At 36.5% G+C, this 144179-nt stretch overlaps 1 protein-coding gene and 1 pseudogene across 3 annotated transcripts; one reads left to right on the forward strand and one right to left on the reverse strand.

The window, feature by feature from the left end:
- Positions 1-14036: 14036 nt before the first annotated feature.
- Positions 14037-95273, reverse strand: LNPK (lunapark, ER junction formation factor). 3 transcript variants are annotated; one of them, XM_045806151.2, is made up of 14 exons: positions 95127-95273; positions 88674-88762; positions 87056-87097; positions 85848-86035; positions 67008-67066; positions 58920-58960; positions 52264-52347; positions 52130-52181; positions 36058-36270; positions 25193-25298; positions 23746-23816; positions 22794-22964; positions 21181-21263; positions 14901-15043 (listed from the first exon to the last, which is right to left on the reverse strand). In XM_045806151.2, the coding sequence occupies exons 2-14, from the start codon at positions 88698-88700 to the stop codon at positions 15035-15037; spliced, it is 1146 nt and encodes a 381-aa protein (XP_045662107.1). In that variant the 5' UTR covers positions 88701-88762; positions 95127-95273; the 3' UTR covers positions 14901-15034. The 3 variants fall into 3 exon arrangements, with proteins under 3 accessions (XP_045662105.1, XP_045662107.1, XP_045662106.1); XM_045806149.2 differs by lacking the exon at positions 21181-21263 and having other exon boundaries at positions 14037-15043; XM_045806150.2 differs by lacking the exons at positions 14901-15043; positions 21181-21263 and adding an exon at positions 21382-21695.
- A 42349-nt stretch (positions 95274-137622) lies between these two features.
- LOC123798298 (small ribosomal subunit protein eS4-like) overlaps positions 137623-144179 on the forward strand; it is a 9094-nt pseudogene continuing 2537 nt past the window's right edge.

Here is a 144179-nt window from a genome sequence, read left to right on the forward strand (position 1 = left end):
AAAGATGCCGTGCCCTGGGAAGACCCATGAAGCTGGCCCCAGGCCGCTCTCGGGAGGCGTCAGGAGAGGTGGAGGCTGTTGAAGTGCTTGGAAGCAATAAGACAGCCCACGTCCCCTCCCTGTCCTTGGAGGGCCTGAGGCTCATGGCCCTGAATGATTCCCATACCAGCCTTACCAAACAACCAGCAATAATGTTTGACGGCAAAATGTGTTAGCAGAAGTATGTAGAAAGCATGCTCTTTGTGAATATCCCCAGCACAACACATGAGTTACATATAATAAACAGGACTCATGGAAACTACATGGAAAAGCCATCAAGGACTAGGGTAAAGGTTGTACCCACTCCAAATTCAATAGCAGGGCATTGGAAGTATGGTGGTGCTGGTGGTGGGTGAGCACAGGGTGACTACAGAGAAAGGATGTGAGAGGAAGGGGAGAGGGCCAGACAAGGCAGCTGACTAGTGTGGGGTCCTTTGTAGGGCAGCACCTCTAGTCAAAGTTTAGGTGGAAAAAGGCAGCCAGTCATCAATGTCTGAACGTCCAGGTAAAACCAAGGGGATGGAAGCTGTGGACAGCAGGAGTCCACACCCTTCCCTCCCTGGCTTCAGTAGAAGACATGGAAGTATAAGGAAATCCAAAATTAAGGTTTCTTCAGTCCAGTCAAGAGTCCCAAATTTCAGGGATAATCATCTGTATCAGGGCAGAGTGTCCTGCTAAGAAACTATTTAACACACATGCATGGAGAACATACTGTTTGCCGAGCACCATTCTATGCGGAGAGTTGAAGTTACCTATGAGAAAAATTAATCTGTCAGTGACTGTGAAGTCCAGGAAGAAGTCTGCATCCTTCGTATAAACCAAACCAGCATTTCACATGTGTTCAGAAAAACCTTTTGATAGACAAAAAATATTAGAGGGCTTTCAGTAAAAAAATCTCAGTGGAAAGACAATTTTTAAGTGACACAGACTCAAAGAATTTAGATGTTGGTTTTAGAAGTTCACTTAGTACCAAGAATAGAAATGTAATTTATGTACAGAGCAACTTATGATCATCTTTTCTGTTGTCACAAATCAACTCTACGTGACCTCACAGAAGAGACATAGCCAATGATAAAAGCAGAAAGAGTGTTACACTGCTTCCTATAAAAGGGGAGGAGAAGCCAGCAAGCATTATAATATTCTCTTCTGGCTTCTAAAATAATAGTAACATCTCCAATAGTGTTTTGCAAAATCAGGGCAACTTAAGGAGTGCTCATCTTACTCAAAGGGATTCTTGAAGATCTTCAGAATAGTAAACAAAACTATGGAAAATTTTTACAGGATATTTTAATCACTTTAAAGTATATAGGGTAAAGAAATTATGGGGCGCCTGGGTAGCGCAGTCGTTAAAGCGTCTGCCTTCGGCTCAGGGCGTGATCCCGGCGTGCCGGGATCGAGTCCCACATCGGGCTCCTCTGCTGTGGGCCTGCTTCTTCCTCTCCCACTCCCCCTGCTGTGTTCCCTTTCTCGCTGGCTGTCTCTCTGTCACATAAATAAATAAAATCTTTAAAAAAAAAAAAAAAAAGAAAAGAAATTATGGCTGGTAAAAAGCTGACTTTAACAATGGATAAGATGGGAGGGCGTGTGATACAGTGAAACATGTATGGATAAAGCCAGCGTCAAACCCTGCCCTTGCCACTTGCTAACTGTGTGACCTTAGGTGAATTACTCAATTGCTTTGCATTTCAGTTTGCTTATCTGTAGGATGGAGATGAAAATTATCTATTTCAAAGAATCCTTCTAAGGATCAAATGACACTGTGTATATAAGCTATCTCATAGCAGCTTGGGTATATATTAAGCATTCAGTCAATTATGATTTCCCAGGTAGGAAACCAGCACATCAGAGTGTCCTCCAGGTTCACTGCTATACATAATTAGACACTTAAAATACAAAATCTTACATATAGTATAATTCACCTATTTAATCTTCTAAATCATGAAATTCATTCTTATCCCTATCACAAATTATCACAAATTCTCAATTTGGGGTCCTATAATCAGATTTGGCTGTAATTGCTATCACAAGGCAATTGGAGACCAAACTGTACTAGGATGCATTACCCTACACTGCACTGTGATCCTTTCTAAATGCTTATCAGAACCCAGATTTAGGAAACTATTTGACTATCCATAAAGCAGTCTTGGTAGTTGTAAAATTTCCAAAGAAATATTTTAAGGGAAGATCAAAGATTACAGTGTCATGTTGCACATAACAAAGCAACTACTTATTAGAAGACAAAACCTTTGATTCATTCCTCTTAATTAAAGGAATTAACGAGCTGTGTATGTCTATATGTGTGCTCATAAAGGTAGGTGGAGGAAATATGTAAATGTGAGGGGGGGCTTTCATACCACTCTACAAACTGAGCGTGTTTTATTTAAGCTGCTAGAAGAAAAAGAAAATTATTAGAGCTTTTCAGATTCTTTCCACATTTATAAGTCTGTATCATTCATAAAGCATTCATTTCTCTCCTTTATTCCAAGGTAACCAAGGTCTCTATATTTTTACTGCTCAAAAAACTCATTTTTTTCTCTTCCTTTTGAAGTTAAACTAAAATTTGGGAATGACTGAATTATCAACTTAAATTTAAACATCTTTGTGTAACAGTGCTTTCTTGTAGATCATTATTCTCGATTTTTTAGAATTTTTTACTTGGAAAACTAGAAATGCTGAAAGTAATACACATTCTTTATATTCAATTTGGCGAATACAGGAAAAGAAGGTGAAGAAAAAAAATGTAAGCCAGATGCTATAACCCAAACATAATTAAAATTTGTTTTCTTTCCAGTCTCTTTACATTTATATATCCCTGTATACAGTATCAGACTACAATATGTGCAAACTTATATCCACTTTTCTCTCAAATCATGAACATTTTCTCACATTATTAAAAATATTTCAAAAATATTTAAGTGCATTAAACACTCCCCCACCCTGAACATTTTGATCACCTATTTTTTTCACTACCAAAAATAATTCTGTGATGAACCTCATTTTATAATGCATTATGTTTAGACCTACAAAGCAAATGCACAAACTCGAACTCTATTCTGAAGGAGAAATGGAAGCAGAGATATTAGGGGAAGGAGGAAGGCCAGGCATCCAAGCCCTCCGTCCGTGTTTGCCTGAGCACAAGGGGAAAAAACTCATCACTTGACAGCTGCTCTGTGGTCTGTAAAAAGTGAAGGGTTCAAGCCTCTTCTCAGTTATCAGATGTCCATGCCATCAGGTGCTTCAGAATGGACAGGAATTGACTCACAAGTCTGACAACAGCCCATGTGAAGGAAGTTATGAGAGGCAAGTGGGAAGCCACACACAGCACCTCACCCAGTTTGGTGTAAGAATACAACTGTGCACATATCAATTTATAAAGCATAAAAGCTAAAAGGACTAAAGACTAAAAGGAAACCTAAGGAAGAAAAACAGTTCATGCATTACAACGATAGAATGTAATGAACAGCTTTTTAAATTTACCGCTGTGCTTTAGATTTCTTACATTAAAAACCAAGAGGGGCGTCTGCAGGTGGGAGGAGGGGGAGTGTGCCATTGGGTAAGCAGTTGACTCTTGGTTTGGACTCAAATTGTGACCTCAGCGTTGTGGGACGGAGTTGGCCCGGGGCTCTGCGCTCGGCACAGAATCTGCTTAAGACTCCCTCTGCCTCTCCCCCATCCACACCCTCTCTCTCTCTCAAATAAATAAATAAATAAGTCTTTGGGGTTTTTTAAACATTTTATTTATTTATTTGACAGAGAGAGTGAGAGAGAACAAGCAGGGGGAGCAGCAGAGGGAGAGGGAGAAACAGGCTCCCCACTGGGCAGGGAGCCCTGACATGGGGCTCAATCCCAAGGACTCTGGGATCATGACCTGTGCCAAAGGCAGACACTTAACAGACTGAGCCACCCAGGTACCCCAATAAATAAGTCTTTAAAAAAAATTTAAAAACACAAGAGAGAAAAAAATAAGGTGTTGATGAAAAAATCCTAACTTTATGACATCACGGCATGAACAGGAGGTTGAGGGGAGACAGGGACAATTAAAGAACAATTGGAGAGGTAGAACTATAATATTTATAATATTAAAATCCAGTAGGTTAGCTTGTGATCCTTTACAATACCCCCATCTTATTTTCAAAATTTAACTTCACTAACAAGTTTTAAGCAATTCTCATGTCTAAACGTGATCATTGATAAAGCTATCAGCAGTCTAAAAGCATGCAAGACCTACCCACTAGAGTTCCATTTTTACACTCATTTTGCCACTGGCATGGCATTGCTGTTTTGTACCTGGCATATAGCTTCTGACCATGGGGATCATTTGAAGGATTCTTTAATGCCCAGAGAAAAGGTACTTGAGATTCAATTGATTTTTTTACATCATTAATCCAAATATTACAGTAATGTTAAGTAATCTCTTTGATTAGTTCACTGTTCTACTGGAAGAGAGCTGCAGCACGCATGCTCTAGTGACTCCTGGTCCAACTTTGAGAATGAGATAAGGGCTACGTATTCTCTCCCTGGAAAACCATGCATGCACACATACAAAACAGTGTAGGAAATTTCTGGAGGCCCGTGGACTCTGTTATCCACCTCTGTACCAAAAAACAAACAAACAAACAAATGTATAGAGAAATAGTGAACTGGCTGACTGAGAAGTGTAGGGGGAGATGAAAGAAGGATGGGAAGTAGAAAAGTAAGTTTCTGTTCTCGGCCACACTTGGCCTAGACTTCCCTGCTCTTTCCTTTACACAGCAGCTCTGTGCACTAGCTCTTATTTTTCTACAGCTAAGGAAACTAAGGTTCGGAGAGGTTATGTAACTTCCCCAAGGCCATACTTCTGGAAAGTGGCGGAATCCAAATGCAAACCTGGTGTCCTGCCTTTGTAAGTCCAGCATACATTTCACGTAGCACCTACTGGGTCAACGTACTGCTTTCCTGTCTTGGGACTTCTCAAGAGAGAACTGAACTATCAGCCTAAACACATCTGCTAGACTGGGAACTCCCTGAGAGTACGGACTGCGTCTCATTCATTTTCCATCTCCTGTGCCTGGCACATAGGAGGCACTCATGAAATGAGAAATGGATGTATAAATTAGCACACTGGGGCAACAATCCCGCAAAGAACGGCAGAAGCCATATACAGCTGTATGTTGCCACAACATAAAGGTCCCCATCATCACTAAATATTCCTATAGATAACGACCGGGAGCAGACTTTAATAGATCTGAAAACACACATGGTAAAACTCTATGTAAAGAAATAGCATTTAATCCTTTTGAAAAATAATCTAGTCATAAAACACAAAACAGCTTTACCACAATCTGCCTACAATGATCAGGTCAGCAACTAACACCTGGTAGTGAACTCCTGCATTATATAAAAACCAAACTCATGTTGAAAATAAGTGCATAAATTAGGACTATTTATAAAGATACTTAATTTTACAAAATTCATATAAGAACTCAAATGCTTTTTTTTTTTTGCTTTTGCAATAATTGTTCTAAGGTTGAAACCTAAAGTGCCATTTCAATGTAGTAAAGGTAATCGCAGCATTTACTGCTCATGTCATGTTGATGTATGACTATGTATCAAAGGTCATCCTTCTGTACTCATACATTATCAAATTTGAAAGCACAGTATTTGATTCTGACCAACCTTTACACTGCCCACAATGTGTGTGAAAAATAGATGGAGGTCTACCTTGGGGTTTTTTTTTTTTTTTTAAATGAACCCATGTTTCGGAAGCAGAGGGGTCAAGAAGCCAGTGGCAAGGTTAGATGTCAGCACTATGAATCTCATACTGTCTTAGCTTATCAGTGAGGTCTAGTACAATGATCACAAGCTAAAATTGCTGTACTAATGAAGACGAAGGTCTAAAAAATTAGATAGCACAGGCCCTCTGACAGAGGGCAGTACCTTGTGGACAATAATGCAGAAATAAGGACATAAATCACTCTTTAGAGACAATGAAACCTATAATGCACAAACTGAATTGTTTACACGTGTATTAGAAGCACTGTTAGAAAGTGCCGACTGCCATACCTCTTGTGACTCATCTGGAAGACAGCAGTCCTGAATTCAGCCTCTTTATTCAGACAAGTCATCTGCTCCCTGCTTCTCCTCGTCCAACTCCAAATATGTGGCACTCCTGTCCCAACACACAATTTAGTAGTTTTGTGCCATCCGGCCCTAAAAGGAGTGCAGGACATTGACACCTGCTTCAAACTATTGCTTATAATTATTTGCTGGGAGGATAAGTTGCTTGTGTCTAAATCTACTAAAACCTGCTGCTCTCTCCTATGGTGGTGGGGTGTGTATGGAAGGGTGGGGAGAGATGGAGGACAGACAGCAGGAAAGAGAAGATGCCCACTCTTCAGTAATGATTGTGGTTGTCTTTAAATAAATAAAATACTATTTCATTTCATCAAGCCCGACTACGGGAGATTGCCTATTGAAAAGAAGAAAGATCATACAAACACACAAAAGAATCCAGGTCTTCAAAAACCAAAAGGAAAAAAAATGCACTGAAAAGAACCCACAACATCCACCCAAAACATGCTTCAAGCCTATCAATTTTATTTCAGCCTGTACTCCGCTTACAAAATTCACAGCAGCCTATTTGAGAAAGTCATGTAATATTTGGTTGTGTGAACACTCATAATCAAGAATACAAGCTCATTCCAAAGTTTGATTCCTTTTGGTTCCTAGGAAAACATTTTTTAAAAAGCTAACCACTATAATTTAATAAAATGTGTCAACTCTTGACAGGTAGGCAAAGCCTTTGGCATTCTTGCTATAGACAATAAGGCACAAAATGCCTATTTCATTTTTAGAAAAAAATAACTTAGCTGACTATAATTCATAAAATGTGTATTAGTGCAAGTTTTAATTACACATGCCATGTGCAGTATACAATACCTTCTAATATTTTTTTGAGGCAAGTACTCAACTTTAAGGTCTGAATTCCAATGGCCTGTATACTGAAAGAGGAAATATTCCTAAATTATATTTCATGTGTATGTGTATCCAGCTCCACCAGATACAATGTCAAAAAAGTACCTACTTAATCCAGAAAATTCCTATGTTAATATCAAATATAACATTAAATGGCTCAGAAATGAAATTTTAAAAATATACAGAAAAACAAAAATATTTTAAAATACCCCATTCTATGGGTGAGTAAAATATGATATCGGGGGTGGGGAATGTAGAGATTGTCAAGAATGGGAGTTTATGAAACCAAATTATTTTATGTACAATTTAGACACCTTTCCCCAATAATGGATTCATGTGAGGGAGAGAAGAGCTTCAGCTCTGTAATCCCACCTAGTACGTTGGCCCTTAGGTCATCTCCAGTTCAGTTCATCCAGTTATTGAGTATCTAATGTTGGGCACTAAGAATACAAAAACACATGAATCCTCCCCACCCTCAGTAGGCTGTCAGTTTCCATATGCTCACATCTTGAGCTGGTCCTTCTCACTTTCTAGCCATAACTACTTTACTTACAGGCTTTTCAGAGAGAAGTAACACAGGAGACACTAGGGCCGACCAAGTCAGATCTATCACTGATTATGAATTCACTCTCTAAACATACATGTAGCAGACACCGTACCAGGTTTTAGTTTTGTGTTGTTTTGTTTGAGGAGAGCAAGAGTGAGGAAATAAAAATTGAAGAAACACAGTCTGTCTTCAGTGTTCACAACCAAATGAGGGAGGCAGACTACAAGTTACATATAATTATAAAGTACAACGAGAACAAAAGCAAGGAACTTGGGAAAGCAGAGCAAGAAGCTCTCAGAAGAGCCCTCAGAAGATGACAGATAAAGCTGGGTCTTAAAGAAATGAGATTTTAACAAGAATAGCACAACGTAAGCTCAGTGCAGGGCATCTCTCAGAAGCACAATACTTCTGTGATCACAATACTCTGTGATCAGAACACAAGGGAGAGTGGCAGAAAGGAAAGCTAGAAAAGGGGATCCTTACAAACCACCTAAGGAGTCAGCCATATACAAACGAACCTTTTTTTAAGCTTGTGTTTTATTTTTTTATTTAAATTCAATTAATTAACATATAGCATATTATTAGTTTCAGAGGTAGAGTTTAGTGATTCATCAATTGCATACAAGAGCCAGTGCTCATTACATCAAGTGCACGCCTAATGCCCATCCCCCAGTAACCCCATCCCCTTGCCCCCCTCCCCTCCAACTTGTGTTCTAGAAAGCTCCTACAGCAATATGGATGATGGATTTAAAAAAAAAAAAAAAAAAGACAAGAGTTAGTTGGAGTTTGCCTAAATTGTGAGGATCAAATTATCTGGCCCTCTCCCTACTCAATAATTCAAATTTGAGATTTACAAAATTGCTCACACTACAAAATCTGCAGTAAGACTACAGCAGTATTTCCCATTCTGTGTGTGTGCACATAACTACCTATTCAATAGCTAATTTATTGTGTCTCCTACATGCCAGACACTAGAAATATATTGATAAGTAAAAACTGATATGGCCCTGCCTTCAAGGAGTCCATAGTCTAGTGTAGGAGATAAATTATGAAAGAATTTCAAGGGGAGGGTGAGAAAATTATCTGGAAAGCGTTCAGCTGAAAAGACTGCCCTGAAGCAACACTTGGAATTATCACAAAAATATGAGAAATCCAAAAGAGCATTAGCTATTCTTTCAGCTACCAAAAGAGGAGAAGGCTCACGGATAACGAGCAGGACAGGGCCTTAAAGATCCTAGGTTCTGATTCCATTTACAACATCCATAAACTACGTGGTCTTGAGGGATTAATTTAATTCCCGTTTGATAGGATTCCACACTCCTCCATGGTTGTAAGAGAATGTATGTGAAAGGATCTAGAGTACAGCGCCTGACCAGGAGCAGGTATTCAAAAAAGGTTCATGTAATTCCCTACTTTCTTCACCTTTCAAAATCAGACTAAGATAAAATTATTTATTTTCACAAAAATAAGTGATTTTCCCCAGTTTTCCTAAATCAAATGCCAGGGATCTGGTAAAAGTCTTTGGCAGTTGCAAATTTGGCCTGTTCTCATATAATCCTGGAATAAGAACTTTGAAAAAACTAATTTATGAAGGAGATTTTTGAGAACACTTTTTAATCTTCTCAGAGTGCTTCCAACTTCTACCATTTTTGCTGCCAAAGAAAAAGGAAGGTATAAATATTAGAAAAAAACTAGAGAAAAATGCATAAAGCAGAAAATCTAGGTTCTAAAAAACATCAAATAATATAGAGCTATATAAGTGGATAGTATTTTCTTCTAAAGTCCACAAGTGGTATAAATTAAGCCACATAACAGGACCTCTGGAGGAGAAAGAATGGAAAAGTAAATGGAATCTAAATTTCACAAAGGCAAACCAAAGGGCACTTGCGGGGACATCTATTATCAAATAAATTCAACAATTTTTAAAAAGACATTTTTAAATAGTATTGAAGTAGAACATATACATCTGTTTCTGAGAAGGAAAGAAACTAGGTTGAGACAAATTAATAGTTTATGGACTGATACAATTTAATGAGGTTTTTATTCTGTATTTTTAAATTTTTATTCTTAAGTTTGTATTCTAATAAATGTATTTTGTTTTATTATAATTTTTTTTTGGTCTAAATTCAGAGCCTGAGTACATTTACTTATTAGCTGGGTAGAGTTAATATATTTAGATCTTCAATAACTTTGAAACAAGTCAAATTACAAACTGTAAGATTAAGCAGAGCATCAATTCACAATCATCTTTATCTTGTTCATCTTTACGTAAGTACTTGAATTATTTATAATAGCTCTTTGGGAGTCCATAAACTATATCTAAATCTCTTCTACAATTTTTTTACAATGAACTGAGGTTATACTGTATAATAACTTACATTATTTTCTTCTGATTTTTTTATAATGTTTTTTTATTATATTATGTTAGTCACCGTACAGTACATCCCTGGTTTCCGATGTAAAGTTCGATGATTCATTAGTTGTGTATAACACCCAGTGCACCATGCAATACGTGCCCTCCTTACTACCCATCACCTGCCTATCCCATTCCCCCAGCCCCCTCCTCTCTAAAGCCCTCAGTTTGTTTCTCAGAGTCCATAGTCTCTCATGCTTCATTCCCCCTTCTGATTACCCCCTTTCTTATGATTTTCTAAAGCCCCTCTGTTCTCCATGATTGTTTCAAAATAGCTATTCATAATTGCGCCAATTATCCCCATTCTTCGGCCCTTTGACTAACTGATTTGCACACAATCCAACAAGTAATATTGTAATCTTGCCAAGTAATATTAGAAAAAAACATAAGAAAACATGTCACATTTTTAAAGTAATCAAATTCCAACACCAGTATTGATTGGCAGTGTAAAATTGATGATTCAATATAAAGCATCCTGCATTAAGAGTTGAGATCTGAGTTTTGGCTTGTTTCAGATGCTAGCTATCCCTATGACCTGTGTAAGTCATTCAGCTTTTCTGACATTTGGCATATAATACTTTATGAAAAATCATTATATAGAGTATCTCTCCCTTTCACCCTTTCTCTCTCTCTCTCTCTCTCTCTCTCACACACACACACACACACAAAGTTATAACTCTCCTGACTCAATCATGTTTTCCATAACAATATTGCGTATCTAATACACAAAATGAGAAAGATCAATTTCAAGAATAAAAGGCATAGGTTAACGACAACTAGCAACATTTCCAAATTTTCGTTCTACTATTTCAATGCAATTCGGCAACTATTTATTGACTGTCCCTGTGTCTTTGTGAGTGGGAGGATATCCCAGGCAGAGGAAGAGGAAGCTGAGGGATTAGAAAAACCTTTGCATATACAAACCATAGAAAACATTAAGATAGCTACATTAAAAGGGGCAGGAATGGTGGCAATAGGTGTGGTCAGAAATGCCAGAGGCAACTAGAAGCAAATATACAGGCTCTGTAGGCCCTATCAGTAAGTTTGGACCTTATCCCAATGAGGAATCATTGAAGGGTTTAAGCAATGGTGTAGCAGGATTCCTTTTCCAATTCTGAAAACTCATTCAGGCTATAGTGCACAAAATAGATAGCAAGTGGGCAAGACTGGAGACAGAAACCAGTGAAGAGATAGTGCGGAGATCCTGGAGGCCTGAATGAGAAGGCAGTATGACAGTAATTAAGAGCAAGACTTCTAAAGCTATTTGCCTGCATTCAAATCCCAGATTTTCCACTGACCAAACTGCTTACTCTCTACAGCTCGGTTTTCTCATCTATAATCCAGAAATAAAAATCCTCACAGGGTTACGCCAAAGAACAAATAAGACACATATGACAGTTAGCATGTTGCTTGGCACAGAATAAGAATGCAAATGTTTATTATCATTATTAATGTTAATGGGATGGAGAAACGAAAAAATAACTGGAAGATGCTTTAGAGACAGAAATTGATGGTGAAGATGGAGGAAAAAGGGGGAAAGGGATGAGGGGACACACTGTAGGTCAAATACATAATATTTTTAGAGTTTGAGGAGAAAATGGTGTTCATTTTTTAACATACTGATTGTGAAAGCCGTTTAGAAGGCAGACGATCATATCTGTCCAAAGTGAAGCAAAAAGATCAAGGCTGGAGATTTGAGAATCAGAGAGACGGGTGTTAATTAAATCCATGGGGTTGATGAGATCTTCCAGAGAGAGACTATGTAGAGTGAAGAAATGCTGGCACTAGATAGAAGCTATGGAATACCACATTTAATGGATGGGCAGGGGAAGAGAAGCCTGCAAAGGACACAGAGGAAGGCTCCAGAGTGTGAGAGCTCCAAAGCCAAAAGAAAAAAAAAAAAAAGTGTTTCAAACCAAAGGGCGTGCTCAACAATGTCAATACGGCCAAGCAGTGAAATAAGTTAAGGACTGAGAGTTTTCACTGGATTTAGCAACTAAATTACTCGTTTACATAAAAAATGTGTGTAAAGCACTGTGCTAGACCCACAGATAGGGGTAAATAAGACAAAAAAGAGCCTTGCACACAAACTCTACGTTGTGAAGGTAGACAGTGAACTGGTAAACAAAATACTCAAATTCTCATAAGGACCATTAGTAGAGATAAAGTGACATGAGAGAGAGTAATAGGCAGAGGCCAGCTTTAAATAGGGAATTTAAGAGCATCCCTCTCTGAGAAGAGACCATTTAAGCTGAAACTTAATGCAGGAATGGGTTTAGCATGGTCACAGAACTGGGAGAGCCCTGGAGGCGACAGCGTAGTGGTAGAGAAGGGAAGGAGATGTAGAAGCCAGACCGTTTATAGATCACACTCAGTACACAGTGAGAGGAGTTTAAAAAATAATCTGTTGAGCATTTCTAAGTAGGGAAGTTAAGATCACTCTAGCTAATAGTGCTTAGTAGTTTGTTTTTCCTCATTTACACTAGTCCTAATAATCAGAAATAGAACATTTTACCATCTTTAAAACCATTAACTATTTATTACAATATCAGAATAACCTTTTCTATTTTAAAGGGCACTGTACAATTACAGCATGTTGCCTGTTGCATTCATCTTACTAATCCCCTTTTAACCTGCTTCCATTTTTCTTTCAAAGATATTTCTCATAATATTTGCTTGATTCTATTGTTCAATTATATTTCTCTGAAGTACTCCTCATTTTCAAGCAACGTACATCAGAATTTGAATGTTTTAAAACAAGAAGACTCAGGGTACCTGGGTGGCTCAGTTGATTAAGCATCCGACTCCTGATTTCGACTCAGGTCATGCTATCAGGGCAGTGAGATTGAGCCCTGTGTCAGGCTCCACGCTCAGCAGGGAATCTGCTTGAGATCTTCTCTCTTCCTCTGCCCTTCCACCCACTCCAAAAATAAATAGATAAATAAAAAAACAAACAAGATTCAGCATGATGTTACTAAAATGTTTATGGGCCAATAATGTACAAAATCTGAGATCCACCCTCCCCAAAAAAGATTATATTCAGAGATTATATCCCATAGTTTCAAGTTCCTATTTCTTTAATCTATGTATTTATTTATATACATGTATACGATAGAGAAAAGTTGATGCAGAAAACTCTGGCTTGATTCTGAGCAGCTGAATTATATGTTCACAGTATTTTTTCATTTCCTTATTTGCAAGAGGAAGAATTTACAGCCCTTCCATATTTCACAAGGATATCAATAATATAAAATGGTGCCATTTACTTAATTATTAATTATCGGGCAGTGAGCTACACATATTATATAAATTATTTCTAATCATCCCTATACCCCAAGAAGTATGTATTATACTTCCCATTTTACAGTTGAAAAAAATAGTCTCAGAGAGGTTGGGTGACTTGCCCAAGACTGCAGAGCTAGAGTTTAAACCCAGTTTTGTGATCTCAAAAACTCAGGTGCCTATACCATAATGCCTCAAACAATTAACAGATTGGACTCATTAAAATACCTATCAGATATAAGATATTAAATCATAAAGATGAACTTTTAAATAACAAATGTTATTTTATTGAATTTTTAATAAACTATGTACAACTTAGAAATATTTGCCATATATACCATTCCTATATATGCCTCCCTTTGATTTCAATTTTTTTAATAATGGAAAAGAAAGATAAAAGGAAGATAAAGAAGATAACCACGCTGTATTTAAGGTCCAAGAATTACCATTCTGGGTGAAATTTTTTCCCAGTTAATTCTCAATTCATGATATTAAATCCAATAAACTACTAGTAACTAACTGCCTATCTCAATACTTATTTGTCTCTCAAAATTAAAAATTACAAATGGCTTCAGGTTTTCCTGAATCAGAAAACCCTAATCTCTGATTAGAACCTCTAAATATCACTATTTCTCTGAATTTGAAAAGCAATTAGTCTGAACAGAAGCATCATAATTTGCTCTCAGGAGAGTCTATATATAATTGTATTGTGAGCTCCTATCCTACTAAGATTTTTTCAGGTAGCCAAGTCATCCACCAAGACACCGTCTGAAGAAGTCTAGATATTTAACAAAAAGAAACTGCTGCCAGATCATCTTTATTTTCCTTAACAAAATACACACAAGAGCACAAAATTCACTTATGTATCACCATTATTTTACAAGTATAAATAATGCTCAGAATTCAAGTACAGTCAAGTGCAGAGATATTTCCTATGTTAATATGTAAACATAAGCTAATTATATACATCATGTGCCTTTGGCCCAGCTGCAAAATAAGAAACATCAAAAAAGAAACACTGCACTTGACTGTTCAATTACATTCTTACTGAGAATTCGTACCAATGCCTATATAGTTACAGTTATAACTTTCTTACCACTTAATGTAAATTCTTAATAGACATCCCCCCGCAAATATCTAAAGAATTAAAATTCTATCCATTTCTGATGATGAATGATTGAAAATCTTATTGATTTCATTCCTAAAATGAATACCATTAGAACTTATTCATAACCAAAGTTCTTCCTATGTCAAAATGGTATTATTTACAGGTCACACATAGAGAAAACAAGAGTGTTATTTTGTTTACTTTTAGAATGGAAGAAAACATCTAAAAGCTGGCTAAACAGTGTGGGTCTTTCTACATTATAAAAGTTCTTACTTTACTGATATCACTTGCCTTTAATTTAACACCCAGGAGCACAACTTTGACAGAGTGAAATAGCCAAGCAATCTGAATTCAAATGATATCAAGCATATCCTTAGGGGGAAAAAAAGAAAGCACCACCTAGAAAGCAGTACTGACATCAACGAGACTACAAATATCCAGTCGAAGGCACGTGGAAGCATTTACTACATGGCCACCAAAGATTCTCCACTGAGTTCAGGATTAGGAGTAGAATCAGCTCTGGGGACTGTTGTTTTGGCTTCGTTCATTGAGGTGTCCTCATTCTCGGTCTCTTGTTTCTCCTCTGGTTCCTCTGTGCCAGATACTTGTTCAGTCCCTTGGTTTGTCTGCTCCGTATCTGATATTTTCTCATCTGTCTGCTCTGTACTGTTATCAAGAACATCTTGTTCTTCTACAGATTCTGAAAAGATAAAGAGTCAAGACTTTAGGAATATCCAACGTTAAAACTGCTAAATAAGATGCACAAAAGATAGGCATACACATACATGGACAAAGAAACAGGAGAATGGTCTAACATTATCCTTAAAATCTTTTAAAATATGTACTTAACTCCATGTTACATATAAGAATTGGTATGAATGAAGGAAACAAAACAATTTGGGGAAAACAAACCCACAATCATACTTTTACCGAACACCCTATATTTGCATAAAATTTAGGAACTTTCACAATATTTAGGAACCTTCCTAAGGATGCATTTAAAAGTTAAATGTCCAAATATATCAAACCAAGTCCAAACAGATTTATGTGCTATAAGACAACAGCCCGGCAAACACAGCCAACATATTAACTCCCAGATTACGTTTCCTGAAGGAACTGTCTCCCTTGCACACAGACAACTTTGTAAAAAATGCGTACCTCCGTGTGTGTGTGTGTGTGTGTGTGTGTGTGTGTGTGTGTGTCTCTAAGTAGTGTTATTTCCCACACTAATTTTCCTATTATCCACAGACTGGGATGGTCTGGATCCACCTCTTCCAAAGGCATGACAAGTCTCCCCCCATCCCTCTACAAGACAAGTTCTCAGGATTTAAATCTCTGGGTCAGAATATGCTACATACCTAGAATACAAGGAAGAGAAAGGGAAGGGTCTTTTGCCCCTGTCTCCATCGTGGAAGCTAAGTGAGACTCTTGGCTCCTATCTAAAAATTTACTCCCCTTAAATTCTCTTTTGAGTTTCACTAAATTCAAATCCCTTGATAACAATAATTTTATTCAGTAAAGTCCCTTCAATTTTTTAAGTTTAAAGAATGAAATAAGGGAGAGAAGGTCAGAAGGAGAAAGCTCCTAATTTCCAAGTCAAAAAAAAAAAAATCTAGCCTTTCTTTTTATAATAAATAGTAACAAACATCCTTGCTAGGATAAATATGGTTAAACCACATCAACCAAACAAATAAGTAGATTTTACTATGCTCATAGAAGATCCCTTATGGCATACTGCAAATGTTATTAATTCAAATCTGAAGGAAAAGCCCGTCTACATTAGTAAGAAGTTCAGGTTTAGTTCCTTTACAGTACAGGGCAGAGTCTCACTAAATAAATAAAATTAATTAATAGATTTGCAAATAAATGATGTGCTATATGCACACATGGAAGTGGAGGTCTTACAAATTCATGGTTTTACCATAATCGGCTTTAATAAATACAAACTATCTGTATCTCACACACTCATGCCAAGACTTTAAAAATACTAAAAAGTAATTATTACTTTAAACAGATATCTTAGACTCTAGTTTACAGAATTAATTACAACCTCTTTCCCTCTTTCATATATAGGCTGAAAGGTCAAAATTCCAGTTAGGGACATCCAATTTAATGAGGTCTTACTGTATGAAAATTCAGATGATCACAAAAAGTAGTTAGGAATGTTCACAAATCCTACTTGTGTCAAATGTCATGAAAATGCTATTTTTATCTTAAAAGGAACTGAAAATGGCATTGCAGTAGTTTTGTTATTTGAATGTTCCAATGCATAAAGGAAAAGCAGAAAGTGCAAATGAAACTCTCTGGACATGTACAGATCATTTCTGCCACAAGGGCAAGCAAGTTCTTCAGTGGAAAGCTTCAGGAGTCGCCAACCATTTGTAATTCTACCCTCCCAGAATTTATCCAGGGTAGAATTGTAAGAGTCACGGTTTTCCGCAACTCTCTGGCCATTGAGCGGTACTTACTTGCCAAGAACATCACAGTTTGTTATATTTTAGAAAGCCTTCTGAAACGAACAAGTAAAACCACATGAAATGAAAAGACAAAAAGCTCAGAATCTAGGACTCAACTCACCAATAAATGTGTTTAAGTGAATAGAGGCTCAGATAATTAGTCATAGTCTGTCTGACCAATTGCCTCAGCACCGAACTTAAACAGAAAGAGTATGCAAGTTCATAGTTTATCATATTAAAGCTCTGTGATGTAACTATTTTCTGAAACAGACACATCATTGGTCAAATCCAACTTAATTAAAAAAACTCAAGGGTCTTGAGGCAGATAATACCAAAAAAAGTTCTACAATACTTATTAAACGTGTAAAGATGAATTCTAAGAAATACTAAGGGCTATCATAATTAGAAATGACATCATACAAAAAGCTTTCCTGTCAATATTTTATTGTATTTCAAAGAATATACAGAAGACTAAAAACTGGTGAAATGATGGGTAGGGCATGAAAATCATCAAAAAGCCTATTAATGACTACTCTTCTTCCCCCCGGGTTAATTTGCAGAAAAGTAATTTTAAGAGCAGTAATACTACAGAAAAACTGGTATGTGTCGTGATGCCTATAATGCAGACATCAATCTAAATGACATAGATATTTGACTTTTGGATGCCAATGCCATTTTGTGAAAAGTCATACAAATACGATTTAAGTGAATGAGGTGGACAAGATTAACAAAGAATTACATGTTTAAGAACTAAACAACAGAGTTTTATAGTAAGATTATTAAATATATTCCAAAAGTATTTACTTTATTTCTATGGGAAAATATCATTTGCCTGTTCTAATAAAAACAGCAAATTTCTTCTGTGAAGTTACAGTTACAGAAATAGCATGGTGGTACAAAGTACATTATAGAAGATGTCAATATTTGGGCATAAAATACTAAAAAAGAAACTAGCCCTTGTGTTCACACTAATTAAATAGGCCTCTTCTCCCCTGTATAACACCAGTTTAAGACTAAAATTAAAACAAAGTTACCTGAATGACCTAATACCATCTGTAAGAAAATTTTTAAAACCAACTTTGGCATCCATAATGTCAAGAAAACAATATATCACAATGTGATAAAATAAAAATGACCTATGGAATTTGTTTCTTTCCCCACTCCTGCCCCCTGCCCCTCTCCCCAATGTTCTTGAGAAAGCTTTTTCTACCAAATTGTAACCATTAGCTTACAGTTATTTGGGCAAAGCCTCAACTCAGTCAGACAGCTCAAACTCATAAAACTAGTATAACTGTACAATGAATACCACTGCCTCATCCATAAACCACACATGCAAAAACATGTAAGAACATCACCTTACCTTTTGGGTTTTATTCTAGCTCTTAAAATAATAATTTTCTAAGAAAAATAAATAATAATCTAGCAAAACAAATTCATATATTTCCTTTAGAAATACATAATTTCCACGGGGGGTGGGGAGAGGGAAGGAAACATGATTCTATATAGTTTATGCCTTTGAAAATCCTTCATATTTTGGTAAATTTATTTAGATTCTTACTTTTTATTACTTTTTATAATAACAACAAAAATTTGTCTTGCTAATGCATCAAACTTTTACCTTGCTAACACATCAGTACCCACTGTATGTGTAGACTATGAAACTTACCCAAAGGAGAATCTGTCCAATTAAAATGGACAGTTTGTCTTTGAACTCACAGGTCTTAAGCAAAGCAGTTTTTATAAGACTTTCTGCCTTAAGGAAAATGGCCAGCTTATATTAAGGAACAAAGACATGAATCTTATCTCAAAACTCAACCTAATGACTCAATGAATACAATTCAATTAAGTAAAAACCACTTCTCAGAAAATAACTCATACTGAGCATACAGGATACTGTTTAATAATAATACTGTTATTTACCACTGGTGAACAAATCCATTAGACTGAGTAAGAAGTATCATTATTGGGCAACAGTGTAAAACTATTGGGTGAAGGTGTTTTAGAAGAGAATCAAAAGGCCAAAAGATCTCTAGGTCTAAAACAAATAAGCAAAAAGACAGGCAAGTTTATATCCTGAGGAGGCTGTACATAATTAAATATCAATAAAGATACAAGTTTTTTGGATCTGGTAAATACATAATTCAACAAAACTTACATTATCGAATAGTTCAATTTCTAGAGCATCATAAACAATAGTAAAAACAGAATTTTCTCTAGTTCAACATAACCTAACAGAACAGTATATTGTTAAAAGAAAGAAAAAAGCAGAAATTGGATTACCAAAATAAATTTCACCTTATATAAATTTTACTTGCTATTTTTTTTTTTTTATTTGAAGAGATATCGACAGCCAGGGAGAGAGGGAACACAAGCAGGGGGAGTGGGAGAGGAAGAAGCAAGTTCCCAGCGGAGAAGCCTGATGTGGGGCTCGATCCCATAATGCCAGGATCATGCCCTGAGCCGAAGGCAGACGCTTAATGACTGCGCCACCCAGGCGCCCCTTTACTTGCTATTTTTGATAGTATTTTTATTTCTTTTATTTTTTCATTTTTATTTAAATTCAATTAGCCAACATATAGTACATCATCAGTTTCAGATGTAGTGCTCAATAATTCAACAGTTGCTTATGACACTCAGTGCTTGTCACATCACGTGCCCTCCTTAATGCCCATCACCCAACTACCCCATATTTTTTATAGTATTGATTAAATGCCATGAGTTTTATTGTTAGAAAGTTATTTCCAGTTGAATAAAAGCTATCTTTTATTGAAATAATTACATAAGATCTAGACAAATACAGCTGAGTAATTAAAACAATATGAACATTTGTCAAACACGCTTAAAATCACTCTACTGGTACACTAACAATGTAGAAACCTCTTATTCTAATTATTTATCATAGTTAACAAAAAAGAATGCTACATATCAACTATTTTGGAAAGCCATTTTCGAAAAAGCAAAACTGGTAACAACCACTTTAATGTGGCTTACCAGAGATTCACTACTCATTCAGCCATAAAAGAAACGAAGTAAAAGTAGTTCATTACTTTTGCACACCATATCCAGTATGCTCTTTGATAAAAAGACAATCCACAGTCCTAATTTCTTGTGTTTCTTTTTTTTTTAAAAGATTTTATTTATTTATTCGACAGAGATAGAGACAGCCAGCTAGAGAGGGAACACAAGCAGGGAGAGTGGGAGAGGAAGAAGCAGGCTCATAGCGGAGGAGCCTGATGTGGGGCTCGATCCCATAACGCCGGGATCATGCCCTGAGCCGAAGGCAGACACTTAACCACTGTGCCACCCAGGCGCCCCTCTTGTGTTTCTTTAATACAGTATTACCAAAGCATCTGGATACACAGTTCTAGAAGAAAATTCTAGGAATCCAAATGAGAAATTAATGGGAGAAATTTCTTCTAGGTCGCCTTCTTTGATGAAAACTCTAAGATTTCATAAGTTGTTCTAACGAGTGATCCAAAAATTTTTCAAAAGCCTTGTGTCTCATCCTAAATGAAAAATTTTCCAGTAGCAGAATCAAGACAAAACTCAAAGTCTTGCATCATAGATTTTTTTTTAAAAAGCTTGCTTCTAATGATTCAAGATTATTCATATAAATAGTTAAAGAATATTTGTTAAAAGGAAAATTCAGATGGAAGAAACTTACCTTTTGGTTCCCTCTGTAAATTCAATAACCTAATCTCTGCAGTTTCTGCAACTATCAAGGAGTTATTTCACTACTTTAAAAAATATAAAAATTGGGTACCTTGTGGCTCAGTTAAGCATCTGCCTTCAGATCAGGTCATGATCTCAGGGTCCTGGGATCGAGTCCCACATCGGGCTCTCTGCTCAGCAGGGATCTGCTTCTCCCTATGCCCCTACCCCCTGCTTGTGTTTTCTCTCTCCCTTGCAAAAATAGATAATATAAATATATATATATATAAATTAATGCAGAAAAGTTTTTTTTTAGGCCTCAAGTTTTTGCATCAAGAACATAGAAATCAGAAATCTAAGCCCTCACACTGGCTGTCAGTACAGAGATGACTGATGATATGGTCTTAACACTTCAATATAATCATAAAGGTATGCCTCCAGCATTCAAAACAAATATAGCTTCATCTTCCACCAGAATACTTCCTAGTCACTTGGAAATGGTAACTGTATATCATAGTGGTGAGACAGCAGTCTTGGAGAAAAGTTCCAATCTTCTGGAAAGCCAAGGAAGTAACAGATTCTCATAGCCATTTTGATGAATCCAAGGAGAAGTATGAAAAAGTTACTAATCCAAAGACTGTCTTAACCAAATGGAATTGTTGCTTCAGTTTCTAGCCCTACAGAGTTATTAGACCTTGCCTTGGGTTTTGTCTTCACCTATTAACATTACCTTATTAGGGCTGAGTTTGAGCCAGTTAAACTTCATTCTGGAGATTTCAGATAGAAAATGAGACATCTGGGGTATTGCTCCTCCTAGATTTGATGAGAAGGAAAGGTATAGCTGGGTGTTGTTTGCTAACTATCCATCTCAACCTTAGCAGAAGATATTAAAGCATGGGACTCATTATCAAGATTTTTATTTTGTTGACTGTTTTCTTTCTTTCTTTTTTTTTTTTGTCCCAATTATTAGCTTTCAAATATTCACTTTAGCTTTCATAAGCAAGGTTACCCATGGAAAGGACTTCAATTTTTCCTCTAGGCATCTTCAGTATGAAATTCTTTAGTTTTCTGTTCCAAGAGGCTGCAATGGCAAGGCAGGTGATTTGCATGTGACAGCATGCAGCTCAGAGCATGACTTAAGCAGAAGAAAAAACGTGATTATGTTTGGAGTTGATGCTGCAGACTTGGAGAAGGTGAAGGTATTGATTCCACGTTGAAAGTACATAGGCTTCTTGTCATGACTATCTGTGTTCAAATTCATTTTGATATATGTTAGTAAGCCAAAAGCCAAGCCCAAATCAACACACATATTTTAGGTTCACTCTTCAAGTTAAAAAAAAAAAAATTCATACTAAACTATCTGAAGATTCATATCTCATGTTATTCTCAGTTAAAGCACTTTTTTCACTTCTCAGCACTTGTATAAAGAAGGAATCAAATACATGTAAATGAGAATTCCTAGAAATTAAAAGGATGAATACTGACTGCTAAATAAACTATGTGAACTAAACTTCTAATATGGATTTTTTTTTCTATATCAGGCATAGCACCAAAATATCATGGCCTGTGCAATAACTTTAGCATCTTCATGATTCAGAGCTGCTTAGAAAACATCTCCCCACCTAATATTAACAAGAAATATAGTTGGCAATTAATAGTCAGATCTTCCATCTCTTATCCATTTTTTCATGAAACTTCCTCAAGTCCTAAAACAGAACTACAAGATGAGTTCTAAAAACCAATGAATTCTGATAAATTTTGTTTCTCTAAAATAAGGTTTTTTTACATCAAAGGCATCCATTAGCAATGTTAATCTTGCAGACCCCAAAAAATTGTTTCAAAGGAATACCAGTCCTATCAACATAGTTATCCAAAGAACTCAAGGATGACTTTCCAATTCCAAAGTTTCCTACTTCTGGTAACCTTACCAATTCCAGTGGTAGGCACAAACATATTTTACCAATATTAATCATAAATCTAATCAGAATCTTACCCTTACAAGTAGTTGCATAATTCTTATAATCTGTTTCACTCAAATAAACTGAAAAAGTGACTCCATGAAAACACTACTAGTCAAATCTCCCAACAGTTACATGAAGATGTCACTCCATAAACAATGTTTACCTAGCTGTTGCTAGATGCTGCTTAACACAGTATAACCTACATTTTAAAACTGAAACACATCAGACCGATCACACAGGAGGCTAAAGTATCAGAGCAATAGCTGATACATGCATGCTGCAAAATCTCATAAATTAATCCATTCTTATCTAAAAACATTATGCTTTTATTGTTAAATTCCAAACATTAAGAGATAAAACTTTTTAATTAACATAGTCATACCTTCACTGATCTGGTTCTCCGATGAAATCACACTTCTTGAGGGCAAGGGACCAATTGAACTTGAGCTTTCCACTGCCTGCCTCTTCTCAAAACTAAATTCTGGAAGTCTTGGAGCCTGAGGTCTAGTTTTTCTTGCAGGATTCAAGAAAAAACAGTAGGCACATCTAAAGGCTGAAGAAAATTAAAAAAATAAAACCATAAACCAAAAAAAATTCAGGGACTAATCAAATAATTCTCAAGATTACTTTTACAAAATAGTCAAAGAACCCTTCAAAAATTATTCATCTCTTGTGAAATTACTTCAGGTTTTAATAACATGGCAGGTACTCTAACAAAAGCTAATTTTCAAGCACACTTTCTAATTGTTATTAGAATCAGAATATTAATTTTAAAACAAAACATTGTAAGTTACACGGCAGGTTATCTAATAGCAAAACAATCTATAATAATCTAAAATGTATTACAGAAATTACATTTCTAGTCACTAGAATCATTAGGTATTTTAAAATCCAGAAGAACCCTGCTCACTTGCCCAAGAAAACGTACTATGTCATATTTGAGAAGCATACCATTAATTTAGTGCAATATTTTTTTAATAGCAGCTGCACATGAGAATCATCTGAGGTGCTTTAAAAACAAAGCCTGTCCCCCTCCCCCCAGATCAATTAAAACAGACTCTTCGTAGGTGGGTCCTAGGCAATCTTTAAAAGCTCTTCAGGTGATTCTGATACACAGTGAAGTTTGAGAAAACTGGCCTAGAAGTTGTACACTGTATGAGGAAAACAACTGCATTGTTTTTCCTGCTTTGCTCTGTGTTCTAAAATAAGATCAATATGCCTGAAAAATACATACAGGGATAGTACCTAAAACAAAGTGACATTACATAGGAATTGGCATAGAATGAAATATTTAAGAGTAAAATATTTAAATCTAACTGCCTAATAATTCTTACCAATGTATTCAAATTCTTCTTTCAAAGCCATGCCATTATGAGAAAAACACTGCTGACAAATAAGGGCATACCTACATGAAAAGGAAAAATGAACATGTCAGTCAAATGCAGACAAAGCCCACGGAAATGCTACTTTAGCCATCACGGCTAACTTATATTTTAACACAGTGAAATACGTCATAACAGTTTAGAAGTTACTTAGTAAACAATGAACAACACTCTTTAAATGTAACAGCCAAAATTTCAACCCTTTTAAAATATAATTTATGCACATATTGCATGGAGCACTGGGTGTTATACGCAAATTATGAATCATGGAACATTACATCAAAAACTAAGGATATACTGTATGGTGACTAACATAACATAATAAAAATTTATTATTATTAAAATATATATATAATTTATACACCAAATTAAAAACAAAGAAACAAATGAATATATCCTTACTAAGTTAACAGAAACATATTCAAGAACAGAACACTTAAATTTCAGTATTTCCTAACATATATTTCTATGGATGACAGACCCCAAATCTGTGACCAGATAAGACTGGAAAAGATGGAATCCCTTAGAGATTCACAATGAATGCTATTAAAACCTCTGAGAAGTCTGTAATAAAGAAATGAATTTAATTTGTTTAATCCAATGCAAAGGTTAACTTCATACATCATGATTCCTATATCTATCCTAGTTATACATCTTCCTCATTTCCTATTTATATACTCTCTGTTTTCTGTGTATGTACTTAACAAATACTTGGCCCTATCAAAGAACAACTTGTCTGTTTTGAATAATATACAATTTATTATATTAACATTAAATTCATCCTTTTATTAAAATGATAATATTAACCATAACCTTGTCAAATACCTACTCTACTATCATAAGTATTTTTTAAAAGTCTACACTATGACACTTGCTCTACTCACATTATCCCTATCTTCCTAGGGTTATCGTAAAAATCAAATAAGATAATAACTGGAAAAGTATTTTGAGAACCAAAATGTCAAACATATATAAATTGTCTTCATTGTTGTTAAAATCATCACCATCACCAATTCCAGTACTGACATCTATAAAACTCCATTTCTTACAACCTACCAAGTTTTCACTATTGTTTGCTCTTCAAGCTTAAAAGTTTCAATGAAATGATACAATTTCTCCAAAAATAATGTCATACAATATTATTTTGTTTTCTCTATATATTTTTCTGTATTTTATCTAGATACTTTATCCAGATTCTTACTGAAAAACAATTGAATATTTACTCTTTTCAGGGCTATAAAATATTCTGTTATGTTCTAAAATCAGGAAATAGGAGCCACGAAACTGTAGGACACCTACTGCACGCACACACACACACACACACACACACACACACACACACCCCGACCAATAAACTTCTTCCTCATTTTCATTTACCTACCACCTCAATAAACATTACCTGTTCTGTGGACCATCACCAACTAAATATTCAACAATTCTATCCAGAGCACCTCGTTCTCGGGGGAGAATTGGTCTTGCTAAAGGTGGACCCGGAGGATGAAGACCTAGTAAATAAATAAATACATATAAAATGTAGATGTATAAAATACATTTAAATTTTAATTCAGTTACCAAGTACTACCCAAGCTTGTCAGAACTTTTGAAAGATTTTAACAAAACAAAAATAGGTCTCTTCAGAGCATTCAAGTTTTCATTAAAAATATTACACACCAAAAAAAATGTTAAATTATGTTCTATATCAAAACCATCAACATAATCCATTAAGATATGAAACTATGTTAGGCTCTGTACAAACTAATTTTTTAAGTGTCCAGACTCTTACTAAAGAGGGCACTTGTTGTAAAGAGTACTGGGTGTTGTATGTAAGTGATGAATCACTGAATTCTACTCCTGAATTCTACTGAATTGCACTGTACGTTAACAAAAATTTTAAAAATAACTTAAGAATAAAAAGTTAAGAAACATGTATATACATGTATGGATCGATATAACTAAATAGATTTTTTAGGATTATATGAGTAATAAATATTTTTAAAGAAAAATAAATAAATAAAATGCCCAGACTCTTAAAATCTTACGTATTAGACTTCCATTTGTGGCAATAATAGAGTCACAGGGGTCAGATTTACCTTCCCACCTAAAATAACTAAAATACTGTGCAAAATACATGATGAAACAGTTTTAAAAACACTGGGTATCAGGCAATGTAGGATAAAGATCCCCAAAAGACCAAAAGTAAGTAAGATGAGTTCTACAACTGCCCCAGCTTGTTGCCTAGAGAAAATTTCCAGGTAGCAGCTCAGGGAGGGTAAATCCAGCTAAAATGTATCCGTATCCTTGAGTCTGAGGAGATAAAGCTGGAACTTGGGGGAGACAAAGGCAGCTTGGATTCACAGGAAGAGAATGCACAGAACAAAAACACCAAATATTACAGAGGATCCCCAATACTGTTCAACATACTACTGCCTGGTGCATGTGTATGATGAAACCATCTGAGTACACAGAAAAAACTACCCCCAAATATTAAAGGTAACAGTGTTCACATGGGGCCAAAGTATTGCATGTTCTCACCATCCAGAGTGGAAAACTTCATAACTCACGGGTTATTGATTTAAGTATTCAGAGGACCTTTGTATAAGGACATAAAAACATCCAGCATTCAATAAGATAAAACTCATAACACCTGATATCAGATAAAAAATTATTAGACATGCAAATAAGCAGGAAAATACAACCAATGAGAAAAATCAACCAAAAATGACCTAGAAATGATAGTTTATAGAATTAGTATACAAATAAGTTAAAACACTTATTATGACCATATTCCATATGACTGAGAATCTAGAGGAAAGATTCAATGTATGTTGTCAAGACGTGGAAAAAATTCAAAAGACCCAGACTGAACTTCTACAGATGAAAACTACAACGTCTAGAATGAAAAATCTGCAGATGGTCCTTTCCTGATTAAAACCCTTCAGAGTGTAGGAATAGCGGGTACATTTCTCAATCTCATAAAAGCCATCTATGAAAAGCCTACAGCAAATATCATTCTCAATGGGGAAAAGCTGGAAGCCTTTCCCTTAAGATCAGGAACAAGACAAGGATGCCCACTCTCGCCACTATTATTCAACATAGTACTAGAAGTCCTTGCAACAGCAATCAGACAACAAAAAGGGATAAAAGGTATCCAAATCGGCAAAGAAGAAGTCAAAATGTCTCTCTTCGCAGATGACATGATACTCTATATGGAAAATCCAAAAGAATCCACGCCCAAACTATTAGAAGTTATAGAGCAATTCAGTAATGTGGCGGGATACAAAATCAATGCTCAGAAATCAGTTGCATTTCTATACACAAATAATGAGACTGAAGAAAGAGAAATTAGGGAATTCATCCCATTTACAATAGCACCAAAAACCATACGTTACCTTGGAATTAACTTAACCAGAGACGTAAAGGATCTATATTCTAGAAACTATAAATCACTCTTGAAAGACATTGAGGAAGACACAAAAAGATGGAAAAATATTCCATGCTCATGGATCAGAAGAATTAACATAGTTAAAATGTCCATGCTACCCAGAGCAATCTACACTTTCAATGCTATCCCGATCAAAATACCGAGGACATTTTTCAAAGAACTGGAACAAATAGTCCTTAAATTTGTATGGAACCAGAAAAGGCCCCGAATCACCAAGGAACTGTTGAAAAGGAAAAACAAAGCTGGGGGCATTACAATGCCGGATTTCGAGCTGTACTACAAAGCTGTGATCACAAAGACAGCATGGTACTGGCACAAAAACAGACACATAGACCAATGGAACAGAATAGAGAACCCAGAAATGGACCCTCGGCTCTTTGGGCAACTAATCTTTGATAAAGCAGGAAAAAACATCTGGTGGAAAAAAGACAGTCTCTTCAATAAATGGTGCTGGGAAAATTGGACAGCTACATGCAAAAGAATGAAACTTGACCACTCTCTCACACCATACACAAAGATAAACTCCAAATGGACGAAAGACCTCGACGTGAGACAGGAATCCATCAAAATCCTAGAGGAGAACATAGGCAGCAACCTCTACGACATCGGCCAAAGCAACCTTTTTCATGACACATCTCCAAAGGCAAGAGAAACAAAAGAAAAAATGAACTTGTGGGACTTCATCAAGATAAAAAGCTTCTGCACAGCCAATGAAACAGTCAACAAAACTAAGAGGCAGCCCACAGAATGGGAGAAGATATTTGCAAATGACACTACAGATAAAAGACTGGTATCCAAGATCTACAAAGAACTTCTCAAACTCAATACGTGAGAAACAAATAAACAAATCATAAAATGGGCAGAAGATATGAACAGACACTTTTCCAATGAAGACATACAAATGGCTAACAGACACATGAAAAAGTGTTCAAAATCATTAGCCATCAGGGAAATTCAAATCAAAACCACACTAAGATACCACCTTACGCCAGTTAGAATGGCAAAAATTGACAAGGCAAGAAACAACAATTGCTGGAGAGGATGTGGAGAAAGGGGATCCCTCCTACATTGTTGGTAGGAATGCAAGTTGGTACAGCCACTCTGGAAAACAGTGTGGAGGTCCCTTAAAAAGTTAAAAATTGAGCTACCCTATGACCCAGCCATTGCACTACTGGTATTTACCCCAAAGATACATACGTAGTGAAGAGAAGGGCCATATGCACCCCAATATTCATAGCAGCATTGTCCACAATAGCCAAATCGTGGAAGGAACCGAGATGCCCTTCAACAGATGAATGGATTAAGAAGTTGTGGTCCAGACTGGTGATGGGTAGTGAGGAGAGCACGTGTTGCATGGTGCACTGGGTGTTATACACAACTAATGAAGCATCGAGCTTTACATCGGAAACCAGGGATGTACTGTATGGTGACTAACATAATATAATAAAAAAACATTAAAAAAAAAAAAAGAAGTTGTGGTCCATATATACAATGGAATATTACTCAGCTATCAGAAAGAACGAGTTCTCAACATTTGCTGCAACATGGACGGCACTGGAGGAAATAATGCTAAGTGAAATAAGTCAAGCAGAGAAAGACAATTATCATATGATTTCTCTCATCTATGGAACATAAGAACTAGGATGATCGGTAGGGGAAGAAAGGGATAAAGAAAGGGGGGGTAATCAGAAGGGGGAATGAAACATGAGAGACTATGGACTATGAGAAACAAACTGAGGGCCTCAGAGGGGAGGGGGGTGGGGGATTGGGATAGACCGGTGATGGGTAGTTAAGGAGGGCACGTATTGCATGGTGCACTGGGTGTTATACACAACTAATGAAGCATTGAACTTTACATCGGAATCCGGGGATGTACTGTATGGTGACTAACACAATATAATAAAAAATCATTAAAAAAAAAAAAAAGAACGAGTTCTCAACATTTGCTGCAACATGGACGGCACTGGAGGAAATAATGCTAAGTGAAATAAGTCAAGCAGAGAAAGACAATTATATGATTTCTCTCATCTATGGAACATAAGAACTTGGAAGATCGGCAGGGGAAGAAAGGGATAAAAAAAGGGGGGGTAATCAGAAGGGGGAATGAAGCATGAGAGACTATGGACTATGAGAAACAAACTGAGAGCTTCAGAGGGGAGGGGGTTGGGGGAGTGGGATAGACTGGTGTTGGGTAGTGGGGAGGGCACGTATTGCATGGTGCCCCGGGTGTTATACACAACTAATGAATCATCGAACTTTACATCAGAAACCAGGGATGTACTGTATGGTGACTAACATAATATAATAAAAAAACATTAAAAAAAATTTTCCAAATTTGATGAAACCTATAAACCCACAAATCCAAGAATCTCAACAAACCCTAAGCACATGAAACATAATTTTCACCAAGGCACAGACAATCAAATTGCTTAAAACTAGTGATAAAGAGATCATAGCATAGTCAGAAAAAGATACATTATATACAGAGAAACAGAGGTAAGAATGACAGATTTCCATCAGAAAATATGCCAAAAGACAGTGAAGCAATATTTTTAAAGAAAAATTATCAATTAGAATTCTGTATTAGTGAAAACATCTTTTAAAAGTGAAAGCAAAATGAAGACTTTTTCAGACATACAAAACTGAAAGAATTCATCATTAGCAGAAATGCACTATAAAAATGTTAAAAGACAGAAAAATGACACCAGACAGAAAGAGGTAGTACAAAGGAAATAACTGAAATTATTTGTGGGTAAATATCCAAAACTCTTAAAAAATAATTGATAGCTTAAAGGAAAAATAATAATTTGTTGTAGGGTTTATAACATATATCGAAGTAAAATGTATGGCAACAATAGCATAAAAGCCAGGAGAGGAGAAATGAAATTATACTGTTGTTAGATTCCCAAGCTTTTTGTGAACTGGTATTATATCACTTGAAGATGAACTGTGATAAGTTAAAGACAAATACTGTAAATCCCAAAAGACCCACTAACATAACATGAAAAAGCAATATAGCTAATAAGGCAATAAAAAAAGATAAAATAAAATGATAAAGATACTCAATTCAAAAGAAGGCAGAAAACAAGGAGAAAAGTAATAGAACAGAGGGACAAATAGAAAAAAAAAAAGCACAATAGAAGATTTAAACCTAAACCCAAATATACCAATCCTGTTCAATGTATGTAGCCTGAACAGCCTCATTATGAGCCACAGATCGTCAGAATAAAAAAGCAAGACCTGATATACGTTGCTTACAGAAAAAAAAAAAAAAAATTAAATACAAAGACACAAATAGGTTAAAAATAAATGACAGATGGGCACCTGGGTGGCTGAGTTGATTAGGTGTCCAACTCTTGGTTTCAGCTCAGATCATGATCTCGGGGTTGTGGGATCAAGCCCCATGGTGGGCTCCATATTCGGTGTGGAGTCTGCTTGGGATTCTCTCTCCCCCTCTCCCTCTGCCCCTCCGCCCACTCATATTCTTACTCTCTCTAAAATAAATAAATCCTTTAAAAATAATAATAAATAAATAAATAAATGGTGGAAACAATATATATATAAATATGCTAACACTAATCAAAAGAAATCTGGAGTAGCTGTATTAATATCAAACAGAGTAGACTTCAGAGAAAAGAATATTATCAGGGATGAAAAGGGTAATTTTATAATGAAAAAGGAGACAATTCATCAAGAGAACCTAATAATCCTAAATATATATGTGCATCATAACAGAGCTTCAAAACACATAAAGCATGGGATGCCTGGGTGGCTCAGTCGTTAAGCATCTGCCTTCGGCTCAGGTCATGATCCCAGGGTCCTGGGATCCCAGGGTCCTGGGATCGAGCCCCGCATTGGGCTCCCTGCTCAGCAGGAAGCCTGCTTCTCCGTCTCCCACTCCCCCTGCTTGTGTTCCCTCTCTCGCTGTGTCTGTCTCTGTCAAATAAATTAAATAAAAAAAAAAAACCACATAAAGCAAAAAACTAATAGAACTACAAAAAGAAATAGACAAAAACATATTTACTGTGTATGTGTATATAGTTTATATATATACTAGTGTATATATACACAATACTATATACATATTTATACACATGCACACATAATAACACAGTTGGAGATTTCAACAGCTTCCTCTCAATAATTGACAGAATAAATACAGAAATCAGTAATGATATAGAAGACCTGAACAACACTATGTGCTACCAACTAGTCCTAATTGACACTTCTAGCTACTCTATCCAACAGGAACAGAATATATATTCACATGAATATAAAACATTTACAAAGACAGATGATATTCTGAGACATAAAACAAGCCTCACCACATTTAAGATTTAAATAAGACAAAGTATGTTTTCTGACCATGACAGAATTAAGTTAAAATCAGCAATGGAAAGACATCAAGAAAATCTCCAAATACTTGGAGACTAACATACATTTAAATAACCGAGGGTTCAAAGAAAAATCAAAATGGAAGTTAGAAAGTATTTTTAATTGAATGAAAATGAAAAAAACAACATATCAAATTTATGATATGCAGCTAAAGCGGTAGGTAGAGGAAAATTTATAACACTAAAACATCTATAAAAGTGGGTAAATCTAAAATTCATGAATTCAGCTTCCACCTTAAGAAACTGAAAAGGAAAAGCGAATGAAACCCAAGATAAACAGAATAAAAAAATAATAAAGAGTAAAAACTAATAAAATAGAAAATACAAAAATAATAGAGAAAATATGGTTCTTTTGAGAATATCAAAACTGATAAACCTCTAGCCAGACTAGTTAGGGAAAAAAGGGAAGATACAAAATACTAATATCTGGAACAAGAAAAATGGCATAAATCTAAATTGTTTCCAAGCATATTATGAATAATTTTATGCCAATAAATTCAAAAGTTACATGAGTTAGACAAAACCTTTGAAGGACTACCAAATTACCACAGCTCACTCAATAAGAAATAATTATTCAATATCTAAAATTTTATAAAGAACTTTTATATCTATCTTCCTAAGAGATACTAGTCTGTAGATTTTGTTCAATTGAATTTTTAGTTTAAAACAAACAAACAAACACCTTCCACAAAGAAAACACCAGACCCAGATGCTTCAACTTGTAAATTCTACCAAACATTTAAGGAAGAAATAATATAAATTCTACACAAAACTGTCTGGAAAACTGAAGATGAGAGAATACCTTCTTATACCTCTGATACCCAAACCAGACAAAGACATTACAAGAAAAAAAGAAAAAAATACTACAGACCAATATCCCTAAGGAACATTGATGCAAATATTTTTAACAAATTCTTAGCAAATCAAACCCAACAACATATATAAAAAATAAAACACCATGACTAGGTCAGATTTATGCCAGGAAAGCAAGGTAGTCCAACATTCAAAAATCAATCAATGTATTTCACTACATTAGCAGACATTAAAACAAACAAACAAAAAAAAAACCCTAAAACCCCATATGAGCATCTCAATAGATGCATAAAAAACATTTGATAAAATCCATCATCCATTATTGATAAAAATGTTCAGCTAACCAGAAATTGAAGGGTACTTCCTCAATCTGATAAAAGCTATCTATGTAAAACAAAGCAACAATAATCCCTACAGCTAACACCATGCTGAATGGTGAAAAGGTAACTGCTTTCCTCTTAAGATCAGCAATAAGGAAGAAGGTCTGCTTTTGCCACTTCTTTTTTTTTTTAAGATTTTATTTTTAAATAATCTCTACACCCAATGTGCGGCTTGAACTCACAACCCCAAGATCAAAAGTCGCAAGCTCCACCAACTGAGAGAGCCAGGCTCCCCTGCTTTTGCCACTTCTATTCAACATTGTGCCAAAGGTTCTAGCTTGTGTAATAAGCCAGAATGAGAAATAAAAGGAACCCAGATTAGAAAAGAAGAATTATATTTATTCAAAATGTGATAGTCTATGGAAAATACTATAAATCTATTTAAAAACTAATAAAACTAATAAGTTTAGCAAGATTATAGAAGACCAATATACAAAAATCAATTGTATTTCTATATATATCAGCAATGAACAACTGGAGATAGTAAAACAAAGCCATTTGCAATAGACTCAAAAATTGGAAATAATTACATACACATTTAACCAAGAAAATGTGTAAAACCTATATACTGCACACTAAAAACACTGCTGAGAAAAACTGAAGATCTAAATAAAGATACACTGTGTTCATGTATTTTATAAACTAGGCAATATCAGAAGAGACAAATGGAGAGTGGACAGTGGAAGAATAACCTAGTTTTAATTAATGATTTACATCATATAAAAACATTAACAACAAAAATAAAGAGTTATGAATTGTAACTCCACAATCTTTGAAAACTGAAAGAACTGTTTGTAGGAGATACTCCGAACTAAGAGACAACACAGAAGGCAGCACTGAGAAGAAAGTGAGAGAACAAAATTAATCAGTGATGCTTGCCTTTGAAAAGCAAGGCAGGATGAACATAAGAATAAGATGGGCAGCAATGAAGGTTTACATGGAGACCTCATAGAAGACTGCAACAAAATAAGGCCTTGTTGGATTAAGTTTTACAATATAAGGATACAAGGTTTTCAAAATGATTGTGACAAAACTTTAAAGTACTCAAGAATGGGTTTGGAGTAGCAATACTATATTAATATTTTAAAGGCTAATAAAAAGAGATCTGTTTTGTAAATAATCACAAACCTAAAGGTTGTTACCATCTAAAAAAAGGCAAATGATGTCAAAATCGTAGTGATTAATAAATGAAATTTAGGTTCTAGAATAAGTTCTTTGTATAACAAACCAAGAACATTTTTCAGATTTCACCAGATGACTTATTGGTTTACTTGTATTAACAACATTCAATCAATTGTGATCAAAAACTAAATTTGAGTGCACACATTAAGTGTCATCCCTCATTACCAAATTTTCAACTTGAATAAGTATGCCAAATTATAATCTTGAAAGCATTTTAAGTCAAATTAACTTATGCTGGAATATTTTACTTCTGTATGTTCAAAATGAGAATGTCCATAAACGAATCTGGATATATAAAACAACAGATTTCATAAAAATATCTTAAATGCTATGCATGCTAATAATTTTTAAAATAACACATCTTTATATTTATGCTGTTATAGATAACGATAATTAATACAAACATCAAGAGCAATCATTGTAGGAATACTGGTCATTTTTACACAGCTTGGCAAATTATCAAGTACCTGCTGGTTATTAATTTTCAAACATATGGGAGCCCTGTGGTAATACACATTAAATTAATTCTCTTCCACAAATATGGCATAATGAAAAAATGAATTATTAATCTTCTCTATAAGAAATCATTTAACTCACTCATATTTTTGGCAATGTACAACTTAAATAGTCCTCTACATGGAAAATGAATTAAAAACTTCAGTAAAATATGTTTCATTTTACATGATCATGAAATTTAGGCCATCGTTCCCTCTATAACCCTATTCTTATATGTGCAATACAGTTTTTATCACTTTATACAAGTTGCTAAACTTTTATTTCCTTAAAACTTAGATACACAAATGTATATAATTCATGCATTCTCACATAAAAAGAAAGTTCTTCCATTAAACTACTAAGAACTTTACAAATCATGGGTATCTCAAATCAATCAAATAACAACAGAAAGATAAATAATTTTCAACCGATTTAATTTTCTCAATTTCACAAAATATATGGCTACCTTAAGTGACATCATTATATGTCAAGTTAAGTATTTTTTCAATAACTACTCTAAAAGTTATGATTTATATACATTTCATTTGTAGCCAGCTTTAATTTGTTTATAAATTAACAGTTTTCTAGTCTTCTAAAATGTTATGCTCCTTTTCTTTGAAGGAAAAGCAGGAAAAAAAAAAAACTACTGTCATAGTAACATTTAGATTGCTTTTATTATTAAGTGCCGTGAATACCTGATATCAACTACTGACTAGCCTCAAAATCATTATACATTATATGTTAGTAATTAGTCATGAAATACCAAAGTAATTTAAATTAGAATTAAATATCCTAAAATAAGATAAATAATTTACTACTATATTCAAGAATCTGACATGGAAATTTATATAAAATAATGTAATCTGCTGAAGCAGTAGACTTCCATGTCCCATCACGCTCCAAAAGAAAGCTGCAGGGTAACATAATCTATTACACTCCCAAAAGGGGATCTTCCCTAGAGATCTACCACACTGAAAAAAGAGAATCCAAAGAAATGAAATAGAAAAGGCAGTTGTTAATTTAATAGAACTTTATGCTAAAGTATCTGTCAGAAAATAGTAAAGTTCGACAGCTTTAAATAAAAGAAAAATCTACCAGCCCATATTAACAATAACAGTATTGTATACCACAATGCAGAAAAAGTCTTCCTGGAACATGTTGTCATGTTTAAAAATATATGTGAAGAGTTTAGCAAAAAGCATGCATACATTCCAAAAGTGTTCTCTTCCATCCCCATTTTATATAAATCTGGAGCCATTCTAAAGCTGAATATAAAAAGATACGCTATACCATTGACTACAGAATACTACAAAGTTTTATTGCCATTTAAACAAAGAAGCCATAACAGTTAAATGAGCTCAAGAAATAGGTTTCAGTATCACAAGGTGCCAGCTGTAAAGAGTTATGGCTAATTGAATATGGAACTCCTGCTTAATCAGATAACTGCTCTGCTATTTCCAAATGAAATGCCATTTCCATACTGCCTGAAAATGGCCCGTTTTATTGGTAACCAGAGAAAACAATATAAACTGTAAATAACATTAAGTGCTCTGTTTACCCATTCCAGGCACTGAAGTAGCAGGGGATCCTAGACGTCTTGGTAACACATTTGATGACAGGGCTGGAGTAGCAGTTCTTTCTGGGGGTCCACCCGGGGCTGAACTGTCCTTTGGTGGTCCAGGAGATACTGGAACTTGTGGAGGAGGGCCCTGGCTAGAGCTGGCTGGTGTCGGAGAAAGGTTTCTCTGAGCTGCAGTTCGCTGACGAATCTCTGAGAATAAGAATTAAAAAGCGTATGTTTTATTTAATATCCATATTAGCCAATACCACAAAATGATTTACATTTAATAAAGTTTCGTAGCACTAGAAAGCATCGTAACATCAAAACTTCTTGTAATAAGAAGTTTATAAGATGTAACATCGAAAATAACTATAACAGAGGACTCCATTTCTGACCCTTCACTTCCAACTGCATATATTTACACAAAAGCCTTGATCTAAGTTTATCTACAGATACCACTTTTCAAAATAAATTCAAATAAAATAAAATCATCACCCAATTATGTGTCATGTCTTTTTATAGTAATCCTTCTTAATTTATGATAAAGGAAAGTAAGTTTATCAGAATTTGTGAAAACTCTGATGAAAATGGCAGATTTGTTTCTTCAAGATAAGCAAAATGTTAACTCTACGAAATGAGTGAATAAGTATATTCTGGAATTATCGCATAATTTATGAGGTATTTAATCTAAGTAGTCACAGAAATGCTGAAAAAGTAGTCTTTACTATTAGATACTATTCCCAATCTCCTTTATACTCTTACTGTCTTTTGGTAATTTTCTTTTTGCCAATACATTCAATAAAGGAAAACTTCCACTTTGCATAAACAGTATTATTATAAATAAATCTTATCTTTTAGTTGCAAAAATTACAAGATTTTCTGTAACAGGGGCTGGTAAATATGCCAAATCCAGGCTCCCCCCACCCCTTTTTGTAGTTTTATTAAAATGTGACAATGCTCTTATGTTAGTCACCATACAGTATATTCTTAGTTTTTGATGTAGTGTTCCATGACTCATCGTCTGCGTATAACACCCAGTGCTCCATGCAATATGTGCCCCCCTTAATACCCATCACCAGCCTATCCCAATCCCCCTCCCCTCTGAAGCCCTCAGTTTGTTTCCCAGAGTCCATAGTCTCTCGTGGTTCATTCCCCCTTCTGTTTACCCCCCCTTCATTCTTCCCTTCCTTCTCCTACCAATCTCCCTGCTATTTCTTATGTTCCATAAATGAGTGAAACCATATGATAATTGTCTTTCTCTGCTTGACTTATTTCACTTAGCATAATCTCCTCCAGTCCCTCCATGTTGCTGCAAATGTTGGGTAATCGTTCTTTCTGATGGCTGAGTAATATTCCATTGTATATATGGACCACATCTTCTTTATCCATTCGTCTGTTGAAGGGCATCTCGGCTCCTTCCACGATTTAGCTATTGTGGACAACGCTGTAATGAACATTGGGGTGCATATGGCCCTTCTCTTCACTATGTCTGTATCTTTGGGGTAAATATCCAGTAGTGCAATTGCTGGGTCATAGGGTAGCTCTATTTTTAACTTCTTGAGGGACATCCCCTGTTTTCCAAAGTGGCTGTACCAACTTACATTCCCACCAACAGTGTAAGAGGGTTTCCCTTTCTCCACATCCTCTCCAACATTTGTTGTTTCTTGCCTTGTCAATTTTTGCCATTCTAACTGGCGTAAGGTGGTATCTCAATGTGGTTTTGATTTGAATTTCCCTGATGACAATGTTCTTTTGTTTATATATTGTCTATGGCTGCTTTAGAAGAGCTAAGCATTTACAAGAGATCATATGGCTGTCAGAGCCATTTACTATATTTACTATCTGGCCCTTTACGGAAAGTTTCATGATCCCCTACTCCATAACACAAAATTCAATTCTATTATTTCCCCTCCCCACCAATATCTTACTTGAATGTTGATGGTAAGATCTCAAGTAAAGAAGTGCTTATTGCTTTTTAATTCTATATATCACCTTAAATTATCACAAATCCTGAAATAGTAGGCTGAAACCAAAGATGTTAAATTTTAACTGGCATGACTGGTAAAAATGCATACTTCCAGAAGCAAAATATTTTAAATTTGGACTCTATTTGACAGTTAAAGATTTTCATGAAGAGTTCATTGCGACTAAAAGTACAGCTCTAGCATCAGGTTTCAGTTCACTACAATCTAGCAGAAAAGTTTGGTTAGAATCCTGGCTGTAGCTTATAGCATTACATGACTTCAGATGGGTTAACGTCACTAAACCTCTCTTCTTTATCTATAAATTTAGGATAATAATATTAACTCATAGAATTGTTATAAGGATTAAATGATGTCTGTATTGATAGCTCACATTTATCGAATACATAATATTTCAGATGACAGCGTTTTCACACAAAGTATCTTCAAATGACCAGTTAGCTGTAATTACTAAGACCAACTAATTTTCCTCTGGCTCTTAATTTAGTCTCTAACTTAGCCACTGAAATAATAAATTACAAGCAGATCATCATTATATAAATGGAACTACCTTTATATCTGGCTATTTTCCATGCAGTTTATATAGAAATTTCCAGATTTTATCTGATCTAATTATATCCTAATATCTCCTGCAAATTAGCTGGTTACTTAATTATCTTTTATTCACAAAGAACACCTTAACAGGTGGTTACACATTGGGGAAAACCATGAAATGCTGCAAAAGGTATTGGGGCACCCGGCTGGCTCAGTTGGTAAAGCATGCAACTCAATCTCAGGGTTGTGAGTTGAAGCCCCACACCGGGCATGGAGACTACTTAAAAAAAAAAATGCTGCGAAAGATACTAAGATCAATGAACTTACATTAAGATTTGATCATTCAAATTAATTTTTAAAAAACAAGGCATCAAATACTGTAAATCATTTTTTAGCCAATTTTCAGGTAAAACATAACTCCAAAAAATGACATTTTTCTTCCAGATAAATAAAAGTTTAAAATATATCAAACTATATTAAAAGTGGTTATTATTCTTTCACTTCTTGAACAAAGACTTGAAACTGCTTTCTCTGAATGTACATCTACCCTGGGACAATTAATTAAAGTACCTTTTTAACATACATCCCTCATATCACTCGCGAACTACTGAAAGTTGAGGTCTATAACTAGCTGGGTTAAAAAAGGACACCATGTCTAGCATTCCATGAAAAAGATGTGGCTTAATAATTTCTGAAACTAAATTTAGACAGAAAAAGGAGAAAAGTGATACAAAAGAGTCAGGAAAGGGAGAAAACATACTTTCCTTGTTTTCAAAGGAAAAGCAGGTAACAAAGAGTTACAATATCAATAGGTGAAAATAGCAATACAACACCAAATCTATATTTGGTACGGTGTTATGAAATATTCTTGTAGTCCCAATTTTAACATCTAAGATATGTCCACTTCTAGTTATTTGCCATTCACAAATGCTTTGTATTATAACTATTCTAAAAACTTTCTGGTATCTAACAACGTATTATATTGGTTATGTTTAACATCTCCTGCATTTAAATGTAAAACACCATCCCACAAAAAAGATTTACCAAGCATTTCGCATCAATTTGTTAAAGTATCATAAGTATTCCGTAAGTTCAATTCTTGACTGGAGGATGTTTCAACATCTTTATCAATGATCAACCACTGATTCAATAAAAATTACACCAAGTATGAGTACATGTCTATATTTTTAAATTCAAAATGAAGCAAACAGAATCTAAATGAGATTTAAAACTTCTATATTACAATAAACAAAAGAAAACAAAGTTTAAAATAATGATAAAACGGCACTTGGTAGCTCAGTCGGTTAAAATAATAAAACAAGATAGTTGTTAAAAAGCATAGACTCTGCCTGAAATAAGTTAAAGACAAATACCATATGATTTCACTCACATGTGGAATTCAAGAAACAAAACAGATGAACATGGAGAAAAAAGAGGCAATCCATAAAACAGACTCTTAACTATAGAGAACAAACTAAGGGTTGCTGGGGGGGGTGGGCAGTGGGAGGGTGGAGACGGGTTAAATGGGTGATGGGGATTAAGGAGAACACTTGTGATGAGCATGGAATATTGTATGTAAGTGATGAATCACTAAATTCTACGCCTGAAACTAATGTTACACTGTTAGTTAACTAATGTTAACCAACCGGAATTTAAATAAAAACTTGAAACTACAAAGAAAAAAAGAGCAGACTCTGGGATCAAGCTGTGTTGATTCAAATTTCAGCTCCACCCTGTTTATTAGATGGACAAGCAGCCTTTTCCAAGTTGATGACTAATTTCAGTTCAGCTTCCTTATAATAGGAATACTTACCTCTTAACAGTTGTTGTAAAGATTAAATGAGATAAGCAATGCAAAGGGCTTAACCAAAGCACAGGTACTTAACAAGTAGTTAATAAGCAAAAACTATTAGAAGTAGTATTCATCTAAAGGTTCCAGAGATCACAATAAATCAAAAGCTAAGCAATCTAGAATTTCTAAAGCAAAAATTAAAATGTGGATACTAATGTACAAATTAAATGCTTTCCTAAACTCATTTGTGAACTTATTTAAATGTGTAAATTCACAATTTATGCAAAAACTTAAATCTGTGACTCTAGCTTGCTCTTAAATAATTCTTAAGATAAACGTTCTATAATACAAATAATTCTCGATTTATCAGATTTTTAAATACTGATTGTTTACATACTTGTAGAGGGTTTTATCTTTGTTTTGGTATTAAGCTGGAGTGGGAAGAATACCACACTACAGTTAGGAGGTCTGGATTTTCATCCTAGCCAATACCACCGGTTCCTTATGCAAAGTAAAAAGTCTTTTATCCACTCTGGGTTTCAAATTTCTTTAAAGAGTGTTGGCAAAACTACAAAGACAATCCTCATATTTTCCCTAGCACTGGTCAAAGGTTTTACCAACGTTACATCCAGTTCTCAGCCTCATAAGAAAAAGCACCAAAAAAAGCCTTTGAATGATTCACATATGCAAAAGTGGAGATTCTTAAATTTAGGGTGAATTTGGCTCTTTATAAGTGATTATTAAATGTAGTTAAGTGAGACATGGGGATATAGCTTCAGGAGAGTTTCTATTTTTAAATTTATATAAATTCTGGTCTCTTTTGTTTAAATTTATATGATTTCCTTAAATAATCAAAATAATAAAGACCATGCACCTGGTATATCTTCCTTTTACTTTCAAAAAATTTTCTAAGGTCTATATTCACTGTATCATCTTCTACGTAACCTACTCATAATAAGCTACTTTAAATTCAGCCTCTACCCTACTTCTCTACTTAAACTGTTTTCTCGGGGCGCCTGGGTGGCTCAGTGGTTAGGCAGCTGCCTCTGGCTCAGGGCATGGTCCCGGCGCCACATCAGGCTCCTCTGCTGAGAGCCTGCTTCTTCCTCTCCCACTCCCCCTGCTTGTGTTCCCTCTCTCTCTGGCTATCTCTCTCTCTGTCGAATAAATAGATAAAATTTAAATTAAAAAAAAACGCTAAATAAAGAAACAGAGAGAGAAAGAGAGGGGGAAAAAGAAAAGAGAGAGAAAAAGAGGGAGGGAGGGAGGAAGGGAGGAAGTTAGGAGGGAGGGAAGGAGAGTGGAAGGAAAGGAAAGGAAAGGAAAGGAAAGGAAAGGAAAGGAAAGGAAAGGAAAGGAAAGGAAAGGAAAGGAAAGGAAAGGAAAGGAAAGGAAAAGAAAGGAAAGAAAGGGGGAGGGAGGGAGGGAAAAAGGGAGGGAGGAAGAAAGAAAAGAAAGAAAGATCTTGTCCAACATTTCACTCCTCGACCTAACACAATCTGTTTTTTGTTCTCCTTCTTAGCTACCACAGTATCACTTACCACTGAAGGCACCATTGGTTTGGTTACCAACAAACTTATCACCATTACTGTTACAGCTACTCTTTATCAAATCCCTATTATCTGCCAGGAACTATAATAGGTGCTTAATGTGAGTTTACTAATGTCGCCTAATATTAAGACCAACTCTTTGAGAAAATTCAAACCCTCAGTTTTCAAAAGAAGAAACCAAAGCTCAGAAGCTAAGTAATTTGTCAAAAGTCTCACAGTACATAAGAGATAGAGGCAGGATACAAATCCCAGTTTTCATTACAACAACTCTGGACAACTCTGGACAACCCTCAACTTTGTACAACCTATCAGATTCAATGACCTCATTCATCTCCTACTAAACTTGACCCTCTGCAGACTATGACAGCAGATGCCATCCCATCTACATTTCAACGTTCTAGACACCAGGTTAGTTCTGCTTTTAATTCTAATCATGCCTTCTTTTTCCTGAGTTCCTCCTTTCTCCTTCTACCCTTAAATGTTAATGTTCCCTGGGGTTCTGTCATAGCCTTCTTACTCTATTTTCTTTCCCTGGGCAATTTCACTCAATCCCATGGTTTGAAGAACTATCATCTATACGTCCCAATGATTCCTAATCTGTACCTATAACCTTAACCTTTTTCCTGAGTTTCATATAAAATAATCAATTACCTATAAACCATACCACCTGGATGTCACTTGACTCAACAAAGCCAAAAGCAAATCCATTATCTTCTACATAAACCTACTACTCAAATTCTTACGTTTCTTACCTTGCTTAAGACACTAACATCTAACCAGTTGCCAAAAACCTAGGTGATATCTGGACACCTCCTCCCACTCCACACTATCCAAATCTAGTATCATCAAATCTTGTCAATCTACCCTTAAATCTTAATTATCTTTTAAATCTCTTCTTTTTCAACTCCTTTGCCACAACTTTATGTAGTTCAGGCCTTTATCTCTTTTCTATATTAGATAATATCCTAATCAATCTCCATGTCTTCAGCCTTGCTCTCTCCAATCCTTGCTCCATATTACAAAAAAAAAAAAAAAGTGTTCTAAAATGCAAAGCCTCCAGAGGCTTTCCGTGTTGCATTTAAGATAAAGTCCCAAACTCCATAGTGTTGCATACAAAATACTTCATAATTATCCCTCCCTCACTAAAACACTACCTCCCTTTTTCAGGCACATAGCACTATTTGCAGTCCCTCAAGGTACCAACTTGTTTTTCTCTTCTTATCTTTGCATGTGAAGTAGACCTGAGAGTCCTTTCCCAATGCACTCTCAAAGCAAATTGTTACTAAAATTTATAATGCATTATGATTTGTGCCTACCTTCACTGCAGTCCTTAGTATGTTAAGATTATTTACATGTGCATACTCCTTTGAACCAAGAGCTCCTAGAGAAAAACTGCATCTTTGCAGCCCCAGGATTTGGCAAGTAACTAGCATAGAGCTTAATAAACATCTCTGAAATAACTTTACTTTCCTCTTGCATTTCAATATCAAATTTCCAACTGCCTATTACCCAACTTAGATGGTGTAGTAGGCAGAATAATGGCCTCCCAAACATGTCCACATCCTCATCCTCAGAACCTATAAATGTTATGCTACATGCAAGGGGAATTAAGACTGCAGACAGATTTAAGATTGTTAATCAGCTGAATATGTGTTGCCTGCTACACTGAGACTTTCAACCTAACTTCAGATCATACAAACAAGCTACCTACAAGCAGAAAATATGCTAATCATATATACCACTTGCCAGCCTTTAGTTTACTATTTTGTTCTCCTGCTTTTTAAATTAAGAATACATTTTGCTTATATTATTTATAACAAATACTCCAATTTAAAAATGAGCAGAGGACCTAAGTGGACGTTTTTCCAAAGAAGACATATAGATGGCCAACAGACACATGGAAAGAAACTCAACATCACTAATCATCAAGGAAATGAATATCAACACACAATGAGATATCACCTCACACTGGTCAGAATGGCTTAATAACAAAAAGACAAGCAACAACAAGTGTTGGCAAGGATGTGGAAGAAAGGGAACCCTTGTAAACTGTTGGTAGGAATGTAAATTGGTGCAGTCACTATGGAAAACAGTTTTGTGGTTCCTCAAAAAAATAAAAAATAAAAAGTAGAAATACCATACAACTTCTACTTCTGAATATTTACCAGAAAAAAACAAAAACACTAATTTTCTGAAAAGTTATATGCATCTTTATGTTCAATGCATTATTTACAATAGCCAAGACATAGAAGCAACCTAAGTGTCCATCGACAGATGAATGGATCAAAAAGATATGATATAGATACACACACACACACACACACACACACACACACACACACACACACACAATGGAATATTACTCAGCCATCAAAAAGGATGAGATCTTGCCATTTGCAACAATATGGATGGACCTAGAGGGTATTATACTAAGTGAAATAAGTCAGACAGAAAAAGACGAGTTACCATATGATTTCACCTATATGTGGAATCTAAAAAAAACAAAACAAATGAACAAATAAAATAAAAACGGACTCATAAATACAGAGAACAAACTGGTGGTTGCCAGAGAATGGGGGCGGGGGGGCAAAATAGGTAAAGGGGATTAAGAGACACAAATTTACAATTATAAAACAAAGTCGTCACAGGGATGAAGAGTACACTATTGGGAATATAGTCAACAATATTGCACTAACTTTGTATGGTGACAGATGATAACTACACTTAGTTTGGAGAGTCTTTTGTAATGCACACAATTGTCAAATCACTATGTTGTATACCTAAAACTAATTTAATGTTGTATGTCAATTATACTTCAATTAAAAAAGAATATGTTTTGTTTTATAGTTCCTTATCTCAATATTTACTTTTTTTCATCACCTTGATGATTTATTTCTACTTTGACTCCTACCTTTCGACTTTAAACAACCTATACCTTGCAGTTCACCAAGGTCCCATTTCGTAAATCACTACTCTACAACACTTAAACAAAATTCGTTAATTCTAAAAAAAAAAAAGTCTTCTATTTCCTTCAACTCAACACATTTACTAAGCAACCACTATGAGTAAAGCACTACTGAATGGAATGCAGAGTTGCATATAGAGGTGGCAAGCAAAGATACACAAAATCATGAAACACCAGGTTAAGTGCCATAAAAAAAGGAACCAACAAAGTACCATGGAGGGGCCAAGAATGAGGAGATTAAAAACTCAGTAATGGGATGCAGGAAGGGTTCATGGTAATGGTGGCATTTAAGAAGAACACTGAAAAATGGTTGGGGATCTAAATGCCTTTGTTACCTGTACTAAGGAACATGTGGCAGTTTTAAAATACAGGTCCAAAATTTGCCTCCCATCAAATGGGGGAAGGAGGATGTCTATGTCTCCTCCCTCAATTCTTGCTCTGTTACTGTTTTACCAAGAGAATATAGGTGCCCCAGTTTTCAGGACTACTCTTTGTCTCTTGGGCTGCTTGCTCTTAAAACCCAGCCACCACGTTGGAGCAAGTCCAAGTAACCCATAAGAGAAGTCTATGTGGAGAAAAACTGAGTGCCAGCACCAACTTGTTAGCCATGTGCATAAGACATCTTGGTAGTATATCTTCCAGGCCCAATCAGGTAACACCAGGAGATGTGAGGCAGAGATGAGCGATCTCTGCCAAACCTTGCCAACACTGCAAATTCATGAGCAAAACAAATTAATGTTGTTCTAAGCCACTAAGTTTTGGGGTGGTTTGTTCACACAATAGATAACTGTAACACTATAGATACAACACTTAAGAACACAAAAAAGTGAATTTACTGTTTTGCCAGTGTTTTCCAGATTTTCCAAATCAAACGTACATCTCAAAAAACAGCAAAATATGAAATATCACTCCCTTTGTTGTCAAGATCAAAAAAGATTAGTGATTTCTACTTTAATCTTCTATATATGCCACAGAACACAAGTGAGTAAACTCTAAAAACCTACTTAAGTTATAATCCATTTTCTAGAGCCATTAAACTTTTCTGCAATACTTATTGATTTCAAATTTAGCTGTGGGAGAATACAATTGACTTTTCTCTTGTTAATTTCATTAGTAGAGATGCAGGGTTATGTATAAAGGTAAAAAAGAGTGCATATGTAGCTCCTTTTTGAAACACATATAGGAGAGTCTATTAAGGATTTATAGTCAAAAACTAATCCTAGAACCTTGCCATTAATGATAACTGCACCCTTTTCAAGTTCAAGCATCCCACTCTGAAACCACAGTTACCTTTCCAGATTAATTCCTCTATTATTCTTTCAACTCCAAGAGGATCTATGATCCATTAGTTATTAAATAATTACACTGTTAGAAAGTAAATATTTTAGGCTTGCAGACCACATACAGTTTCTCTTGCATATTCTTATTCTTCTTTGTTATTTTTTAGAACGCTTTAAAAATGTAAAACCAATTCTAAGGTCAAGAGCCGTATAAAACAGGTCTTGTAGTTTGCAGACCCCTATATTAATAATACCAACACCTCTGACTGTCCATCATGTCCTTATTTCCTCTCATGTCCTTATTTCCCTCATGATGATCTTAGATTCCTTAATACATTGTTATAATCACTCCCCTGTGAATAATTTCACCTCCCCTGCCCCTTTATCACTTTATTTAATCCATTAGGTAAAACCCCAACACTGGTTAAGACCAACTCTCTTCCTACTCCACACCTGTACCCATACAGCTAAACACAACTGGAAAACATGTGCAACCATGCTTTATATTCATTGACTGTCAACTAACTTACTTTTTTTTTCTTTCTTTCTTCCCTTCCTTCCTTCTTTCTTTCTTTCTTTATAAGTAGGCTCCACACTGGGCGTGGAGCCCAACATGGGCTTTGAACTCATGACCTTGAGTTCAACACCTGAGCTGACACCAAGAATCGGATGCTTAACCAACTGAGGCACCCAGGTGCCCCAAATTCATGACTGTTAACTTTAAGTGGACATCAGTGTCCCCTGGCATTCCCACATTTTCCTAATCCATTTACTCTCTCACTCCCCTAGAGATTTATTTTATATATTCTCTTCAGGCCCCCAATAACATCTTCCCCATTCTCACTCTCATTAAGAATACAGATACAATGAAAAGACAATTCCCACCACTTACCTGTATCTGCCCATGTTCTCTGTCTTCACTCCTTACTACTGATGAACTATGCATGCTCCCATCAAACCTAACTCCCACACTTGTACATCAAATCCCACCCCTTCTTGCCTCCTCATCAATTGTGTCCATTCTCTCCATCATCAATTATTTCTGGTCTTCTAGGCCATTCCCAGTAGCATACAAACATGCTATTTCTTTCATACAACAAGTTCATCCACATACACATAATGCTTCCCCATCCACTCCCTCTTATTCAAAAGAATAGTCTCTTCTGTCTCCAACTTCTCTACTCCCTATTTTCTTAAGCGCACTCTAATCAGGCTCTTGCCCTCATTCCTCCACCAAAACCATTATTTTCAAGGTCACTATGGACCTCAACATTGTTAAAATCAATATTCAATTCTGAACTCTAAACTTAATTGGCAATGTTTCTCATAGGTGACCACTACCCTGAAACACTCTCTTTAGTTAGCATCCAGGACCCCACATTCTCCAGGGTTTGCTCTCACTGACCACTTCTCAGTTCCTCTTTATGGCTCCTCCTCATTACTCCCAACATCTTAAGGTTAGAGTGCTCCACGGCAGCCTTGGTCCTTTTCTCTTTTTTCTCCACATTTACATCCTTGGTAATCTCATCCAGTCTCATTGTTTTAATACAGTCCACATATTGATGATACCCAGATTTATATCTCCAAGCCAGATAATTCCTCTTTGCCAGACTTATATTCTATCATTTCCTTAAAATATCTACTCGAATGTCTGGCATCTCAAATGCACATGTCCAAAATCAAATCCTGTTCTTCACCACATCATCTCAAACATCCCCCCCTTCCCCAAAAAGTGCTCCTCATGCAATTTCTAACATCTTGGTAAATGACAACTCTATCTTCCCAGTTACTCAGGCCAAAATCCTAAGTTATCTCTGATTCCTCCTTCTCCCACCCTATATCCAATCCACCAGGAAATCTTTTGGGTTCTAACTTCAAAATATATACAGAACCTGACTTCTTAAACCACCTCCACTGTTACTGAACCAAGGTCCAAGCCAAATCAATGCTATCCTAGATTACTATAATAGGTTCCCAAGTAGTTTCCTTCTACGTTTGTTCCCTTTACAGACTCAACAGAGTAACCTTCCCTTTAAAACATAATTTAGATCACGTCAATCCTCTGCTCAAAACAAAAACCATTTTTTTTAAGTAATTGAAAACTGAAATTCTTACAATGGTCTATACTCCATAAGGCCCTACACGGCATGATCCTTTTTTTCCTCTCTTACTGCCCCTCCTATTAGTCTCCCCATTGTTCATTCCAGTGCAGTCATACTGGTCTTGTTATTTCCACAGCAATCTGGGCATGCTCTCTACTCAGCCTTTGCACTTGCCGATTCCTCTGTCTGCAATGTTCTCCCTTCAGATATCTGCATGGCTCATTCCCTCACTTCTTCCATAACTTTGGTCAATTTATCAATGTGGCCTTCCCTGACAACTTCTTCCTCTCCCACTCCCCCTGCTTGTGTTCCCTCTCTCGCTGGCTGTCTCTATCTCTGTCAAATAAATAAATAAAATCTTAAAAAAAAAAAAAGAAAAGAAAAAGAAAATTACAGTGGCAAATACCATTTTTTCATTAAATCCAAATTTTGTTACTTTTTTTTTTTTAAAGTAGACTCTACACGAAGCATGGAGCCCAACACAGAGTTTAAACTCATGACCCTGAGGCCAAGACCTGAGCTGAGATCAAAAGTTGGACACTTAACTAACAGAGTCACCCAGGCACCCCAAACTTCATTACTTTTTAATCTACTAAGGACAAAGCCTTCCCAACTCTCAGTCTATGATTCCTACAGAACTAGAATAAATGCTAAACACCGAAGTACCATATCATTCTATTAAATGTAAATAGGTATACATACACATTTATCTGCCTTTTATGTTCATTTATTCCTTCGTATCAAATAATAACACTATTTTCTAAGATCAAGGTCATGAAAAACAAGGAGAGTCTGAGAAACTGGCACAGCCAAAAAAGCCTAAGACATTTCAACTAAATGTAATGCAGTATCCTGGATGGGATCCTGAAACAGAAAAGGGACATGAGATAAAAAACTAAGGAAATCCGAATAATCTATGGGTTTTAAGTTAATAACAGTGAATCAATATTGGTTCATTAATTTTAACAAATGTACTATGTTGATGTAAGATGTTAATAGGGAAAACTTGGTACAAGGGTATATGGGAATTCTTTGTACTACCTCTGCAATTTTTCTGTAAATCTAAAAATATTCTAAAAGATTATTAAAAAGGAGGAGATGGTCAGGTTACTATTGTGTTCAGTAAATATCACACTCCTTTTAGTGCTAAATCTAAGCAAATCGAAGAATATTATTCTCAAATTTTATAATCAATCTCAGTATAATATATATCATTAACACTAAGTAATAAAAAATAAAAGATATCTTCTATACATGAATCACAGTTCTAGTTCAGCAATCATGCAAGAGTGCTAGTAAAATATATATATGTACTTATTTTACTAGCTCTCTTGCATTATATATATATATATATATATATATATATATATATATATATATATATATATGCATACACACACACACACACATATATTTTATACTTTTTCCCCCCTTTCTATTTCCCACCAGTTCAGAAACAGGTAAAAGACAAAAAGGGAAGAAAAGAGAGGGAGAGAGGAGAAAGAGGGGAAGGAAGGAAGGAAAGAATGAATGAACAATGGTTCAAGCAAAGACATTAATATTTGACTAAATTCACAGGAACACAGAACTTAAACATAAATACAATGTATGACTAAGTCACCTACAAAATGATAAGAACCTAAAAGAGATCTGAAAAGATTAAACAAGAAAACTCAATTATAATTCTCAAAAAGTAGAATGAAGTTGAGATATAGTTTAGAATTTTTTTAAATAAGGAAAAAATTCCGAACACCAATTAGTTACTACAGACCTGGAAGAACTAGTAATACTAGAACAGGACACTCCAGAAGAAATATTTTTTAAAGAAAAAAAAAAAAGCTTATAAGCTTAAGGTCAGAAACTATATTATATTCTTCTCTGTATTCTCCATGGTGTTTGCACTTAAGAATTATTTAAAACGTTCTTTTAAGTAAACAATTTATTTATATTATAGCTAAGGGTTAATTCTCCCTAAAAGGATATCCAAAAGCAGTGCCACAGGAATCAAGAGCACAGAGACAAGCAATGGTTTTTCTGTAACTACAATATGATATCAGAAGGAAAAAATGTATTTGGGTTTCAAAGCTTCTAAGGAAAAATGAATTTAGATTTTTCAAGGAAATTACGTTGCCTAAATATTAATAAGTACTTAAGAATGTCAGTAAAGAGGTCATATGTCTTTTCTTTATGAGAGAAAAGAACAGATTATTTTAAGTAACAGCAAGAGCTTTCTGCAAAATACCACATTTAAAAAATATATTTCCTAAAGTTATTTTAAAAATATTTTTGAAAAGTTAGTGCCAGTTATACAAAGGACTGTAAAAATTATAGAACCCTGGCTGATACACCACTCTTTTTAAAATTACTAGAAAGTATAAATTATAGAAAAATTTGAATGGATTATGTAGGCAGGAGTTTCAGAGCAAGTATCTAATTTATTCTAATCATATGTAAACTTTTACATGCATCAAAATTTCAGGCTCATATTTCTATAAACCAAATCCTACTCATAGAAAATGGGAGTGGGTGGGATTCTTCCCATATAGCCCTGCCAATTAGAAAACCTAAAACTATTATGGCTTATTTAGTACCCATGGTCCTTGTGAACATTTATAAAGAACTGACTTCTCAAAGTTCTAAATGTCATCCTAACATTATAAACCAAGCTATAAGGGGCGCCTGGGTGGCGCAGTTGTTAAGCATCTGCCTTCAGCTCAGGGCGTGATCCCAGCGTTCTGGGATCGAGTCCCACATCAGGCTCCTCCGCTAGGAGCCTGTTTCTTCCTCTCCCACTCCCCCTGCCTGTGTTCCCTCTCTCGCTGGCTGTCTCTCTCTGTCAAATAAATAAATAAAATCTTTAAAAAAATAAATAAATAAAATAAACCAAGCTATAATTCTGATGATTAACAGGAATAGAAGTTTAAATTTTTAAAAATAATATATTCTATATTGCAATAAAAGCCTTATAAACTATATTATTATATTCTAGAGAAGAGAACAAAGAGGAAAGCCAATACAAACTCAAAAATATCTTTTCACATGTTAGAATTACTTCATGTAGCCACTTAAAATAATGACTTTTTAACTTTTACATAATATTTAATGATATAATAGTAATGGCTTAATAATCTGGTAATATAACCTCAAAAAGAAAGAGTTAATGTTATTATATGGCAGTAATTCCAATTTTTTCTAAATTATTAGAAATTCAAAATTTCTAAATTATCTTATTATCCTAAATAAAAGTGTTCTTAGAAGAAACTTCAAGCTTGACAACAATCTTCATTAAATTCCTCAAAAACAAATCATAAAAATGTAAGAATTTTCTTTTTTTAAAAGATTTATTTGAGAGAGAAAGAGAGAGCGGGAGCATGGAGGGGAGAGGCAGAGGGACAGGAAGAGAGAAATAAGCAGACTCCATGCTGAGTGCAGAGCCTGATGCAGGACTCAGTATCAGGACCCTGAGATCATGACCTGAGCCAAAACCAAGAGTCAGTTGCTTAACCAACTGAGCCTCTGAAGTGTCCCTGTAAGAATTTTCATAAGGTATTCTAAGAGATTCTCATGTGAAAGGGGAAAAAAACTTACAAAATACTGGTGAAATTATTTAAATTTCAAAAGCTTAAAACCAATTATATATTTAATCTCAACAGATAACATCTTTACTTTTCAACATATTCCTGAAAAATCAAAATGAAATAAACTTATTGCCATCCACTCCAAGTCATAACCCATATTACCAAATATAAATTAACATAAAAGCATTCTACATAAGTTTTTACACACCTCTATCACACTTTTGAACTCACTTGGATAAATATGGATCTTTCCAACAGCAGCAGCAGTTTCTACAAAGTTATTTACCTTGTCCAGGTCTTGCAGTTACAGCTGCTCCAGCAGATGGCGGCTCAAACTCCTGTCAATTACAATAATGTTATTACAGTGACCTACTACAATGCACTATTTATAATAAAATAGCAGTGATATAACAGCCTTACCTTTGCTTTCTTTGAGTCTGGATCAAACCTTTCAAGAATTAATTTAGCCGTTTTATAAGTTTCTTTTTCCATGACTTCTTCAAGCTACGAACAAAAATTTCCATAAATTGCCACACTTCAAAACATACACATGACTTATTTTTATAAGTCCTATTCCAAAAGTGTTCAAGTACAATGCTTAAAATAAACAACATATAATATATCCAGATAGCATCAAAGACTTCCTACATTCAAATAATTAAAATCCAGATTTTAAAATGGCTTCTAAACTCTAATATGTTACTTGTATTTAACAGCTTTACTGCAAGGAAATACCAAATACTGCTAATTGTTTACATATAATGAGGAGAATAATTACATGCACCAACTTCAATAATGGAATGTGCAAAAATCTATCAGCCATCATTATTGGAAGTTATTAGACATGACAAGCAAGTGACAGGCAATTCCTCAGATTTATTTCCTCATAGCACTTAATGCTATTAATTTAAAGAAGGTCGTTAGCCAAGAGCTTTACAAAATAAAATCTCTGTGCCAATTAGCTGCTGTCAGCATCGATTTTAGATTATTTATTAGCAGAAGCAATTAGCTTGCTGCAAATGCAGTGAAAACTCACTCACTGGGAGAACAGCCATGGAATTTGCTCAAATGACTTTAAAAGCTGAAGCTCCCCCTTTTTTACTTAGATTCAAACAACTTTAGAGGGAAAAAAACCATAGTAAGAATTTAAGTAAAAATTTTACTGAGTTCTATACTCACAGTAGGGACTGTAATTAAAATGGTTCATTACTATAGCATTTTATTTACAATACACTCAAGTCACTCTATGGCTTAATACAGGGTTTAATTTAAAAAGCAATAACTAGTAAAGTATCATTTTAGCAGTTATGGCCCAATATCAGAAAAAGTTTAATTTTAATACAAGACAGTTGTATTATGACAAATAGATAATGTGTAGAAGAAAATGCTTTGTAAAAATTGGAATGGGACCTTTTCCTTCTCAGTGACCACTGATAGACACTTAGATTCATTAAATGTCATATTTATTCCAAAGGTCATTTATTTTAGAATACAAAACAGAGCACATTTACCAAGTTAAAAATATAGTTAAAAATATGCTACCCAATAGTAGTTAATGGATTCCTCATTAAAAACTCAATCAACATTTAAGAAGCTAAGTGCTTAGATGAATGATTTAACCTTGGTTTAGTGAAACTAAAACATTTTCCTAATTATTTCAAAATTATAAATTCTCAAAACAAGCAAATTTAATGTTCTGATGTAAAGGAAATGTTTGCAGTATCACTTTAAACTTGAGAAAAACTGGGAGTCAAGATAGAAAAAGGATACATCATATATCCCTAAATCAATATAGCCTTCATGGAATCTACATGGAATATCAATGAACTAAATTGCTGATCTCTACAAATTAATTTTTGATGTTTTAGACCAATGTGGTGGCAACAGAACTTTACATAATGATGGAAATGGTTTATACCTTCACAATACAGTAACCACTAAACCAGATGTGCTTAGTAACCACTAAGCTTGTGCAACTGAGGAATTTCAGAATTGTAATTTCATTCCATTTTAAACAATGTAAATTTAAAAGATACATGGGCTTTTGGCCACTGATGTGGACAGCACAGTTCTAGACAAAGATGATTGCTAGGCTTAAAAAGATTAGATAACACAGTGATTTTTAAAACAACACAAAACTCAAAACCAAAATGCCACTTCATCAAATGACTGCAACACCTGGTACATCATTCAGAAAATATTCATGTTTATGTTTATGTCTATGTTCATGTAAAGTATCTTCAATACAGTCATTTTTTAAAGCACTAAAAGATGTAAATCTATTCTCCTTTTCTTTAGCACTTCTAACAAAACTTTTTCACATAATAGCTTAATTAACACATGTATCCATACAACATTTTATGTTAATAACTTGTTTTAAGTAGAGACATTCTGATCAGTGTAAAAAACAAACTTTAAACTCTGAAGTCAGAAAAAATCTGGGTTCAGAGCATATCTCCATTCTTAATTACCTAGAAAGACTTTGAGCAATGTCACTGGCCTCGGTGTCTCTTTTTGTAAAGCATTACACTAATATTTTCTTCATAGCACTGTTAGGCACTTTAAATATAATAATAACAGAAAGAGTCTATAACAGTACCTAACACAATAACACATAATCGTCAATGATACTCCAATTATTCAGAATCAGTCTGAAAACAACAGTGTTTCCAAACACCCAAAATATTCATCCCAGCATTCAGGAATAAAAAATTAGATTCTCAGATTTCTCTAAAATACAAGTTGCTTTGTTTTTCATAATATTTTTATTTATTTTTTTTTTAAGATTTTATTTATTTATTCGACAAGGACAGAGACAGCCAGCGAGAGAGGGAACACAAGCAGGGGGAGTGGGAGAGGAAGAAGCAGGCTCATAGCGGAGGAGCCTGACATGGGGCTCGATCCCATAATGCCGGGATCACGCCCTGAGCCGATGGCAGACGCTCAACCACTGTGCCACCCAGGCGCCCCTGTTTTTCATAATATTTTTAAAAATTTTAAATAGTAATGATATTCGTTACCATTCGAATGATTAAACAGAATGAATGATATAACGAGTGAATTGTTGTTCTGTGATAAATTATACTAAAAGTTTCAGAGCTTTTTATTTAAAAAAGAAGATAAACAGTTTATTATGAACCAATATTTTGACAACATTATATATTTCAGTAACATGTAAAAATTATTTCTACTTGATACAGACATTTCATCATAGACAACACTAAAAGAAGGGAAGATTAACAAACCAATCTGAGAAAAAAATTTTAATTTTAAAAGGTAATCCTATAAATATTTAATATTTAAATTATCATGCTTGAAATATAATTTTAAAACACACAAAGCATCAATTGCTCTATCCAATATTCTTTATCTTTGCTTTATGGCAAATATTCTAGATGTAGAAAATTTTCTTTTGTTATATATTGACTGCTCAAATTATTAGAAGTGAGCCCCAAAGCATCTTTAACTCAGAGCATTAGGGTACATGTTGCATTATTTAAACTCACCTTTTTATAATGATGAAAATACCGTCTGTTTACCCTGATTTGGGTTATACTGCTGAAATCAATATTGTTTTTACTAGTTCGGATTTTACGTCATTTTCTGATTTCACAAAGGAGTATTCCACAATAAGTCACATCTTTTCTCTCTGCATTTCTTCTACTATAAATTTACAAAGACCTATAGCTAGCCTACAGTGAATATTCAAATACTGGAAAGTGGCAGCAAACATTGTTAGGTAATATAAAAATACAACATTTGAAACTTCTAGTGAGGTCAACAGCCCTACGCAGAATTACATGCTGAACTTGCTAATTTAAGGACTTCTTTTGCTTCTAAAATTTATTTCACGGAATGTCATTCACAGGATTGTACATAAAATATGCCATATGTATAACCTTATTACTACTTATTTGCAAGAATAGCTCACTATTAACAAGAGACAGGGCCCATAAAACATAATATGGCCACAAAAGCAAGACTGACTGATTAATTAGATTGTAAGACTTCTCTACTACATGCTCCTGTCCTGTTTGCACAAATGTCCACATTAACCTATAGCTCAGCATGTCAGTGTTTCTTGCTCTTTCTTTCAATTGGCATTAGTGGATTCCTTTGAACCAGTAACATTTGTAGTTAATTGTTAGGCTATAATACTCAGAGAATTATAACACTTCCTTCCATGTTCCTAATTTCTCAACTGATTTTTCTCAGGATTCAGAAAAACATAAATTTCCTGAGAAATGCCAGAAAGGAATTACCACACAGAAATACTATTCTTGAGGGGTGGCTGGGTGCCTCAGTCGGTTGGGCTCAGTAGGTCGACTCTTGGTTTCTGCTCAGGTCATGTGATCTCAGGGTCACAAAATCCAGCCCTGCCTCTGGAGCCTGCTGGAGATTCTCTCCCCTTCCCTTCCCTCTCCCTCCCCCTCCACTCATCTCCCACCTCCCCTACCCCCCACATTGTGTGCCCACGCACTCTCTCTCTCTGAAATAAATAAAATCTAAAAAAAAAAAAAAAAGAAGAAGAAGAAATACTATTCTTGGAAAAGTACAGCATTTTCATGAACCCACTTAAATTTCAACTCGTGTTCTGATGGATCCTGATTTTGAACTGTTTTGATGGAATGCTCATGGATGCAAAGGGATTAATCTATTAAACAGTAATTTTTTCTAAAAAAGCTGAATGCTTTTTTGAGCAGCAAAATGTACACATCTAGACTTGGGAGTTTTTTAGATAATTTAAGATTAATTCTTAGCTTTATTTTAATAAGTAAATACTTACATTAAGTTCTTAGATTTAAAACACTGTCAAGATACTAATTTTCCTAAGTAACCTTTTAATCAATTGATAATTCATGTTTATTCTTACGAATTACACTTAAACAAATTACAAATTATATTACAAACCTATTCAGAATAAAGAGACACATCCCTAAGGAAACCGCCTTTAATAAAATGTCAAGTAGTAAATATAATTTGTATTCATTTTGTTATTGAAAGAGGAGGGATAGGCGTTGGATAATTTTAGACTCATAGTTATTTTCCTACAGGCATTTCAAAATAAAAGTATTTTTAAAGCTAAAAAATGTAGAGTTTAAACTTAAACATCTATGAACAAGATCAGTTTTTATTACATTTAGCTTTTGTTCAGAAGAAGTGCCCCTTCTTTTTCTCTCGTTATCAGCACAATGATCAGCAAGCACCATGCTCCTTACTAACTCACCCCTAACACCTATTGTTCTAAACAAAGTGTAAAGCAACTCAAACAAAGCAGCTCTGTTAAGGGCTTGAGCAATAAAGGCCAGGGACTAGTTCCCAGTAGCAACAGTCATAACCAACAACAGTCAAGTCAATGCAAATTGTGTTCCCTATTAATAAAATGAGTTGGAGCAGCCAACTTATTTTTCTTTAATCATACTGCAAGAAATATGACATACTAAAGCAATTTTGATGCCTCTTGAACCATTTAGATACAGACAACTGTTGACCCATGAACTAAAGTTTCCAACTGTGAGACCTAGATGAAGCAGCTTTATGTTGTGATTCCTTCAAGGGCTATTAAAGAAGAAGTAAATAACTTGGCTTGTCTTTCCAGAGTTTTCCAAATCTGCTCTGTTACTCTATTAAGTTTTTGCCCAATTACTTGTTCTCTAAGATTCTGCTTTCTGGTCATGTGATAGCACTGATATTGGGTCAGCGTCTCTTCGCTTAATTTTTTTTTTATTTTCTTCTTTATTTTTCTTTTTTCTTTGTCTTCCTCCTTGTATTTTCTACTTTAATAAAAATTTCTCCACTTTGGTACAAGTGGGGCTTGACTCTGATCACCTCTATCAGCTCTTCTTTTTATCACATCAGCAAACCAAACCAATCATATCACAACTTCTATATTACTGAGAACCATCAGTATTTCCTCACTTTGAATTTCCAGCTGTTACATAATGCATGGAATGCAAGAAATATTGTAAGATATAAGGGAATATTTCTATGTTTCAAGACCATTAAAAATGCCAATGCAATGTTGATAAATAATTTACAGAACACTGAAGAAGCTCAAACAAATAAATCCTTTCAGAATTAAAGTTCCTTTATTTTGCAAGCACTTAAACCCTTAAGACCAGTGTCTTTTACAACCAATTCACAAAACAATTTTTTAAGCAAGCTCTAGGCCCACTGTGGGGATTGAACACAACCCCAAGATCAAGAGTTGCATGCTGTACCGACCAAGCCATCCAGGTGCCCACCAAGAACAATTTTTACATTAATCTTAACCTTCATAATTTTTATTAGTTTCATACATAATTGTTACTTATTACATGTTACACTAAAATACATTGATCATATGCATTTGATTAAATTTCATTAAGTTCCTACATAACATGCCATTGCTATCAATTATCATTTTCATACTTCAAAAATAATTATTTAAAAAAGCATATATAAATTCAAGTCAAATACCAAGTTCAATTTACTTATTAGAGAGTATGATATATCACCCTCTAAATATCTAGGGCCCTTCTTCTCTTATGCTTGGCCCCCTTTCCAAACATCTGAAGGACGCATCTAACTGGCCCCACAAGAGATACCCAGGTGATCAGAGCTGCTGATAGAAACTGAAAGAAAAAAAATTCTTTCTTTCCCCTTTTTCATATTAAATTTGACTTTTACAACCAATTTTCTTGATTCCCTCTCTCCTAGCCTTACGTAGCCTTATTGTGTCCAGAAAACCCAAGAAGTGACATCCGTAGATAATTGATCCTATTTTGACCCCAATAATCAATCTGGATACCCACCTTTTTACCCCTCTGCCTCATTTAATCCTCCAATATGATTCAGTTACCCGCTTCTCAGCTTCAAACTGCATAGATTCTTAGATGTAAAAAAAAGTCCACATAACTTTTTCCTGTCAATCATTATTAACTAGCAAAAATATTCATAATTTGGCTTCATCATTAAAATGCTATCTAAAAGCATACTCGTTACTTGAATAGTCACTACTTACAAGAGATAAACATTATTTATTCAGTTCTTAATGTATTTGTTTTATATAAATTAATTTTAAATCAGTAACTTACTATTTTTTTCTTCTGGGATTTTAAATCATCCAATGCTTCATCTAGAAAACAAGATATAAATCAAAGCTAAATCAGCTATTAAGATACTTGGATATCTTAAAAACAGTATGCCAAGTGATATATATTAAGCAACCACAAGAAAACTTTCTTATTTTAGAATTTCTCACTGATGTGTACAGATAAAAATTATTTCAATCTTTTTATATATATATATCTCATATTATTGCCTATATATTACAAAGCTAAATAGGGAAAAATGACTTTATATAGAATAAAACACCTTTCAAAAATTAAAAAGACCTAAACATATTATCAAATAAAATTTAAGTAATTATTCTTAATTTTTAATTAAATTTATAAATAAAATTATTATTTCTTCATTAAAGTTCTGGGGTAGCAAACATCTGAATACCCAAATCAAAATATATTATTTATGTAAAAATCCAAACACAAACTTATACAAAGATTTTACTATAATTTTTCAAAATATTTTAGTTTTTAATGTGTTAGCAGACTTACTACTAAAGGGGAAAAAAAAGTCTGCTAACATCTTTAAAGAGAATAATCATCTATAGTTAGATAAGACCAACCAAACATTTATCCCTTAATCCAGAAGTCAGCAAATTTTTTCTATAAAGGGCCAGACAGTAAATATTTTAGGCATTATGGGCCAAAAGGCAAAATCGAATCAGTATTTTTAAAGCAAAAAATATTTAAAAGCAAAAAAAAAATCAGTATTTTTAAACAGCTTTCCACAAATCTTTATTGATAAAATTCAAATACAATAATAATTGAGTTCAGGTTTTTCGTAACATAGGCCTATCAACGAAAAGAACAGAATTATTTTCTTTTGGGTGAGGAGACAACATTTCACTTAAATTAGGTTCAGAGTTAGTGTTCCCTGTCATCAAAACTGCAAATATTAATATGCTAATGTTGATCTATCATGAGGTTTTACACATTTGATTTTTGAAAATGTTTTTTCACACATATAGGTACTGCTAAATACTGAAATCAATCCACAAGCACATGATTTTAATTGAGTATATTCATCGTTTGGAAGGCACTTACAGAATTCTTTAATTCTTCTATTGATATTTGCCTTTTCTTATCATTACATTGCAAATTAATCACTTTCAATTGAAGATAACTGGAAGGCCCTCAATTGTACAGTTAAATGGATTTTGAAATATGGAAATTTCCTTTGCACTTCATGAAGTCTAAAAATCACTGCTGGATCACTTCTCTTTTGGATAAGATCAAGTGTGAAAAACACCGCTGGAACTATCGTTTGAGCTTAAATCACATACTTGCTGCAAATTTCGGGGGGAATGGAGATCTTGCTTCTTGTTTTAACTTTTTGCTGTCTTTTTAAAAAATCACTTTGTGTCATTACAATGATATTTGTTTTCTAAATGACTTTATAGCCGTATAGGTTTTGCACATAAGGATTGTTATGTCTTGCAATCTTAGGTTGAATTCATTAAGAACCATTATCAACTCTGCAGCAAAAGCTAATTTTCCAAAGCCAGTCAGCATTCAATCACAGTGGTTGAAGGTGATTCTTTTCATGCAGAAATATTACACTCTAGGCCCTGAGCTCAAAATATCACAATAAAACTTTACCACTGCTGAGCCATCAAACTGCTGTGGGGCTGGGCAGGTTAAGATAGACAGCTTCTATTTCTGATTAAAGTTCACGTAACTGATAATGATTAAGTTCATGAGAGTAAATGAAGCTCCCCATTGACACTACTAATTTAATAACACATGGTAGATTCAAATATGCTCAGCAAAGTACCCACTGTCACATAACACCATGAACAACCACAAAATTTAAACACCTTACAGTTTCACAAGTTTCTAATTAATCCAAATAAGCCTTTTTCTGCTTCCTATGTTTTTTTAGTATAGTTGACACACAATGCTACATTAGTTTCAGGTATACAACTTAGTGATTTAACAAGTTTAAACATTATGCTGTGTTCACAAGTATAGCTACCATCTGTCTTATTACATCACTATTACAATATCACTGACTGTATTCCTTATATGCTGTGCCTTTTATTCCCATGACCTATTCACTCCATAACTCAATGCCTATATCTCCCTCTCCCCTTTACCCGTTTTGCTCAATCTCCCACTCCCCTCTCTTCTGGCAATCATCACTTTATTCTCTGTATTTACAGGTCTGATTATGCTTTTTGTTTATTCATTTTTTTAGATTCCATTTATGAATGGAATCATACATTATTTGTCTTTCTCAGTCTGACTTATTTTACTTAGCATACTATCCTGTAACTCTACCCATGTTGTCTCAAATCATCTTTTTTCTTGCTGTGTAATATTCCATTGTACATGTATATATTTATATACACATCACATTTTTCCTTATCCATTTGTCTATTGATGGACACTTCAGTTACTTCTGTGGTTGTTGTAAACAGTGCTGCAATAAACATAGGGGTGCATATATCTTTTTGAGTTGGTGTTTTCATTTTTTTCTGGGTAAATACCCAATAGTTGAATTACTGGATCATATATTTCTATTTTTAATATTTTGAGAAGCCTCCAAACTAATCTCCACCGTGGCTGTAGCAATTTTCCACCAACAGTACACCAGGGTTCCTTTTCTCCTATATCCTCACCGAAACTTGTTTCTTATCTTTTTGATTTTAGCCTTTCTAACAGGTATAAGGTAATATCTCACTGTAGTTTTGATTTGCATTTCCCTGATGATTGGTGATGTTGAGCAACTTTTCATGTGTCTGTTGGCCATCTGGATATGTTCTTTGGAAATATTTTACCAACAATATTTATAATACTCCTTAGCAGATTCCACTTCAGATTGTACTGAATTGGTGTTTTTTCAACTTTGAAAATATTCTGTCCTGGAGTTGTTTTACACAGACTTTACATAGAAGTTAATTCAATAACTTCAAGCTCAGTATTGATTCCTCAAATAAACTACAATTGAGCAGTACCAGAGCCAAGGAAGATCACACTTGAAATCATTTGCCACATTTTTAAATTGACTATCTGGCTTCCAATATTCTCAGTTCTTCAAGCAATTGTTCTTGCCAAAAGGCTACTTACTAATTAAGCAAGTATACCTTCTCTGAACACATTTTTTCAGCAAACACAATTTAATTAAGTCACTATTGATAAATAAATGGCTTTCTCTGCTTCACTAATATGTCACTTAGAAACTTATTTGGTTGAAGCTCCATTTTCACTTTTTATTTTTACGAAGAAATACAGCTGTGATGAGATATTCCATTTAAATGTTCTAATTTTTCTGGCCATTGCTTTTCTGTGAATTGGGACTATCATGAGTATTTAGTACGGTAATGTCAATGTATATTTGTATCCTTTAGCACAGCTATAATGTCACTGAATAATAAACACAATGCTTTGCATTTTGATAACAAAATAATCCACAGTCCACTGTGCCCTAAAAATGCAACATTCAAAGTCCAATCTTTTCTTCTTTTGTTGTTTTTACGTGTTGAGTATGCATTGGTAATTAAAAAAATAAAATTTCACAATACATATGGCACATGACATGTCAAGTTATAATTTTGTCAGTGTGATTTGTTGTACATCCTGCAACAATCTGAAGTGTTGAGAGCACCACATACAGTCTGTCACAACTACTTAACTCTGCCACTGTAAGATGAAAGCAGCTACAGACAATATTTAAATGAATGGGCAGCATTTTGCACCAATAAAAACAGGAATTTGAATTTCATATAAATGTAATATCACAAAATATTCTTTTGAATTTTTTCAATGATTTAAGAATGTAAAAATCAGTCTTTTCTCTTAAGGTTTTATTTACTTATTTGATAGAGAAAGAGAGCACAAGCAGGAGGAGTAGAGGGAGAAGCAGACTCCCTAAGGAGGAGGGAGGCTGATGGGGGGCTCAACCCCAGAACCCTGAGCCAAAGGCAGACGCTTAACCAACCGAGCCACCCAGGCTCCCCTGAAAATCATTCTTAAATCATGACCTGTACAAGGTGGTGGGCAGGACTTGCCCACAGGTTATAGTTTGCCAACCCTTAATCTATACTAGGTCCAAGGTATAAAACAAAGGAAATAAAACTAATAGAGAACAAAAAGCAAAGGACACAATCAATAGCTTAAGACTTTAATACATATATAGTACACCTGACTTTATGCTGTGTGTGTGTGTGTGTGTGTATGTGTATGTGTATATATATATATATATATATATATATATATATATATATGTAGGACTGTAAGATAACCTTTTCTGAAGGTGTGTGTGTGTGTATGTATATATATATATATATATATATATATATATATATATATATATATATATATGTAGGCGGTAAGATAACCTTTTCTGAAGTCTATTTTAAGTGTACATGTAATACCTATTCAAATGAATTAGTAAATTTTTTGAAATAAAAGGATCCCTGAAATAAATTTTTAAAGCAACCCCTTTATATAATAACCATGTCCTGGTATGCCTATTTGTAAGTTAAAAGATTCATAATTTAATTTCCTTAGAAAAGTGTTTCCAAGCACTCTTTTAAAATAAGTTTTCTTAAATTTTCTACTATTTTGTTAGTTCCATGAAGTCAGAGAGCATATTTATTTTAAACTTCTTCCTGTCCTCCTGGCATCTACCATATTACCAAGTATCACTGGAAACAACACCATAAGCTTAATTTCCTTAATATGATAGTAAGTATCAATATTTTTTAAAACCATAGCAAACATCATTCATAATGGTAAAAATTAAAAGCTTTTCCACTGAGAATCAGAAACTAGACAAGGAATCTGCTATTCCCACTTCAACTCACTATTATACTGAGCCCTAACCCATTAAATAAGACAAGAAAAATTAAAAAGACAAGAAAAATAAAAAAAGAATAAGGAATGGAAAAGAAAAATCAGTACCATCAGCCCACATGTATACTAACACTTGGCAATTTTTACATACTTTGGCATATACTTTCACTTAATACTCCTAATAATCATTCTTAAACCAATATTTCATGTTTACAATGATGATAATACATGTTTCCACTTTACAAATTAGGAAACCGAGGTTCAGAGAATTAAGACTTATCTGTAGGACAAAAAGATAGCCAATGTGGCTGGAGCAAAAGTGAAAAAAGAAGAGTAGAAAGAGATGAAGTTAGAGAATGGGCATAAGCCAGAAAGTAGAGGCGAAGAGTTCAGATTTACTCTGGCTGCCAGCCATGGGAAGCCATTAGAGAATTTGAAGCAGAAAAGACACAACTAATTTATACCTTAAAAATAGACCAGTTAGGAAGCCACTCCTAGTACAAGTAGGAGATGAAGATCACCTGAATTAGAACAGTAGTAGTAATAAAGCAGGTTAAAAGTGGTCAGGTCCAAAATAATTGTGGAGGTAAAGATGATAGGACTTCGAAAGGGAGAGAGAAATGCATGGTAGATTAAAGGGAATATGAAGTCAGGATAGGGTTTTCCCCCTAGCTGATTATATGGAAGCAAAATTATACACCAATAGAGACAATCCAATTGAAATAGCTAATACAAAAGAGGATAACTGCAGGAAGAGAAAACTGCAAGAACAAAGTTCTTGAGATGGCCAGACTATCCAGAATCCAAAGCATAAATGGAGGGCTTAGCCATAGACAGAATCAAGGTTAGTCTTTCAGACTACCATTGAAGGATGAGTAACAGATGAAGCTAACTTGATATATTTGCTGGTGGAGGTAGCTCTCATCTGTTTATATCTATTTTCTCCATAAAATGAGACTATCACATGAGAGTGGCCAGGTAGATTTTTGTGGGGTTTTGCTTGTTTGCGAATTTTGCATTTTTATTTGGTTGGTTGATTGGTTGGTTTTATTTTGGTTTGGTTTTTGTTTATTTGCAAGAAGGCAGGTATTAGTTATTTGAAGAGAAATACAATCTCAAAAATACTCTCAAAGAGAAAAAAGTGAATTTTCTTGGGAACTATGAAATAGGACTGTATAGCAGTACTGGGTATACATTTAATATTTACAATCATAGACTTAAAATAAGTCTGGTCAGGGGCAACTGGGTGGCTCAGTCAGTTAAGCATCTGCCTTTGGCTCAGGTCATGATCCCAGGGTCATGGAATCAAGCCCCATGTCAGGCTCCCTGCTCAGCAGGGAGCCTGCTTTCCCTCTCCCTCTGATCCTCCACCTTCCCAACCCACTCATGGTCTCTCTCTCAAATACATAAGTAAATAATCTTTTAAAAAAATAAAATAAGTCTGGTCAGTATGCTGTATGATTTTCCTCAAATAAATTTAGCTTTTCCGATGCAGGGATAGATCAAGCTTATAAAAGTTTTTAACCAGGATGGAGTTTTGCCTGTCACAGATTAAGCATATAATAGTATTTAAAGGAAGTACAGTTTTTGCCAGACAAGTAGGATGGAAAAGGGGAGCAAAAGAATCAAGGGCATCTGTAAGGAATAGTCACTGGGCTAGCCCAGTGAGCCTAAAGCAGGTTGAAGAAAAGTCATAAGTCAGGGGGGCAGTTTGAAAGTCATATATCTGTATGAACCTTATTTGGATCTTGAATCAAACAAACAAAATACATTTAATACTTTATGACATTAAAATATATACAATGGAATATTACTCAGCAATCAGAAAGAACGAGTTCTCAACATTTGCTACAACATGGACAGCACTGGAGGAGATAATGCTTAGTGAAATAAGTCAAGCAGAGAAAGACAACTATCATATGATTTCTCTCATCTATGGAACATAAGAACTAGAATGATCAGTAGGGGAAGAAAGGGATAAAGAAAGGGGGGTAATCAGAAGGGGGAATGAAACATGAGAGACTATGGACTATGAGAAACAAACTGAGGGCTACAGAGGGGAGGGGGGTGGGGGAACGGGATAGACCGGTGATGGGTAGTAAGGAGGGCACATATTGCATGGTGCACTGGGTGTTATACACAACTAATGAATCATTGAGCCTTACATCGAAAACCGGGGATGTACTGTATGGTGACTAACATAATATAATAAAAAATCATTATTAAAAAAAAAAAAAAAGAATTCTTTTTCAGATATGATAATGTATTGCATTACACTAATGATAATGCATTATATATGTATTTTTTTAAAGCCTGTCATGGATAGATGTAACTGGGATATACTTCAGAACAATACAGTAGGTAGATAAGTAGGTGGAATTAAAAATTAAACAAGACTGGGGCGCCCAAGTGGCTCAGTCGGTTAAGCGGCTGCCTTCGGCTCAGGTTGTAATCCCAGGGTGCCGGGACTGAGCCCCGCATCAGGCTCCCTGCTCAGTGGGGAGCCTGCTTCTCCCTCTCCTCCCCTGCTCCTGCTCTCTCACTCATTCTCTCTCTCTATCTCAAATAAACAAATAAAATCTTTAAAAAAATAAAATAACAAGATTGACCATGAGTTGATGATGACTGTTTACGTTGTGTGATAGATATATGAGGATTTATTAAACTATTCACCCTAGTTTTGTATATATAATTTTGTATATGAAATTTCCCACAATAAAAAGTTAAAACAAGAAAAGAAAAAAGAAGTCACATATAAAGTTCATTTAAATGAAATTTATATCTTCGTTTAATTATAACTCCGACTTCTAAGACCTGAAAATCTTTAAAATCTGTACAAACACATAATACAGAAGGAAATATTATCATAATTTGCATATTTCCATAAAAACAAAAGCTAGGAGCTGTGAGGTTAAAGAAAATGGTACAATTAATAGAACAAAGCAAAAGATATCTAACTATATTCTACCCTATAACAAGTTTTGTATAAAGATTAACAAATAATTTCTCTCAATTTCAGACACAAATTAATGAAATGAATTATTTTGTGTAAAACAATTCTAAATGAACAAGACAAAAATAACACAAATGAAAAGGAGAATCCTCTTGATTATTCAAAATGCTTGATAGTAAACAACCCTTCAACACTTAGAAGACTGTCATTTGAATACACCATTTCATAACCTGCCATTCAGTTACAAACCAATGCACTACAAGAAGGTGTTTTTTAAAATGTATTTATAAAAACTTAGAAATTAAACTTACTATTTCTTTCTGTTCTCTTGGAAAAGAAGAAAATAAGCACTGTTCTTATACTCCAGATGCTACAGAGGAAGCAAAATTCAGAAAGAAAAACCATCATTAGGATAAACGAATTAGAAGACATATAAAATGAAAACAAATATACATTTCCAGTTAGAGTTCAGTACAGTGCTTCCCTATATATTTTGAAAATCAGCAAGTACTCCTTTCTTTCAGGGACATCAGAGGTCTTCATCTGCTTTCAAAGGAGTTCTCAATCTAAAATCCACAGACCTTCTGAGGGTCCCCTAGAATTATGAAATTGCCTCTGTGTGCATAAGTGTATTTCTCTGGAGAGACCACTGTGTTCATCATTCTGTAAGGAGTCTATGAAACCCCCCAAAAAACAAATTATAGAATCCCCTCTTACTAAGTAAGTAACTTGCTACTACTTTCCTATTATTTAACATTGGAAGGATCTTCTCTACTAAATAAAATAAGCTATCTAGAAGAAAAAAAACTTACCTTCAAATAAGTACTTGATAAGTAAAATTAACTAAACACCATCTTTCAAAGATTTTATGAGGAGAATTCTTTGGGCCTTACATTAGTAAAACATCAAATGATATTAAAAATAAATCAAAGAATGATCTTAATCACAAATTTGTCAAGGTCATCTCTTAAATTCAATGTAAATATAGCAAAATATCTCTTTTTCCAAATAACATGGCAGAATGTATACAAACATTATTTATAATTTTATAAAAGCAATACATTGTAGGGGTGCCTAGGTGGCACAGTTGGTTAAGCATCCAACTCTTGATTTCAGCTCAGGTCATGATCTCAGGGTCATGAGATGACCAAGCCCTGGGTCAGCTCTGTGCTGGGTGTGGAACCTGCTAAAGATTCTCTCCCTCCAGGACAAACAAAAACTAAATGAATTTGTAAACACTATACCAGGCCTGCAAGAAATATTAAAGGGGATCCTTTGGGCGGACAGAGAGCCCAAAAGTAACAAAGACTAGAAAGGAACACAGACAATCCACAGGAGCAGCGACTTTACAGTAATACAATGGCACTAAATTCATATCTTTCAGTAATTACCCTGAATGTAAATGGACTAAATGCTCCAATCAAAAGACACAGGGTATCAGAATGAATAAAATAACAAGATCCATCAAAATATTGCTTACAAGAGACTCATTGCAGACCCAGACATCTCCAGATTTAAAGTGAGGCAGAGCCATTTATCATGTTACTGGACATCAAAAGAAAGCTGGAGTAGCCATCCTTACATCACACAAACTATATTTTAAAACAAAGACTGTAATAAGAGATGATTATATTTATTATATAAAAAAGGGTCTATCCAACAAGAAGATCTAACAATTATAAACATTTATGCTCCTAACCTGGGAGGAGCCAAATATATAAATATATATTAATAACAAAATAAATAACAAAATTAAAGAAACTCATTGATTATAATACAATAATAGCAGGGGACTTCAACTCCCCACTCACAGCAATGGACAGATCATCTAAGCAGAAAATCAACAAGGAAACAAGGGCTTTGACTGACACACTGGACCAGATGGACTTCACAATACATTCAGAGCATTTCATCCTAAAGCAGCAGAATACACATTCTTCTCAAGTGTACAGGGAACATTCTCCAAAACAGATCACATGCTGGGTCACAAATCAGGTCTCAACCAGTCCAAAAATCTGAGATCATATCACACATATTTTCAGACCACAATGCTATAAAACTTGAACCACAGGAAAAAATTTGGAAGGACCACAAATACATGGAGGTTAAATAATATCCTACTGAAGAATGAATGAGTCAACAAGGAAATTAAAGAAGAATTTTAAAAATTCATGGAAACAAATGAAAATGAAAACACAACAGTTCAAAACCTTTGGGATGCAGCAAAGGTGGTCCTAAGAGGGAAGTATATAGCAATACAGTCTTTCCTCAAGAAACAAGAAAAGTCTCAAATACACAACCTAACCTTATACCTAAAGGAACTGGAGAAAGAACATCAAATAAAGCCTAAATCCAGCAGGAGAAGAGAAATAATAAAGATTAGAGCAGAAATCAATGATACAGAACAGAAAAAAAAAAAAACAGTAGAACAGATCAATGAAACTAAGAGCTGGTTCTTTGGAAGAATTAATAAGATCAATAAACCCCTAGCCAGACTTACCAAAAAGAAAAGAGAAAGGACCCAAACAAATAAAATCATGAATGAAAGAGGAGAGATCACAACCAACATGGAAGAAATACAAACAATTATAAGAGAATATTATGAGCAATTATATGCCAATAAATTAGGCAATCTGGAAGAAAAGTATAAATTCCTAGAAACATATAAACTACCAAAACTGAGACAAGAAAAAATAGAAAACCTGAACAGACCCATAACCAGCAAAGAAACTGAATTAGTAAAAAAAATTTCCCAACAAACAAGAGTCCAGGACCAGATGGCTTCCCAGGGGAATTCTACCAAACATTTAAAGAAGAACTAATACCTATTCTTCTGAAACTGTTCCAAAAAATAGAAATGGAAGGACAACTTCCAAACTCATTCTATGAGGCCAGCATTACCTCAATCCCAAAACCAGACAAAGACCCCACTAAAAAGGAGAATTACAGACCAATACCCCTAATGAACATGGATGCAAAATTCTCACAAGATACCAGCTAATAGGATCCAACAGTACATTAAAAGGATTATATACCACAACCAAGTGGGATTTACTCCTGGGCTGCAGGGGTGGTTCAACATCCTCAGTGTGATAAACCACATTAATAAAAGGACAAGAACCATATGATCTTCTCAATAGATGCAGAAAAAGCATTTGACAAAATACAGCATCTTTTCTTGGTAACTCTCTGCCATGTAGGAATGGAGGGAACATACCTCAATATCATAAAAGCCATATACAAAACACACACAGCAAATATCATCTTTAACGGGGAAAAACTGAGAGCTATTCCCATAAGGTTAGGAACACAACAGGAATGTCCACTCTCACCACTGTTGTTTAACATAGTACTGGAAATCCTAGCCTCAGCAATCAGACAACAAAAAGAAATACAAAGGCATCCAAATTGGCAAAGCAGTCACATTTTCACTCTTCGCAGATGATATGATACTCTATGTAGAAAACCCAAAAGACTTCACCCAAAAATTGCTAGAACTGATACAGGAATTCAGCAAAGTTGCAGGATATAAAATCAATTCACATAAGTCAGTTGCATTTCTATATACTAACAGTGAAACAGAAAAAGAGAAATCAAGGAATTGATCCCATTTACAACTGTACCAAAAACCATTAAGATATCTAGGAATAAACCTAACCAAAGAGGTAAAGGATCTCTGCTCTGAAAACTATAAAACACTTATGAAAGAAATTGAGGGAGACACAAAGAAATGGAAAAATATTCCATGCTCATGGATTGGAAGAACAAATATTGTTAAAATGTCTATGCTACCCAAAGCAATCTACACATTCAATGCAATCCCTATCAAAATACCATCAGTATTTTTCACAGAGCTGGGACAAACAATCCTAAAATGTGTATGGAACCAGAAAAGATCTCGAGTAGCCAGAAGGATGCTGAAAAAGAAAACCAAAGCTGGAGGCATCACAATTCTGAACTTTAAGCTGTGTTACAAAGCTGTAATCATCAAGACAGTATGGTACTAGCATAAAAACAGACACATAGATCATTGCAACAGAACAGAAAACCCAGAAATGGACCCTCAACTCTATGGTCAACTAATCTTTGGCAAAGCAGGAAAGAAGACAGTCTCTTCAACAAATGGTGTTGGGAAAATTGGACAGCCACATGCAGAAGAAGGAAACTGGACCACTTTCTTAGACCATACACAAAAATAAACTCAAAATGGATGAAAGACCTATATATGAGACAGGAATCCATCAAAATCCCAGAGGAGAACACAGGCACCAACTTCTGTGACCTCAGCCCCAGCAACTTCTTGCTAGACCGTCTCCAAAGGGAAGGTAAACAAAGGCAAAAATAAACTATCAGGACTTCATCAAGATAAAAGTCTTTTGCACAACAAAGGAAATAGTCAACAAAATCAAAAGGCAACCGACAGAATGGGAGAAGATACCTGCAAAGTCTTATCAGATAAAGCGCTGGTATCAAAAATATATAAAGAACTTATGAAACTCAACACCAAAAAAAACAAAAAAACCAGTCAAGAAATGGGCAAAAGACATGAACAGACATTTCTTCAAAGAAGACATACAAATGACCAACAGACACATGAAAAAATGCTCAAAATCACTCAGCATCAGGGACATACACGTCAAAACCACAATAAGCTACCACCTAACACTGGTTAGAATGGCTAAAAAACAACTCAGGAAACAACAGATGCTGGCAAGGATGTGGAGAAAGGGGAACCCCTCCTACACTGTTGGTGGAAATGCAAAATGGTACAGCCACTCTGGAAAACAGTATAGAGGTTTCTCAAAAAGTTAAGAATAGAACTACCCTACCACCCAGCAATTGCACTATTAGGTATTTATCCAAAGGATACAAAAATAGTGATCCAAAGGGGCACATGCACCCTAATGTTTATAGCAGCAATATCCACAATAGCCAAACTATAGAAAGAGCCCAGATGTCCATCGACAGATGAATGGATAGAGAAGATGTGGTGTGTATTTATATAATGGAATATTATTCAGCCATCAAAAAGAATGAACTCTTGCCATTTGCAATGACGTGGATGGAGCTAGAGGGTATTATGCTAGGCGAAATAAGTCAGTCAGAGAAAGACAAATACCATATGATTTCACTCATAGGTAGAATTTAAGAAACAAAACAGATGATCATACGGAAGGGAAGGGAAAATAAAATAAGATGAAAACAGAGAGGGAGGCAAACCATAAGAGACTCTTAATTCTAGGAAACAAATGAGGGTTGCTGGAGGGGAGGCAAGAGGGGGGATGGGGTAACTGGGGATATTAAGGAGGGCACTTGATGTAAAGAGCAATGGTTATTATATGCAACTAATGAATCACTAAATTCTACCCTTGAAACTAGTAATATATATGTTAACTAAATTGAATTTAAATGAATTATTTAAAAAAATTTTTTTTAAAAACAGAAAAAGATTCTTTCTTTCCCTCTGGCCCTTCAGCCCCCCTCCTTGCAGGTGCACTTTCTCAATCTCTCTGAAAGGAAGGAAGGAAGGAAGGAAGGAAGGAAGGAAGGAAGGAAGGAAGAAAAAAAGAAAGAGACATCGTATCTGAATTTGTCAGTTCTTCACTCTACAATATATCATTACTATACTTGGTAGTTCACTTGCAAGGTAGTCACCAGTGAACCCTGTCTCCTGGTACTTACACCTTTGTGTAGTCCTCTCTTTACCAGTGTTGGTCTGTGTAACCAATAGAATATGGCAGAAGTAATAGTACATCACTTCAAGATTAGGTTATAAAGGACTGCAGCTTCCGTGTTAGGCCTCCTCTCCCACTCACCATCTTTCTCTCTTCTCTTCTAAGAGAAGCCAGCTGTTATGATATGAGGACATTCAGGGAACTCCACGGAAAGGCCCATGTGGCAAAAAACGAGGTCTGTGGCAAAGAGCCAGTGAAGAGATGAGGCCTGCCAACAACTACAAGTGTGAGCCTGGAAGTAAACTCTCCAGCCTTAGTTAAGCCTTGAGGTAATTGTAGCTCCAGCCAACAGCATAACTGCAATTTATATATGAATAAAGGCCCTGAGCTAGAACCACCCAACTAAGTTGCTCCCACATTCCTGCCCCTCAGAAACTGTGAGAGATAATAAACACTTGTTGTTTTAAGGTACTAAGTTCTGGGGCAACTTATTATAGCAATAGATAACCAAACCATGCTTTTTATGTTGTGGTGATTCATTTTTATGACTCAGACAACTACCTAAGCACTTTAAAAAAGACACTGAGCATTGGCTTTATCAAGGGAAGGGAGAGGAGAAGTTAGACATACTGCTCAGAACGCTCAAGGATCCTACAACAGGAAACTCTCATATTATCTCTCCACTACAAACCTACTGAAATAGTGGCAGCAGAGAAATGATCTAGAAAAAAACAGTACAGGAAAACAGAGAACATGGGAAGGAACTACAGAGATAGTGACTAGAATTCTGCAGGAAATCAGTAAATTTTCTTAGATATTTTTTAAAAGCATATATGATTTTCAGAGTATAAAAACTACAGGAATTGAAATAGACTCCCTTACTTCAAAATAAAACACAGTAATCCCCTTTGCAGACAATAGGTTCTCCTGGTTTTATCAGAACTACTGCTGGAAAAAATGAGCTATCAAACAACACACATTTCCTTCAAGACTTGAACAGCAGAACATATATATATAGTACATTAATCTTTAAGGCTAAATTGAATTCTTTTATATTTTTAAAACAAAGTTGGGGGGGAAAGTACTTCAGAAATCTATGTTCTAATTATTGCAATAAAGGCTTTTGCTTTCCTAATAATTAAATATAATTTATGAAAATAGAACAACATGTTCTGTGAAGATATTAAAGATACTATTACTGACTCCTACTTTGACAACAGAGGCATAATTTCCATTTCCCTCTTCTCTTCTTGGAAATACTCTAAACAGGGGTGACTGGGTGGCCCAGTTGGTTGGGCATCTGCCTTCGCCTCAGGACATGATCCCGGGGTCCTAGGATCGAGGCCCGCATCAGGCTCCCTGCTCAGTGGGGAGTCTGCTTCTCCCTCTGCCTCTCCCCCAACCCCCGGGCTTGTGCACTCTCTCTGTCTCTGTCATATAAATAGATAAAATCTTTAAAAAGGGGGGGGGCACCAGGGTGGCTCAGTCAGTTAAGCATCTGCCTTCAGCTCAGGTCAAGATCCTGGAATTCCAGGATCAAGTCCCACATCAGGCTCCCTGCTCAGCAAAGAGCCTGCTCCTTCCTCTGCCCCTCATCCTGCTCGTGCTGTCTCTCTCTCTCTCTCAAATAAATAAATACAATCTTTACAAAAAAAAATGAAAGAAATACTCTAAACAACAAGGAGATCAAAAACAAAAACAAATTCCTGTCCTAGTAAAATAAGATATAGCTAAAACCCAACTCTCAAAATACGTGGACAGTCTCCCAAAAGTAATGGAGATCATGCAGATGAAGAGTGCAGAGAAGAAAAAGTGCTTATCTCACAAAGAGGTAGCAAGACAAACTTCTCAAAGTGTAAAGTTGAAAGCCCATGTTTATAGCAAGAAAAAGACACACATGCTATGGGCAGAAACTCCTCAGTTTAGTTCCAACAATGAAACAGAAAAGACAGAGCTTAAAGAGAAACCATTCAGAAATACCCTGTTTACAAAGAACATTGTTTCTATGGCAGCAAGAGAGAAAAAGAGGTTTTGTATTAGGAAAAAATACACAGTTGCCTAACTCTATGGCCGCGGAAAGATAAAAGCTGAACAAATTAGCACATTAAATAATGTGATCCTGGATCATAAGAAAAATTCTAGATAGCCTGGAATGTGGGAAGACATGCCCGCATACACAAACCTCCTACAAATAACTGGGCAAAAGTAAAGTAAACATACCACATAGTTAGAGATTTATTTTAAGTTTAAAAAAAGAGGCAAAATGCAAAAGTATGCTCCAAAACCTAGACCAACGTCTTTCCTCTCAATAAATGTAAATGAGCTAAACTCACCAGAGCAAAAGAATTTCAGACTGGATCATAAAAATAAAACCCAACCCTATAATATAAACTAATATCTAAAACTAAGAGTTTTTGAAAGTTGAAGAAAATAAAACCATGGGCAAAAGTATAAGGCAACTACTAACAAAACAAGGTTTGTATCTTAATACCCCATAAGGCTGAGGGGCACCTGGGTGGCTCAGTTGTTAAGCGTCTGCCTTCGGCTTGGGGCTTGATCCCAGGGTCCTGGGATCGAGCCCCACATCGGGCTCCATGCTCTGCTGGGAGCCTGCTTCTTCCTCTCCCACTCCCCTTGCTTGTGTTCCCTCTCTCACTGGCTGTCTCTCTCTCTGTGTCAAATAAATAAATAAAATCTTTAAAAAAAAATACCCCATAAGGTTGAATTCAAGACCCTCCTCCACCCAAGAAAGCTTTAAACTAGAAAAAGAAAGTGATTTCATAGTGTTAAAAAATGATGCAGTGCCTTTCCAACAAATGGTGCTGGAGCAACTAGGCACCCATGGGCAAAATGAAAGAAAGAAAAAAATAAAAGAATCTCAACATGAACCTCACACATTATATAAAAATTCACTCAAAATGACTTATGAATTTAAATGTAAAATGTTAGAAGAAAAAACACATAGAAAAAAACCAAAGAAGAAAATCTTCAGAACCTATAGTTAGGGAAGGGTTCTTAACAACAAAAGCACAATCCATAAAAGGAAAAATTAATAAATTCTGCTCTGCAAAAGCCCTATTAAGAGAATAGAAAGACAGGGGTGCCTGGGTGGCACAGTGGTTAAGCGTCTGCCTTCGGCTCAGGGCGTGATCCCAGCGTTATGGGATCGAGCCCCACATCAGGCTCTTCTGCTGTGAGCCTGCTTCTTCCTCTCCCACTCCCCCTGCTTGTGTTCCCTCTCTCGCTGGCTGTCTCTATCTCTGTCAAATAAATAAAATCTTTAAAAAAAAAAAAAAAAAGAGAATAGAAAGACAAACTACAGACTGGGAAAAAATATTTGCAAACCACATACCCAACAAATAACTTGTATCTACAATATATAAAGAACTCTCAAAACTCAACAGCAAAAAGACTAATAACCCAATTAGAAAATTTGAAGACATGAAAAAACATGAACAGAAGATATAAATGGCAAATAAATACATGAAAAGAGGTTCAACATCATTAGCCCTCAGGAAAATGTAAATTAAAACCACAATGAAATAGCACTACACACCTATCAGAATGATCAAAATAGGAAATAGTGAAATAGCGAATGCTGGCAAGGATGCAGAGAAACTAGATCATTTATATGCAACCAGTGGAAATGTAAAATGGTACATCTACTCTGAAAAAAAGTTTAGCAGTTTCTTTAAAAACTAAACATGTACTTATCATATGCCCCAGAAATTACATTCTTGGACATATACCCCAGAGAAATGAAAACTTATGTTCAGACAAATGCCTATATACAAATCCTCACAGAAGCCTTATTTGTAATAGCCAAAAAAGGACACTATCCAAATGTCCTTCAACAAGTGTATGGTTAAACAAACTGTGGTACATCATTAGCATGGAATACTACTCAACAATAAAAAGAAACCATTAATACACTTAACTTCTTGAATGGATCTCAAGAATACGCCAATGAAAAAGCCAGTTTCAAAAGATTATATGTTATGTGATCTCATTTTATAATTCTTGAAATAACAAAATTATACAGATATAAAACAGATTAGTGGGTGGAAGGGTTAAGAATGGGGCAGGTGGAGGAGGGTTGGTGTGACTACAAAGGGATAGCAAAAAAGAGCCTCTGGTATTTATTTATTTAAGTAATCTCTACACCCAGTGTGGGGCTTAAACTCATGACCCTGAGATCAAGAGCCACATGCTCCACCAACTGAGGCAGCCAGGCACCCCAACCCCTGTCGTTTTAGAACAGTTCTGAATCTGAATTGTGGGGTAGTGACATGAAGTTACACATGTGATAAAAATACATAGAAATATAAAACAAATGCACAAAAGTGCATGTAAAACTGGTAAAATCAGACAGACTCTATGAATTGAACCAACATCAGTTTCCTGGTTGTGGTATTTTACTGTACTCGTGTAAGATGTTACCACTGGGGAAGGCTGGGTGAAGGATGCATGGGACCTGCTTGTACATTTTTTTGTGGTTTTTTGCAACTTCACATAAATCTATAATTATTTCAAAATAAAAAGTTTTCTTTTAAAGGAACATTCATAAAGCAAAACTAAACAGAGAGAAGCTGAAATATATTACTAGAATACAGAAGAACTATACAACATAATAAGGTAGTTTTCATTTATATTATTAAACTCTATGTACCTGAAAAAAAAATACATCTTCAACTATTTGTGAAAGGCAACAACTGACCAAATAGCAATGACCAAAAAATAAAAATAAAAAATAAAAATAAATTCAAAGAAGTAGAAATATTATTAAACAATATGCTCTGAAAGCAATACAATAAAACTAGAAACGGTAACTAAACCAGAAACAAAACATACGAACACACGTTTGTCACCTGGAAAAAATGCTTAAATTACAAACACTACATTTTTTTAAAATTCATGATATCTAGAAAATAACCAAAGTAAATCACTACATATCAACATATGCTGAATAAAATTAAGCAGTGGTCAGAAAATATCAAATACACATATAGTGTATTGTGTTAATAAATAAGAAAGAATGAAAATAAATGTATTAAGTATCCAATTTAAGTTACAGGAATAAAATAAGCCTAAGAGGAAAAAAAGAATAAAAAGAAATAATTTTTTAAAAGCTGGTTCTTTGAGAGAAAAAAGATACATAAACAACTAATAAAAACAATCACAAAAGACAAAATGTACAAATATACAAAAAATAAGAAACAATAAGGAAGCAATAATCAAGTTACAAAAAAATTTTTTAACTTTTTTTTTTTTTTAAGTAGGCTCCACACCCAGCAGAGAGACCAACACGGGGCTTGAACTCATGACCCTGACATCAAGACCTGAGCTGAGATCAAGAGTCAGAAGCCTAACCATCACTACAGTGATGACTATTACTATTACAACACTCTACAGAAATACATTTTAAAACTATAGAATGAGTGGGCGCCTGGATGGTGCAGTTAGTTGACCATGCAACTCTTGGTTTCTGCTCCAGTTGTGATCTCAGGCTCATGATCTCAGGATTGTGGGATGAGCCCACATCAGGCTTCAGGCTTAGTGTGGAATCTACTTCAGATTCTCCCTCTGCCCCTCCTGCTCATATGTGCATGTGCTCTCTCTCTCTCCTCTCTCTCTTGCAAAAAAATAAATAAATCTTTAAAACTGTAGGAGTATTTACATACATATAGGTGTGTGTATATATATAATTTTTAACAAAACTAACCTTGGAAGAGGCAGAAAACCAAAAAGATTAATTACTATTGGATTTAAAAAGTTGTTAAGAGCAACCCTCCATAAAAAGTCCCAAGCTCAAAATACTACCAAACTTATAAAGCACAGATGCCAGTTCTATTTCAACTATTCTAGAACATTAAAAAAAAAATTTTAAACTTTTAATGTTTATGTTAAATGATTACAACTATGAAAGTAGAAATTTTCCTGGAATTCAGGATTTCAATCTTTGAATTCAATATTTAATATAATCTATCATATTAAGGGTTATAAGATGAAAAAATCAAATGCCTATTTCCATAGATAATGAAATAGCATTTAACAAAATCCAACAATCTTTCTTGATTTAAAAGAAAACTAAATGTGGATAGAAAATTCCTTAACATGATGAAATGTTTCAATCCAAAAGTCAAAATAATGCCCAATGGGAAAACATGAGAAGCATTCTCAAGGAACAAGTCCAGAATGTCCACTATTTTCTCTATAACTTAACATTGTCCTGAAGGTATTAGCCAACACAACTAGCCAAAAGAAAAAAAAAAATCAAATAATATGAAAGGTGGTAAAATTACTGCTGTTCACAAATGTCTGAATACTCATAAACTTTCTTTTAAATTTTTTTATTTATTTATTTGAGAGAGCAAGAGCAAGAGAGAGGAGCAGAGGGACAGGGAGAAGCAGACTCCCTGCTGAGCAGGAACCTGACATGGGACTTGACCCCAGGACCCTGAGATCATGACCTGAGCCAAAGGCAGACGCTTAACCGACTGAGGCACCCAGGTGCCCCAATACTTGTAAACTCAAAAAAAATCAACTGAAAAACATATTAGAAACAAGATGGGCCTTCAGCTCAGGTCATGATCCCAGGTCCTGGGATCCAGCCTCATGTTGGGCTCCCAGCTCAGTGGGAAGCCTGCTTCTCCCTCTCCCTCTGCAGCTCAACCTGCTTGTGCTCTCTGTGAAATAAATAAATCTTGAAAAAACAAAACAAAACAAAGGTGATTCTTGTAGTTGAATTCAGAATTAGTATGCAAAATCAGTAAGTTCAAATATATAATCAGTTCTAAAATATACTAAAAACTCTCCGTTATTTCATCAAAGCATCCCAGTTGTTCTTTTCTGAATGAAACTGATACTATTTGAAACATTAGCACAGTACGAATTTGTTATATATAATCTAGTGACTTGCACTATAAAAATAAATATACTAACAGGGAATACTTGGAATCTCAATATAACAGAATCACATTTTATGGTAAATATTTTAAATCCTTAATATTTAGTGTTTTACTATACTAAAATTTAAAATGCTAAACATTAAAATATAGCAGAATATCTAAAACTCAATCAATATAATCAAACCTTCCTCACTTTTACTGAAGGATTAACATTCCATAAACCTCCAATCAAAACATGAAGGTTTTCACCAACCTTCATATATGAAGCACTTTCTGCCACACTTAGGTGCTATCTTTCCAACAACCACATAACCCCCATCCAATTTATTTTTAGATGAGATTTAGCGGTATATAAAGCTAAAAATGAAAAGATATACAGGTGTCAATATTTATAACTATGTTGACTATTTTGTCAGTTTATTTAACTATCAAAGGCTTTAGCAAGAATTACCTTCACATTCAGACAAACCAATAACAGTGATTTATTTTGGTATTAAGGAATAAGGCAGGAATTAAGCTTTTCTTCTTTAATTGAACTGACTTTAATTTTTTTATATATAACTCAACACCATTTTCCCCCATGATTTGAAATGTCATTTTATCATATATAAAAGCAATAAAGATCATACCATACCATATACAAAAATTCCTTTGGGGATTCATTTCTGTATTCTTGTGTCTCTTGTTTAGGTCTGTGGCAAACTTTTAATTAATTCATACACTATTTATTCATATACCATGCCAAACTTTTAATTAATTTATACACTATTTATACACTATAGCAAACTTTTAATTAACAAAATTTTATAATGCATTTGATGTCTGGCAGACCTATACTTCTCATTCCTCCCCTTCCTTAGAATTTTCAGGACTATTTTTATGTGTTTATTTCTCCATTAAAAAGTATGGAGGGGCACCTGGGTGGCTTAGTCAGCTGAGCGTCCGACTCTTTATTTCAGCTCAGGTTAGGATCTCAGGGTCCTGAGATCGAGCTCCTCATTGGGCTCCATACTCAGGGGGAGTCTGCTTGAGATTCTCTCTCTCTCCCTTCTCCCTCTGCCTTTCCCCACTTCTCTCTCAAATAAATAAGTAAATCTTTTTTTTTTTAAAGTATAGAATAAGTGTGCCAAGATTTTTGAAGTACTATTGGCATTTTTATTGTGACCACACATTTTTAGATTAATTTAGGGAGAACTGATCTCATAACAATACTAAATCTTCCTATTCAAGAACAGGATCTGTCTCTTAATTATGTCTCAGTATGTAATTCTTTAAATACAGAATTCTATCAAGTGAATAACTATCAATACTCAAATATCTATCAACATTGAAAAAGGGATGCTGGCAAAATGATATCTTACCTACCAAAACCTCTTAGTAAATACTCTCCCTGAGTAAATATCAAGAGATGTTCACAGATACCTTCTCCTTTAAGAGCCAACTACAGTTGATGAGAGATACATTGTATTCTTATTAGAGTGACATGAAAGAAACATTTAACTTTCCTCAAAAGGCTACAAATTATGCTTGTCAACTCTCCTAGATAGATTGAGGAAATATCTTTTACCAGTTAGTTCAAGGGAGAGCAGAAAGAAGGCATTAAGAGCTGTGTAAAATCAAAGCGCTATCCTCAAATGGCTTTCAATTTAAGTAGGGGGGAAAAAACGTAAAAAACAGGGATAAGACAACCTTCCTCAGTTTCTTTGCTTAACTTTTTTCTCTCCCTAACCCCATTTTAAGAGGAATTAAAAAAAAAAAAAAACCCACACATACAGAAGGAAAATATGGTTAAATCCTCTGGGAAGGTCAATGTTTTATGCCAATAAGCCTCTGTAATGATCTTATAAAGAATGAAATTTCTAGAAAGTTATAATCTGTAAGAACAAAGTATCCAGGAGTAAAAGTCTAAGATTGCTTGTAGAGTTGGTTAAGGGTAGAGACAAAGCTTAATGGCTGTTCACGCTTAGAAAATGAACCAATTCCCACAGTAATGCATACTTGCCAGCATAATCAAGAAATACGAAATTTAAACTGTAGCCTTAATGATTCCTATGAAATAAGTTCAGCATTTAGATTATAATTTGCTTCAGTAATAGTTGAAAAGATCAGAGATATAAATTTATTATTGAATCTGAAAGGCAAAAAAAATAATAGTTTGGAATCATACCAAGTTCCACCATATGAAGGAAAGAAGATATAATAAAAATCAAAGCATCTTATACAGAATAGTGATAGTCTATCACAAAAGATAATTAAGATAGTTATGATTGTGTAATACATGCTCAATCCTGAATCCATGACCTCTCTGTCCAGTAAAAGCATTTGGGAAACTTGGAATGAAGAAATAACAGTCACTTTTTGCCGTTATCAGGTAGATTTCTAAGCTTTATAATCAGCGCAGACAGTGATAAGTAAACCACTACATTTTATTGCTCTTTCTGCTTCCATTTCTTTAAGTAAACCCTGGTCTAGACCTCAAAATTTTTGTTTCCAAAGGAAGGAAGTCCAGGAATAAGCTAAGGCAATAGCTCACACAAAAGAAAATGTCCTGTGGTAAGTCTTCTTTCTACATACCACAACATCCACTTTCGCGTTGTTGTATTTTATTTCATGCTTTTTTGATTGTCATCAATCAGGAGGACAATTCTATTCTTTGTTTGATAACAGGCCTATGCTTCCAAAAGTGAAGAGCTCAGTGAAACAGAAGCTGCACCAGTAGAGAACCAGGTCACAAATGTGAATGAGACAAAGTGAGAAATGGCTCTGAAGCTTAACAAACCAAGAAATACTAGATGCAAGTGATGCAGAACAGGCAGAAGGACACAGTAAGGATAACAGAGCCTCATACTCAAAGTAGTAGAAAGATCAAACTGAAGAAACAACAAACATTTTTAAAGAAATTATGTTTTCCTACCTTTAAGAACAATTAGTATATGATTATTTGCCCCAAAAAGAAGTCTTCTGCAGCATAATAGCAGATCCAGTACATTGGTTTGTGAAGAGCCATTAGAATTAGCACAGTAAAGTTCCCTGGCAGACATTCTTTTGCAACTAGATAAAAATCTTTCAAAATCAAAAAATCAATTTTGATAAGGAAATGGAGGTCAAGTGAGTTTTTTCTAAGTTTTTTAAAGATGCTTCAATCAAGTAAACATCACATTTATTCCCTTTCTAAATTTCTTTTCTCCCCTCTTTTTATAAAAAACTAGAAAGGAACAAGGGAAAGGGGCTCAGCATTATAAACTCTACTGCCACACCTGGGATAAGAAGCATTCCAAAAAATTCCAAAAGAGAAAGAAAATGGCAGAGATGTTATTTGGTAATATGCACGCACTCAATTTTTGGCTCTTTTATCTATATACATATAAGCTAAAATTTTGTGACCTCCAGGAGTTCCAATTTGAAAATATGCCCTGCACTAAAGACTAAACAAAATTTTTTTACTACAGCAGTCCCAAATAAAGAGATCCTACACCTGCCAAATGTTAAATCAAAAAAACCTAAATATCACCCAATTCCTTCTTTTCCCTTACCTTCCATTTCCTCCCATCAAGTTGTCTCAGTTGTACTTCTGAAATACTGCCAAGTCATCGATTCATCTCCACTGCCACTGGGATGTCAAATCCATCCCTACCTTTAAACTCCTGTAACAGCACCCTGGCTGATCTCCCTGTTTCTACCCTTGTCCTGCTCTACTCCGTCTCTACAGGCAGTACACATGACCCTCCTAACTTAAATCTCATCATGCCATTCTTCCACTAAAACCTTTACAAGCTTCTCATTTCACCCAAAATGAAATACAAACTCCTAGGCCATGACACTCCCATGATCCAGATACTATCTGATTCTCCAAGCACACCTCCTATCACTTTCTCTCCATCACACATTCCATATATACTGATCTTTTTGACCCTCAAATAAGTCATGCTCTCTCCTACCTCATAGCCTTTGTATTTTCTGTTCTCTCTTCCTGTAAAGATCTTCTCTCAACTCTTGGATTTTTGTTTTTATTTTTAGGATTTGAGGAACACATTGAAGTAAAAAATTCAAACAAGACCAAAAAGCATATGGAAAGAAACAACTACTAAAAATTCCACCACCCAAAGAGAATTTCCATTAATATTCTGAGGCTAATCCTTTCCTACATCTCTCTATGGATACATATGTTATCATACACTGTATATATAAATAATCCTCCATAAATCCCAACTCTTTCCAAGCTGGTTCTTTCTCGTACATTAGATCTCCACTCAAATACCACCTTCTCAAAAAAGGACTGTTCCTCTCAATCACATCACCCTGTTTATTTTCTTCACTGCACTTCTTTACTTGTCCCTCATTTTTTATCTGTCCAATCCTAATAGAATGTAAGCTCCATGAAGGCAGAGATCTTGTCACTACTTTCTCAATCACTAGGGTCTAGCCCACAATACCTAACACACTGCAGGTGCCCAAAATTTACTAAATTAACAGATGGTGGCTCGGTTTAACATTTATAAGCTGTCAAATCCTAAATTTCTGTCTCCCATTCAAATTTATCTCCTGAGCTTCATACTCATACTTAACCATCCCACTTGGCAGCTCTCTCTAGATAGAACACAGGTATTTTAATCTCAGTGAGCAAACCTGCTCTTCCTCATGGGATTCTCTGTTTAGATGGTATGCCCTATTTAGATGAATGACACTACCATCAAACAGATTTCCCAAGTGATACACTTAAATTTGATCCTTGATGCAACTATTCCCCCTCACCTCACACCCATCCAATCACCAAGAGCCTCCCCTTACTACCTCAATTCTAACTCCTAAGTCTCTTCAATATTCATTTAAGTCTCATTCAGCCCATGTGCTTCTCTTCCACTCTGCTGCCTCCACTCAATTGCAAATCACTGTCAATCATTTTCCCCCAGACAATGGTAATACCCTAACTTGCTGCTTTAGATCCATTCTTATTCCCCTCTAATTTACTCTCCATGGCTTAGCCTCAATAGTATTTTCAAAATAACAATATGATCACATCATATTCCTTCTTGAAAATCTTCAATGGCTTCCCATTACTATTAGATTAAGTCCTAAAATCCTTATCATGGATTATAAAACCCACAAAAAATACCCCTTGCCTAACTATCCAGACTTTCCCTATAAACCAGTCTTTGGCCTTCTTTCAATTCTTTAAACCTACCATGCTCTATTCCCCCTCAAGGCCTTCATAAATGCTGTTCCTTCTGCCTAAAAGATCCATCATGTCACACAACCCTTGCAACACATAATTATCCTTTGGGTCTCAAACTCAAAGGTCACTTCCTCAGCGAGGCTGTGGTAGGCAGAATTCTAAAGCTATCTCTCTTCTTTCCCAAGATTTCCATCCTCTGTTACACAATCAAACAGTAATCTAGGTATTGCTGTGTAGGGACTTCGCAAATATAATTGAAGGGACTTTGCAAATATAATTAAGTATTACTCAGCTGATTCTAAGCAAGGGAGATTATCCTGGATTATCCTGGTGGGTCTAATATAATCTGTTAAACCCTGAAAGGCAGAGCTTTCCCTGGGCTGAGGGCAGAATTGGAAGTCAGAGAGATGCTGCACAAGTCAGAAAACAACCTGACTAAACCTGGAAGATTCTTCCCCCAAAAGCTCCAGATAAGATCCCAGTCCAGCTGATTGATCACCTTGATTTAGGCCTGCAAGACTTCAAGCAGAGAGCCCAGTCAAGCCACCTGGACTTCTGATCTACACAAACTGTGATACAACAGATGGGTGTTGCTCCAAACTGCTACATTTGTGGCAACAATAGAAAATGAATACAAAGACTCTTCCCTGACCCCCACCTCCACCACAAATAGTGTTAGAGCCTCTGTTAAATGTTCCCATAGCATTTGACACTTCTCTTTCATAATATCCATCATACTTATTACTTAATTTAATGTATGTAGTCTAAGATCTACAGTCAGATTTTGTATTTTTGTATACCATACACCATTATATTCCAACAACTACAAAATTGGAACCTATAAATGTCTGTAGAGTGAATGAACCAATTTTTTATTCAATTGTCTCTCAAAATTCTCAATCATGACACACCTTCAGTAAAGTGCTATATTATAAAATATTTCTATAATAAGGGTCAATTGATTTATAGCAGTGACTAAAGAGGGGAAAAGAGATGGGATGCGTGGAATACATTCAGAATCATTGGGGCAGTTGTTTTTGGTTGCTTGTTTTGCAAACTCTCCCTCACTTACGACTACCCAATCTGAAATGCCCGCTTCTTGCCCTGTATCCCTAGGGGGGCATGACCATCTATTAGAGAATTACAAAAGATTCCCATATAGAGCTATTATTTACTAATGTCATTGAGTCATATTTCTCAAGTATGTTGAATTGTAAATTAAGGTTAACATAGTTGGTAATACCTTTTACTTTTTTAAAGAAATACTTTGCAAAAGGAGGAAAAAAAGGCAAATTTACTCAATCTGGGACATTACTATTTCACAATAAAGAGAGATTGAATATATTTTAACTGTTCAAAAAGAGGAAAGGTCAACTAAAAGAACAATTTACTTACATCAGTGGAAAAGCAAAAAATGGAAGTGTCATGGCAAGTCTTGCTGTAAATTCATCAGGAAGATACCACAAGTATACAATTAAACATGTAAACAGATAGAGAATTGAAGAGTAGAGAATTAATCTTCCAACCCATAATTTTTGTAATCTCTGATTTTTTTCCCTAAATTCTTCCAATGCTTGAATTTCCTGTTAAGAGAAAATTGTTCTATATTATTGAATTGAATCTCAAATTTCATAAAGATATCAAAATATTAACAAAAAATTTTTAAATGATAGATTATAGAGGAAGAACTTTAAAGTCAATGAAATATAATACCTTAATATTTTTAAAAAGAACACAATATGAAAAAGAAAATTAAAAATGAAGTTAAAAACATATGAAAATGCCTATTCTGACAAGTCACTCTTTTAAATGCAAAACTGAAGGATTCCTGGGTGGCTTAGTAGGTTAAGTATCTGCCTTTGGTTCAGGTCATGATCCCAGGGTCCTGGGATCAAACCCCAAGTCAGGCTCCTTGCTCAGCAGGGAGCCTGCAGCTCCCCCTGCTTCTGCTTGCCTTCTCTCTCTCTCTCTCTGACAAATAAATAAAATCTTAAAAAAATAATAATAATTAAGATATCATTTTTGACCTACCAAATTAGCAAAGATCAAGCATGAAACTAACATCAATAAATAGTATTTATTAAACTAAATAAATAATTCTCCTGTATAAGGTCTAAAAAATGGCTAAAAATTAATTTATTTATTAATTTAAATAATTAATATTATTTAATATTAATATTATTTAATACAAAAAGAAATAATTAATAAAAATTGAAACAGTAACCCATACTAGATTCGTTCAATCTATTCATCATTCTCAATATTCCTAAGGAATAACCATTTTTGATAATGAAGTTTATGAAGTTTCAGACTGACAAAAACTGTTGCAGACTGTCTTATAATCTACCTTATCCTATCTGTAACATTGCTTTACACCATGCTATACATCTAATTTCATCCTAACAGGTTCTAGTGACACAGACTTCTTAAGTCACTGAGAGACTTCCGATTTTTTTTGAGATAATATAACATTAAAGTTCTCAGGCTTACTCTATATCATCTCTAAATTCCTAAACCAGTCTCCAAAATAATTATATATACTAAAATAATATTTACGCAATACCTAAAGATGAATTAAAACACCCCAGAGCCAAAAAACATACCTTATCTATATTTTCCAGAACTTCTACAGTTGAAGGTTTTGTCTGTTATAAAAATAGATATGAGACATTAAAACTTGTTACTGCAAACTTAGAAACACTTTGACTTATAAAATCATAAAAGAAAATTTTAATTCAAAAATAAGTTTTTTCAAATGTTGTCAAGCAATATGTACTCCTATTTATTAATGAGATTTAGATTTAAATAAAATTATAATTATAAACAGAACTACATAAAGTTACAGAAATAAGCATTTCCCTACTTGAATTTTTAGTCCTAGAGTACTTTCAACTCTGACAGCTCAATTTCTAACACTTTTTTTTTAATGTCTACCATTCCTAATCTCAATAGAACATGCTTTTATAGAGAAAGAAGTTTTCCTCCAAGAAAAATTTTCTTAGATACGATTTTTCAAAAGAAATCATATATTTAAAAGCTCAAGACTAAAGATTGTCCGATTTACTACTGCTAAAAGTTCATTTAGGACTCTGAAAGTCAAAATCAACAGGCTACCTTCATTCTGAATTCCTAAAGTATTTTTCTGAAGATCAGATTTTAAAAAGGCATCTAAGAATACTTCATTATAGCAGACTTTGTTAAAAATATTTTTTAGACACCCAGAATAAAAACCAGCCAAAATGTCTCACACAACACTTGAGAAACCACTTACCAATTATATACTCAAAAATAAAAGCGGGTAATGGATATCAGTTCATCGTAGTTCCCACAAGAGTTGTTAACATTAGGTTGAACCATATGAAATTGCTTTTTATGTAAGTCAAAATGGTTGAATATTGGCAATTTCATATGGTTCAACCTAATAAAGACAAAGGAAAAGTAGACAAATTTGATCCTCAAGCAGAACTGTAATAAAGTTTTAAAGGGAGGAGCAGAGAGTCAATAGATACCAATCTAAAACAAAGCAGTTCCAGTAACAGTCCAAAAACTAGTCTACCAAGTATTGCTAGACTCGTTATGGTAGAAAGGAGTTAAAAATAAGCAAAGTAGTTTATCTGAGAACTACATTATCCTCTCTCATATTAGAAAAGAACATTTATTTAAATATTTTATATTTTATAGCACTAAACTGGAGATACTTCCTCTACAGCCTTAAACAATAAAATCAAACTGCATTTCAAATTTTGTTTAACCTCTAATTCCTAAAAGTATATTTAGTATGACTTCAACAAATACATATAATAAGCAAAAAGACAGAGCCCATAAAAACATAAGTATTATATTAGCATACAACAGTAATTTCAACTAGTTCAACAATAACTGTAATTTCAACTATTTTTCAAATAAGAATAAAATGTAGGCAATATAAGAAGAAAACAAGAAAAGATAACCATTTGCACATGAATGCATAAATAAATAAAAGTAATTCATAAGTCAAAGTGAAATAATCATGTTAAATAGTCATTAAGATACCTATATGGCAAGTAGAATTATTAAAGTCCAAATATACAACTGATTCATAAGAGAAGGAAGAAAATTAAATAGAATTAGGGATAATATCAAGCTCTACTCAAGCCTATACCACAAAAGAGACTTTTACAAGTAGATTTATATGACACTTTATATTAGACTAAGAACTGGCTGTAAAGAAAACTAACTTACCCTCCATCGAGAAAATAATCCACCCATCTTTTATGTGTAGAAACGGGGCACAATGATAAATATCATCAATTGTCCAAAGGAATTCACAGCTAGAAATAAAGCAAGTATTTAAAATTTTTAAGTTAAACACACACTATACCCACTATAAAATTTAGATGTTGCAATACTGCTGAAAAATACTATAAAATATTAATTTCTTTGAACCCCACTTATGTGGAAGTTTAGTTCAGGCAGTCTTGTTATAGAATCTACCCTTCACCAGGACATATTTAAAAGTGAAAATGGGGGCGCCTGGGTGGCACAGCGGTTAAGCGTCTGCCTTCGGCTCAGGGCGTGATCCCGGCGTTCTGGGATCGAGCCCCACATCAGGCTCTTCCACTATGAGCCTGCTTCTTCCTCTCCCACTCCCCCTGCTTGTGTTCCCTCTCTCGCTGGCTGTCTCTATCTCTGTTGAATAAATAAATAAAATCTTTTTTAAAAATAAATAAATAAAAAATAAAAGTGAAAATGAAGCTGAAAAGGCTTTTAAATGGCAAGGTATTTTAGCAATGTATATTCATACCACTTGGCAACTTGCTGTTCTTTAAAGTAGGTCCCCTAATGTTGTGGAAAAAAGTTTTACTCTACTATTTTCATTCTACATGCTTAGATACAACATTTCTATCATTCAGCTGTCTCCCAACTAAACTAGTTATTTGGAATTAGGGGTGATTTACAATGTTTAGAATAATATCATTTTACAAGTAATAACAGAAAGCTAATGAATTTTGAATGAGAAAAATAAGGGTTATAAGACTACTAGTGACCTTGAGCAAATCATTTAATGCTTCTGAGCTTTAATTTTCTTTTCTGTAAATTAGACTTAATATACCAGCACTTTTCACAGGATGGACTTCATTATTACCATTTTACAGATAAGAAAATTAAGTGAAAAGACATTCAGTTATTTGCCCAATAGCTCAAAAGAAACAGGATTCAAAGCTACTCTATCTTCAGGGACGCCTGGGTGGCTCAGTGGGTTGAGTATCCGACTCTTTATTTCAGCTCAGGTCATGATCTCGAGGTTGTGAGTTGGGCTCTGCACTGGTTGTGGAGCCTGCTTGGGATTCTCTCTTCCTCTCCCTCTGCCGCGCTCTCTCTCTAATACACACAAAAAAAGCAAACAAAAAAACCACACAAAGCTACCCTATCTTCAGACTTCTGGTCTGTTCACTACTGTTTCAATACCCAAATAAACATTTCTCTCTGAAATTGTTTCTAAGTCACTCAAGCCAGTTGACCTTCATGTCAGCTAGCTGTGTATCTGCGTCCTTCTTTTAGTCGTTTTTCTATGACTCTCAAATGTATTACAGTATTACCATGTGGATGAAAATGTACCAGTCATCTTAAATTCTAAATCAATTTACTAGTCCATAATTATATAAGTTTTTATTCTTTTAACCTTGAAATAGTGAAAGTATACTTCCAAATTTACATATTTTTTACCAGGAATAGTTACATACTGTCAGTGTATAAAACTACTTCATTCCACACAAAAAAAAAGTTAGGCCATAATTCTCACATTTTTAAAAAACCATTAATTTAATCAAAAATGACACCAGTACCAAGTAAATGCATTCACTCTGCAATACTATTTATAGATTGGAATTAGCATAAGGCATACTGGTCTTAGACTTTCTTGGTTAGAGAAATAACAAAGATCCTAATTATATAATACTTTCACTTATAAAGTGATTTCTAGGACCAGAAATACCTATAAACTGTCCTAAAAAATTCTGGTGTTTATAAATGAATGTTATAAGCCACCTTAAAGTTGCAATCTAAGTACTATTAATCCTTCAATATTCAGTATTCAAATTTCTAAAATGCAGTTGTAGGAAATCCAGGAACTTTAATGAATAGAAGTATAAATTTCTCAGTTAAAACATTAAATAGATCTTAAAACCTTCTTAAGATGCTAAAAATACCCACCATGAAAGGTGACTGGGTGGGGGGATTTATATGAACCATTTAACTTGGTACTTTCAAAGTACATAGTAGTTCCCTACTATTTGGGAACTAATTGTATGGTATCCAGCACAGTGTTTTGTACACAATTGACCTACATATTTTGGTTTGTAACAGTTATATGCCTCCAAGTTAAGTTTGTAGCCATCACAAATCAGAATTTTAATATTTAAAGGTCATAACGGGTTGCCTGGCTGGCTCAGTCAATAGAGCATGGGACTCTTGATCTTGGGGTCATGGGTTCAGGCCCCATGTTGGGAGGAGAGTTTACTAAAAAATAAATAAATAATTTTTGTAAATAACATTTTTTAAAAAGTAATGACAACAATAAAGATACCAGTTAAATATTTGATAAACACTTTATCTCTAGAGGCCCTAAAACAAATGCTTCACATGAATTTTATTATTTAGATACTATTATCATCCCATTTTATAAATGTCAGAAACTGAGGCTAGGGAAGTGAAGTAATTTGCTCCCAAAAATATTAAGTAGCATAACCAAACACAGCATTTTAGTTGTGACTTTTTATGTAGCAAATAGTTATTCCCAATAACACTAAATCAAAAATAAAGTCTGCTTTATATAAATTAGATTGGAATATTTATATATTAAATATATGAAAGTACCTCGGACATTCTCAAATAGCTGGTAAACAGAGCTACTGAAGTGGAAAGTAAGTTATAAACACAAGAGACAGTGTATCATGTGGCCCAATTCCTTCATTTGATTAAATCTGAATGCTTAAATCTGCATGGAAGAGAAGCTAAATGATTTGCCAAATCATTTTGGCAGCTAGCACAAGCAAGGGGCAGAACTGGTACTGAAAGTCTCCAAGTACTGTCTTTACTTGTTTACTGCACATCACTTTTAAAGTGTAATATAAAATATATGCATCATATTGCAATTAATACCAACCTTGACATCAATTATTTGCTGGGAGAATTGTTTTGATGTTAATGAATCAAACTATGGCTTAGCCTTTAAGATCCCTGAAGCAGAGTATTATTATGCAGAGTATTATGCTTTAAAACTTGTCCTCTAAAACAACATTAGCGTAAATAGTCATTAAATGCCTATCTATGCTTTCAGGATCATAATCAAAGAACGAGTTAACCCTCATTGTTCCAGCAATTTTCTTAAAATTCCAAATTCCAGTATTTGTTAAAGAAGCTGATTTGCTACAATACTCATGTAATGGTGGTACTTTCCAACAGCTATGAAAGTATAACAAAATTAAATAAATCAACTCTTTCTATATAGCTTCAATTTCATACCTCTTCTATTTTCAAACACCTTTTCTCTCCTTGCCACACAAACATCTTAACTCCAATTCCTGTGGCTCATTACTTACTATGAAACCTTGGGCAAATAAGTTACTTAACCTCTCAGTTACTCAATATCTTCATCTGGAAAAGAGGGATAGTTAAGGACCCTCTTAAATGCTGAAAGGCTTAAACGACATAATGCATTTGAAAGCATTCACAGCAGTGCCTGACACATAACTAATTTCTCAATATGGCGTCTTCCCTGGTGGTCTAGTGGTTAGGATTTGGCGCTCTCTCTCTCAATACGAATTGTTTTTACTGCTGTGGTCATTGCCGTTTCCTAGTCCTTCTCTTCCAACACATGCAAAACATATGGGAAGCAAGTAACTAGCATTACTTTCTGAAGCATAAATCAATGTTTGCCCTTGAGTGAACAGATTGCTCAAGCTCAAGTGGCTTGTCCCCAAGAACTCTTCCATGAATGTGTACAGTCTCTATCCACTCTGATATCACAATGGCACCTGACATGACCTTAAGAGCCGGATGCATCTAATGTGTTTTTCAATAAATAATAATGCCCACCATATTATTTCAATGCTTCCTACTAACTGATATTCACACTCAGGTTTTGGTGTCAGAATTTAAAATCTTGGGTCACATCAAACTTAAATTTTCAGCTCACTTCAAGTCATATTAAAATAATGGAGGGGCACCTGGGAGGCATAGTCGGTTGAGCATCTGACTCTTGGTTTGGCGGGGGGGGGGGGGGGGATCGTGATCTCAGGGTCATGAGATCGAGCCCGCGTGGGGATTGGTGCTCAGTGCAGAATCTGCTTAAGATTCTCTCTCCCTGGGGCGCCTGGGTGGCACAGCGGTTAAACGCCTGCCTTCGGCTCAGGGCGTGATCCCGGCATTATGGGATCGAGCCCCACATCAGGCTCCTCTGCTATGAGCCTGCTTCTTCCTCTCCCACTCCCCCTGCTTGTGTTCCCTCTCTCGCTGGCTGTGTCTATCTCTGTCAAATAAATAAATAAAATCTTTAAAAAAAAAAAAAAAAAAGATTCTCTCTCCCTTTGCTCCTCACCCAACCCTGCACCCCGCTCTCTCTCTAAAATAAATAAATCTTTAAAAAAAAAAATAATGGAGTAAAAAAGGTCTGGATCAAAGTATGGCTCAGCTGCATACCAACAATGCGATCTTGGGTAAATTAAACTCTCTACCCTCAGTTTCCACATTTATGTAGTGGTGAAAATACCTACACTTCACAGAACTACTGTAAGAACTAAATGAAATTATATATCACTTGGCACAGTGTCCAACAAGTAGTGCGCACATAATAAATTATAGCCATTATTATTACTATTACCAGGAAGCACATGTAGTACAGACAATACTCCTTAGGCACCTTTCTAACTTCTTATATGGTACCTATTTGCATAATTTTTAAATTGGAAAAATAAATTACAGTTTGTATTTTAACTCAAATTGTATTGCCTTCAATCGCTCTAGTATTAAAAAATAAAATACTCTGCTGACTCTTCCATTAAAATAATGTTGCAGGCCTTTAACATCAAAGAAAGTCAACTTTTATGTTTATCAATTTCCAAACCTAAGTGCAAACTATTCAGTCATCATCAACAGTGCCTTTCTATTGTATTATTCAATTTAAGATTAAGAGTGATTTGTTTTAGGACTCTTTCAAATATCCTAACTGAAAAGGCAATTCTGAAATATCCCAAATCACCACATTTATTGCTCAAAAATAAAATTACTGAAAAGAAGTACACCTCTAAAAGCACTTTTATTATATGCTGACTAATGTCTTCATGGTAAATTGATGTTCATTCTGAACTAAACACTACCAAGAAATGACTATTTAAGTAGAAAGATCTCTATATTAAATCATACCTGGTTGATAGCCATATAGCTTCTTAGATTCTGTCAAGTTAATAATATGTAAACAATGTAAATTTATTAACAGTGGTGGGCTGATCTTAAGAGGTGACAGAGAAACTTAAAATTCTAATTTTAAATGCACCACTCTTGTTTTTTAAAACGTGTTCAAAATCAACTTGTTCCTAAAATGGAACTATGGGGGCTGTTGAGAACAAGAGATTATCATTCCCTGCCAGTTTGAACACATGCCTGAAGCCAAGCTTACTCACATGCACACACACTGCTGTTGAACAGGGTCAGTTACATTAACGGTGACACCCAGGCCAAAGAGATAGGAGAAAACAACTGACATAAACCAGATGCCAACTGGGAAAAGCGGAACATGGAAAACTCAGTGAGTCACCGGTTTTATTACTATGAGGGCACCATCAGCAAAACTGAGTTCACTAATACCAACTCTCTCAATCCCCATACACAATATTAAAGAATTCTTAAAAGATTTTATTTTTAAGTAATCTCTACACCCATTGAGGGCGAACTCACAACCCCCAGATCAAGAGTCGCATGCTCCACCAACCGAGCCAGCCAGGCGCCCCCAAAGAATTAAACTATTGATGTAGTTTAGATTTGCTCTTCTCCCCGGGAAGTGCCTAAGACACCTACGCAACCTCGCCCTTCCCTCCACCCCTTACACCGCCCACCTTCCCTCAAATAAGGACAACGGTCGTAGACAGGCTTCTCTAAGCAGCACGTAATCCACGCCCACATGCCTGGGCCGAGCAGCATGACACTGACAGTTTTCGGTCCCTCCCGATCTGTCCAATTCCTGGCGCCTCCGCACAACTCGGACAAAAAGAGATGGACAAAACACTCGAAGGGACAGCTTAGCGTTGAACCTTCTGACCCTTCGTCTCGACATAGGTGGGCCAAAGAGCCGATGCTCAGCTCAACCCAGTCACCCCCAGGACTCTCCGAGAACCAGGCTGGGAAACCACCTCCCCTTTGCGGGGAGGGAGGAGAGGGCGGGGGGGGGGGGGTGCCGAAAGGATTCTCTACTACTCCAGAGTCACCCTTGGCACTTTGCTGGGAAATCAAGGGGCGCAGGAGGCGAGGTTAGTTAGCGCGCAGCCCGGTGGGAGTCTGACTAGCCACCGCCGTAGAGCTCTCAGGCCACTTGGAACGGGGCGGGGGCGCCTGGGAGAGGCAAGCAGGGAAACCGGGAGCGTATTTCCCAGAAAAAAGCTCAGCGAGCCCTCCCAACCGCCCTGATTTTGAGCGTTTTACCTGCAAGAAGCGGGCAAAGCCCGGCGCTTGCGTCCACGTCTGCCAGCTTCGGCGGCCACCGCGCACCCTCCCTCCGGAGCAGGCAGCAGCCGCCACTGACAGAGCGATGGGCCCGGCCAACTCCTACCCATCAAACCCCGCGCTCCCGCCGCCTGCCAATCCGAGACAGGGCCGGCGCGCGCCGCTCCCCAGTCACGTGACTGTGACCGGGGCGGGCAGTTGGGGCGGGCCAATCGGGCGGTTGGCCGGAGGGCGCCTGTGCCTCTGGCTTCCGCGGCTCAGTAGGGTGTTCATCGTCGCATCTCAGGGGTGTACTGCCATTTATTATGAGTCTTACCACTACAGTTACTTCTTTTCATCTGCCTCCTCTTATTCTTTTCAAGCCTGTCTGCCAACTCTCCCTGGAGAATGAAAACCCCGAAATTGATCCTGGTGGTCCTAGACCGCCGAAGAGAGAGGAGTAGGGTTGAGGGTGGAGATAGGTGCGGCTGGCAAGGACTCCGCCTTAAAGAGTCCCAGGATCAGCTGTCATTCAGCCCGCAGCAGAACAAGTTAGTACCACCACACAGCTTAAAAGAGGCCAGTTCCCAAACAAGCCAACAGAGAAAATTCAGCCTAGACTCCAGGAGTGCTTGAGGCATTTAATCACTCGTGGACGTCAAAAAGGGTCATTTGATGACAGGACGCTTACGTCACCCGTGTGTGGTAAGCTTCAAATGCCAGATGATGTTGATTTCAAACCCGTGGAGAACATAAGCCGGGTTTTCTATCTTAAAACTCTGAACTCAAGAATACTCTCTTCACAAGTCCTGATACGTGGGCCCACGAATAAACCACGCAGGCTGCGTTCACCTCAGATTTGAAATCATTGACTAGAGAGCGTTCAATTTCCTAGTCAACTGGAAATGACAAGTCTAAATAACAAAAGATACTTGAACCACACGAGGTAAACAGTAGAGAAGGGTTGAAAAGCAAGAGAAGGGTTGAAACGCTGGTCATGTTTTACCTCTGTGATATTTAACCCTTTGTGCAAACATTTTTCATGGGGTTTTTCTATTTTATTCAATTACATACACGTTTTAAAGTAATGTTTTCCGTAATTTTTAAAGAGCGTCGTTGTTTTAACGTGCTACATTTAAACTTCGACAAAGCAAAGAGGTAAAGTATGAAACTGAGCATAGGATCTAGTCGGTAAACATAATATATTATACCAGAAGCTACCAGATAATTCACTGTGGAGTTGCTTGTCCTCACTGTTAAAATCTTAACTTACAGCTTTGTGAGCTTGAAGGGATGAAGGGAAGGGGACCAAAGTTTACTTCTTGTGTACTCTGGGTCAGATCCTTTACCAATCTAGAAGAAAATAGGAAATGAAACGTTTCATCTATTTCAATATGAAATTTAACCATTTCATTTTTCATCCTTTGCTGTTTCAAAGTATATTTTTAAAAGATGTTTATTTATTTGAGATAGAGAGATAGAGCAAGTGTGCACACTGAGAGGGAGAAGCAGACTCCCCACAGAGCAGGGAGCCCGACAGAAGGCTTCATCCTCGGACCCTGGGATCACGACCCCAGCTGAAGGCAGGACGCTTAACGGACTGAGCCACTTAGGCACCCCTCAAAATATATATTTTTAAAAGGCCTGTGCAGTTAATGCAAATATGTCTCCTCACCTCAGGAATATCTTTTCCTAAGAGAACAGGGAAGAAATGTTTTCCACTTGCTAATGATTTGTTCTCTAGTTTTAACTGGGCCATCAAGGTCTGTTGTAAAGGGGGAAAAAAACAGGAGGAGGGAGACGAAGAACTAGCCAGCTGCCAGACATCCCAAAAACCTAATCCTGAAACAAATTCCATACGTAATAGCTCCAAAAGAGGAGAGACTGGGCCTGGCAAGGGGAGGGTGAGATGTATTAAATCATTAACTCTTTTAATCAAACAACTTTTTAAGGTAAGTATCATTTTTCAAACAAGGAAATTGAATAGAAATATGTATATTGTTGAAGGTAACACTATACCACTGCTTCCTTTATATTAAGCGGTAAGAGTTTGTTAGGCAGTGACGGAAGACCGAATATTTATTGAGAACAAAACCCTGTGTTAAGGTTAAGGATACAGAGATAAACAGCTGCCCTAAAGCAACTGACACTAGTGAGAGAAACCTTCAAGTAAACAAAAAATATAGGGTAAATAAGTACTACGATGTTCAAGAGATTGAAAAATGATAAAGCAGCAGCAGCCAGAGGGGATATGGGAAAGCCAACGAAGGTGGTGTATTAGCTGAATCCAAATGTTAAGGAATTATTCCCTACTAATCCTAAAATTGTCCTGTGAGAGATTCTAAGAAAGTGAAATCAGAAAAACACCAGAGAAGATGAGAAAGGAACAAACTACTCTAGTCAAAGGAATGCTAAAAGGTCTAATTCGACAAATAAGTAAACCACATTTATTTAAAGGAATAAATGAAAGTTTCAAGAGATAGGTGCTGTGAGAGCTTATAGTAGCGTCATTCACTGAATTGGTCAGGAAGGTTAGGGAAAACTTCCTTGAGGAAGTCATACTGAAATGGAGATCTGAAGGATGAAATACTGAAAAAAGGAGAAAAGGAAACAGAGAACATCATGTCTAAAGACCTTTTGTCAGGGGGGAACACTGAAAGCCTGAGGGACAGAAAGACCAATGTGGCTAGAGCAGGGAGCGCAGAGAGAGCGCTACCGTATGAAGCTGGAGACCAGACCTTGCTGGCCATACTGAGAAACTTCATGTTTTTCTTGAGAAGCAGAGAAGGGATTTAACCGGATCAGATCTGTGTTTTGAAAAGCTCATTCCAACTGCAATGTGGGAATATAAACAGGGCCAATTAGGGTCTACGGGTGGTAGTGTTGGTGGTATTTCAAATGGATTAGAATGGGAACACGGAGATGGAGAAGTGGGGAGATTGGAACAATTTAGGAAGCAAAATGGGAGATTTGGGTGATGGATTTAGATATGGTGGGTGACATGGTAATGTTGGGGGTTAGGAGCAAATGGTCAAGACAGAATTCTTGAACTGTCTTCAGTTCAAAAATGTGGTTTTGTTAAAGCACTGGGACAGGACCCATGGGCAGAAAGAGCTAGAGGGGGGTTGTAAGGAGTAGCTGATTATATACTTTCAAGTTGGGAGGGGAATAGGGACAACATAAGCCTTCAAGGCATTTTGGAAACAAGGTTTCCAGGATCCTGAGGGGGCTAGCTATTGTTAGGAAAGGGTCATTTATTACTATTTAGTAAAAACTCAGTCATGAGACACTTTAGATGTTTATGTGGGCCATATGCTTGGAGAATGATTGCTAACATATATGTTGGGGGTTAGAGATAAAGGAAGTTTCCAAAGGAATTTCTGTATTTTTAAAGTATACTCACAGGATCCTGGGGGAGTCAGGCTAAGATTGCCTTTTGCCCTTAGCAAAGTGTCAACATTGAGGCAGCTGAGCTCCCAGAGGAAGGTCACTCTGCCTGTTTCAAGGGCTTGTCAATGGGCTATAATTAGTAAGGAAATTTAATTATTCTTCTGCTTTTGTTTCCCACATCAATGAGGTGGATGGGATTGAAGGAGAAGAAGGAATTTGAGATGACGGGCTCTCTGGTAGTCACGGTGGGTGGATAGTAATGCTATCACTGAGATGTGTGAACACTGGAAGAAAGTTGGGTTTGAGGGAAGCTGGTGATTTCAATTTGAACATGTTGAGTTTAAGATGTGTTTGTGACTTTAGGAGAGATGACATGTAAATAGATCTGTTGTCCAGCACTGAGAAATCTGGGCTAGAGAAAAAGATACATTTTACAGGTTGTAATCTTTCCTTTTCAACAAGGTACTTATTTTTTCAAAATGCAAGAAAAAATATTACTTATTATAAATGTTTTGTTTTTAAATACACTCTGGAAAACAAAATAAAAAGTGGAAGTCTTCAAAGCTTTTTCCCAGAATTCCCTTGAATCACCTGGGCCTTGGTTAAAAAAAAAAAAAACACATTCTCAGGCCCCTTCCCTGGAGATTCTGATTCCACATGTCTGGTACGGAGCCCAGAAATTTGGATTTTTAACAAGTGCCTCTGGTGATTCTTCTTATCAGGGAGTTTCTCTGAGCAATGGTACTCACTGCCAGAGGCCACCTGCATTAAGAGTTAGCGAGGCACTTATTAAAACATAGATTCTTGGGCCTTGCCTATTAAAATCCCTAGGGGTAGAAGGAATGAGAGGAACGGAAGGAGGGAGCTACTACAGTGCCAGATGGTCTAAAGTTTCACCCTCCATCCCTGGCAGAGTTGGCCTAGGCTCTCCACCAGGCAGTTCAGAGGAAAGTTCTTTGCTGGGTGATGTGTACGTAGGCGGCAGGCAGCCCTTGCAGGCTGCTATGATGACAGCCTTCCTGCTCAGCCCAGGCTTCCTGTCGTGTCCACCAAAATGGCGCTCCACTAACTCTGACGCTCTTTCTCTTGTCTTTGTCTTCTTTTTTTTTTAAGATTTTAGGGGTGCCTGGGTGACTCATTCAGGTAAGTGTCTGCCTTCGGCTCAGGTCGTCCCAGGGTCCTGGGATCAAGCTCTGCGTCAGGATCCCTGCTTATCAGGAAGTCTGCTTCTTCCTCTCCCTCTGTCCCTCACCCCGCTCATGCACTCACTGTCTCTCAAATAAATAAATAAAATCTTTTTATTAATAATAACTTATAATTATTATTTATTTGAGATAGAGCATGAGAAAGAGCAAGTGGGAGAAGGGCAGAAGGAGAGAGAGAATCAAACAGACTACCCACTGAGCATGGAGCCCAATGCGGACTCCATCCCACGACCCTGAGATCATGACCTGAGCCGATATCAAGAGTCAGATGCTCAGTCTACTGAGCCACCCCGGCACCGCACTGCTCTCTTTTTCCACCACTCCCATCAAACCTCATCCTTCCCTGTCTTGCCCCACCCCCAATCTTCTTCAGAGTTATGCTACGTGTACTCCTCCCAATTCAGAGGTTTTTTAGCTAATCTGGCCAGGGCTAGAAGGGAAATAGGGTCAAATGCTATGTTTCACTCTTGTCAAAGCTTTTTTTATTCTTGAGAACCTCCTTTAGAAGTGTTTTTGTTTTTAAAAACTAAATCGTATGTTCTCTTTGTAGTCTTGCTGTAACAACTCTATGAGGCACTGTAGATGCTTCTAACTAGAGGAAGAATCAGGAAGTGTGGGGAAGAAAGAAGATTGGAATTATTTTTTGTGATGAGAAATATAGCAAACCCAGAAAGGTTCATTAAAAAGAAGTGTACTACCCAAACACTCATGTGACCCCACTGGGTCAAAAAGCAAAACATTACCAATACCCCCAGAGGGCCCCAATGTACCTCTTCCTTTATAACCCCCAAATGGCTAGAGATAACCACTATCATGATTATTAGCATTTTCACTTTCTTGCTTTTCTTCACATTCTTTCTTCCTAATTACTCATTCTTAAAAATACAGCTTATGCCTGTTTTTGAACTCCTATGTAAATAGAATCATAGAGTTAAGTATTTTTCATGTCTTGAATTGTTTTGATGTCTTTAAGATTCACCCATGTGGACATGTCTATTAGTTCATTTTCCTTGCTGTAGGTTACCTATTACATGGAAATATCATGATTTACTTATCTATTCTACTCTTGATGGGTTTAAGCAGTTTTCAGCTTTGGGCTATTATAAACAATGCTGGTGTGTGTATGTTTATCCTGGACCATATAAACACAGATTTCTATAGTCTTTACCTTGGTATGGAATTCCTGATTCATAGGGCATGTTTATTTTCACCTTTTGAAGACCATACTAAATAAATTGTACCAGTTTATATAACCAACAGTTAACATGTAAACATTTCTTTTGGTCCCCATCCTCAACGCTTGAATCATCCAACATTTTAATTTTTACCAATCCAATGGATGTGTAATACGTACTTACTATGCTACTGTTTTGCATTTCCCTTACTTTAGTGAAGAACAGCATCTTTTCATATAAGCACTGGCCCATTGCTCAGGTGTTTTCCCATCTTTATATTGGGTTATTTGTCTTTTTCTTATTTATTTATATTAATTGATCACATAATGTGGAAACAAGTCTCTGTGCTACAAATACTTTTTCCATTCTGACTTGCCTTTTCACTATCTTAATAATGTCTTTTGATGAAAATTTCTTAATGGAGTCAAATTTATCACTCTTTTCCTTTGTGAGTAGTGGTGTTCTTATCCTGTTTAAGAGATCTTTTCCTACCCTAAGATCATTAAGATAGTCTCTTCTATTGTCTTCTAAAATTTTATAGTTTTGTTTTTCAAATTTAGTTCTTTTTTTTTAAGATTTTAATTATTTATTTGACAGAGAGACAGCCAGCGAGAGAGGGAACACAAGCAGGGGGAGTGGGAGAGAAAGAAGCAGGCTTCCAGCAGAGGAGCCTGATGTGGGGCTCGATCCCAGAACGCTGGGATCATACCCTGAGCCGAAGGCAGACGCTTAACAACTGCGCTACCCAGGCACCCCTCAAATTTAGTTCTAAGCAGGCCTGAAATTAACTTTTTTATTAATGGAGAAAGGAAGGCACCTTTTGTCCCCATACCCCTACCCCCACCCTCAATGTGAAAATCAAACCAGCAACACTTATTGACAGGTAGTCCTCTCTCCTCTACCCTGCAGTGCTATCATGGTCATAAACCAAGTAAATAGCCATATATGTGTGGATTTGTTTCTGACCTTGATACTCTGTTCCATGATGTCTGTTTTCCTTTTTATATATTCCTGGATTTGATGTGCTAATATTTTGTTTAAGATCTGGGAGTTTCTCATATTTTGTCTAAGGAATGAGGAAAGAGGAAAAACTGAAGATAAAGACAGAGGAAAGGAATTGTTGCTGTGAGACACAAACCAATAGATGAGAAAGAATGAGATTGATCTGTGATTTTTCTTTCTGATAATGTCCTTCTTTGGATTTGGCCATAAAAGTTATACTAATTAGCCTCATAAAATGAATTTGGGGATATAATTTTTTCCCTACTCTAATGTCTTTTTTATTCATTTATTCTTCTTATCTTTGGAATCAGATTATCAAGAAACCCCCCCCAAAAAAAGGAGATTTTTATAAAACTTTCTTTAGTTGTGTGTATTAATTTCAGGGGCAATAATATCCTTCCAGATGAGCCTTTCCTTCCTGGAATATGGCATAACTCTATATTTGTTCAAGTGTCTTTATACATTGTCCAAAAGAAAATGTTGTTTTCATCATATAGGTCTCATACCTTATAGTAGGCAGAATCCTTCCTAGATGTCCCTCCAAGATTACCATCTCCTGGTTTGTCAGTAAAACACCAATCCAGGTACTGCTGTGAAGGACATTCGCAGATATCATTAAAGTTATAAATTATCCTGGATAGGGGCACCTGGCTGGCTCAATTGGTAGAGCATCTGACTCTTGATTTCTGAATCATAAGTTCAAGCCCCACGTTGGGTGTAGAGATTACTTAAAAAAAAATATATCCTGAATAATCTAGGTAGGCCCAATCTAACCACTTAAGCCCCTGCAAAGAGAAATTTCTCTAGCTAGAGTCAGTCAGTGAGATTTGGGAGAAAAGGGAAGCTGAGGCCAAAGATGAGGCAGAAGAGGAGGTCAGAGATTCAGAGCATAAGAAAGACTTGAGCCATGGTGGCTGACTTTGCAAATGGAGGAGAAGGAGCCTGAGCCAAGGAATGTAGGCAGGCTCTGGAATCTCTCCCGGCTGACAGCTGGCAAGCAAACTGAGAACTCAGTCGTACAACTGCATGGAAGTGAATTCTGTCAACCATCTAAATGAATCTACAAACAAATTCTCCCTTGAGTCTCCAGAAAGGTACACAACCTGCCGAAACTTTGACTTCAACCTTGTAAAACCCAGAGCAGAGAACCAGCTGAGTCACAGTGTGCCTAGATTTCTGACTTACAGAAGTGTGAGCTAATAAATGAGTGTTAAGATGCTAAAGTTGTGCTAATTTAATCTTATGGCAACAAAAGAAAGTTAATATTTTTCTTTTTTTTATTTTTTATTATGTTCAATTAGCCAACATATAGTATATCATTAGTTTTTGACGTACTGTTCAACAATTCATTAGTTGCATATTAACACCCAGTGCTCATTGCAATACGTGCCCTCCTTAATACCCATCACCCGGCTACCCCACCCCCTACCCCCTTCCCCTCTGTAATCCTCAGTTTGTTTCCCAGAGTCCAGAGTCTCTTATGGTTTGACTCCCTCTCTGATTTCTTCCCATTCTATTTTCTCTCCCTTCCCCTGTGGTCCTCCGCACTATTGCTTATGTTCCACATATGAGTGACACCATATGATAATTGTCTTTCTCTGCTTCACTTACTTCACTTAGCATAATCCCCTGCAGTTCCATCCGTGTCGATGCAAATGGTGGGTATTCATCCTTTCTGATGGCTGAGTAACATTCCATTGTATATATGGACCACATCTTCTTTATCCATTCATCTGTTGAAGGACATCTCAGCTCCTTCCATACTTTGGCTATTGTGGACATTGCTGCTATGAACATTGGGGTGCATGTGTCCCTTCTTTTCACTACAACTGTATCTTTGGTGTAAATACCTAGTAGTGCAATTACTGGGTCATAGGGTAGCTCTATTTTTAACATCTTGAGGAACCTCCAGAGTCGCTGCACCAGCTTGCATTCCTGCCAACAGTATAAGAGGGATCCCCTTTCTCCACATCCTCTCCAACATTTGTTGTTTCCTGCCTTGTCCATTTTTGCCATTCTAACTGGTGTAAGGTGGTATCTCAATGTGGTTTTGATTTGAATTTCCCTGATGGTTAATGATGTTGAACATTTTTTCATGTGTGTTAGCCATTTGCATGTCTTCTTTGAAGAAATGTCTATTCATAAAAAAAAAGAAATGTCTATTCATGTCTTCTGCCCATTTATTGACTGGATTATTTGTTTTGGGGTGTTGAATTTGAGTTCTTTATTGATCTTGGATAACAGCCCTTCATCTGTAATATCATTTGCAAATATCTTCTCCCATTCCGTGGGTTGCCTCTTAGTTTTGTTGACTATTTCCTTTGCTGTGCAAAAGCTTATCCAGATGAAGTCCCAAAAGTTCATTTTTGCTTCTGTTTCCCTTGCCTTTAGAGACATGTCTTGAAAGAAGTCACTGTGGCTAATACATACCTTTCTTATTAAGCAAAATATTTTTGCTGGCTCATCAAGTAAGCCTTGATGATGATACTGAGAAGGTCACACTCCTCAAATCCTGTGGTTGAGATTGTTTCACCTTTTAGAATCCAGACTAAAAATGCCCAAGAGAGAGATGGCCCTGGAAGCTACTCTCAGCTACCTCCTGACGGTGGATTTGGTAGACAAGCTAAATAGAACCTCAGAGCAGTGGGACAACAAATCAGGGAAAACACAGCACCAAAAGCCAAGAGCTCGGGGTACGGCAGAAGGAGCAGTGCAGCTCCTCAACACCTGCTCACTGCAGAGTGGGGCTTGTTCCTGGCACATTTCTAAAGCAAATGTGTGCTAAGTGTGGTTCCCGTGCTCCAGACCAGTGTGAAATAACTGAAAATATCAATATATTTTGATATTGACACTCATCAAGTCTAATAGTAAAGATTCTTATTGTCATCAGTAATACATAATTCCAGAGACCATTTGTTCTGAAAGACATGATTTAAAACTAGAACCCAGGGTATCCTGCCATTTAGACAATTTTATGTGAGTTCAATCTAGTTATTGGAAAAGAGAGCAACATTTTCTCCTTACAATGGAAAAAAATATTTTTTGCTTATTCTGGAACAAAATATATATAAACTAAGGTTAAAATAAATTCTTGTCTTGGTGCCCAGTAATTCCAAAAGGTGGCATTCTGATGATATTAATGATACACATGACAAATCAGGTAGCTGGTGACCCTGGGATCATGACCTGAGCCAAAGGCAAGACGCTTAACCGACTGAGCCACCCAGGTGCCCCTGGAATATCATTTTCTATAAAAAGTAGAAAGATAATTCAGTCTTCTCGTTGATTAAAAAACTTTTTTGCATTATTGACAGTTTATGCAAATATTTCAACTTAGGGTTAATATCATAAATTTTTAGAATGGCTGTCAGATGTGGAGAAAATGCTATCACCTTGTTAGCTTTTTTAGACTGTGCTATAAGATAGACGTCTGGGACTTTCAAGTTTCCTTGTGCAGTAATTAATCTGAAATATTCTTTTAATCAATGACACTTATTACCCATCCTTGATGTCCTTGTTGTAATGGCATGAGTTTTCTATTACTTTTTTCAGAGTAACCATTTTGAGTCAAATCAACAAAAACCTTAAATCCTTTTTCAATGTGTTCATATAGTTCCCTCCTCTCATTAATTGGATTATCCGAATCCCAGAGCCTTTTCGATACTTCTGTTTGAAATGTATCTCTTTCTCCTAGTGAATTCCCGCATTTGGTGATGATTTGAAATCTTTTTTGTTGTCAGAATAGTTTTTATTGTGTACCTCTTTTTACTTTTGTTTTATATTCCACTAATTTTTTATCTGAAATTATTTTCAGTTCTTTAAAATAGATTTAAGGATGACAAAAGGCAGTGCCTTTCTGGGGCGCCTGGGTGGTGCAGTCAGTTAAGCAACTGACTCTTGGTTTCAGCTCAGGTCATGATCTCAGGGTCATGGGATTGAGTCCCACATCTGGCTCCACACTCAGCATGAAGTCTGCTTAAGACTCTCCCTCTGGCCCTCTCCCCCATGTGCTCTCTCTAAAATAAATAAATCTTTAAAAAAAAAAAAAGATGGCAATTTCCTTTTTTTTTTTTTTTTGATTTTATGTATTTATTTGACAGAGAGGGAGAGCGGTAGGCAGAAGGAGAGGGAGAAGCAGGCTCCCCGCGGAGCAGGGAGCCCAACGGAGGGCTCCATCCCAGGACCCCGGGATCACAACCCCAGCCGAAGGCGAACGCTTAACCACTGAGCCACCCAGGCGCCCCTACTTAGACTTTTTTTTTAATCCAAGTTGATACATGTATGTAAAATACTCCATTTATGAGAGGAACCTGAAAGGAAAATAACTGTTGTAAATGCCAATGTGGTTAACAACTGTGGAGGCAGCTTTCTCTCTCACCAGATTAAAGGACTGAGCTACACACGGTGTACAGCCTGCCCACTTATTAATATCTTTAAAGAACGCTAGGAGCCCTTTTCCTCACCTTTCACAGCAGCCGTGCTGCCGGACAACACTGCATGGGTGTTTTCGACCATAGGTTACTGTTGTCCAAAAGTTATTTCCCATTGTCAAACAAAGCCTCAGGCTGGTTTTCAGTTGGCAAAAAAGTTTAAAGCTAAACATAGAGTGTTCAATCAGAGCAGCAGAGAACAATAATGGCCGACTAATCCGTATTGGCCACATCCAGCTTAGACTCCACAGCAATGGAGCAGGATTTGGTGTCTGGTTTATTTATTAACACTTTCATTATGCATACATTTTCTATTATCTCTAGTTGTCTTGTTGCATAGAATAATCACAGCTTTTGAGGGCTTTCAATATATTCATGAAGTCTGAAAACCCATCCAGTGTAAGTAAGATCTGTCTTGTTGAAAATCATTTACAAACAAAACAACATTCATGACCTTTTTTTGCCTTAGATTAAACTCACAGGAGTATGACTATTTAAAATATTTTAAAATATCCTTTTGAGAAACATCTCTTTGCCATTTTATATTCTGTTTGATTCCATATAAATATTATTAGAATCACAATTTTGAAGGGAAAAAAGTCTTTAATTAAAGTATTGAATCCCATTACTTTTTGTAACGGGCCATAATGAAAGACCACAGTCCTTTTAAAGTCAGTGAATCACAGGGTAGCTCTATTTTAACTTTTTAAGGAACCACCACACTGTTTTCCACAGTGGGTGCACCAGTGTGCATTCCCACCAACAGTGCAAGAGGGTTCCCCTTTCTCCACATCACCTCCAACACCTGTCGCTTATGTCTATTCACTGGAAAACAATTTAGAGTTTCCTCAAATAGTTAAAAATAGAACTACCCTATGATCCAGCAATTACACTACTATGTATTTACCCAAAGAATACAAAAGTACTAATTCAAAGTGATACATGCACCCTAATGTTTACAGCAGCGTTATCTACAATAGCCCCACTATGGAAACAGCCCAAGGGTCCACTGACTGATGAATGGATAAAGGAGATGTGGTATATACATACAATGGAATTACTCAGCCATTAAAAAAAGAATGAAGTCTTTGGGCACCTGGGCGACTCTTGATATTGGCTCAGCTCGTGATCCCAGGGTCATGGAATGGAGCCCTAGGGCAGGCTCTGTGATTCGAGTGGAATCTGCTTAAGAATCTCTCTTCAGTTCCATCCATGTCGATACAAATGGTGGGTATTCATCCTTTCTTATGGCTGAGTAATATTCCATTGTATATATGGACCGCATCTACTTTATCCATTCATCTGTTGAAGGACATCTCAGCTCCTTTCACAGCTTAGCTCTTATGGGCATTGATGCTATGAACATTGGTATGCATGTGCCCCTTCTTTTCACCACATCTGTATCTTTGGGATAAATATAAGTGAAATAAGTCAAACAAAGAAAGACAATTATCATATGGTCTCACTACTATGTGGAACATGAGGAATAGCATGGAGGACCACAGGAAAATGGAGGGAAAACGGATGGGAAGAAATCACAGAGGGAGACAAATCATGAGACACTCTGGACTCTGGGAAACAAACTAAGGGTTACAGAAGGGAGGGGGACGAGGGATGGGGTAGCCAGGTGATGGGTATTAAGGAGGGCACGTATTGCATGGTGCAACTGGGTGTTATATGCAAGTAATGAATCATGGAGCTTTACATCAAAAACTAGGGATGTACTGTATGGTGACTAACATAATATAATAAAAAATATTATTTAAAAAAAACTAATGATATACTATATGTTGGCTAATTGAACATAATAATAAATAAATAAATAAATAAATAAATAAATAAATAAATAAAAATATTCTCTCTCACTCCCTCTGCTCCACACCCCTACACTCACATACATGCTCTCTCTCTCTCTTAGAAAAATAAAAATAAATAAAAAAACATTTAAAAAGAATGAAATCTTGCCATTTGCAATGACATGGATGGAGCTAGAAAGTATTATGCTAAGCAAAATAAGTCAATCAGAGAAAGACAAATACCATGTGATTTCACTCATATATGGAATTTAAGAAACAAAGGGAAAAAAGGAGAGAGGCAAACCAAGAAACAGACTCTTAACTATAGAGAATAAACTAATGGTTACCAGAGAGGAGGTGGGTGGGGGGCGGGTGAAGTAGGTGATGGGGACTAAGGAGTGCACTTGTGATGAGCACCAGGTGTTGTATGGAGGTGTTGAATTACTATATTGTAAGCCTAAAACTAATATCACACTGTATGTTAACTAAGGAGCTTAAATAAAAACTTACAAAGAAAAAAAACTTCTTCCAAAATACTGACAAGAAAAGAAATAAAGTCAATGAAGTCATCAGCCTGAATCTGCTGCCAACCTTTGTTGACCACACAATTCTATTTTGCTTTACTATTTTCTGTTTCTTCTACTTTTTTCATTTCCTCTTTGGAAGTGTCTTGATTCTCATAATCTTTATCTCTTCTCTTGTAATTCTAATAATCTATATTTTCCTGGCCCTCATGAATGCTTTCTTTTCTGCACAATTTTGACAGTTTTAGTGATAATCCCAATGTAACAAGATAGTTTTTGATACTTTGAGGCTTTTGTGAATCTTCCATTTAAATCTTTGGCTTCCAAAAGGATACTTTCTTCCAGATAAATTTGAATATTAGAATAATTAATTCTAAAAAAACAAAAACAAAAAAACTTTTTAAAGCCCTGAAGTTAAAACATCGGAAGGAGCAATACAAATGCATTTCTGAATTTGTTACTATATTGTGACGAGCTGGAAAATGTGTAACTTACCGCTCCTATTACACGCATTGGTTTCTTGATGAGCCTGTGCAAGAGATTTGTCACTGGAACACTTGTGTGCTCTGCCTGTATCACTGTGTTACTGATAACTTGGCATACCTAGTCTCCTAAACCACAAGACTTTGTCAGGATAAGATAAACCAGTTAGGCTAATAGAACTTATAATACATTGGAATGCAGAAAATACACGGAATGCTTGTTATTTTAGTATTGCTACAGGGATGTACCCCACAACCCCAGGAATTCTGGTCAACTATTTTGCATAATTCCCATCAAAAAAAGAAAAAAATGTGAATTATGTATAATTGCATGTGCTGCAGTATCAAGTACATTTTTCATAGGAAAGAACTTTTAATCTCACTAGATGTTAATGAGAATTCAATCCTCCACTTACAATTTTACTCATCTGATGTTTGAAAGAATTTTCCACAGATTAGCTTCTGGATCCATACATTGCAAACCTTGTGTCTGCTCCACTAACAATTTATTCCAAATACCCAGGTCCCGCTCATTTTGTGATAACCTCTGACCTTGCACCTTCATGCCACCATGCCAACTGAGTCGGATTGGGCAATGGGAGTATGCCTAGAAGTTATTCTTACTCTGAGAAAGCTAGCCACAGGAGTGGCCATAAACCATGTAAATACATCCCACTAAACCCCAAAACATATCTTCAACTATCCCTAAGCTGGATCCCCAAAATGCCTGAGCAATTGCAAAGCCACCTACTACAAGGGGAAATGTGATGGAAGGAAAACCAGAAGGGAAAGACACAGCAATCTTCACTGATTGACATTAAATATCTTACTTGGGCAAATCTCGCAGGCAACCTATGATCTTGTGAACACATGGTTACAGTCCCTGTCAAAAAGCTTTGTAACCATTTCTTCCAAGGAGTCATGACACATCAGCCTCCTTAGCTTCATAGTAAATGTGCCTGTGGACATTACTTCCAGGCATTATCCACAATTTCCCCACTGCCTGTGCGATCTTATCCCTTTTTCTGCTCCTGGCAAATCCCCACCCTTCTTGCAGGGCTTGATTCAAATGTCAATAATTCCCTGAGAAAGAACCTTGTGCATTGGAAAGAAACGGGGCTTTGGTAAAAGACAGATCTAGGTTTCAGCCTTAGGTCATGTGCTGTTTGTGTGTCAAGCAAATTACTGACTCCTTTGAGCCTCCACTTCATCTATAAAATATGGATAAGAATATGAAGAGAAGGGCCATATGCACCCCAATGTTCATAGCAGCAATGTCCACAATAGCTAAATCGTGGAAGGAACCGAGATGCCCTTCAACAGATGACTGGATTAAGAAGATGTGGTCCAGGGGCGCCTGGGTGGCACAGCGGTTAAGCGTCTGCCTTCGGCTCAGGGCGTGATCCCAGCGTTATGGGATCGAGCCCCACATCAGGCTCCTCCGCTATGAGCCTGCTTCTTCCTCTCCCACTCCCCCTGCTTGTGTTCCCTCTCTCGCTGGCTGTTTCTATCTCTGTCAAATAAATAAATAAATAAAAATCTTAAAAAAAAAAAAAAAAGAAGATGTGGTCCATATATACAATGGAATATTACCCAGCTATCAGAAAGAACGAGTTCTCAACATTTGCTGCAACATGGACGGCCCTGGAGGAGATAATGCTAAGTGAAATAAGTCAAGCAGAGAAAGACAATTATCATATGATTTCTCTCATCTATGGAACATAAGAACTAGGATGATCATTAGGGGAAGAAAGGGATAAAGAAGGGGGGTAATCAGAAGGGGCAATGAAGCATGAGAGACTATGGACTCTGAGAAACAAACTGAGGGCCTCAGAGGGGAGGGGGGTGGGGGAATGGGATAGGCTGGTGATGGGTAGTAAGGAGGGCACGTATTGCATGGTACACTGGGTGTTATACGCAACTAATGAATCATCAAACTTTACATCAGAAACCAGAGATGTACTGTATGGTGACTAACATAATATAATAAAAAAAATTTTTTTTTAAAAAGGAATATATACCTTGGTGATGGGTATTAAGGAGGGCACGTATTGCATGGCACACTGGGTGTTATACGCAAGTAATTAATCATGGAACTTTACATCAAAAACTAGGGATGTACTATATGGTGACTAACAATATAATAAAAAATATTATTTAATATATATATATGTATGTATGTATACCTTGCTGACTTTGTAAAAAAAATTTTAATTAGCATTTTATCAATCCTATTTTTTCTTATTTTAATATCTTTACATAGAATTTTGGGAACATGGGGAGAATAGTGCTTGAGAGTGGCTTTAAACTTCTCTTCTGACAGCATTTTGTGATTTGGGTGATCATCAGAACTAGAAGTAGGATGACGTGAGGGGTTCACCTCAGGTCCAAAATATAGAGAGGTGTCAAAGGACTCAGTAATCAATATAAATAATAATTTAATTCAATATTTTAAAAAATCAATGCAAAAGAATTCATGATTAATAAAATATCAAAATTTTCAATAAGGACGGGATCAGTATTACTGATTTTTCCTTTTGCCTTAGGCTCCAGTATGTCTCACGTTGGTACTAGTGGTCAAAACTTGATGGAAGAAAAAAAGAGAAAAAAGAACTTAATGGAAGACTTTGTAATATTATTTCTCTTTGTAATTCCCAGCAAATTTAAATTATTCTCATTACATTCAGTTGTATTTACAGATGTCACTTTTCAACACCTGCAATAATAATTTTTCTAGCATTAAAGCTTAACCCTCCACAACAGAGAAATATGAGCAAATTGCCTTTGTCATATCTTAGAAATATTGTTCATATTATTGAGAAGTAACTTACTGTTCTGGAGCTCTTTCAGTGATTTCTGTTGAGATGATACCACTGGAAAATGAGCTACTCCATTTTTTCGTACACTGAAGCTGTTTAAATCTCACTTTCAACCTCTTGCAGAATGGCTCTTTCAGAATACTTCAGAGACCTTATGCTTCCTTTAGGAATTCTACCTAAATACCAGTCAGTTGTTCTTATTTTCCATCTAAATTAGTTAGCCAAATTTATGACTATTTCTCTGAGATGCTGGAGTAAAATACTTCAAATATTCTACTCGAGATGTGATCTGTAATGTGTATTCTCATACACAGTTAGTGGAAATATGAATTGACAGTTGCTTAAAGTCAATTTGAAAACAGCTACCAAATTTGAAATATGTATAATACATATTACTTTTATAATTAAAATAATTTTTTAAAGAAGTAGTTTCTTCCCATTCTATCCTTCTAGGTGAACGAGTACAGGGTCCCTCACTTCAAGGACCTCATACTTTAAGGGTGAAGGAGAAAAGAATGATATCTTGTGCTCTTTACATAGAGAATATTTTTAAATTGTTTTGAGGTGTGTTTTCATATTTTAAATATTGATTATAATCCATAATTATAACCTACACAGAAAGTGTGAACAGAGTCTTAAAAATTTTGGAATTGCCTTAATTCTACATTTTGAAATTGAAGATAATTTTGTATTAAATGTAAATAAATCCTCAAACTAAGAATAAATGAGTTGTTATACTAGAGACAATATTTCTCTTTTTTAATTATTTTGTTTATTTTTTAACGTTTTATTTATTTAAGTAATCTCTACACCTGATATGGGGCTCAAACTCACAACCCCGAGATCAAGAGTTGCACAGTCCTCTGACTGAGCTAATCAGCGCCCTTGTTTATTTTTGAACGGATAATACATGCATATGATACAAAATTCAAAAGTTGCAAAACGGCATAGAGAAAAATTAAGTCTCTCTCTCTCACCCTAGCCTCAGAATGCATAGTTCCTCTCCCTGGAGGCAACCACTGTTGGCAGTTCTTGGGTAGATTTTCAGATATATTTTATGAATATATGGGCATATTTCTTTCTCTTTTTTTTTCTTACACAAAGATTAGTCTATTCTATACACTATTCTGCATCTAGAGAATCAATTCTCAGCGTTTTTAGTGGCTGCATTCAATTGAAAGGACGTAGCATTCTTTATCCAGTCTTCCATTAATGGACATTTAGGTTGTTTCTGATCAACATAGTGGGACAACATAGCAGTTTAAAACCTTGTGCATGTGCCATTTCTTTGTGTGTCAATATACATCTGTAAATATATAGCTGTAAAGGATATGTGTAACTATCCTTTCAATAGATATTTCCTACCCTCCATGGAGATTGTACTAAATCACATTTCCACTAGAGGTGTGCTTCTTTCCTCACACTATCCAATTTTCCCAGCACCATATATTGAAGAGACTTGTCTTTTTTCCATTGGATATTTCTTCCTGATTTGTCAAAGATTAGCTGACCATAGAGTTGAGGGTCCATATCTGGGCTCTCTATTCTGTTCCATTGACCTATGTGTCTGTTTTTGTGCTAATACCATGCTATCTTGGTGATCACAGCTTTAGCTTGAAATCAGACAGCGTGATGCTCCCAGCTTTGTTTTTCTTTTTCAACAGTTCCTTGGCGATTTGGGTTCTTTTCTGGTTCCATACAAACTTTAGGATTGTTTGTTCCAGCTCTTTGAAAAATGCTGTTGGCATTTTGATAAGGATGGCATTGAAAGTATAGATTGCTCTGGGCAGCATAGACATTTTAAAAATGTTTATTCTTCCAATCCATGAGCATGGAATATTTCTCCATCAATTTCTTTCTTTCTTCAATTTCTTTCATAAGTGTTCTGTAGTTTCTAGAGTATAGATCATTAACCTCTTTGGTTAGGTTTATTCCTAGGTATCTTATGGGTTTTGGTGCTATTGTGAATGGAATCGATTCCCTAATTTCTCTTTCTACAGTTATCGTTGTTAGTGTACGGAAAAGCAACTGATTTCTGTGCATTGATTTTGTATCCTGCCACATTACTGAATTGCTGTATGAGTTCTAGTAATTTGGGGGTGGAATCTTTTGGCTTTTCCACATAAAGTATCATGTCATCGGCAAAGAGAGAGAGTTGACTTCTTTGCCAATTTGAATACATTTTATTTCTTTTTGTTGTCTGATTGCTGATGCTAGGACTTCTAGTACTATGTTGAACAATAGTGGCAAGAGTGGGCATCCTTGTCATGTTCCTGATCTGAAGGGAAAAGCTCTCAGTTTTTCCCCATTGAGAATGATATTCACTGTGGGATTTTCATAGATGTTTTTTATGAAATTGAAGAATGTTCCCTCTATCCCTACACTCTGAATCGTTTTGATCAGGAAAGGATGCTGTATTTCGTCAAATGCCTTTTTTGCATCAATTGAGAGGATCATATGGTTCTTGACTTTTCTTTTATTAATGTGTTCTATCACACTGATTGAGTTGTGAATGTTGAACCACCTTGCATCCGAGGAATAAATTGCACCTGGTCGTGATGGATAATCCATTTAATGTACTGTTGGATCCTATTAGCTAGGATCTTGTTGAGAATTTTGGCACCCATATTCATGAGGGATATTGGTCTGTAATTTTCCTTTTTGATAAGGTCTTTGCCTGGTTTTGGGACCAAGGTAATACTGGCCTCAAACAACGAGTTTGGAAGTTTTCCTTCTCTTTCTATTTTTTGAAACAGTTTCAGGAGAATAGGTATTATTTCTTCTTTAAATACAGAAGAATGAAACTCAACCATTCTCTTGCACCATACACAAAGATAAACTCCAAATGGATGAAAGACCTCCATGTGAGACAGGAATCCATCAGAATCGTAGAGGAGAACATAGGCAGTAATCTCTTCGACGTCAGCCACAGCAATTTCTTTCAAGACATGCCTCCAAAGGCAAGGAAAACAAAAGTGAAAATGAACTTTTGGGACTTCATCTGGATAAGCTTTTGCACAGCAAAGGAAATAGTCAACAAAACTAAGAGGAAACCCACAGAGTGGGAGAAGATATTTGCAAATGATATTACAGATAAAGGGCTGGTATCCAAGATCAATAAAGAACTTCTCAAACTCAACACCCAAAAAACAAATAATCCAGTCAATAAATGGGCAGAAGACATGAACAGACACTTCTCCAAAGAAGACATGCAAGTGGCTAACAAACACATGAAAAAATGTTCAACATCACTAGCCATCAGGGAAATTCTAATTAAAACCACATTGAGATACCACCTTACACCAGTTAGAATGGCAAAAATTAACAAGGCAGGGAACAACAAATGTTGGAGTGGATGTGGAGAAGGGGGTACCCTCTTACACTGTTGGTAGGAATGCAAGTTGGTGCAGCCACTTTGGAAAACAGTGTGGAGGTCCCTCAAAAAGTTAAATATAGAGCTACCCTATGACCCAGCAATTGCACTACTGGGTATTTATCCCAAAGATACAGATGTAGTGAAAAGAAGGGGCACATGCACCCCAATGTTCATAGCAGCAATGTCCATAATAGCCAAACTGTGGAAGGAGCTGAGGTACCCTTCAACAGATGAATGGATAAAGAAGATGTGGTCCATATATACAATGGAATATTACTCAGCCATCAGAAATGATGAATACCCACCATTTGCATTGACATGGATGGAACTGCAGGGGATTATGCTAAGTGAAATAAGTCAAGCAGAGATTATCATAGAGTTTCACTTATCTGTGGAACATAAGGAATAACATGGAGGACATTAGGAGAAGGAAGGGAAAACGGGAGGGGGAGAAATCAGATGGGGAGACGAACCATGAGAAACTCTGGACTCAGGGAAACAAACTGAGGGTTTCAGAGGAGAGGGGGTGGGGGGATGGCTTAGCCTGGTGATGGGCATTAAGGAGGGCACATATTGCAATGAGCACTGGGTGTTATATGCAAATAATGAATCATGGAACACTACATCAAAAACTAATGAAGTACTGTATGGTGACTAACATAACATAATAAAAATAAATAAATAAATAAATAAATAAATAAATAAATAAATAAATAAATGCTTTATTTTAGGCAAAAAAAATAAAAATAAAAATGGTATCTCATTATAATTGTGCATTTTTCTAATTACGAGGGCGGTAGAACATCACTTCATGTGTTTAAGAGCAACATTTACTTTCAAGATTTGTTACATAAAGAGGAGTCAATATTTCCTTCTAAATTTGATTAGATTTCCCCCCTCAGTGAAAAAAACCTCCCACTGAGTTGTAACTTATTATTGTCTACCATTTAACTAACTAAACTAACTAACTAAATCAATCAATCAATCAATCACTACAACACCTTAGAATATAAAAGCAGGGCTTTTCCACCTTTTCTGGAAGAATTCAAAGTTTATATTTGGATTTAGAACAAACATGGAAAGTTTAACTACTTAACTTATCCATTAGTAAAGTTAGAAATCCCCACTATATATCTATATCCTTCATTTTAATTTTTTTTAAGACTTTATTTACTTATTTCAGAGAGACAAAGAAAGACAGAAAGTGCAAGCATGAGCAGAGAGCCCGATGCGGGGCTTGATCTCAAGTCCCTGGGATCATGACCCCAGCCAAAGGCAGAGGCTTAACCGACTGAGCCACCCAGGTGCCCCATATCCTTCATTTTAATTGTTTCTTATAATTCAGTGCCAAAATTCAAAAAATATATACCCCAATGAAAAAAATGTTTTCATTTAAAACAGTAGCTTCCATATTATTCAGTAATGAAAAAGCAAACTTCTAAGACTAAGAAAATCTTTCCTAATGAAAGCTTGTCTTTAGGGACTTTCTAACATGATTATCGATGATCAGTATAAATATAGTATAAATTTTAATGCAGAAATCATAAATAGAGTTCGTGCTAGTGTTACAATACCAATGTAAATAAGTATTGTAAATGGATGTCAGCAGTAGTGTTTCTCTCTGTTCTGTGTCATTTCAAAGTCAACATTAAATCATTACCTTTCCATCATTGCTATAAACGTGAATTTTATTAAATAAAACCTAGTACTTGAGATGTGTCAAAAATCTTAGGACTTTTCCAGTTTGTATTGATCATATGGAAATTACTTGGTATCTTAGAGCTCTAGGTACAAAATATACTTTTTAATATCGTTATTTTGGAAAATTAGTCTTTCTACTCCCTACTATCCACCCCAACCCATCAGCTTCATGCAGAGAAATAACTCTCCCAAGTTACAGATAGGGGATGCCTATTCATGTGGCTGGTCACTGGAGTGAAAGATGTCACTGCCCGATCCCCTGATACCCTGTAGAGTGGCACAGACTCCTGGAATTGAAAGGGAGCCAGATCAAAGAGTCATTTAATCCAGACCTCTCTCTTCCTGCAAGGCTCTGCCTGAAATGTCTAAGACAGATGGTTTGTCCTTAAAATTCACCAGGGACAGAGATTCCACAATATTACTCAGGAGCCTTTTCTAATGTTTAATCACTATTTCTGTCAAGTCAGTTTAAGCTCTTTTCTGCTAGTTTTTCCTCTGCAGACATGGAAAACAGTCAGTCGGCGACCTCTTTCTAATCACCTTTCCAGTGCAAAAAGACACTTCCCAAGGTGCCCTTCAGCCTTGTTTTTTCAAGGTTATATCATTTATCTTCTATCCATCTTTAATATATCAATATTTTATCTCATTAATCATTTGGATTACTTTTCATTAAACCTTTCCATTTGTTCTATATCACTCCTAACTTAGTATTATAGCAAGCTCTTTAATTGTACTGTGCTTTTATAAATTTTAATTATTGTAGGACAAGGTGACTACACTTTCATGTATTCACTAAATACGTATTTATTATTTTTTGCCAGCAAGAAAAAGATAGGCAAATCTCCTGCTCTCTTACAATATGTTACAATATGTGTTCTAATAGAAGAAATCAAGAATAATTAAAAATAGATCTATAATATAACATTATGATAAGAATAAAGTGTCTTGGGGCACCTGGGTGTCTCAGTTGTTAAGCGTCTGCCTTCGGCTCAGGGCTTGATCCCGGAGTCCTGGGATCAAGCCCCGCATCAGGCTCCCTGCTCCGCTGGGAGCCTGCTTCTTCCTCTCCCACTCCCCCTGTTTGTGTTCCCTCTCTCGCTGGCTATCTCTCTTTAAAAAATCTTAAAAAAAAAAAAAAAGAATAAAATGTCATGTAATAATTAGAAAAAGACCAGACTACTGTGCTACAGACCCAACAATAACTAAGTGGTTTGAGGAAGAGGTTTACTTCTAACCAACACTCCAGTGTGACTGCTTTGGATCATCAAGAAGTTCTGCTCCATGAAGTCATTCAGAGACCCAGCCCTTCTATCATGTTGCGCCATCATACCTCAAGTCATTGTCATTATCTTTATAGTGTAAAAGCCAAGCCACTCTGAGTTCCAGCCAACAGGGAGGAGAACAACAGTATGGATGGAGCTATCCTAGGCCCAGAAGTGGTACACATCACTTCCACTCTGTGCATTGATGAGAACACGGTTGCAGGGCCACACTTGACAAAGGAGACTGGGAAATGTAACCCAACCATGTACCCAGGAAGAAGAAGAGAATTGATGTTACGGGGCCAGATAAGGTGAGGCAACCACTATCAATGTTTCTCCCCAGTATCTTCAGATCCCTTTTTTTTTTAAAGATTTTATGTATTTACTTGAGAGAAAGAGAGCAAGAGAGAGAGAACACGAGCAGGGTGAGGAGCAGAGGCAGAAGCAGACTCCCTGCTGAGCAGGGAGCCCTATGCAGGACTTGATCTCAGGACGCCGGGATCATGACCTGAGCCAAAGGTAGATGCTTAACCGACGGAGCCACCCAGGCGCCCTCTATCCCTTTTTACCTCTTTGTGTGTTTCTGCTTCCAACAGCAAACAATGGGCTGGTTTTTGGAAGGTGCCGTGGGGAAAGTGGATCTCACTGTGCCAACACTGGGAAGTGCCTAGGAATTTACTTCCCCCCATTCTACTTCACCCAAGGGGCACCGGTGGGTGCAGGGGTATGAAAGACCAGCCCCCACCCTCTGGTTAGGACAATTCTGAGGCATGACTTCATTCCAGAGTTCCCCATGCAGGCACATGGTGAAGCTACCCTCTATGGGAGTTGGCCTGAGACTCCTTCTTGCTTGACTATCTTCTTTCCTGTCCTGCTTTCCACATCCCTTTACTGCCTTCCCCAGGAGTACTTTCTTAATAAATCACTTGCATGTGGATCCTCATCTGATGGCCCGCTTCTAGGAAACCTGATCTAAGACGCAAGGTAAAGGGCTAAAGGTGCTGGGTCATTTGTAGTGGCTTCACACGTAAGATCAGAAGGAGTATTTGGACATGTATGAATGATTTGGCTCATAACTATCACTACTACTATGGGGGAAAAAACTATAATGTATATTTTTGTTGTTTTGCTAGGGTCGCATTCATATTTAGCTTTCGTGATGTGGATTTCTACAACCTGAAAAGTGAATGCATTTGGGAGTGCCGGGGTGGCTCAGTCGGTTAAGCATCCAACTCTTGATAACAGCTCAGGTCTTGATCTCAGGGACTTGAGTTCAAGCCCCGTGTTGGGCTCCACACTGGGTATGGATCCTACTTAAAAAACAAAACAAACAAAAAGTGAATGCATTTGTATCTTATTCTGTATTATCAAAGGAAGCTTCATAAAAGCACTCTTCTAATTGGTCTTTGAACATAAAGAGAATACATTTAAGTGAATGGAGGGAATGGGCAACAAATGTGTTCAGTGATACTCAGCCCTGGGTAACCCAACAGAGAATTAGAGCATTTCAGAATACAGGATGCCATGGATTCTGAATTAACTAAAACAGTGAAAAGTAACATCTCTCTGTGGGCCAGATATGTCACAAATAATTGATTTGGGCAAGGGTGCTGGGGGAATGGGAGACAAGACTTTAGAAGGAATAGTTGGCGTAAAATTAGCTGATCTAGTTTTTGATTCTACTGATTGTAACCATCTATGATTCTCTTTTATGATCCTAATTAATCAATTAACACAGAAGTTTATGTTACACGGTATTTTTTACAATAATAATGATGTATGTAAATATTAGACTTATTTGTGTATTGGAGAATTACTAGGTTTTGTATGAGTAACTGACTCAGTAAGATAGAATTTTTTAAAAATAGGTTTCTAATTTATAGTATCACCTTTGATAAATACAAAAATCAGGAAATGTAGATGCCACTTAAAGTCAAATTAACCTGCACTGAGATTACCATTCTATAAATTTTACCCTCTAAGCACCCTGTCAACTTCTCTCAGACACCTCTGTGGCTCTGAGCAGTTACAATTGTACATTTATTTTTGTGCTTATTTGATCAATGTCTGTCTCTCACACTGAACTATAGATCTCTGAGAGCTGTTTTGAGCTACCATTGTATCCTCAGCATCAAATGCAGTGACACATAATAGGTACTCAAAAAATTTTTGACTGAAAAAAATTAATGAATATATGCAGAATAATTTATAATAATATCATTTCTATAGTATAATTTATATTAAATTTAAAATAATAGAACTTTTACAACCTATAGTACATGGTACAAGTATTGTTATTTATTACTCTGTAAATTATAGAAAATGGATAATTCAGATGATTTTTGTCCAAAGAAAGACAAATTATATCCAGAAGAATGCAATTGATTATTGCTCTCTAGATGGATCAGTTCTGCCTCTGTTTGTAAATGTATCTTAGCTTTCCATATTGCCCACATGTATGTAGTTCTCAGAACTCTCCTTATAACATTCTATTTGTTCCCTCATTAATTAATGCATTAACTAAAATATTTGATATGGGTTCATTTTAGATTTGTACAAGTTGAGTTTTACCTTCTCTTAGAAATATCCTCTAGGGGCACCCGGGTAGCCCAGTCGGTTAAGCATCTAACTCTTGGTTTCAGCTCAGGTCATGACCTCAGGTCATGATCTCAGGTTCCTGAGATGGAGCCCCGCACCGGGCTCTGCACTCAGTGGAGAGTCTGCTTCTCTCCCTCTCCCTCTGCCCCTCCTCCTGCTCAAGTGTGCTCTCTCTCTCTCCCTCTTTCTAAAATAAATAAATAAATCTTTAAAAGAAATAGAAATATCCCTTAACATTTTAATAATGCCTTAAAAACATCTTCAATAATGCTAACGGTTCACTCTATCTACACAAAAATACATGGAGGATGGACTCCATGAAGAGCCCCGCGCTGCGCTGAGCACAGTGAACAAGCACAGGAACTGACTATCTTCCTAACACTTCCTTAAAGAATTTTACTAGTGAAGCTGCAAAGAGATTGGTAAAAGAAGTATTCATACACATTCTGCTTTTTATCATTATTATTAGTTCATGTAACCACAGAGTCCTAACAATGCATTGTATCATGAGGACCCCACCCCAGTTTCCAGGGATTTGTGTATTAGGGAAATATTTTACACAGACCATCCATGTGAATTTTTCAAACCGTCCTGGCTTTCGGTTAAATTCATTCTTTTCTGTTTCTTTTGCTGTAGTTCTTTTTGCTCCCTGTTATGTGCTTCATAACAGAAAAATTACTCAACATTGGAAAAAGAGATAGTTCAAGCATTGGAATGTCAACTCCATACATGTTTCAAAGAGTGCAAAAGGTTGTATTTCAGGGGGGTACTAAAATTACACATGATTTTTTTTCAGACAAATGCCAAGAACTGTATCTGCTAATAAGTTTTGCCCAGCTTGCAAACCAAACTCAGCCACGTAGTATGAGAATGCCAGATATACGACAATAAATATTTTTGGCATAGTTTCAAAGCTACATAATGCCAGACATAGACATGTAAAAGTAATGGCAAGAACTACAAAGATTATAAAAGAAATAAAGTCACAGTTCGTAATTCATATGATTATGTTCAATAGCAGGCTTAGACAGCTTTTCACATAATAAGGTCCACATGTAAAAGCATCAGCTTATTTTACTCAGAAAAAGATAACAAATATTAAAATGGCTTTTAAAAGTAAAATTTTGTTGAGAGCTTGTAAATGTATTTTGCAAGCTGAAGGAGAGTAACTTAAATTGGGGTTTTTTTTGTTTGTTTGTTTCTATTTAGATAGCCAACCTCTGCTTCCCTTCTGTCACACAGAAAAATTAAGTAAAAAAAGACAATGCAATCTCAAAGACTGGACCATCTTTTAAATATTGTCACTATAATCAGTCTATTAAAACTGGACTTTTGGGAAAACACCATTCCCCTAAAATTAAATAAATTGTGCATTGCATTTAGAGAAAGGATGAAGGAAATAGACTTGTCAGATGTCAAACCTTAATTTGACTGCTGGGCACAGATTATGGGGATCAAAGCCAAAGTGACTAAAATAGTCAAAAGCAATCCCATTGCATCCCCTGTTGCAAGATGAAGAGTACCTAAGGCTGGTTTTTAGCGCAGGTCTTCTAGCAAATACCTTGTGCTACTTGGGGTATTTTATTTTAGACCCAGAGAAATCAAACTGAGTTGGGTTTGTGGCGGGTTTGATTTCCAGAGATAAAAGCAGCACACTTCCGTGTTTTCTTTCTGTTTAATTTATAGATTAGAAGTGGTCAGCCATCAGGGTGGGCTAATGAAAAGCAAGACTAGGGGAAATGCTAGTGAAAGAAGAATGGGAGAAACTGTAGAATCTGAGATAAACTGTCAGTCCCTTAGGCAAGATAAGCCAGAACAGCACAGTGCCAAGAGCAACTGGCTCGGGTTTCAATTCTCAGTCACAAGCAACTGTGAATTGAGGTTTACTTTTGAAAAAGGAATTTTACCAGGATAGAAAAGAATAATTTAGTAGGTGAACCAAAAATCGTCACATTTTAAGATTTTATATTCAGTGCAATAAAATAGGTTGGTTAGTACCACGTATTGACTTTCGGTTTTGTTGGCTAAAATATAAAAAATGCTTTTGTTGCTTTTCAACCCAGTGAAAATGTATAATGTGGGATAAGTTATGTGGCATCTCTATCAGCTATAATAAAAGAAAAATAATGCTTTGCAAACACATATTTTCCTTAGTTCCAAGTTTTGCCTGAAATTTTTAAATACCTCCCTAACAGTGCAGTGTTGATGTCGAATACATGTGCGATGCCTTGGCGGTGGGATACAATTTTACCTAGATGTGGGTGAAAATGTTTGTTGCAAAAAGACACTTTCAGACTGCGTTCTATCTTCATTCATACATGGATCCCTTTAATGGATGGGGAGAGTTTTGATTTAGAACTTTTAATAGGCTCGTTTACATTTTGCAAATCTCTACCTTTGAAATAAAAATGCAGTGACCCACCCATCTGCAGACAATTAAGACCAGCAGCCAAGTATAAAAGGGTGGAGAACTTTTAATGGGTGTTTATAGATTGGAAGCACCGACCCCCTTTTAAATGAAAGAGGCCTAAGAAGAAATAGTAAGTGTTAAGGATAACCATGAAATTCATTTAACCCCCCAAGCAGAAGATCTGTTATCAAAGAATTGGCAGGACCTATACCTTCCAACTTAAGGTTCTTAGCTTAAGTACTTAGCAAAAGTACTCAGAAAAGAAATATCTTATTTAGAAGTGTCTTGATTATAATGTCTTAGCTGTTTTAAGGTCAAAACACAAGCCCACAGGAAGACCAACAGTAAGGTATGTGATATAAAAACAAATATTTCCATAAAATCTTTGCCCTAGCAAAAAGAGAAATTCTTAGTAGGTTCAAGGTGGGAATTTAGGGAATAGTATTTTTTTACAGGAAATACTGGTTAGGCGTTTTATATAGGGGGTTCTGCATTTGTGAAAGGATAATTTGCTCTAAAATATGTGGGCAACCAGCCTAAATTCTCTAATTGAGTAGTTTGCTCATAACCCCAGGCCATTAGGTGAATGTAAACTGTTACAGGCTTAGTAAGAAAATAGTCCCATTAGGATTTTTGTATTTGTATGTGGTTGTGGGTTAGAGTAACTGTTTCCAAAATCATGGATTAATGAAAGGCTCTTTTTTCTGAGTTTGCAAATACCAGCTTTGAAATGCTCAAACTCAGTTTAAGGCAAAGATTCCCCCCACCCCGTTGTTGTTGTTGTTGTTGTTTTTGTTGTGTGTTTACAGTTAAAAAATTTTTACAAGATCAAGTCTCAGCTACAAGTTTCATAGTTAGTTATCTAAAGAAAATGAGAGATACTTAATTGACTGTTAATAAAGGCGAACAGCCATATTTTCTTTGATATTGCCATTCAAAGACGTTGCTCATGTCCTACATTCCCCTCGTTGGTCATGGCCAAGAAACTTGACACACAGAAAATGGGCATGACGTTTCAAAATAAAGACCAGTACAGAAATTCAGGAAATGTGTCCGTGTGTTTCAGTCGGTACTTGTGCTGCATATAAGCTCGTATTTTTGTGAAAGAGAAGACAACTTTATGTGCTGCTTCTTGCAGCCAATATTGGGCTCCTCTCTCCTGATGGATCTCTTCAGCTAAAGTCGATTTTCTCTCCTATTCCCCAAGTCCTGTTATCGTGCTATCCTCATGTTACCATGTTATCATCACATTGTTTCTTACAAAACATAGTTTACTGGCTTGTCCCAGAGCAGGGCAAGGAAGGAACCCAAAATAGACTATATGATATTTCTTCAAATCAATAACTGTAAATGCAAAAGAAATTCAGTCATGAGGCGCCTAGGTAGCGCAATCGTTAAGCGTCTGCCTTCGGCTCAGGGCGTGATCCCGGCGTTGTGGGATCGAGCCCCACATCAGGCTCCTCCGCTGTGAGCCTGCTTCTTCCTCTCCCACTCCCTCTGCTTGTGTTCCCTCTCTCGCTGGCTGTCTCTGTCAAATAAATAAATAAAATCTTAAAAAAAAAAAAAGTAATTCAGTCAGAGGAGGAAAATCTCGGACCAAAAATACAAGGTAAATTTAATAGACATATTCAAAGTTAAGATAATTCACATGTCTTTTGCCGGTCTCCATTTCGCCACTGAAATTGGCTCTACTACTAATAAGGTTGTGGGTGCTAATATTACACCAAGTTTTCTTTTAAAATTTGAAATACACAAGCACTTTTCTAGGCAATGAAATAAATAACAAAAATCACAGTTAGAGCCCAACGCCAATCTCTTACGCACCTGGGGCAGTGCTTGGCATTTTCATAGGCTGTTTAACTTTTTACTCTGTCAGGTTTCCTTTTTTCCGTTTTAAAATTTCCTATTTCAAAACATAACAATATGGCAATACCATAAATATTTATTTGCCTAAATAAGTTCGTTGAAAAATCAGAATAATGTGATGTGGAAGGAAATATGTTTTTAAAAAAATTCTTTGAAGAAGATACTACAGCAGAATTGTTCTGAAATGACTTGTGAGGAGTGAGAAATTAAAGTCATATACACAGGAGTAGGTGGAAGAAGGGAATTTAAGAGGGCCTTGCTCTGCTGTGAGGGTGTGTCTAAGTTCCAGGCCTTGAAAGAATGTACTGAAGATTTCCAAAATAGTTCAATAGTTTTGACTAGCTTTCTTAAGAACTTTCTATAAGATATAACAAGGAGATTGTATTTATTATCTTCTTTGGATTGAGTTTGAAGCTATAATACTTGAATAACACATTTTGGACAAGTTGAGAGATGAGATTCGCTAAGAGGACTGGCAATAAAGGAAATACAAATTGATCCCGGTAACAACCAAAATGCAGAAAAAGAATTTATCTTCGAAATCCTTCCCTTAATTTCTCACTGTCAAAAATAATCATACTACAGAAAGGAAAGGCAGCGATTCATCAGATTCTTGCACATACCTTTTTTAGAAGATTTTTTTCAAGTAATCTCTACTTAAATGTGGGGCTTGAACTTACAGCCCCGAGACTAAGAGTTGCACGCCCTGCGGCCTGAGCCAGCCAGGTGCCCCTCACAGCCCGCATCACCAATATTTTTAATACCAGCATAACTATGAATTGTGTTCAAAGCAAAATGAAGATAGATGCTTTGGTGGAGAACAGTCCCACTTGAAGTGACCGAAAGACACAGTAAAATGTCAATGATAGCTGAGACGTAACAGGGAAAGAAAAGTCCACAGATAAAAGCATAAAATCAGAATCGATCTCCTCTGCCTCAAGAGGATCCTGGATGACCCCTCAGAAGAGATAAAGGTGGAGTTTTGAAGAATAAATGTCCCATCTCTCTTAGTTCCATCTGGCACATACAATACCTCAACATTTTTTAGATGAATGAGAAAGAAAGAAGAAAAGCGTGTTCTGACATAATATCTCTTCTGTGAGAAAGAATATACTCTGTCTAAATATTTGCTCTTCTGAGTTTACTGAAATATGGTTTAAAATAGGATAACAGTTGCAGTTGGGTGAGAGGATTTCATTATAACATTCTCTCTTCGGTAGATGTTTGATATTTTCCATAATCAACATTTAAACAACAAAAAAGTGGACTCCTTAAGTTTTAGAGATTAGCTACATCGGCATTTGCAAAATTCGTATTTAGTAATCAAAACTTGGAGCTCGTTGTGGAATTTCCTCTCCAGGAAAGATTTGTTGGGAGAAGGAATAACAACGTGGCATGTGCTGTGCCTAGTGACGATTGAGACAAGAAGGCAGAATGAGGCAGAAAGGGAAGCCACAAGGGAGGGGCAAAGCCGCCCTTTTAAGTGTGGTGGCTATTTTAACATTACAAGACTTGGTTCCTCTGACGCTTCCCCACCTCATTAACCTATGTGTCATTCTGGAGTATTCCGCCATGCTCTGATGATTAGAGACTCACACGCTAACAACACAACATTTTAAATGCAAGCTCTTCCCTGGAGTCGTGGTGAATTAATTTTCAATTAGTTTTCATTAATGAACTTCATTTTTATGGGTCTAATTGCTGTCCCGGCTTCAAGAAATTCAGCAAGCCCTTTGGTGGGGTGGGAGAAGGACAGCTATGGAGTCAGGAATATCCTGGGTCCTTTCCACGAGACCTTACTTCCAATCATTGTCCAAAACAAACAAACAAACAAAATCATGTCTACATTATAAATCAAACATGTACCAAGAGAAGCCATGAATCTTTTCTGGAGTCTTCAGAGGCAAGTTGTATTGCTAGCTGCACCTGGTGTTTATCTTGCACCCCAAAACCAGGCTCAGGAAGAAAAAAGATCAGATGTAAGTAGAAAAAAGGCTCTGGGCGCATCACTCTTAGATTCCTCTCATGGCAAAGGTTTATCCAGATTGTCCAGATCCAAACAACACGAGGCCATAATAGCTGGCAAATAATTACAAATAAATTTAAGACAGAAGGACGAAATACATAGTAAAACCAATGTTCTTGGGTTGCTAATGAAGGACTAGCAGCCTGGGTAACATGCCCACAAACCAAAACCCTCTCAGCTTCTCAGGAAAAGTGTGATGCTCTCGTGCCAAAGGACAATAAGGTTTCTATGCTTCTTCCATTTCCATTTTAAACACCTGCAGCTGAGAGCCGTGAGATACTCACCACCCACAGCCTAAGACTTCGCCTTTATAAAATGTAATAAACATTTTTCTTCCACGTGATTTTTCCGTGAAAAACTAGTTTTGTTGAGAGCTTAATCCTTTGGTGTTCGCTCATGAGGAGGCACATATTTTAAAGTACACTGTGATTTTAGAGCTCTAAAAGGTATTTAATTCCATCTTGTTCTTCTGACTCAAAAATAAATAAAACTTGGAGCGCTTGGCTGTCTCAGTCAGTAAAACATGCCACTCTTGATCTTGGGGTTGTGAGTTCAAGCCCCACACTGGGTGTAGAAATTACTTAAAAAATAAAATCTTTAAAAACAAACAAATACACAACGCTTATTTCTTAGTTAATGTTGTTAATTCTTCCCTTCACACAGAAATGATTATTTCAGCTTTCTTTCAGTAGGTATTTATTGAGTGGTGATTTATTCATAATACTGAGATCTTTAAGAACATATCTAAAAAAAAAAAAAAAAAAAGCAAAAAACCGGAAGATGGAGTCCTGTTCTGGTGACATTATAAAGTAGTTGAATGACAAAAGAGGAATGCTTGAAACTATGGAACAGTGACAAACAGATAAATAAGTACAAAACAATGCAGTAGAAATTATAAGGGAAAGTGCCCGTGGTATGTAAAATAAAGCAAATTATGATGGCCATGAACCTTAGCTGGTGTTTTATTGTCTTTATTTCCTCTCTTCATCAGAAGCAGTTTCTCTGCTTTTTTTGAAAAAACATCATTTTTTGAAAAAACAAACTCAGATTTCAATTCTTTTTAAATGAGTGGTATCAGGGCCCCTGGCTGGCTCAGTCAGTGGACCATGCGACTCTTGATCTCGGGGTGGTAAGTTTGAGCCCCACGCTGGGTGTAGAGATTACTTAAAAAAAATAAGATAAAATAAAACAAAATCTAAAAAAAATAAAAATAAGAAATAAATGAGTGGTATCTTCTAGACAGAAGCATTTCCTGGCATTCAGTTCTTTGCCCATGGAGACGTATAAAAATAAAATTGGGGATCTTCCCATGATGGTGTAAAGATAATGACTTCCACAAAAGTCAGCAGAAACTAGAAATGTGAAATATTTTACTATGTAAGTGACTTTTAAAGATCTGGAACATCACGGTGCAAATTAGAATCCAATCTGTAAAAACAGAAAAAGAAGGATCGGTAATAAAACTGAATTCGTCCTGTACAGGAACAAAACAAACCCTCAAAAGAAAGAAGCAGCCCATTAGTTAATGTGATGAATTAAGGACAATTTGTCAAAGCATTTGGAAATGTTTCATCTTTTAAGAGATTTATGCGTTTTTAACAAAATATTGCCTAATTCATTGGTGACGAATTTAAGGTCTGGAGTCTGGTGCTGGTGTAGGAGAAAGAGCTCGGACTTTACAGTTCGACAGACCTGAATTAATCCCACTTCTGACGTTTATGAACAGATGCTGGGGCCAGTTTCTTAACTTCTCTGAGCCTCGGTTTCATTATTGGTAAAGTAAAATAATAATAATGCCTACATTAGAAGGATTTTTGTAAAGTTTAATTGGGATGACTCATATAAAAGGCTTTGCGTGTGGTAAGCACTCAATAAACAGGAACTACTGCTATGATAAAGGCTCAAGTAAACATTTGGAAGCAAGAAAGGCTCGAGGAGGATAAAGAGTTGCCTTACAAGTTATCCCAGTGGAGTACATAAAGTATTTTTATTGAAAACCACTAATAAATTTAGATATATAATCAATGAGAATGATGCGACTGCCATTACTTACGCTGCCTGGTGGTCAATTCAAAGCATTGACTGACATGTCCTCAGTTTCCAAATCTCAACTTCTGGCTCAAAACTCAAATATTTAATATTAACTTGCCTTCGTAATTCCACAGAAACACCAGATTATTGAGTTCTACCTTTTGTCCTAAACTCTCCTGAGTTAAAAAATCAACAATAATATACATGTCCTGTGTCTTCCCGTGAATACAACATAAAGTGAATCTATGTGGTTTGATTAGGTCCGTTGGGAAAATAAACTTCCCTGTAGCCAATGCACCTGTTTTGTACGTGGCCTAACATGGGAAATGCAAACTCCCTTAAAAGAACCACTGGGAAACTAGACTCTAAGTACATTTTCCTAAACTCAACATAATAATGCTTTTTCTCACATGATACATGTTTTTCCAAAACACTAAAGGACTTTTTCGGGAGTCTCTCATTTTAGTCATAATATTCTTATAAGGTGGATGATTTTATGACTTTAATCTTTTTTTAGACATAACTGTACCATCATAGCTGGAAGTCAAACAGTATTACCATAAAAAGACAATGAGAAAGAATTGAGTAAAACCGTAATTCTGACTCTGCAAAATACTTTTAAAAAATAAGCCATCTTCCCTGGGGTAAAAGAATAGAATGTTCTTGCCCCCCATCTTAGCCTTGTAAAATGTTAATTATTTTGTTTGCATTTTTGAGGAAGAGTAAGACATGTACTACCGAGTTTCAAAAATTTTAAAGCTCAAAAGGATATGCTCCCCTCACTGATCTCCGAATTAAACTTGGAGGCACGACGCAGTTGTGCAGATGGTAAATGTAATATTACAGTGATTTTACCTGATATGACGATAGATGATGGAGAAATAGATCAAATTCACTTCTGACTTAGTAATGTAGTCCATATTATTATATTATATACTGCATTTTATATTATAATATTAGTTAATAATGTAGCATGTGAAATCAGACGTAAATTAAGAAATAGAACATAAGTTACAGCAAGTCGTTTGTGACTTTGAGTTTTGAAGAAAATACCTAACATAAAAGTCTCTATTGCACTATAAAAAGACCATTAGGAAAAGTTATGAAAACCATTTCACTAAGGGTGCTCTTTATATAAAGCCGAAGGAGAACTGAAGAAAATACCGTAAGCTCCCATCTGGCCAGCCCCAAGCAACCAGAATTCCTTGTCGTCGCAGACGGTGATCACTTGCATTTCTCTTGACTGCCCCACGACGCTGCAAGATCCAAGTGCCTTCGGGAAGCACAAAGCAACACGACTGTCTGATTGGTCTTGATAGTAAAGTCACCTTATTCTATTCTGTTTCCTTGAAATGTATGACCCAGAATGAAAAGTTTTATATGTGTGGCAATTGTTCTGTTACCCAGAATATTAAATTCATCATAATTTTTCACTATCCTTAAATTCTTTAAAAAGAGGAGTTGTCTTTCAATTTAACACAGAAATAAGAGGACGCGGGGCGAGAAGGAAAGATGATCTTTACCTCTCCAGCAGCGTGGTGACTAAGACCTCCGTTCGTCCTCGTTCTTGACTCCATTATTATTAATATTGTCTTAGAGTATACTGAGCCATTTTATCCTTTTGTTGTTGTTGTTGTTGTTCCTAATTAATATAATTACATATTATCAGACATTAAAATGTTTCTTAATAGATTTTGGACTCCAAAAACACAATATCTTAAATGCATATAAAGGTGTTTCAAATGATTAAAGTGCAGCTATGAAGATATTTCTACTTGAAGCAAATGCAAGTAATAGTGCCGAGATATCATAAATGTACATTGAACATTTATGGTACTCAGTTTTATAAGTTAACAATTTAATACCATTTACTGTTTTTTTTTTTTTTACATAATTTCTTCGGAGCTAGTTACCTCCATTTTTTTACACCCATTTTAATAATTATGCATTGTACATGGTTTGAATAACCACCTTAAAATGTCTCTCCCTGAATCTAATTTGGAAGGTAAATTATTAACACAGAACACTGTTTTTAGAGGTTCCTACTGAAAATTTAAAAAGTGTTTTATGTAGGCTTTGCTTTGAGTTTTTAAAATGTCTCAAGCATACTATATTGTTCCATTATTAACTATTAAATTTTTTATATTTATATGCATCAACATTAAAATATTTGTTCTGGGGCGCCTGGGTGGCACAGTCATTAAGCGTCTGCCTTCGGCTCAGGGCGTGATCCTGGTGTTCTGGGATCGAGCCCCACATCAGGCTCCTCTGCTGGGAGCCTGCTTCTTCCTCTCCCACTCCCCCTGCCTGTGTTCCCTCTCTCGCTGGCTGTCTCTCTCTGTCAAATAAATAAATAAAATCATTTTTAAAAAATAAAATAAAATAAAAAAATAAATAAATAAAATATTTGTTCTGACAGACAGACACCAAAGAAAACAAGGAAATGCACAATTAAACCAGAAAGGTTCTGTGCATCCGATCCTCAGACACCACAGGGTATGTTAAGAGAGCCATGACAACAGCATTCCATTGTGGCACAGTGCAGACGGTAGGCTTCCAAAATTAACGGTATTTTGCTGCCGAAAGGTTCGAATCACAGTCTTACTAGTTGCGGGGAAGGGCGTTAGTTGTCCATTTGGGGGTTTGTTTGTTGGTTTTTTGCAGTGGGAGCACTCAAAATATCTTCTGTGTTTTGTTTGATAAGTACTTTTGAGAGTTTATGAAGCATGAATCTCTTTTAGATATGTGATTCTGGTTAAGAAAACACTCAGAAATCACATTTCTTTTGTTTTCTTCACAGCTCTCGCCTCTGCTCCATGCCTATCCACTCCTCTGTGTTGACTGGGGTAGCCTCTCTGTTCTTTCTCTCAGCCAAGCTGCATTTTTTTAAAAGATGTTTTTTAAATAGCTTAGGGAAGCTATAAACCTGTTTGGTTCTGATATCAGTCGCTCGTGCCTGATCTAATAGGTTGTGAGTTCCCCTTGACCTTTCACACATGCAGCCGTCCCCAATTTTGCTTAAGACCCACAGGGTTAGCTCTGCCTCAGCACACCCTTGACACCCACAATGTCACCAGAGTCACTCTCACTTAACTTCAGCTTTACAAAATATTCAGTTTATGCCCTAGAATGTGTTCACTCTATAAATCAGATTTCAATACGCTTCCAAAATAAGGAATGTGTTTCTAAACCAACAGGAAGAACAAAGAATCTCATCTCAAACTTCGCATAGTCAGGTCACTATGTGGCACTGACTGTTTTCAAAATGAAATGAAGGTTTTTAGAGTCCTAGAAACTCAACCTCGCTGTTCATGTATACACTTTCTAAATATGAATTAGGATACTCTGAGGCTTCGACAAACGGGTGGGGACTCCTCCTCCCAACCTCCAACCACTGCCATCTGGGTCTAACGCATCTATTGGCCGTGTGTTCTACCAGATACCAGATTTCTTTTTGATGGTGTTCTATTGAGATTTCTGGAAGAGATGGCAGTAATACTTGGCTCTATGCCTCTGACTTACCCCCAGGGAGGTCAAAGGGGAGTACATATTTTGAGGTCAATTACTCTGTCTCTCTGGTTTAGAGGGACCCTCGTTATGCAATCTTCAAGGCGCAAGAGGTAAAAGAGTTTTCCTGCACGCAAAATCGCTGACACCACACAGTGAGGGATTCCAGCCCTGCTGAACTCCTTCCTCACACGGTGTAACGAGACAGAGCACAGACACGAGGTCACCAGGCAGAGGATAGCTGGAGTGTTGTTAGTTGCGTTTAGCTGACTTTCTCCTCTTGGAGCCAGGCGAAGACTCGGTCATAGCACGTTTAAGAACACGGGCACTGGGTTTAGGTAGTCTGGGTTCAAACTGCACACATTGCTAGCAGTATGATTTTGAGCCAGTTAAGTAAGCTTAACTTTCTCCTCTATAAACTAGAGTTAATGACTGCATCCACTTCATAGAGCTCCCATGTCATAATGCGTGTAAAGGGCCGAGCGTGTGGTGAGAACCAAGTAAGTGCTGGCTGTTATTATTTCATTCATTCACTTACCAAACACTGAACACCCATTGCAAAGCATTTTATGGATGGAGAACTGGGGCGCAAAAGTCTTGGGCAGTTATTCAAAGTTATTGTCGAAATAACAGTGGGACACAGATTGTCCTAATGTCCGTTTTTATCTCACCAAGCTAAGCTGGTTCTCTTAATGGGATATTAAAAACCCAGCCTAGTTTTGGGAAAAAGCCAGGAGCTTCTCTAAAAATGAAAGATTTTAATGCAAAGCTAATTTCTTTTTTTTTTAATAAGTTTCTTTTTTTCTTTTTTTTAAGATTTTATTTATTTATTTGACAGAGAGAGAGAGACAGCCAGTGGGAGAGGGAACACAAGTAGGGGGAGTGGGAGAGGAAGAAGCAGTCTCCCAGGGGAGCAGGGAGCCCCATGCAAGCCTTGATCTCAGAACCCCGGGATGACACCCTGAGCCGAAGGCAGACGCTTAACGACTGAGCCACCCAGGCGACCCTGCAAAGCTAATTTCTTATTTTGGTTTTGCACAGGGTGTAATGATTTCAAACATTACAGAGTTTTCATGAGCAGAACAAAATAAGACAGAGATATGAAGGTGACCCATTAAAAAATGCCAACAGATCCTTTGGCCATACAAAAATCCATCTCACTGCTTTACCTGTGTCTTGCACATTCTAGAAAATATGCCTTATTATAAAGACCCGAGATTTTTATTTCCTTAATTGTATATATTGTCTTTATTTCTTCATATAATGAGATGCTTATACATTTTAAGCAGTACTATTTATAATGTAGGAAATAATCAATAAGAATCTTGCCATTTGCAAAGACGTGGATGGAACTAGAGGGTATTATGCTAAGCGAAATAAGTCAATCAGAGAAAGACGATAATCATATGATCTCACTGATATGTGGAATTTAAGAAACAAAACAGAGGATCAGAGGGAAAGAGAGGAAAAATAAAAGATGAAACCAGAGAGGAAGACAAACCGTAAGAGACTCTTAATCATAGGAAACAGACAGGGTTGCTGGAGGGGAGAAAACTTCATGGTCCCTGCCGTCACCTGGCTTAGACTCTAGGAGGAGCCAGGCCTTCAACAAATAATCACTCAAATAAGTGTATAATTTAAAGGTGATGAGTGTTATGAAAGAAAATTGTAGGGTACCCTGAGCTAGAACAGGAAGACTCTAATTTCGTTTGGGAGATCAGGGAAAGCCTTTCTGCTAGCGGCAGCCATCTCTCTACCCGGACAAAAGCCAGCCTGAAAATAAAGCCAATAAACAAGAGAGGCAAGAACCAGGATAATCACAGTGAAATGACGCCCTGGTGGGATTATCAATTAAGGGCTAAACCATCCAATTTGGGTTTTTTGTTAATGGCTATCCAAAGCATTCTGCTACAGGCAAAGAGGATTCTTGGCAGAGAAAGCAGCCTACGTGAAAACCCTAATGCTGGAAAGATCGTGATACAATGTTAGATACTTCTTATGTCTAACATAGATCCATTCCTTTGCCCAAGGACACAAATCTATGCTTACACTGTTCTCTCTGCCTCTGGTGCTTTTCACACCTACAATCTGCCCATCCTTCAAAGTTATGTTCAAGTACATCGTCCTTCTCCACTAAGTCTCTAAGCATTTTTACTCATAATGATACCCTTTCTTCTTACTGATCCTACTAGCCAACTTTTTTCCAGCATCAACTTCAGCATCTGCTGCACTGCTTCCCCTCCCCCTCCCACCTGTTCTCCAATGCACTCGTGCATCTGCGTGCCTTTGCCCAGCGTATTTCATACTTCCTTGACCTAGAATGAACTTCCTTTCACACCATCTACTGAAATCCTACACATACTTCAGACATCTATAATGCCACCTCTGTTGGAAAGCTTTCTCCAATCCCCTCATAGAACATAAGCATTATCTATTTCTCCCACTAGGTTGTCCTTCCTTGAAGACAAGGACCATCTTTTATTAACTTTGCGTGCCAAATGCATTGCTATAACAGAGTAGACACGAGAGACAAACTTTTATTGAATGAATAAGTGGCCGAACGGATGGATGGATCGATGGATGGATGGGTGAAGAGATGGAAAGATTCGTCCGAATATATAGAAGTTCTTAGAAAAAGGAACCATATCTAATTTTTAATCCCCTTAGTACATAGAATACACATGCAGAAACTAAATATAAGTATTTATTGAAGAAAAAAATGAGATGATAGAATTTAAAATAATCAGAAGTATGGGAATTTAAGCAAATCTGTTTGCTGTCTCCTTTCTTTTTTCTTTCTTTTCATTTCTTCTCTTCTCTTTTTTAGTTTTGTTTAACTAGAAGCTGTAGAATGTCATTTAGCCACATTTCCTTTAATGCCAAGAGTTTTAAGCACATTCTTTGCTTATGACATAAATCATCAGAGCCATTATTGAAGTCACTGACGTACAAGGATAGGGAGCTAATAGAAAACAGAAGTGTTGTTCATGTGGTTAAGCACTAAATTTTGGTGAATTGCATTTAAATAGCAAAGAGCCTCAGTTGTAAATACTAGACTGAAAGGACTGAAGACCCATGTTTTACTTCCTTCAGTGAAATGCTCTTTTGAATTGGCAAATAGAATTTCACAGTGAGAATGTCTTTCAGTGGATCAAATTGAAAACTTAACAGCTTTGTCATTTTCTTCAAAGTAAGTGCCTCATACAGCCACTCTGGAAAACAGTGTGGAGGTCCCTTAAAAAGTTAAAAATTGAGCTACCCTATGATCCAGCCATTGCACTACTGGGTAGTGATACAGACGTAGTGAAGAGAAGGGCCATATGCACCCCAATGTTCATAGCAGCAATGTCCACAATAGCTAAATCGTGGAAGGAACCAAGATGCCCTTCAACAGATGACTGGATTAAGAAGATGTGGTCCATATATACAATGGAATATTACTCAGCCATCAGAAAGAACGAGTTCTCAACATTTGCTACAACATGGACGGCACTGGAGGAGATAATGCTAAGTGAAATAAGTCAAGCAGAGAAAGACAATTATCATATGGTTTCTCTCATCTATGGAACATAAGAACTAGGAAGATCGGTAGGAGAAGAAAGGGATAAAGAAGGGGATGTAATCAGAAGGGGGAATGAAGCATGAGAGACTATGGACTCTGAGAAACAAACTGAGGGCCTCAGAGGGGTGGGGGTGGGGGAATGGGAGAGGCTGGTGATGGGTATTAAGGAGGGCACGTGTTGCATGGTGCACTGGGTGTTATACGCAACTAATGAATCATCGAACTTTACATCAGAAACCAGGGATGTACTGTATGGTGACTAACATAATATAATAACAAAATATTATTATAAAAATAAATAAAGAAAGAATACTCAAATGTAAACTGTACTAGAAATAACTCTATATGCCCAATTCTCACTGTGAATATGGAGGACAAATCACTCAAATAATAAATTTGAAGTGTTTTAAGTTGTAAAAAAAAATAAAAAAATAAAAAAATAAAGTAAGTACCTCAAATTTTCAAGTTAGGTAAAGGTTTTTGGTACCATTCATACAGTATTTGGTGGGAATATAATTGATACAGATTTTTTGAATGACAATTTGATACTATCAAAACATAAAATATGCATAAACTTTGACCCACTGAATCTTCTAGGATCCCATATCAAATAAAAAATTCACACTAGAACAGAAAGAAATACTTCTGAATGTTTGAAAACTTTCATAAGACAAAGAGTACCGGCATATCTCATTTTATTATGCTTTGCTTTATTGCACTTAGCAGATAATGTGTTTTTTACAAATTGAAGGTTAGTGGCAACCCTGTATTGCACAAGTCTATCAGGGCCATTTTTCCAACAGCATTTGCTCACTTTGTGTCTCTGTGTTCCATTTTGGTAATTCTCACAATATTTTAAACTTTCTCATTATTATTATATTTATTATAGTGACCTGTGATGAGGGATCCTTGATGTTACTATTGCAATTGCTTTGGGATGCCACAAACCGCATCCATAAAAGACAACAAACCAAATTAATAAATGTCTTGTGTATTCAACTGCTCCACCGGCCAACCATTCTCCACTCTCTCTCCCTCTCCTCAGGCCTTCCTATTTCCTGGACACAACAATATTGAAATTAGGCCAATTAATAACCCTACCGTGGCTTCTAAGCGGTCAAGTCAAAAGAAAGGTCACACATCTCTCACTTTAAATCAAAAGCCAGAAATGATTAAGCTCAGTGAGGAAGGCATGTCCAAAAGCTGAGATAGGCTGAAAGCCTCTTGTACCAGTTAGACAAGCTGTGAATGCAAAGGAAAAGTTGTTGAAGGAAATTAAAAGTGTTACTGCAGTGAACACACAAATGATAAAGTGAAACAGCCTTATTGCTGATATGGAGAAAGTCCGAGTGGTCGGGACAGATCAAACCAGCCACAACGTTCCCTTGAGCCAAAGCCTGATCCAGAGCAAGGCCCTAACCTTCTTCAATTCTCTGAAGGCTGAGAGAGGTGAGGAAACTGCAGAAGAAAAGTTGGACGCTAGCAGAGTTGGTTCCTGATGTTTAAGGAAAGAAGCCATGTCCACAGCATAAGAGTGCAAGGGGAAGCAGCAAGTGCTGACGTAGAAGCCGCAGCGAGTTCTCCAGAAGGATCTAGACAGGATCATTCATGAAGGTGGCTGCTCTAACCAGCAGATGTTCAGTGTAGACGAAACAGCCTTAGGTTGGAAGAAGATGCCATCTAAGACTTGCATAGCTAACGAGGAGAAGTCAACACCTGGCTCAAAGCTTCAAAGGACAGGCTGACTCTCTTGTTAGAGGCTAATGCAGCCGGTGACTCTAAGTTGAAGCCAGGGCTCATTTACCATTCTGACAATCCTGGGGCTTTTAGGAATTGTGCTCAATCTACTCTGCTGTGCTCTAATGGAACAACAAAGCCTGTGGATGACAGCACATCTGTTTAACAACATGGTTTACTGATTATTTTAAGCCCACTGTTGAGACCTACTGCTCAGAGAAAAGGCTCCTTTCAAAATATGACTGCACACTGGCAATGCACCTGGTCACCCAGGAGCTCTGGTGGAGCTGCACAGCGAGATCGATGTTGTTTTCATGCCTGCGAACACAGCATCCATTCTGCAGCCCATGGGTCAAGCAGTAATTTTGACTTTCAAGTCTTATTATTTAAGAAATACATTTCATAGGTTACAGCTGCCATAGATAGGGATTCCTCTGATGAATCTGGGCAAAGTAAATTGAAAACCTTCTGGAAAGGGTTCATTATTCTGGATGCCATTAAGAACATTTGTGATTCATGGGAAGAGGCCAAAATATCAATATTAACAGGAGTTTGGGAGAAGTAATTCCAACCCTCATGAATGACTTCAAAGGGTTCAAGATGTCAGTAGAAGTAACTGCAGATGTGGTAGAAATAATAAGAAAACTAGAATTAGAAGTGGAGCCTGGGGGACCCTTGGGTGGCTTAGTTCGTTAAGCACCTGCCTTTGTCATGATCCCAGGGTCCTGGGATCGAGTCCCGAGTGACGCTCCCTGCTCAGCTGGGAGTCTGCTTCTCCCTCTCCCTCTCCCCTCCCCCATGCTCGTGCTCTCTCTCTCTCTCTCCCTCTCTCTCTCTCAAATAAATAAATAAAATCTTAAAAAAAAAAAAAAAAAAGAAGTGGAGCCTGGGGGCACCTGACTGACTCAGTCAGTAGAGCATGTGACTCTTAATCTCAGGGTTGTAAGTTCAAATCCCACATTGAGTGTAGAGATTACTTAAAAACAAAATCTTAAAAAGAAGAAGTGGAGCCTGAAGACGTGACTGAGTTGCTACATCTCATGATAAAACTTGAACAGATGAGGAGCTGCTTCTTACAGATGAGCGAAGAAAGTGGTTTCTTGAGATGGAAGCTACTTCTGCTAAAGATGCTGTGAAGATGGTTGAAATGACAACAAAGGATTTAGAACATGACCTCAACTTAGTTGATAAAGCAGCAGCAGCATTTGAGAGGATTGACGCAAATTTTGAAAGAAATTCTACTGGAGGCAGAAGCTGTCAAACAGCATGGCATACTACAGAGAAATCATTCATGAAAGGAAGTGTCAATCAATGGAGTCAATTTCATTGTTGTCTTATTTTAAGTACCGTCACAGCCACCCCAGCCTTCAGCAGCCACCATCCTGATCCGTAAGCAGCCATCGACATTGAGACCAGACTACTCCACCTGCAAAAAGATTACAATTCACTGAAAGTTCAGATGACAGTATTTTTTTAAAGATTTATTTATTTTTATGAGGCGGGGGGTTGGGGGCAGGGAGCAGAGGGCGGGGAAGGGAGAGAGAGAAGCAGACTCCCCACTGAGTGTGGAACTGGACTCAGGGCTCAATCTCACAGCCCTGAGATCATGACCTGAGCTGAAATGAAGAGTCAGATGCTTGACTGACTGAGCCACCCAGGCGCTCCAACATTTAGTATTTTTAAGCAATAAAATATTTTTGATTGGGACACCTGGGTGGCTTAGTTGGTTAAGCGTCTGACTCTTCATTTCAGCTCAGGTCACAATCTCAGAGTCGTGAGATTGAGCCTGGAGTCCGGCTCCACACTCACAGGGGAGTCTGCTTCTCTCTCCCCCCACAACGTTTCTCCCCCCCTCCCCTCCCCCCCCATGTCTGGTGCTCTCGCGCGCTCTCTCTCTCTCTCTCTCTTTCAAATAAATAAATAAATAAATAAATAAATAAATAAATAAATAAATAAAATCTTTTTAAAAATAAAAAATATTTTGTTAAGGTACGTACATTATTTTTTAGACCTATGGTATTGCATACTTAACAGACTACAGTATAGTATAAAGATAACATTTATATACATTGGGAAACCAAAAAATTCATTTGACTTTATTGCAATATTCTTTCTATGGCTATGATCTGGAACCGAACCCACAATATCTGTGAGGTATGCCTGTATCACCTAGAGTTCCACTTCTGCTTAGGATCTAGAAAGTTTTGAGAGAACATTGTTCTCATCCAAAGAACAAGAAAGCCAGATAATCTACAAAATCATAATTTTTCTTGAATCCATTAGAGACCTGAATACATAAGGCAACTAAATGATATAAATTCCAAAGAGTGACAAACCCCTCCAAGAAAAAAGGGAACACATGAATTGCTTGTATTACAGCATGCAAGCAAGGACCGGCCACCATGAAGGTAGGTAAGAAGAAAACAGCTAAACTTTTAACAAATTCTTAAAGGCTAATGTCGGCTATGATATCGGTTTAAGAAAACATGGGAATCACAGACTTCTACAAGGGACATTGCACTTACTCCTGAGCTGTTAACCATAAGATGATCACAAGAAACATTAGAGGAAGAGGGAGGGATAAGAGAGAGTCCCCTCTGGGGGCTCAGGCATGCAGTATTGATCAGCTGCCCCCGGGGGAGGGGTATGAACCACAGCCCACCTCCCCCAAACCTTCTCTCATAGGAAGCAAAAGCCGTGAGCCGCTCAGGGACAGGAGAGTAGCAAAGCCTCCCATTTAGGGACCCAGGCAAAGATCCACTGCTTCTGCTACGGAAAGGGTACAAACAAAAGCCGCTTGCCCAAGGGGAGAGTCAGGAGAAGCTACGGGGCCTGCAGTCCTGCTGTAATACAAAGCAGGGGTCCTGGTCAGAGAGGGAAGAAATAGGACCCTTTCATCTGCTCGAGACTCAGTCCAGATGTCCTTGACATGCATTCATAACTTGCATACTTTTTAAAGAATTAACTTACTTAAGTCACTAAAATTATCTCTTCCATTAAGGGTCATTTTTCTCTACATGAAGGAATCAGATAGTGGTGGAAAATTTTGCAAATAGTCAGAAACAGCTGGTGAGTGATCCCCCAAACCAAGCTTGAAAGGATATATTCTCTTCATTTTCAAAGAGGACCTTAGCGGATCACTAAAACCAGCGGTGATTATGTTTTTGAGGCCGAGAGGAATAATGGCTAATAAGAGCCCTTTCTAAAAGAAGGGCAGCTTTGCGGCAGGCAGCTTGATGTAGGGAAAACGAGCTTTGGTAACTCCCGGGCCTCTAGCTGTGGGACCATGCAGGAATGTGCACCTCGCTTTCCTCATTTCCAAAACAGGAGGGAAGGGAAAATAATGCTGGTTCTTCCGGTTGCCCATGAAAATCAAACTCAGCGTGAAAACAGCTGGTCCTTTGCTTGGCCGAGGAAAGACACAGGCTACAACGTTCAGGGCCCTCTCTCCTCTCCCTACCACCCCTCTTTGCTGCATATTTTGTTTTATGAATCTGCCCCTGGTTGCAGATCTTGTTCCTATATACCACTCCTGGACTAAGCTATAGATCAAAAAACCGTATTCCTTGCTCCCTTGCACCTGGCTGACCTGTGAACTGCTCCATTTCTTATCTTTTTGCCCTTCCGCCTCAATGCTCCAAGACACTGTCTTAGCCTTGCTTCAGCTCTCGTCCCGTGACTGTGTGTGTGTTTACTGACGCTATTTTTTAATCTTATTATAATAATTACCATTAAGCTGAAGTCATTTCTCTGTCCCAGTGAATAAATGACACATGGGAATATTTCTAGGCAACAAATTGTTCTGTATTTAGACATTTTCTACATCCCAATTCTTGATCAATTCATCTTCCTTCTTAAAACAATACTGTCTTCAAGCTAGAAGAGAAGTTGGAGGACCACAGCTCATCCTCCAAGAGAGGACAGTCACCCAGCTAGTGGCAGAGCCAAGCTTGAAACCCAGGCCTCTTTCCTCACCCTGTCAATATAAAGCAGATCAGCTACGTAGAATTGTTTTTAAAGATCGTATTTATTTATTTATTTTTGAGAGAGAAAGAGAGAGAGAACAAGCAGGGGGAGGGGCAGAGGGAGAGAGGCAAGCAGACTCCCCGCTGAGCAGGGAGCTCCATCCCAGGACCCCGGAATCATGACCTGAGCCAAAGGCAGATGCTTAACAACTGAGCCACCCAGGCGCCCCTCAGCTATGTAGATTTTAAAAATCAAGTAACTGTGCTCATCTCTATATCATAATTAAAGATCTCTAAAATATAAGACAATGCCATAGTGAAGGCTTTTTTTTTTTTATTTTTAGTAGACTCCATGCCCAGCGTGGAACCCAACGTGGGGCTTAAACTCACGACCCTGAGATCAAGATGTGAGCTGAGATCAAGAGTTGGACTCTTAACCAACCGGGCCACCCAGGTGCCCTGTCATAGTGAAGGCTTTTATGGGGAAATCCCTTCAAGACCTCAGGAGAAAGGAAGTTATTTGAATCCAAAGTTGTAACAGCAGCCACTATTATTATTACTGTTATTCGAACAATTGGATTGTTTTAGTTAATTTTATTTTTCTTATTTTTTTAAAGATTTATTTATTTAGGGACGCCTGTGTGGCTCAGTCGGTGAAGTGCCTGCCTTCGGCTCAGGTCATAATCGCAGGGTCCTGAGATCGAGTTCCTCATTGGACTCCTTACTCAGCGGGGAGCCTACTTCTCCCCCTGCCGGCCATTCCCCCTGCTTGTGCTCTCTCTCTCTCTCTCTCTTTCTCTCTGATGAAAGAATGAATAAATTCTTGTAAAAAAATGTATTTATGGGGCACCTGGGTGGCTCAGTTGGTTAAGCGACTGCCTTCAGCTCAGGTCATGATCCTGGAGTCCCAGGATTGATCGGGCTCCCTGCTCAGCAGGGAGTCTGCTTTTCCCTCTGACCCTTCCCCCCTCATGCTCTCTCTCTCTCAAATAAATAAATAAAATCTTTTTTAAAAAAATTATTTATTTATTTTGAGAGAAAATGTGCATGCACATGCAAGCAAGAGTAGGGGCAGAGGGAGAGGGAGAGAGAGAATCTCAAGCAGACTCCCTGCTGAGCATGGAGCCGATGCAGGGCTCTGTCTCAAGACCCTGAGATCACGACCTGAGGGAAAATCAAGAGTCAGTTGCCCAACCGACTGAGCCACCCAGGAGTCCCTTGTTTTAGTTAATTTTAATATTGTACTCTGGTAGATTAAAGACAGCCACAATTTTTTTGCTACCCCTAGAGTCTGGGCTGACCTCAGTACCCTGCATGACCTATAAAATACAGCAGAAGGGAGGTCGTGGGACTTCTGAAGTTAAGCATAAGGAGCCTTGCAGCTATGCCTGGAGGTCTTGGAAGCCCCTCTCTGAGCACCATGAACTGTTATGTAAAAGGCCCAAATATACAACTTAACAACAACAAAATAACCCAACTCAAAAACGGGCAAAGGACTTGAATAAACATTTCTCCAAATAAAACATACAAATGTCCGATAAGCATCAAAAGAAGCTCGGTATCCCCCGTCATTAGGAAAATACATATCAAAGCCATAGTAACAGACCGCTTCACGCCCATTAGGATGGTTATTATTTTAAAAAACAGAAAACAAATACGTAGGTGAAACTGTGTAGGAATTGGAACACTCATGAGTTGCTGATAGGAGCATAAAACTGGGGCAGCTGCTGTGGGAAACAGTCTGGTGGATCCTCAAAAGGCGAAATAAAGAATGACCCTACGATCCAGTAATTCTACTCCTAGGTATACACCCAAAGGAATTGAAAGCAGGGACTTGAAGAGATATGTGTATACTCATACTCACTGCAGCGTTATTCAAAACAGCCAAAAGGTGGGAACAACCCAAGTGTCCCCCAACGGATGAAGGCAGAAACAAAATGTGGCACGTGTACAATGGACATTATTCTGCCTTAAACAGGAATGAGATTCCGACACATGCTTAAACATAGATGAACCCTAAAGACAGTACGCTAAGCCAGACACAAATACGACGTATCTAGAATAGGCAGATTCCTAGAGGCAGATTCCTAGAGACAGAAAGTAGATTAGAGGTTACCACAGGCTGGGGAGGAGGGGGAAAGGGAAGTTATCCCTTAGTGGGTACAGGGTTTCCGCTTAGGACAACGAAA

This window comes from Ursus americanus, chromosome 1 (assembly GCF_024610735.1).
Source record: "Ursus americanus isolate L20-20 chromosome 1, mUrsAme1.1.p, whole genome shotgun sequence".
In the NCBI taxonomy this organism is placed as follows: Eukaryota; Metazoa; Chordata; class Mammalia; order Carnivora; family Ursidae; genus Ursus; species Ursus americanus.

What these genes read in the sequence shown, in the direction of transcription:
- LNPK (XM_045806149.2), bottom strand. Translation starts at nt 88,700, where the DNA reads ATGGGTGGATTATTTTCTCGATGGAGG. An exon ending in TTTTTTGCTTTTCCACTGAT is followed by an intron (nt 67,067 to 85,847) that starts GTAAGTAAATTG and finishes CTTCCTCTGTAG; the next exon opens with CATCTGGAGTATAAGAACAG. An exon ending in AGAAGAATTTGAATACATTG is followed by an intron (nt 22,965 to 23,745) that starts GTAAGAATTATT and finishes AATTTTCTTCAG; the next exon opens with CCTTTAGATGTGCCTACTGT.